At 42.7% G+C, this 144179-nt stretch overlaps 3 protein-coding genes and 1 pseudogene across 8 annotated transcripts; 3 read left to right on the forward strand and 1 right to left on the reverse strand.

The window, feature by feature from the left end:
- Positions 1–2466: 2466 nt before the first annotated feature.
- Positions 2467–34159, forward strand: ABCB10 (ATP binding cassette subfamily B member 10). 5 transcript variants are annotated; one of them, XM_081570305.1, is made up of 13 exons: positions 2467–3017; positions 12447–12647; positions 13294–13496; positions 17557–17691; positions 18444–18590; positions 19696–19831; positions 22126–22221; positions 23401–23610; positions 25360–25439; positions 26562–26742; positions 30986–31029; positions 33044–33078; positions 33539–34159. In XM_081570305.1, exons 1-13 carry the CDS (start codon positions 2534–2536, stop codon positions 33768–33770), a joined length of 2184 nt encoding a protein of 727 aa, XP_081426431.1. In that variant the 5' UTR covers positions 2467–2533; the 3' UTR covers positions 33771–34159. The 5 variants fall into 5 exon arrangements, with proteins under 5 accessions (XP_081426431.1, XP_081426432.1, XP_081426433.1 ...); XM_081570306.1 differs by having other exon boundaries at positions 23473–23610; XM_081570307.1 differs by lacking the exon at positions 17557–17691.
- A 6806-nt stretch (positions 34160–40965) lies between these two features.
- NUP133 (nucleoporin 133) lies at positions 40966–108624 on the forward strand. The gene is made up of 26 exons (XM_081570304.1): positions 40966–41223; positions 43260–43378; positions 48244–48347; positions 49832–49939; positions 55014–55148; positions 55766–55936; positions 57616–57771; positions 59976–60046; positions 63393–63540; positions 65635–65782; positions 66619–66776; positions 68339–68430; positions 78498–78661; positions 79727–79821; positions 82241–82465; positions 86954–87076; positions 87688–87787; positions 88654–88905; positions 89558–89691; positions 93997–94155; positions 94777–94912; positions 97604–97722; positions 99127–99207; positions 100083–100147; positions 101827–101915; positions 107885–108624. Exons 1-26 carry the CDS (start codon positions 41042–41044, stop codon positions 108019–108021), a joined length of 3471 nt encoding a protein of 1156 aa, XP_081426430.1. The 5' UTR covers positions 40966–41041; the 3' UTR covers positions 108022–108624.
- LOC145538332 (sodium/potassium-transporting ATPase subunit beta-3 pseudogene) lies at positions 44576–45418 on the reverse strand (annotated as a pseudogene).
- A 6420-nt stretch (positions 108625–115044) lies between the features above and the next one.
- Positions 115045–117783, forward strand: ACTA1 (actin alpha 1, skeletal muscle). 2 transcript variants are annotated; one of them, XM_081570311.1, is made up of 7 exons: positions 115045–115355; positions 115897–116037; positions 116143–116467; positions 116573–116734; positions 116836–117027; positions 117123–117304; positions 117391–117783. In XM_081570311.1, the coding sequence occupies exons 2-7, from the start codon at positions 115909–115911 to the stop codon at positions 117532–117534; spliced, it is 1134 nt and encodes a 377-aa protein (XP_081426437.1). In that variant the 5' UTR covers positions 115045–115355; positions 115897–115908; the 3' UTR covers positions 117535–117783. The 2 variants fall into 2 exon arrangements, with proteins under 2 accessions (XP_081426437.1, XP_081426436.1); XM_081570310.1 differs by having other exon boundaries at positions 115045–115135.
- The last annotated feature ends 26396 nt before the right edge of the window (positions 117784–144179 follow it).

Here is a 144179-nt window from a genome sequence, read left to right on the forward strand (position 1 = left end):
CCAGTCCATCCTAAATGAGATCAGTCCTGGGTGTTCATTGGAAGGACTGACACTGAAGCTGAAACTCCAATACTTTGGCCACCTGATGCAAAGAACTGACTCCTTGGAAAAGACCCTGATGCTGGGAAAGATTAAGGGCAGGAGGAGAAGGGGACGACAGAGGATGAGATGGTTGGATGGCATTATGGACTCAATGGACATGAGTTTGAGTAAACTCCGGGAGTTGGTGATGGACAGGGAGGTGTGTCGTGCTGCAGTCCATGGGACTGCAAAGAGTCGGATACGACTGAGCAACTGAACTGAACACTTTTTTTTCTTTTTCTTTTTTTGGTGTGATGACCATATAAGTCCAGATGATCCTTTAGCCAATATTTATTCCCTGCTCCATTCCCCCATTGTGTTTTTTTTTTAAAAGAACCATGAATGTTTTTTCTAGATTCTATGTTAGTAAATAAAAAAAAATCTTGCTTGAATATCATATGATAGCTGGGTGGGCTTTTTTTTTTTCAAAGCATGACAATTTTGTCAGGGATAATTTTCAGATTATCATCTGACTGATTGTTAGAAGTGCAGGCAACACAGAGAGTTATGGTTTCTTCATGAGCTACACTTTAGGTATTTTCTTTTTTGACTCCAGACCCCAGAGAGTGCTGGCTGAAAAAGTCTGGTGGACTTCATTCTGGAGAAGGCAGCAAGAAAAAGCTACTCTCACTTTTTCCAGACAGCAGGAGCAACAGTTTTCTGGAAAGCAGGAAAGAGAAAAGAAGAGGAAGATTAGACTTGAATTAAAATTGTCACTTTTTCTCCCACTGGGAGGTCATTATTTGACATGATGTGGGGTATGCAGCAGTATATCTCCCTTGCTTTCAGAAATCATCTAACAAAATCTCAGGAGGACTTGCTTATTCATAAATCAGGAGAAGGCAATGGCACCCCACTCCAGTACTCTTGCCTGGAAAATCCCATGGATGGAGGAGCCTGGTAGGCTGGTCCATGGGGTCGCTAAGAGTCGGACACGACTGAGTGACTTCACTTTCACTTTTCACTTTCACGCATTGGAGAAGGAAACGGCAACCTACTCCATTGTTCTTGCCTGGAGAATTCCAGGGATGGCGGAGCCTGCTGGGCTACCATCTATGAGGTCGCACAGAGTTGGACAAGACTGAGGTGACTTAGCAGTAGCAGTAGCAAACATCAGTCACATTATACCTTGCATTCTAGAATGTAGACACCAGTGAGAGGCGGTGGGGGTGGAGTGGTGAACTATGGACTCCATGCCACTCTGGGTCTCATGAGGTTGGAATTTAGAGGATGGCATGCTTCCTGTTGTCTTCACAGGGGTATTTAGGGTGGGATTTAATCCCACATTACCTCTCCATTATGGGTACTTCACCTCAAAAGTCCTACACTCCTTACCTACCAGGGACCCAGGTAAAGGTAAGTGAGGCACTCTCCTAGGGGCAAAATTTAGGGAAACCCTAAATAGCTCCAGTAATCAAGATAAACAGTATTCTAAAGAAAAAAAAATTGAAACCAAATTGCAAACAAAGCTGCTAATTGCTTGATTTTGTAAACAAAACTTTGAGGGCTGGGATCAATGTGAGAGAGAGAGGTGGGCTTGTCCAAGTGCAGGGACAGAACCTTCATTTGAAATTTTGATACATTGTTCATTATGGATTTTTGCATTAATTTTTATTCTTTAAAAATTTTAACTAAAATATATTTATCTTGATTATTAACTTTTTTTTTTCGAATTCCTAAATATTGCAACTGAGGCAACTAACTGCCTTTCACTGGCCTCATCCAAGTCCCAGCCTTTAAAATACTGACAGGTCAACAAAAAGCTATCCACTTTTCCTAAAACACTATTCTTAGATAAGGACCAGGCCCTAGAGTACGGATGCCAGGCCGTGAAGTCTCCGCGTCCCAGTGGGTTTTGACCCTAGCCTGGGCTTTCAGCACTCGGGTATTAAGACACAGCGCGTTCTGCCTGGCCTTACCGGGAGCAGTCAGCCAGCGCACTCGGGCCACCTCCGCTCAATGCACGTCTGTCCATCTTATGAGATGACCCCTCTCCTCGCAGAGCTACCCGAGTTTCACCCTCCGCCAAGTCCGCGAACACCAGTAGCCCGCGGCGGTCAGAACCCGAGCACGTGTGATCGCTCCTGCTCTCTCCGGTGAGTCGGCGCGACCAGAGTCCCGCGCCGCTCCCAGCTTCTTCCGAGAGGTCCAGCAGCGCGGAAAGCGCCCCACAGGGCAGTGCGCAGGCGCGGCGGCCCAAGGCGCTTTCTTCCGTCTCCTCTACCGCGGGGCCGGCGGCGCGATGGGCTCTTGCTCGCCCGGTGGGGGGCGCTGCCGACGGGCGCCGGAGACCGGCGGGGGCCCAGGGGGTGGTCTGGGCCGGACTCGGCGCCCCGGGGCGGGGCCGCGCGGGCGGGGATGGGGCGGGCGCGGGGGCGGCTAACCGGGCGGGCGAGCGGCGGCGGCGAGCGGAGGGGGCGGCGGACCGAGGCGCACGGTCGGACGCGGCGTCATGCGCGGCCCCCTGGTTTGGCCGCTGCGACTGCTCCTGAAGCGCGGCGCAGCCGCCCGCTCCCCCGAGACCCGGACGCTGTCGACTCACCCGGCGTTTGCGAGGCCTGGGGGCGTGGAGCCGGCGCTCCTCGCTGGTGGCTGGACCGCGCGAGGCCCGCGGCGGTGGGTGGGCGGGAGTCCCGGCGGCCCCGTGGGCGGTGCGGGCCTGGCGCGGCTCCTGGCGCTCCGGGCGCGGCCGCCCGGACTGTCTAGGTGCTGGGGGCTCGCCGGGCCCGTCGCCTCCAGGCTCCCGCGCTCCGCGCTTCCTGGCTGCTCGACCTTGGTCGCGCGGGCCGCGGGAGAGGCTTGGCGGCGCGGGCCGGCCTTGCCTGCGGCCGCGGCGACTGCCGGTCACGACCCGCTGCTGCAGCCCGCAGCGGCCAGGCGCTCAGAGGCGCAGAAGCTCTTGAGCCTGGCGCAGCCCGAGCGCCGGAGGCTGGCAGGTAGGGCCCCAGTCCCTCCTCTCGGTCACCGGCGACCTGACACGTGCGCGGTCCGGGGCGGGCGAGAGGGGCACTGAGGGGGCGGCAGGGGGACTGGGGCCACTGGAATCGGTGAAGAGGACAGGGTGGTTTTACCTGGGCGTCCTCACTGGGGGTACGGACGGAGCGCGCCTGCTGTAGCGGTGTGGAACCGCAGATGCGCGGACAATCTGTAGCATATTATGCAAGTGGACAGGCATCTCCTTATTACAGTCAAGTCTGTTTCGCTTTTACGTTGCTAGCGTTCTCAAGTGACCTGGGTTGTTTGTTTGTTTTCACCCTGTCTGTAAAAGTAATCTATTTTGTAATATGATTACACTAAAAAAAAAACAAACACATTATTTGCTTCAGGTTAATTTCTTAAGCAGCCAACATTATTTTTACTCCGTGAAGCAAAACGATGTTAACCTTTCAGGTTTGTCCCGTTTTTGCCTCAGTGGTAGGCAGGAAGTTACTAAGCTCTTCAGAAGAGTCAACACTGGCTATGGTCAGTGATGAGTAAACTCTAGAAGTGTTGAGAAACTGCAGATCATAACCCAACTAAATCATAACTGAGTAATTTTAAAAAGTAAAAATGAATATTTTTAGAAACAAAATTCAGATTTTGTATAGTCTCATTTTTAGCCATAAATGGAGAAATGTTTAAATGCAAAGTCCTTGTAAGGTCTAAACGGTTTTGAGGTTTCTCCAAATCTTCATTTCTTTTAATAAATATTGAGTCTTGTGTGCTAGGCCCTTGGGTTCCATTGATGAGCAGAAGGAAACATGGTTCCTGCTCCTGCTGGGGCTTGGAGTTTAGCCCGGGAGAGGCATTAATGAAAAGATCATGTGACTAGAGATAAAACTGCAGGTTTGATGAGGGTTGGGAAAGAGGGCTTGTAATGTTCTTAGACTTGAAGCAGGTGAGAATCCCGCATTTTTTGTTACAAATCTGTTGCCTTAGGAAGGATAGTCCTAGAGAGCGATTTGTGATATAGGGCAGGCTGGTGCAGTGGAGGAGGGCAACAGAGTGGGAACATTTTACCTCTCACTGACTTTTACAGCTTAGTGGGTTCTTCGTATTACGGAGGTATAAAGAGAATAATCTTGTCACTTGGTTGTGTGTGTGTTTTTGATGGAAATTTTTTTTCCTTTTATCTCTTTTAAAAGGAAAACTTGAGACTAGGAGTTCTTATTGGACTATGAGCTTCTTGGGAAGAGAGCTGTGTCTGCTTCATCTTTCCGTGTCTAGTCCTTAGCGTGTGTGGCACAGAATAGGGCACAGTGTGCCTTCAAAGAAGGAATAAGTGATGGCCTGACCAGGCCCGGATGGAAACCTGGGTATGTCCATCATCTTCATAGGTAATTAAAAATAAGTGTAGGAAATCCAGTTTTGTTTCTGAAATTTTAGATGTCAAGGAAGTTTTTAGGTATCAGGCTCTGCGGCGCCCATGCATTCTGGCCATGATAGGTGGCCCAACCCAGCCTCTCCACATGGTCACGCTCCCTGTACCTTTGTACCTGTTCCCACATGTCCTGTCTGTTAGCATGCTCAGAAGACAGCCTTTAAGGAGGCAAGAGCTGTACCCCCTTTTATTTTAAGAAGGGGAGCTAGTTAGATTTGCTGCCTTGAATAAGTGTGAATGTATAATTTGAGGGAGTAAGTCTGGGATTGGTACACTAGTTTTTTTCCCACCTTTCAAACAAATAATCTACCTGCAATGCAGGAGACCCTTGTTTGATCCCTGGGTTGGGAAGATCCCCTGGAGAAGGGAAAAGCTACCCACTCCAGTATTCTGGCTTGGAGAATTCCATGGACTGTATAATCCATGGGGTCACAAAGAGTTGGACATGACTGAGTGACTTTCACGTTCACTTTTCAAACAAACAATATATATATATTGTATTTAATATGATGAAAGCTCCTTATTAGGACATAGGGTTGCCTCAAAAGATATTCTATATATTATGTTGCAGCCACTCTGAATGTTGACATTTGAGGGGGGATCACCATTAATTTGTAACTTATCCTTGTAGGAGCAGCCTTAGATGTTGGCCCATCTCTTTGCAATGGTGGAAATAACGAGCACGTGTGTATGTGTTTGCGTGTGTGTGTGTGTACTTTAAATCAAGAGGCTGAAAAAAAGCTGAATTGAAGAGAAGGCATTCCAATGTTTGTTCATTTTTAGAAAAAGGAATACAAAAATTCTTCTTCAGAAATTTAACTATATGATTGAATAGCAGTGTTTTCATCTGTGTTCAGCAGTTTGCTGAACCGTGTGACCAGAAAGCTTTGATCTTAAGTGATTTGTATCAGAAACTTTAAAAACAGCATCTGCCGTCTGAGATGCCTGTCGGTATCTGCTGAAGACTGTCACGTCCATCTCTCTTCTGAAGGAACTGCAGTCCTTGATGCGCCCTTTGGCCCTTCCTCCCTGTGTCTCACTTTGTGTTGGAATTTGCAGATATCTTCCAACAGCTGTGGCCTACAAGGTTGCTCTGCAGTCATTTTTCACTGATAATTCGTCTTATCATCTTGGTCACAGGAGTCTTAAAAGATGAAGGAGCTCATTCAGGAGCCCCTGTGGCTGATGGGATAAGAGGTAACTGGTCCGAGCTGTGCTGGCCGGTCTGGCAGATAGAAGAGGCTGCTGGAGTGTCGAGTGAGTGAGAGGGTGGTAGCACTGTGCATGGAGTTGGGAGTTAGGAGCGAGCCTAGGGCCTGAGGGGACAGTGGGATGACAATGATGGAGGGTCTTGGTGCGGTAGTCACCAGGGAGATTGTCTTGCTTATAATTCCCAGATGAAAAGAAAGAAAGTGAAAGTCACTCAGGTTGAGTCTGACTCTTTGCGGCTCCATGGACTGTCCATGGAATTCTTTAGGCCAGAATACTGGAGCGGGTAGCCTTTCCCTTCTCCAGGGGATCTTCCCAACCCAGGGATAGAACCCAGGTCTCCTAGATTGCGAGCGGATTCTTTACCAGCTGAGCCACAAGGGAAGCCCAAGAATACTGGATTTGGTAGCCTATCCCTTTGCCAGCAGATCTTCCTGACCCAGGAATTGAACCAGGGTCTCCTGCGTTGCAGGCGGATTCTTTACCAATTAAGCTATCAGGGAATATCAATATTCCCAGGTGGGTCACTGGTCAAATGTGGAAGGTGCATGTCCAGCCCTCCACCCCCAAGCTATTCACTTAAACACTGATAAGGACTTGTGTGGTTTGAGATGAGGACAGTTCTTAGAACCTGATGCCCACCAGGAGCTTTTGCTACATTCATAGTTGAATATTATGGAGCTAGACCTTTAAATGACCAGACTGAAGAGAGTGATGAAACCAGTGGGTGTGGTAAGCAAGGAGAGGACGAGGCATGCTTAGAATGGCTACATCCTGCCGCCCAGGTCAGGACTGAAAAGTTCTGACAAAGATAGTGCTGGTGGGGCAGTGAGGCTGAACCTCGGAAACAAAATTGTTCCAGAAAGCCTGCAATGTGTATTTGCTTCGGAAATAACGACATTTCAGAGAAAACCTGAACATCCTATAACTGTTCTGTGAAACGTGCTAGTCGGAGTTGATTCAAGAGTGAAATACCAGATATTGAAGGGACTTAGTATGGGAAAAAAAGTGAATTTTCTTTACTTAATAATGTTCATTGATGACTAATACTTTGGATATATTTGATCAAATAAAATAAGTTATTAAAATTAATATTACCTGTTTCTTTTTAATGTGGCAACTAGAAGATTTTAAGTTCTGTGGGCAGCTCGCATGGCATGTGTGCTGGACAGAAGTGCCCGTCATGGGCAGGCCCATCGTGGTTACTTCAGCACAGGTGCCAGCTCTGTCACTTGCGCTCTAGCCTTGCCCAGACCTTTGTCTCCAGGTCCCTCCACAGGCTCAGAGGCTTCCTCAGCACTCCACTTCCTGCTGACTGTTGGCCCTTTCTACCTCTTGCCTTATCCAGCTTAGCTTCTTGCCAGGCTCCTTCACTTAAGCCTCTCACCTGCCCAGGCCCTCTACTCCTGTGTTCCCTGTGGACACTGAAAACTCCTTTCCTCCTCTGTCCCTCCTCTCAGAGAGTGGGACACAGCTGGCAGGGACACAGGTCACTCCTGACAACTTGCAGTGCCTGCTGTAATATAGATACTGTGTGTGTGTGCACTCAGTTGTGTCTGACTCTGCGACCCTATGGACTGTAGCCCACCAGGCTCCTCTGTCCATGGGATTTTCCAGGCAAGAATATTGCCGTGGGTTGCCATTTCCTTTGCCAGGGGATCTTCCAACCCAGGGATCTCCCAGTGACAGGTGGATTTTTACCATTAGCGCCAACTAGGAAGCCCAGTGTATTAATAGATAATAGTGGATACTTATTGTTGTCTGGATACTAACACTGGGCTGGAGACGTCACGTGTGTGTCATTTCTCACATTTCCTTGAGGGAGAGGTTATTTTTATTGCCACCTTCTAGATGAATAAACAGAAGTGCAGAGAGTTTGAATGACTCAGTCGAGGTCAGACAGCTATATGACAGAGCTAGGGCACTGATCCTGTCAATCCCAACTTCAGAACTCCCCGTCTCCCCAAATCTCAGGTCCTGTGGAGTCTAGTTCTTAAAAAAAATGCCTGCATTCCTTGTCACCATCCTATCCCCGCTGCCCCTCCTCCCCACTTCACCTTAGTTCCCCTCTTGCCTGGAGCAGGGCAGCCTCAGGTCCTTTCATTTCACTCTGCAGCCAGAGTGAATCATTTAAAATACAAACCTGACCAGCTCACTCCCCAGCCTGAGGCCGTGTTAGGCCTGCCTTGCTGCAGTGTCCCTGTTCTCTTTGAGAGCCTGGAGCCTCCTACCTTTTCTCTGTACCACAGTCCCTACTCCACCATTATCCTGCAGCCTTTCTGCTCCCTGGCTGGCCTCACCCTCCCCAGCAGAGGTCCCTGGTGTTTTCTCGGCTTGGCTGTGGGAAGATGAAGAAGACAGATATTTGTCTTGGAATGTGGTTCTGCAGTAGATGAACTGGGTGACCTTGTGCAAGCTCCCTCTTAAGTGCTCAAGTTTCCTCTCTGGAAAATGAGGATGATGAGAGCATTGTTGGAGGAGACAATGAGTAGTAAATGCTTCAGATAGTGCTGGGGAGTTAGTGCCTTAGTCCACGAGTGACATGGGGCTTGCTGCACCTGCCTAACTCAGTGGGTAGATGAGTCCTTAAAAGCTCTGTCCTGTGTCTAGTGGTGGTAGACAGGCTGTACAGCCTTTGCCACCCCCAGACCTGTCGGTCCAGGACCTGGGTACTGGCCACAGCCCTTCTCCCTTTCAGGTTTTCCTTCTTTCTTTTCAAGGAGATTGCTCTCATTCTTTGAATGCCATGACTGAGTAGAATTAGGGTAACAGAAAAATGCTTGAAAATACCTGTCAAGAGACAGTAACAGTCAGGCAAGGAAGATGAGTAAGCAAATGCTGAACCATGGAGAAAAGGTGGAGAATATCCAGAAAGATTGTGGTTTACTGGCTCATCAGGTTTGGGGAGGAATCAGAGATGATAGTTGTGGTGCAAATCTACATGATTCATGAATGTCAGAGACGGTGTTGTGTAGTAAAACCTTAACAGAAATCCAGCTAACCCAAAGCTGAAATATTTTTTTTTTACTTTGTATACATTTAACTTGTAGAAGATCCAACCAGTCCATCCTAAAGGAAATAAGTCGTGAATATTCATTGGAAGGACTGATGCTGAAGCTGAAACTCCAATACTTTGGCCACCTGATGCAAAGAACTGACTCATTGGAAAAGACCCTGATGCTGGGAAAGATTGACGGTGGGAGGAGAAGGGGATGACAGAGGATGAGATGGTTGGATGGCATCACCAACTCAGTGGACATGAGTTTGAGTAAACTCCGGGAGTTGGTGATGGACAGGGAGGCCTGGAGTGCTGCAGTCCGTGGGGTCACAAAGAGTCAGACACGACTGAGCGATTGAACTGAACTGAACTTGAAGAAAGAGGCAAATGGCAATAATCATTTTTGTTTTTGTTTTTAATTTAAAGGGGAGATCCTTAAGCGATTTTTTCTAAGATTGATTATTTTGGCTTTGCTGGGTCTTTGTTACTGCATGCGGGCTTTCTCTAGTTTCAGCAAATGGGGCTACTCTCTAGCGGCAGCTCCGGGACTCCTCACCACAGTGGCTTCCTGTTGCGGAACACAGGCTCTGGGTGTCAGCAGTTGTGGCACGTGGGTTTAGTTTCCCGACCAGGGATCAAACCTGTGTCACCTGCACTGGCAGGTGGAGTCTTAGCCACTGGACCACCAGGAAGTCCCTGGAACGAATTTTGATTCAGCTAAATTCCTTTCTCTTTGCAATCATTATCATTACTATGTAAGAACTAGTGTATGTTCATGCTGTACAGGTTCTTATTTTGGAATCATAACTGAATTTGAAAACTAGAGGCAGGCGGGAGAGGTGAACCTTGGTAGCACTTTGTATGCATTACACTTATGGAAGTATTTGCCAAAGGGAAGAAATAGACTAGAGAAACTACCTGCTGATGACAGATGAAACGGATCTTCCAGGTTAATTCCTGAGTCGCTGGGACACTGGTTTCTGTGGCCATGCCCTGCAGAACCTGAGCTACACATGCTCCCAGGACCCTTGGGCTTTCAGTCCTTCTGAGCACAGTCATCAGGAACACAGAGTTTGGAAACAAGATCCTGAGTCTTACAGCGAAATAAAATGGCACTTGGCCAGGTTTATATTATGCAGTCAGACTGTGAGGAAGGGGTTTTAAGCCAGGCACGTGGGTTTCCTAGCTCCTGTAAAGGAGTCATTTCCACACGGACTTTCTGAGATACCAGATCTTATATTTCTCTTTAGGCTGTTGTTGAACTTTGACATGCTTTTCTCCCTCCTTTGCCAAAGTTCAGTTTGTTCATTCATCCAGCCAGTATTTATTGAGCTTATACTATATGCCTGTCTCTGTAGGCAATCAGAACATAACAGTGAACAAAATAGATAGAAATCTTTTCTCCTAATGGAGAGATACAGTAGATAAGCGAAACTTCCCAAAGGCTGGGAAATGCCAGAAAGAGAATGAAAGGTGTGTTGGGGTCTGTATTATAGATGGGGTTGCAGAGCAGACCTCCTTTGAGGGGAGGTGTTAGAAGACCCCCAGGAGGGAGAGAGTATGGGCAGTATTCCTGACTTAACAAGCTCATATTTCTCCTAGAGCTCTTTGCCAGCTTACGTGTTGGCAGAGTTTGCTCTTAACTCTTTGTATTAAGGTTTTGTAAAAGGGAAGCCTTTCACTGAAGTGTTAGCTCTAGGCAAGACACAGAGAAGCTATTTGCAGGGTGTTGGGAGCACCCATCCCCCACACTGTGTCCACTTAGGGTCCTCGCCATTGACTGTTCAGTGATGGTGCTAGCAGGGGGGTGGGGGTGAGGAGGGACAGAGGGAGCCCCAGGAGGACTGAACTCGGAAGGTTCACAGTGGCATACATATGCACCCTGTCCCAGTCACCTGGTGCCACTCTGCAGAAGGAATCTGTTACTCATTTGTTACTTCCCTGGATATGTTTTGTGCAAATGTGCATGCTAAATCGCTTCAGTCATGTCCGACTCTTTGTGACCCTGTGGACCGTAGCCCACTAGGCTCTTGTGCCCATGGGATTCTCCAGGCAAGAATACTGGAGTGGGTTGCCATGCCCTCCACCAGGGGATTTTCCTGATCCAGGGATCAAACTTGCATCTCTTGTGTCTCCTGCACTGGCAGGCAGGTTCTTTACCACTAGCACCACCTGAGAAGTTCTTTGACCATGGCCCACCTGTAAAGGTAAACGTGTGGATGTATGTGTTTATTTCTGAAAGGTCATTGGGTGCGTCAGGCAGATGTCAGAGCAGAATTAGATGCACAGAGATCCACTGGGGTGAACACACACGAGAGAGAAGGCCAAAGGAAGTAGGAGTAGGTGGGCAGGGCCTTTGGTCACAATGCAGGTCTGAAACCATGATCCTCCTTCAAAGCTTCTATTTACTTTCTTAAACTGTGGATGCCATTGAAGAGGTACCAGGTTTACGTTCCAGACACTTAGACAACATATACAAACTGAGCCTTTTGCCTGTTGGGTACACAGCTTCGGGCTGAAGAATTTCTAGGGTTGTTTTGTGCCTGCTGCTGCTGCTAAGTCACTTCAGTTTTGTGCCTATATGAACTTAAAAACCAACTAGCAAAAAAGCCCCACAAACATTTGTGTCCTAGGCTTTTCTTGATAACAGTGTGTCTTAGTGGATTGCTTCATGTTGCTTTCTATAGAGTCACCTCATTGTTTTTAATGACTGCATAATATTTATAAAATACATGTTCCGTAATTGATTTAACTTTTCTTCACTAAGGAATGTTTAGAGTATTTTGAATCTTTTGCTGGTATAAGCAATACCTTAATGAACACCCTTGAGTGTACCTTTTTTTGCATACACATATGGCAGTGTATCTATACGTTAGAGATAGAACTGGTGGACGAAAGGGAATGTGCATTTACATTTTGACCGGTAGGATCTCATCACCTTCCACTGTGACTGTGCCAGTTTGCATAGCCACTAACAGTGTAAATGCTGCTTCCTTGCAGCTTCACTAACAGGCTGTTGTCACACTCCGAGCTTTGCCAATCTAGTAGATGAAAAATGATACATCTTTGTGGTTTAAATTTGCATTCCTTATTATGAATGTAGTTATCTGTGATACATGCTGTTCCTAATTGGATTTTCTCAATATTTCTTTTCTGAAAAGATTCTGTGCCTTCGTCTTTTTTTAAGGAGTGTAAACAGTTGTGTTCTTGCATATTTTTATAATCATGGTGATACTCTGGTACTTTATTTTCCAAAGCAGTCATATTAAGAAGGAAGGTATCACATGTGTAGTGGATGCTCTTAACTGCTTTCCATAGGTTACAGTCTTGTGAAATATTAGACATAATCAAGAGCTTTACCTGCATAGTTTGATCTTCAAGCTAAGATACAGTTAGATGCCAAGGAGTAATGACATATAGCATGAATGTAGGAAAAACATCATCTGAGTTGAACCCCTAGATCAAGAGGTAGGAGGGAGACCAGAGCGGATTTTTGTGGTTAGCTCTCAGTTACTCCTGGGGAAGAAGAGAGGAACAGACCAGGGTAAAGCCAGGTTGTCTGGTCTGGATACTTGGGTAGGATCAGTGCCCTCTACAGACACCCTGCCTGATGTGGCCCCAGAACCAGATCTGGCTTTCCTCTTTAGTCAGGGGTCCAGGAGCTACAGGGAGGCGACTCCCAGCCTCTGAGAGCATCACACGCTCTGAAAAGTGTATTCGGGAAAGAAGCTGATGAACTCAGCACCCTGTTCCTTGGGCAAAGCACCGATGAACCGGAGAGTTGCTTGTGTTTTCCAGCTGCAGTTGGGTTTCTGGCGGTGTCCAGTGTCATCACCATGTCCGCCCCCTTCTTCCTGGGGAAGATCATTGATGTCATTTACACAAACCCCTCTGCAGACTCCAGCTCCAGCCTGACCCGCCTCTGCCTGGTGCTCGGAGGCGTGTTCCTGTGTGGTGCCGCGGCCAATGCCGTCCGTGTCTACCTCATGCAGACGTCAGGTGCCGAGACCCTCCTCCTGGGTGGCCTGGGTGGGGTGGGTTTCGTGGGCTCCCTGTGCTCTGGCCCCCGAGGACAGGGCCAGCCCCAGGCGGGGGATTGTGGTAGACAAGGGACTCTGTGCTTAACCGTCCTCTCCCAGGAATTAGAGCTCAGTTGCCTGTGTGTCTTCCAGGAGGTTGGGTGTTGGTGCGCAGCCACTGAGCTGCCCGCGCTGGGCAGCCCCTGCGCTTGGTGTCGGGTGATGCTGGTCAGTGTCGCTGTGAGGACTGCTTGTTGATGGGCAGCAACACCACCATGGTGACTGAGGCTGGGACACCTGACTCCACATCGATTGCTGGCCATTTAGCTGATAAAATACTCTGTAGATAATTAACCAGTTCTTGCCATTTGAAAGTTCAGGAAAGGATTGTGAAAGAGAAGCAAAATTAGCTTTTGAGAAGTTAGTGTAATAAAACTTTTTGTAAATTACACTGTTGATCACTGTATTCTGTCATCAGCCCCACGGGCTGTGGTCACTAAGGGGAGCTCTGTGCTGCTCAGCAGCACGTGCCCGTTGGTGTGTCTGGTCTCCCACCAGGCCTTGACCTGGGCCGCTGCAGGTGTGCAGCTGAGCCCCCACTGATGCTGCTCCTTTTTGCCTTGCAGGTCAGCGCATCGTGAATAGGTTGAGAGCTTCGCTCTTCTCCTCAGTGCTGAGGCAGGAGGTGGCTTTCTTTGACAAGACACGCACAGGAGAGCTGATCAACCGTCTGTCGGCAGACGCAGCCCTCCTGGGGCGCTCAGTGACGGAGAACCTCTCAGACGGGCTCAGGGCTGGAGCGCAGGCCTCTGTTGGCATTGGCATGATGGTACGTCCCTCAGCTGCTGCGTCCCATCCATGCACCCTGGCAGGGTGAGACGCACTCCGTGAGCTGTGCTCAGTACCATACAGAGGCCTTGGGGACCCTGGGCAGTTGCCTTGTTGGCACCTGAACCTTCTCTTCTTATCTGGAGAACAGACTGTGGCTTTTACAAAAGATTACCTTTTGCCTGGGTTCTAAGAATGTGTGAGGGTGGGAATGAGCCACAGGTGGGAAGAGCCCTGGGTGCCGAGTGCTGGGCTGAGGAGGAGCACCAGTCTGTCAGTCTGTCCAGCCATCTGTCCTCAAAGGCAGGAAGCTGCTACTGTCAGTCATCTCTACAGGACCTGAGGGTTGTTTCCTGTCCTCCTCCTGTCAGGAGCAGGATGGGCTCCCTCTGCACAGACAGGCAGCTCTGCACTCATTTCCCCTCTCCATCCATCACGTCTGTTCCTCCTTAGCTGGGGACTGGAGCCCCTCACATCTGCTTCCCTCCCTTTATACCAGGTGTCTGAAGACACACCTTCTCCTGTGCTGCTGGCCGGGAGGAATGTAGTGCAAGCCACGTGTGCAATTTAAATTTTCTAGTTGTTGTTGTTCAGTCGCCAAGCAGTGTCTGACTCTTTGTGACCCCAATACATGGCTGCAGTACACCAGGCCTCCCTGTCCCTCACCGTCTCCCGGAGTTTGCCCAAGTTCATGTCCATTGAGTCAGTGATGCCATCCAACCATCTCATCCTCTGTCGCCCCCTTCTCCTCCTGCCCTCAATCTTTCCCAGCATCAGGGTCTTTTCCAATGAGTTGGCTCTTCACATCAGGTGGCCAAAGTATTGGAGCATCAGCTTCAGCATCAGTCCTTCCAATGAATATTCAGAGTTGATTTCCTTTAGGATTGACTGGTTTGATCTCCTTGCAGTCCAAGGGACTCTCAAGAGTCTTCTCCAGCACCGCAGTTCGAAAGCATCAGTTTTTCGGTGTTCTAACCTTCTTTATGGTCCAACTTTCACATCCATATATGACTACTGGGAAGACCATACATACCCTTGACTATATGGACCTTTATATATAAAGTGATATCTATGCTTTTTAATATACTGTCTAGGTTTGGCATAACTTTCCTGCCAAGAAGCAATTGTCTTCTAATTTTATGGCCGCAGTCACCATCCTCAGTGATTTTAGAGCCCAAGAAGAGGAAATATGTCACTGCTTCCACCTTTCTCCCTTCTATTGGCCTTGAAATGATGCCATGATCTTATGTTTTTTTTAATATTGAGTTTTAAGCCTGCTTTTTCACTCTCCTCTTTCACCCTCATCAAGAGGCTCTTGTAATTCCTCGCTTTCTGCCATTAAAGTGGTATCATCTGAATATCGGAAGTTGTTGATATTTCTCTAGTAGCCACATTTCAAAAAGCAAAGAGGAAATTCAGTGGCAGTCTGGTGGTTAGGTCTTCACCCTTGCAGTGCTGAGGGCCTAGATTCAATCCTGCAAACTGTGTGGAGTAGCCAAAAAAATTTTAATATAACAGAAAGAAAGGTGAAATGAGATTAATCTTGATAATAATTTTACTTAACTCAATATAAACAAAGTATTATCAATTCAACATGTATTTAATATAAAAATTATTAATCAAATATTTTTCATATTAGGATTCTAAAATATACTGTATATTTTATACTTACAAAATATCTAAGTCTGGAGGTGTTCATTGGAAATAATCAATATTTAGATTTTGTAAAATTTGTGGTTGAAAAAGCACACACCAAAATCTCCAGACATACTTAAAACTTTACTAGTAACTGAATAGAAATGTAATATCAGCTTTTAAAATTTAGTTTTAATTAAAACTAAAATTTAAAATATAGTTCCCTATCACACTGACCACCTCTCAGGTGACCAGTAGCCATCAATGCTCTCATCTTGGTGCAGTTCTAGACCCTAGAATGAGGACTGTGCCTGTTCCTCATAGGTGAAAAAGCTGAGGTTTCTGACCAGTGTTCCAGAGAGCATTCAGTCCGGAGTAGAAGGCTGTGTTGCCAGAGTGAGCCTGTAAGGTCTACCATACAGAATGGAAGACAGCTTTGAAATCTTGTGTACACTCAGCCAAGAGAGAAGCAAAGCTCTGGGAGAAGGCCCTCCTGTACTAAATAAAGCACCATTTCCAGATATTAATGGTCTGGGGCTCAGGAAGAGTAGCAGTTGAAGGGCAGGGCATCAAAGAGGGCCTGTCTCAGTTCCTTGAGTTGCATAACAGTACCACGAGTGGGGGCTCAAACAGCAGAAGTATATTTCCCACAGGTCTGGACTCTGGGAGTCCACGATCGCGGTGCTGACAAAGTAGGTTCATTCTGAGGCCTCTTCTCTTGGCTGTGTGCAGCCACCCTGTTGCTATGAGCTCTGTTCACATGGCCTTTCCCCTGTGCTTGTGTGGAGAGAGTCGGCTGCTCTCTTAAAAAGACAGGATAGGGGCCCTCACTCTTACAACCTCATTTTTTTTTTACCTTAATCCCTTCCTTAGAGGCTCCATCCAATCCAGCCCCGTGGGGGTTTAGGCTTATGAGTTTTGGGGGGATGCAGATGCTCAGCTTATAGCAGAGCCTCATGAGGAGGCATCCCCTGGGATCTGGCCTTTAGCTCTGGAGGAACTGACATATTCATTCTTTCTCATGGGTCCCTGGACCCGACTACGGTAAGCCTGCTTCCAAGAACCTAATGATGTCTGTACCATACTGTCAGTTTAGTAGTTTACATTTGGGGTCTTCCTCTCGCCATTGAGATGTGTGTTCCTGATTCTCCAGCACTGCTTTCCGTGACAGCACCTGCCTCATTCTTCAGAAGGTTATCTCTAAGCATGAACTGGAGCACAGGGAGGGAGGGTCCTGAGACCATCCCCAGGCTCGGGGACACCAGGGGGTGTTCCTGCCCTGCCGTGCCGACAGCTTGCCTAGGGTGTGTTGTGTTCAGACCTGCTCAGCTGCCTTGCTGCTCTGCCTCTGTCCTGCAGGCCACTGACACCCCAGCGCCTGCTTGTCTGTTCAGGGTGGACCGTCCCCACAGGTCAAGGTACTGAGCTCATTACTGCCTCAGGGCCTCTGTGCACTTTCTCTTCCAAGACCACAGGGCACTCCAGGTTCTCTCTCTCTCTCTCTGTCTCACCTGTTTTCTCTCTGACTCCCACCTCTCCTCTCTCCTTAGATGAAACTCCCTGGGGGTCAGTTACCTCCCAGGTGCCTAGGATAGTGTCTGCTGCTTGTAGGCCTTAGGTTCTCAGTTGTTGAATGAGTAAATAAGCGAATGATTGCTTGATCCATCCTTCACTTTACATTTCAGTCTGCAGCTTTCCCCCAGGATTTTAGGAGAGTCTTACACTGATGATACTATTTTATAATTAATAATGATGCTAATACCATTTAAAATATAATCGCCTAATTGCAGGGTTGGCTATAGGAAAACCTTATTGTGTTGCTTCCTCTTTGGTAACTCCAGTTGTTAGGAGACTCCTCCTTTTGTTGAGTCCAGATCCATTTGCCTGAGATTCCAGTCCTGTGAGCCATGGAAACAGCTCTAACTTGGTTGTCCCACCTCTGCAAGTCCTCTTTCAACTTTGTCACATGATGTGGGGATTTTTGGTCTTGCTGCCATCTGAGTCATCTCAGGGAGACACTGCTCTGGTTGTTCAGAACCCTTGATGCAGACTTGAATACAGAACTCCTGGTGTGGTCTGGCCAGTGTGGAGCAGAAGGGATCTCCTCCCTCTGTTCCCAGCCTTTCCCCACTCCTCTGTTGGACAGCGTGGTCTGATTTACATAGCACTGGTCCAGCATTGTGCTGGTAGTGGTGCAGCATTGGAGGGTAAAGGAGCTCCACAGCTTCAGAGGCTGTCTGTCACGTTACTCCCGTGTGACAGGCTGAATATTCATGGGGCTTCGTGAAGACTGAAAGTGTCTGAAAAGTTCTACCAAACAGCACTTTTAGGCCTACCTATTAATTTAAACATACACATGTTTACAGTGGGCAGTGAGAATATCTTGCTACTCTGTGTAACACGTACGTTTTGGGTTTTATTGACAGTTTTTTGTCTCCCCTAAACTGGCCACTTTTGTTTTGAGTGTGGTGCCTCCAGTATCCATCATTGCTGTGCTTTATGGCCGATACCTACGGAAACTGACCAAAGTCACTCAGGACTCCCTTGCACAAGCCACTCAGGTAAAGGCCCCTCCCTGGTATGGTCTCCACTTAGATGAACTCAGAGCCAGGTTATCAGTGGGCAGACCCTAAGGAATGTGTTTAACCTTTCAAAAAAGTACTTCCTTTTCCTTGTGTTAGCCCTGCAGATCCTAGAAACCCAAAGTACTCTGCCTTCTAGGCTAGATTTCTACCCACACCTCAGCATTGATCCCACTTGACTACATCATATGAACTTACGTCACTGTTTTTTATAGGATGAAAAGGCTAATCATATTCTGAAAATAGTTCTGGATGATACTCTGTCCTTTATTATAAACTAATAAAAGTAGCTTTGTAGTGCTGTCCTTGTAATGCTGTCCAGTTTTGTCTTTTTTAAACATTAATAATCATTATATTTTTGTTACAAAAACCATGCATATTTATGAAAATAAAATTTTGAGAAATATAAGGAGAAAAAAATACATAATCCTAGCTCTGGATGAATGTTATTAACATTTTGGAGTCTATCCTTTTTATCTTATCTTTCTCACTGCATAAAAATATATTTATCTACCAACCTTCTCACTTATTTTTCTGTCTACCTGCATATATGATGTGTGTATGTATAGCTACATATTTGTTTCCAAAAGCAGGATTCTTCATATACTCTGCTTTGTAATCTGTTTTTTACTTAGTTGCATATGACAAGCAGCTTTCTGTTGATAGTATCTTAAACGTGAGAAGCACATTTTAATTTTGCCTCCCCTGAAATGTTTGTATTATTCTTCCAGCTAGCTGAGGAACGGATTGGAAACATAAGAACTGTTCGAGCTTTTGGGAAAGAAATGACTGAAATAGAGAAATACTCCAGCAAAGTGGACCATGTGATGAAGTTAGCAAGGAAAGAGGCATTTGCTCGGGCTGGCTTCTTTGGAGCAGTAAGTTGATCATTTTGGAAAGAGTGACAAGTGTGGACATTGTGATCAGGAGAGATTTTTATTCTGTGACTCTTGCCATACATAGAAAATACTTCGCTTCTCCCTTAAGACTAAGAATTACCATTCTTAAAAATATTTTTGTGAAGGAGGGAGAAAACAAGTAAATGTAATTAAAGGAAAGGTGGTGAGACCAAAACTGTGGGATCAGGCCCTGATTCTCAGAGTATGGTCCAGACTGGACACATCAGCTTCACCTGGAAACTGGTTAGACACACAGATCCTCAGCTCCACAAAGCTCTTGGAATGGGGCTGGAGATCTATCCTTTAGCCCCAGGTCATCCTGGTGTAGGCAGTTTTAAACCCACTGAGGATTAGCCAAAATAACCTCAGTGTGTTCAAGAAGGGGGTATAAAAAAGTTGACCACATTGATCACAAGGAACTCAGGACACCGAGCTAGAAAATCACCATGATGGCAGAGTCACAATACTTTCAAAGTGGAAAGATGGTAGAGGTGATTCAGTAATGGCCGTAATTGAACAGACAGGAAGCCCTGAGGAGGCACACTTACAGAGACTATGCACCTAATGCACATCAGAGCAGATAAGCCCGATATCTTATCTAGCTTCTCTGTGCAGCCTGCCCAGCCCACCATGGTAGAATACATCAATTTCTTCCACTTAGGGGAGGCATCCTTAATATCATTTTTTTCCCCTTGCAAATTGATTAGATTGAGTAAAATAGGAATCTGATGGGTAGCTTAGTATCTAGGTTTCCATGTTTATGAGATTATTTCTTTCAATATTATGATATTTCAAAAATATTTTTGAAGGACTTAACCTGACTTTCCAGCAGTTAAGATTCCATGCTTCCATTGCAGGAGGTAGAGATTTGATCCCTGGTCGGAGAACTAAAATCCCATATGCTGTGCAGTACAGCCAAAAAAAAAAAAAAGAAAGAATTTTAAAATTCAGATTAAGAAGTAGTATTTTGGAAAAATCTTGCTTGATGGTTAAATGCATAAAGGAAATTCTGCACAGTGTGAATGCTTTTTGCATTTGGGGTCTTTGGTTCTCACCTGACTTCTGTGTTTTCTTCCCTTAACAGACTGGGCTCTCTGGGAACCTGATCGTGCTTTCTGTCCTGTACAAAGGAGGGCTGCTGATGGGCAGTGCCCACATGACAGTGGGCGAACTCTCCTCCTTCCTAATGTATGCTTTCTGGGTTGGAGTAAGCGTCGGAGGTATATAATTTCTAGTGAACAATCCAAAATAGAAGTGATAAAGTACATGAGACACAGTGGCTTGCTTTTGTAAAGAGTCTCTCAGAGCCCAGCTTTCCTTGTCTGCCCCTGAGTGAAGGGAAGCAAGCTTCTTGGAGGCAGAACTGTGTGGAGTCTGCAAAGCCCCAACCAACCTGGGGCAAATGATTTCCTGCCTTTTGTTTTCCTTCCTTTCTTTGAAAACCAAGATGGAAAGGTTAGATCAACAGCTTCAAGTCTGGTTAAAGGAGCTCAGATATCCCACAGGGTCACCTCAACTTTTTATTTTCAGTGTTCCAGAATTTTCTCCTGGTTAAAGGAGAGGCTTTTCCTTAGACATCCACAGGCAAGTAAGGATATTTTCTGGACTGAGAGTTCCAGAGACCCAAGGAAGCTGTAGTACATATACGCAATGGAATATTACTCAGCCATTAAAAAGAATACATTCGAATCAGTTCTAATGAGGTGGATGAAACTGGAGCCTATTATACAGAGTGAAGTAAGCCAGAAAGAAAAACACCAATACAGTATACTGACACATATATATGGTATGTAGTCAATCGGTAAAGATAACCTTGTATGCGAGACATCAAAAGAGACACAGATAAATAGAACAGTATTATGGACTCTATGGGAGAGGGCGAGGGTGGGATGATATGGGAGAATGGCATTGAAGCATGTAAATTATCATATGTGAAACGAATCGCCAGTCCAGGGTCAATGCATGATACAGGGTGCTCGGGGCTGGTGCACTGGGATGACCCAGAGGGATGGGATGGGGAGGGAGGTGGAAGGGGGGTTCTGGAAGGGGAAAACATGTACACCCATGGTGGGTTCATGTCAATGTATGGCAAAACAAATACAATATTGTAAAGTTAAAAAATAGAAAATAAACTAATTAAAAATAATAAAATAAAATAAAATAACATTTTAGTTCTGCTGGCTGGTCTTGAAGAAAAATCTGATCCAAGATGTTTCTGGGTGCTGAGTGACTTGCGAGACAAGACCAGTTCAGGATGCTGGCGCGATGATAATATTGCTCCTTTCTTTCCATCCCTGGGGTTGGGTCTGACGGGCTGTAGGGTCGCACACCATGTGGTCATGTTCCCCACTCCTGCTCCAAACAGATCTGCTGGCCACCACCTTCCCTCTCTGTGACCTTTCTGTGCACATTTCACACTTAGCCACTGTCAGCTTTCCTCCTGGCCCCCAGTCTTGTGCTTTCTGCCACATTTGACTTGATCTTCCTTAGAAGTTTTTAATTTTAATGAACTTTAACTTAACAATATATTCTTTCATGGAGTGTGTTTTTAATATACTTAAAAAGTCATCTCTGAACCCAAGGTCATGTAAGTTTTCCTTATTTTGTCTTCTAGGAGCTTTATAGTTTTGCATTTTACATTTAGATCATTTTGAGTTAATTTGTGAAAGATATAAGGCCTGTGTCCCGATTTGTTATTTGCACATGGAAGTCTAGTTGTTGCAGCACCATTTTTTGAAACGTCTACCCTTTCTCCATTGAATTGCCTTTGCTCAACTATTGAAGGTTTATTGACTATGTGGCTCTGTTTCTTCCCAATGCATTCTTAATGTAACCTGAAGGTTTTAGTCCACTGTTTTTATACAAATATCAATATACCCTAGGATATTTGAATTGCATTTTTTCAGCACCCTTACTGAGGGAAAGTGTTACAAAGTATATGTTCTGGCAGTTGACATGGACCAGTGGACTTGGGGTTTTAAATCATAGTTCAAAGGTGACTTTTAAGCAGAGGTTGTTAGTGTATCTAACATTGCCAAATTTCATTTCAGTTTTTAGCCTAGTAAATGTTGTATTTGTTGAGTGTGAAAGATGGGTTGATTTTGTGGATGTGTCTTTTAAATGAATGTTGGGGTACCTTGTATTCCTTTTTAATATGGAATAAGCATTATATTTTATTTATTTTACTGTGCTTTTGACTAAGCAGACTTTTCTGTAACATTGTGATTTTAATTCAGTGGTTGACTAGTATGACTATATGTATTTGTAAATCCCCTGATCAGACCAAAGCCTTATGAGAGATAATGAAATTGGAGGAGGAGAAGCTGAAGGAAAACAAGGATATGAGACAGAGGGAATTCTGACAAATTCCCAGGAAGCTGCTTCAAACCCTTGTTTGAAAGTAACAGATTTTATGTTCAAAGCAGGCTATTGTCACTGTCCCCAGAGGTCTAGGGGTAGCAGAGGGCCATTTATTGGCCAATGATGGATGTGTGTCTTTGCTTCTCATCCTCAGGTCTCAGCTCCTTCTACTCAGAGCTAATGAAGGGACTGGGTGCCGGAAGCCGCCTCTGGGAGCTCCTCGAGAGAGAACCTGAGCTTCCTTTCAATGGTGGGTCTGAACTGGGTTTGCTTTTCTTTGCTGGGATTAAACATGTGTGGTTTAGGACAGTGAGACAGCTTCCTGCCCTATCTGGGAAGGATGAGCATGAACTAGACACTGTCTTTACCACGACAGGGACAGATGGGGCCATCAGAGGATGGGCAGTGAGGAAAGATTGCTGTTGGGTGCTGCTGGGGGGCCCCAGGGTGTCCCTGGAGGTATGGAGCCTGACCACACAATGTGCACCCACCGTTTCCCTCCCTGCAGTTGATGTGTTACCACAAACAGCAGGAGGAAGTGAGTGCCGCTCAGGAGTGCAGACAGGAAGGGCCTGGTCAGGCCATTGGAATTGTCTTCCTTAGTGATTTTGACATTTTGGGGGCGGGCAGGAAAGGAAGAGGGTTCATGCATAGAAAAGCCTCTGAGTTGCTTGGCTTTGGGGATGGGGTGGAGGATGCTGATGCTAAGTGGCTTTGAACCATCTCCTTCATGAGCAGCTTCACTGGAAGCCAGTGCTTGGGGAAGCTGTGTGGCCTGGGCTGAGCAGCCAGACTCAGTGAAAGAAGCAGCGGTCACTGTCAGCTACTCACTGGCCCCAGGGCAATAGTGAATGCCAGTACTCTCCACTGTGATAGACTGGCAGAAATGAGCCCAGCTGGGAGAGATGGAGCCACTTCTCCCAGTCAAGAGCAAGGTCACACCAGGATAGAACCAACCTCGGACACCCTTTAGCTCTGGGGCTGTTGTGCAGCACCTGCCTGTTCATTATCCTCTTAAAACAGCTCTTTAGAGAAGGTGAGATAAACCCTGGATGGGAGACCTGCAGAAGCAGCCCATAGGGAGAAGGCCGTTGGACTCAGCCGGCAGCTCCTGGGCTGGAAGCTCCATCAGCTGCTGCTCGTTGGCGCCTCTGTGCCTCGGCCTCATAGCAGCAGGACTGGGATGCGGACATGGACCTCTGAGGGCTGTGAGGCTCCAGCATGGTGGCAGGTGTGCAGTGCCCTGTGCTGCTGTGCAGAGCAAGCTCGGGAGCACGGGATACTGCTTCCAGCTGACTTGCCTGAGAAGAGCCCAGACCCCAGACCTCGCTGTGCTTGGCCGAGTCCGTGGGCAGATTGATGGGGCACTGGGTTCAGCTGTGCACATGTGCTTGGCACTGAGTGATTCGTGTCTGGTCTTACCTTGCAGAGGGGGCTGTTTTGAATGAGAAAGGCTTCCAGGGCGCTTTGGAGTTCAAGAACGTGCATTTCGCCTATCCAGCTCGCCCAGAGGTGCCCATATTCCAGGATTTCAGCCTTTCTATCCCATCAGGATCCGTCACAGCGCTGGTTGGCCCAAGTGGTGCTGGCAAATCCACAGTGATTTCCCTCCTGCTGAGATTGTATGACCCTGGTTCTGGTGAGTGGTTCAGCGTGTTGTGGGACAGGGGCCTCTTTTGAGCCCTTCTACTCCTGAGCCCGGGGAGACAGTCTGAGTGTGCAGAGGCCATGCATTGTGTGAGTTCTGGATGCCAGAGGGTCTATTCCCAGGGAGGAAGTCCCTTAAACAGCGGTTTCACTTTTGAGGCTGTGAGCTCACCCAGAGGCCCGTCGGGCATGTATCCTTTGTGTCCATCTCCTCGTCTCCTGTGCAGTGTCTCCTGCACCTAGAGAGGGGATCAAGAAAGGTGCCTCTGTGGGGCTGCGGAGCATCACCGCCGATGGCAGCATTGGAGAACGTGCCGCCCTGTGCTGTCTGAGCTTGTGCAGGAGCCCAGGTCTCCTTGAAGCCCACCGGCCCTCCCACCTGGGGCTGGCATGCAGACAGGGCACGTGGCCATCAGTGATTCACTTCTGTGCTGCTGCTCCACTGATGTGCTCTTGAAGTAGTAGATATTTTCTTATTTTGTTTTTTATTTTTAACTGGATTATAGCATCTTTTAGAGCAAAGAACACATTCTGTTACTTACTTATATCTTTTTAAAACAGATATAATCGACATTTCAGGTGTACAACATGATGATTCACTATGTGTATATATTGTGAAATGATGTATGTATTGTGAAATGATCACGTTAGTGTGTCAAGTTAACATCCTTGATATCCTTCTTTATGTCAGAGTTTAGAGAAGATATTCTGTATGTGTTGGTGTATTTTTGGATTAAGGAAATGATGTTTCTCCACAGGAAAAAAATCATTGGTATAAAATAAAATAAAAAATGGGTTTATTTATTCTTGGTCATGTGATTTGTGCGATTTTACTTCCCTGACCAGGGATTGAACCTGGGCCCTCAGCAGTGAGAGATTGGAGTCCTAACTGCTGGACCACCAGGGAATTCCCTAAAATCATGAATTTAAAGAGTAGGTCTCACAGTCTTTTTGGTTAGAACACTGTGAGAGCTGGTTATATGCCAGGTAATGATCTGATGTGCAAAACCACCAAGTGTTTTAGTGGATATCACTACACTGTCTGCCTCTGGAATCACTGCCTGGACTTACCTTCTACTTGCTATAAAATTCTGAGCTTAGGAAAATCCTAGAAAGAAGGATGCAAAACATTGAATCTCTGGTTTCTTCATCACACTGAATAGATCAGGGAGAAAAGCAACTGCACTTACATTCCTGCCTTGTGGAGCCTGTATAGAGTGCTTATGTTTTCTAAGTCAAAACCTCGGGTTTTTTGTAGGTGTATGAAAATGTATTTTGGGCTTGTATAATTCCATATACCTAACTGAGAGAGAATAGGATTTCTTGTGTTGGTCACTGTCATCGTAATCAGGAGACACGATTTCGTTCCCTCAAGGTGTAAAGGTAATTCTGTCAGCTGAGATCAAAGAATTACATCTGACATTGAAACACTCTGCCATCGTATCAGTCAGATAACAGACTACTCTACATCTGCACTGACACAGGAAGGAGAGCTGGAGGGATGAGCTAGGTGGGCTAGTCATCCAACCATTGCAGGGAGATTAGTAGGTGCAGATGATCCAGAAAAGTCCCTTCTAGCTCTGAAATTCACTGAAACCCATTGGTTTTAGATTCTGTTTGGAGATTTTGAGTATCTAATCTTTAAAAAACTGAGTCTGGAGTTTTCCCGCCAGATTCTATCTGTTTCTATCAGTCACTGGTCCCATGGTACCCACTGACTCTTTCCCTTCTTCCCTGCAAGGAACAATCAGCCTTGATGGCCATGACATCCGTCAGCTAAACCCAGTCTGGTTGAGATCCAAGATTGGGACAGTGAGTCAGGTAAGAGGAGAAGGGTCCATTTTTATTACACTTTCTTTTAAAGTTGTTTTTCTCTTGGTCTTGAACCTTTCAAAAGAAAAGGAATGGGTGTTTTTCAGATGTAGTAAACTAACCTCATTGGGCAGGCTGTTCAGGTTTGTAGTGCTGTTTCCTGAAGACCTTAAACATTTTAACCACTTGAAGCATTGTCTTTTTCCAAAGGTGAAGACTGTCATTACTTGTAATGCAGATCATCTAGAAGATTGGGGAGAAAAAGATACAGCTTTTTAGCTTCTTTTTACTCTTTCTTGGTTCTCATTTTCATTAGTAGCCAGTCTACTGTTTTGCCTGAAGGGTTTCAGAGATAAGCAAGCAAAGACTATGCCAAGAGCCAGGCCCCCTTGCAAAGAGGTAGAGGATTTCAAGAACATTAATAGGGTCTATTTAATGAAGCTGTTTTCACAAGACCACTTAGTGCAGGGGAATTTTGACAAGCTGTTTATATTTTTATTACCGAGCTTTGTGCACAACAGACAAACCCAAGCCTTCCCCCACTCCCGGCCTCTCCCTCCAGTGAGCCTCCCCTCAGCCCCGCTCCACAGGAATGGGTGGGGACAGTGATGGGCTTGGCTCGGGAGTGCTAGGGTAACAGCAGTGCCATGTCCTCATTAAGAATAGGGGAAGAAGCTGGGAGTTTATTAGCTTTTTAGGACAATTCCACAGAATAGTTCTGTGCAAATGCCACTTTCCCATCTGCTTTGTGTTTCAAGAAGTGACAGAAAGAGATGGATTCTCCCTTCGTCCTTGGAAGGCAGGCAGCTGGAGAACACAGATGGGGTCGAGGTCTTCCTCGGGAAAGGGGACTTGCATTTACAGAGCATCTGCTACATGCAGGGTGAGGGCAGGATCCTGCAGTGGTGATCTTCAGATGGTAAAGTCAGTCCTGCTCATGCTAACATGTGAATTTTTTAGTCACTGTGGGGTAAATTGATGGAAAATGAGAAAATAGAACCCCCCCCCAAAAAAAAAAAACCAGTATATATTCTCTGGGAAAAGTTCTTAGATGTAAATATTGTACTAAGCTCCACTGTATTACTGGCCTTTTGAAATTTTCAATAAGCATGTTTTGTTTCCAATGTGTAGGAGCCAATTTTGTTTTCTTGCTCAATTGCGGAGAACATTGCGTATGGTGCAGACGACCCCGCCTCGGTGACTGCTGAGCAGATAGAGCAGGCAGCCGCTGTGGCCAATGCAGCTGCTTTCATCCAAAATTTCCCTCAAGGATTCAACACTGTGGTAGGAGAAAAGGGTGTTCTCCTCTCAGGTGCGTTTTTGTTATTCTTTGTCACAAAACGTCTCTGCTCCAAAAAACTCTCCAAACATTTTCTATCACAGTGTTATTTTTTAATTAGGCTTTTGTCCTTGGAGTTTATGAAATTAACATTTTTGTTTTCTCAGATCTCTTTTGTATGTGACAATTCTCCAGTTCCCTTCACTTTCCACCCCAGAGTGTTTCCAGTCTCCCACTGGATGTCCCACTGGGCAGTATTCAGCCACAGCTGCTTTTTCTCCTCTGAGAATAGATGTTTTACAATTCAAGAGCCTTGAAAGTAAGACAGATACCGGATGGCAGGATGACTTGTCCTGGCAGGCAGAGACTGAGTTAGAGTAGACATGCAGCTGAAGGAGACTGTGTGTAGACCCAGGGCTGACAAGCTTTTCTATAAAAGGCCAGAGAGTAGATGATTTAGGTTTGTAGGCTACATGTAGTCTCTGTCACATAATCATATATTTTTTTTTTTTTTTTAGCAACTCTTTTAAAATGTAATAACCACAGAGAGGCCCTGGTCCAGGCCTGACCCAGACAGAGTCCATCACATCCTGTTCTGGACAGTGGGGGCTCGCAGCCCTGTGGCACCACTGGGACTCCAGTGGTGGGACTCCCTATGATGTCAGCTCAGGCATTATGGGGGCCGAGTTATGGGAGGGAAAGAGAAACAGTTCTGTTGCTTTCAAGTGCAGAAGTGGGACCAGTGAATAGAGAAGTAAGTTCAGTTCAGTCACTCAGTCGTGTCCTACTCTTAGCAGCCCCATAGACTGCAGCCCTCCAGGCTTCCCTGTCCATCACCAACTCCCAGAGCTTGCCCAAACTCATGTCCGTAGAGTCAGTGATGCCATCCAACCATCTCATCCTCTGTCGTACCCTTCTCCTCAAGCCTTCAATCTTTCCCAGCATCAGAGTCTTTTCCAATGAGTCAGCTCTTTGCATCAGGTGGCCAAAGTATTGGAGTTTCAGCTTCAACATCAGTCCTTCCAATGAATATTCAGGACTGATATCCTTTAGGATGGACTGGGTGGATCTCCTTGCAGTCCAAGGGACTCTCAAGAGTCTTCTAAACACCACAGTTCAAAAACATCAATTCTTCAGCACTCAGCTTTCTTTACAGTCCAACTCTCACATCCATACATGACTACTGGAAAAACCACAGCCTTAACTAGACGGACCTTTATTGGCAAAGTAATGTCTCTGCTTTTTAATATGCTGTCTGGGTTGGTCATAGCTTTTCTTTCAAGGAGCAAGCATCTTTTAATTTCACGGCTGCAGTCACCATCTGCAGTGATTTTGGAGCCCCCCCAAAAAAATAGAGAAGTAAAATTTTGGTTAAACACAGTTCTGTTTTGTTTTTATTACAAATATTGAGAAGTGTTTCCTTTCATGATGATCTTTGTCACTGGATCTGCACGAGCAGGGAAGGGAGGCCTCCATGTCAGAGTGAAGGCTGGAGCAGGAATCCTTTCCAACACTAAACTTTTTGCTTGAACTTAGGCTACAGATAGTTTAACACAAAAATGTTTTAAGATTGTTGTGTATGATTTGTTAAAACTATAGGCAGTAGATGAAAACCTGCTTTTGATGGATGGGGTAAGTTACGGCCATAGAACTGTTCCTGCGTCTCTGGGACGGCGTGTCCTCGGGCAGGATGCTGGGAAATGACAGAGATGGAGGTCCAGAGCTGGGAGTGCCTGTGCTCTTCTCCACCGTTGAATCGCCTACTCCCTGGGGACAGAGTCTGTGTGTCCTTCCCTTTACCAGGATTCTCAGGCTCTGTCTCCCAGTGAAGTAACCGAAGGTTTCAGTCCACTGTGGAGGAAGGGGTGGGCTTCTAGCAGCAGACGCCCTGTGTGCTCATTGGCACCTGGGATTTTCAAAGCTGACTAAAGCCCTCGCTGGCCACTCTGCCCACCCACACTGAGCATTCAGACCCCCACCAACCAGAGAGGTTCAGATAGAAAGGGTTTTTCCTCCCTCCCTCATTGTGAGGATGGGATTGCCTGGTTGAGGACAGCTTTCAGCAGTACCGTTCATTTCAGTTTAAATGATTAACGTCTTTTAGATGAAATAAGAAGTATGTTCAGCCAATAAAATTAATTACCAAGAATGGAACTGAGTTTTCTCAAATGATGAACTAAGTTAGAAGGAGTGAGTTGTGTCCTGCTGTGAAACTCCATCAGCTTTAAGTTAGACTAGTGGCCCTGGAGGAGAGGAGAGGGCCAGTAGAACAGAATTGAGGAGGGAAGTTACCACTTTCTGTCCTGCATTTCCCCTACTCATCCCACCCCCTTTGTTTAGTAGAGTTAGAGCTGACAAACAAAGCAGGAGAGAGTTAGAGTGGCCGCTCTCTCTGCCACCCCCAGTTCCACTCATGCAAGTTGTTCCCTGGAGTGGAAAACAGAGCTACGTGAGAGTGGAAGCACAGACTCATGCTCTGGGCAAACAGAAGAGTTACCATTCCAGCTGCTTTTACTCTCGTCCAATTCACGCACCGCTCTGAACCGCAACTCTCCTGAGTTTCCTTTACCTTTCCTATTACAAGAGACACTCTGTTGGGGGGAGGGGAGAGCAAACATGTGTGGTGATAAGCACAGCCCATGCACAGTTCAGCAATACATGAACCGTGAAATTCCAGATGTTCAAGCTGGTTTTAGAAAAGGCAGAGGAACCAGAGATCAAATTGCCAACATCCACTGGATCATCAAAAAGGCAAGAGAGTTCCAGAAAAACATCTATTTCTGCTTTATTGACTATGCCAAAGCCTTTGACTGTGTGGATCACAATAAACTGTGGAAAATTCTGAAAGAGATGGGTGTACCAGATCACCTGACCTGCCTCTTGAGAAACCTGTATGCACGTAAGGAAGCAACAGTTAGAACTGGACATGGAACAACAGACTGGTTCCAAATAGGAAAAGGAGTACGTCAAGCCTGTATATTGTCATCCTGCTTGTTTAACTTATATGCAGAGTGCATCATGAGAAACGCTGAGCTGGAAGGAGCACAAGCTGGAATCAAGATTGCCGGGAGAAATATCAGTAACCTCAGATATGCAGATGACACCACCCTTATGGCAGAAGGTGAAGAGGAACTAAAAAGCCTCTTGATGAAAGTGAAAGAGGAGAGTGAAAAAGTTGGCTTAAAGCTCAACCTTCAGAAAACTAAGATCATGGCATCTGGTCCCATCACTTCATGGCAAATAGATGGGGAAACAGTGGAAACAGTGGCCAACTTTATTTTTCTGGGCTCCAAAATCACTGCAGGTGGTGACTGCAGCCATGAAATTAAAAGACACTTACTCCTTCGAAGGAAAGTTATGACCAACCTAGGCAGCATATTGAAAAGCAGAGACATTACTTTGTCAACAAAGGTCCATCTAGTCAAGGCTATGGTTTTTCCAGTCATCATGTATGGATGTGAGAGTTGGACTATAAAGAAAGCTGAGTGGGGAAGAATTGATGCTTTTGAACTGTGGTGTTGGAGAAGACTCTTGAGAGTCCCTTGGACTGCAAGGAGATCCAACCAGTCCATCCTAAAGGAGATCAGTCCTGGGTGTTCATTGGAAGGACTGATGTTGAAGCTGAAACTCCAATACTTTGGCCACCTGATGCGAAGAGCTGACTCATTGGAAAAGACCCTGATGCTGGGAAAGATTGAGGGCAGGAGGAGAAGGGTACGACAGAGGATGAGATGGTTGGATGGCATCACCGACTCAATGAACATGAGTTTGGGTAGACTCTGGGAGTTGGTGATGGACAGGGAGGCCTGGCGTGCTGCGGTTCATGGCATCGCAAAGAGTCAGACACAACTGAGCGACTGAACTGAACTGAACTGAATGCACAGTTCAGACCTTGGCAGTGCACTGACCAGCTGTGAGGCCTCCTGCAGGGTGTTCATGGCACAATCTTTCATCTGTGAATAGGGAATCATTATAGAATCTACTTCACAGGCTTGTTTTTGAGATGAAATGAAATAATCTGTGTAGTGCATTTAGGAGATGCCTGGTACATAGGAATTCCTCAGTGTTAGCCATGATAATAATTCTTATTATTAATCTCTAGCGTAACGAGGAAATAATATATTGCAAACATGGGTTTCTATTCTCTCATCTATCTCAACTTGACCAACTGGGAGAAGCTACCTTCAGATTGCCACATGGTGTATCAGTAAAGCCTATTACCAAGAATTTTTGTTAAGACCTTCAGTTTAAAATATGTATATATTGTCATTGTCAGGTGGGCAGAAACAGCGAATTGCAATTGCCCGTGCTCTGCTTAAGGTAAGCCTGAAGCCACTTGGCTGGGGGTTTTTGGCATTGTTCTTAACTAGGGACCTTGTAATTAGTAATGTACAATTTTTCTCATTCTTTCTTTTTGGAGGAGTTGGGTAGGTATACTGTTGACAGCTCTGGTGAAAGATGAGTTGGGAATTCCACTGACTGTGTTCAAATTTAACAAATATTTCTTGGGTATTAGGAGCTCAGTACAGTGCTGGAATTATCAGAGGGAGAAAAGTTTAATACACAGATCTTCCATCAAGTAGCATACTGAGTAGTAAAGAAAAAAGAATGTCTATATATGTATAACTGAGTCACTTTGCTGTACAGCAGAGGTTTGCACAACATTGTGAATCAACTATACTTCAATTAAAAAATTATAAAATTAAAGAAGCATACAATATCTAACTGGTGAAACAGTAATTATATCAAAATACCAAAACAGTACAAGTATACTTACTTGTATAGTATTTAATAACCTGCTCAACTGAATGGTGGGCTTCCCTGGTGGCTCAGTGGTAAAGAATCTGCCTGCCAGCGCAAAAGACGCAAGAGATGCAGGTTCAATCCCTGGGTCGGAAAGATCCCCTGGAGGAGGAAATGGTAACCCACTCCAGTATTCTTGTCTGGAGAATCACATGGACAGAGGAGCCTGGTGGGCTACAGTCCATAGGGTCACAAAGGACACGACTGAGAATGAGCACAGCAAACTGAATGGTACAGACTTGAAATATACAAGACTCCTAAGAGGAAACGGAAAAGCTGAAATTCATAGGCATTGTATATTTTAGGAAATGATGGCCTTCTCCTTTGTTAGATAAGTACTCTCCTCAGATTTAAAGGTGATTAAAAAAAAAAAAACAGCTTTGCTTACGCATGATTTGCATATCATAAAACTGAGCAGTTTTAAATGTGCTTTTCAGTGACTTTTAGTAAGTTTACAGAGTTGTGCAACCATCATAATCCAGTTTTAGAACATTTCCATCACCTTGATACACCTGAGCAACCTTTCTGCATTCCCAGCCCCACCTGCCACTAATCTACTTTCACTTGGTCTAATTTTTCTGGACATTTTTGGTAAATGAAATCAGACGGTGGTCTTCTGCTTCTAGCCTCCTTTCCTAGTATAGGTTCTCAGATTCCTCCATGTTGTAGCCATATCACTACTTTATTCCTTTCCAGTCCTTCGTATGGACAAACCACAATTTGTCTATCACTCATAGGTTAATGAACACTTGAGTTATTTTTGATTTAGGGCTGTTAGAAGTAGCACTGCTCTGAATGGTGTACAAGTTTTTGTGTGGTTATGTTTTCATTTCTTGTGGATATATTCCTAGGCAAGGCTAGAATTTATCTGTTATATACATTGGCTGACTCTTCTTTCTTTTCAGTTTTGTGTGTACTGCTCCCAACTGAACTCCAAGAGGACCCTGAGAGTTAGACTATCTGACTCACTTTAGAGCCCCATCTAATACTTTTAGTTGTTTTACCTGTAGAATAAAGCTACACTATAAACATCCGGTTCATTGATCACTGTGATAATGGTTTAAAGTCATCTCTAACTCTTCCATTTATGAGCTCATCTCAAGCACATATGAACTGTTTTTCATCCTTTGTAGATGCTTTATTGTGGTAGAATTCACAGGCTATATAGTTCACCCATGCGCAGCATATAGTTCAGTGTTCATGTATTCAGAGTTGTGCATCCATCACTGTAGTCAATTTTAGAATCTTTTCTTCATCGCCAAAATACCATTCACACATACCCACTCACCTTATTTCCCCATTTGCCCCAATCCCAGGTGACCACACATCTGCCCCTACAGATGTGCCTGTTCTGGACATTTCCTGTAAATGGAATCATAGACTTTTATGTCCAGCTCCTTTCATTAGGGTGTTTTCAGGGGTCATCCATGTTGTATCATGTATCAATACTTTATTTCTTTTTATTTCTGAGAGTTCTTTTTTCTAATAAAATTATATCTTTATTATCTTTTTAATGTTTTTCCTTCTTCAGAATCCCAAAATTCTTCTCCTAGATGAAGCAACCAGGTAAGGATATCTTAATGTGTAATTATATTAAACCAAATTCTTTCTTTATCACAAACTTACTCTTCTATATTTCAAGTGACGTGGCTGAGAACACCTTACACTTTAAAGGGATGGGATATGAATTAATCATGACACTTGGGAGGCAGGGAACAGGATGAATTGTGAGTTGAGGGTTCAAGGTCCCATTCAGACCTTTGTGATCAATCCCTCATCACTTATCAGCAGATATGAAAAATCCTTTTTAACGTACATGGCAGTTCTCTGGAGATCAAGGGTTCAGAGCTTCTTTTTTTGATAGTAACTTTATAAAATTTGGATAGTTGACCCAGGGAGCTGCAATTTTGATCATAGTAAAAATCAGCTGCTTATGAGGGGATCATGTATGTGTACCAGGAAACACATGCATGAACAGTGTCCATGGCACTGACGCCTTTGCATTCCTGTGGGTTCTTCTATTTAGTGCACTGGATGCTGAGAATGAGCACCTCGTACAGCAAGCTCTAGACCGACTGATGGAAGGAAGGACAGTGTTCATCATTGCCCACCGTCTGTCCACGATTAAGAACGCCAACATGGTAGCTGTCCTTGACCGGGGGAGAATCATCGAATGTGGGAAACATGAAGAGCTGCTTTTGAAACCAGATGGGATGTACAGGAAATTAATGAACAAACAGAGTTTTATTTCAGCATAAAGAAGCAATTACTGGTAAATTTAATATGAGAGGTTTTAAAGCAAAGCTGCACTGCAAGGGAAAAAAAAACTCAGACTGTCTGAAATCTGTAAATCAGACTTCAAGTTATTTGAAATCTGCCTATTTTTTCCAAAGTTTGTAAAATAGTTTTGAGATGGATCTATTCTGAAGACCTTTTTATTCAGAATTTTAATAATTATAACTTTCTAAATGGTCTAGAGGACTGAAGTTATTTTCAGGTTTTCTATTGTCTTAGAATATTTTGACTAATAGAGCATGGCGCCTCATTTTCTTTTATCTGCTGTTATAGATTGAAGCTATTGTCAAACAACAACTTTTAAAAGGGAATTATAAATAAAAAGCCTAATTATTTTAGGCCAGTTCACCAATCACTGTGTAATCTCTTGGTAGTACTCTACCTACTTTGGGTCTCATCTTTCCAGGTAGCATGATAGACGGTGAAAAATCTAACCCTTTATTTTATCCTGCTAATCTCATAAAGCAAACTATATACATATTGTTCAGTTGCTAAGTCGTTTCCGACTCTTTGCAGCCCCATGAACTTCAGCATGCCAGGCTTGCCTGTCTTTCACCATCTCCTGGACTTTGCTCAAACTCACGTCCATTGAGTCAGTGATGCCATGCAACCATCTCATCCTCTGTCACCCCCTTCTCCTCTTGCCCTCTATCTTTCCCAGCATCAGGGTGTTTTCCAATGAGTTGGCTCTTCGCATCAGGTGACCAAAGTATTGGAGCTTCAGCTTCAGCACTAGTCCTTCCAATGAATATTCAAGGTTGATTTCCTTTAGGAAATATATATATACAGAAATAGGTAATGTCACATGGCAAGGAGGGGTCATTTATATTCCCTGTCTCCTCTGTCTTCAAAGGGATGAAAGTATAGGAATATGTGTTCCTTTGGGCTGAGACTGTGTTTGCATGTGTGCAGTTTTCTGCATTTTTGGCACTTGAGAGCCTGATGAATTTTAAAAAGGGAAGAAGCCCCATCCTTTGAATATGAGAACTTCTGTTTTCATTATTTATGAATTTGGGAAGTGAGGCATGAACTGCTAGGTATTATCAAAAAAGGTGTAATTTTACACTTAGGTTGTCTGTAGGCATGTATCTTGAAAATTATCTTTTAAGAGTTTATAATTCCTAGTCAAATTTTACAGTGTTTTTTCAGTTAAATGGTTTTGAAATTTCATTCAATGAGGCTAAATTCCAAAATTATTAATATAGCTGTAATTTCAACCTTAGAACATTTTTAGGAAGCTTATAGATTCTACAGAATGTCAAGAAACCTTAAGAGCTTGTCACCCTCTGAAAGGAGGATATAATTAACCATCTTTCTTTTATTTGTTGTTATAGTTAAAGCTAAACTTCTCAAAAATTCCTCAAGCAATGTTCTGAGCATTGCTTTGGATTTGTTGTATTCATATCAACACTAGTAAGTTGCCGTTCCCTCAAGAAAAAGTACTTTTTCTATAATGATAATGTCAGAACCTAAGAAGTAACAATGTTGATATGACTAAAAAGGAAGTTTTCTCAGGTCCTAAGTATTGTGATTAGCTTCCTGATTATACTGGAAGAAACCACTATTTCATGATAAGCATGGAGTATTACATTTTATTCTACATAAGCTCATTAATGAATTCAGTGAATAAATGAACTCTGTTCTTTGAATTTAAACAGTACATCTGTGACAATCATTTTTAACAAGCTTTACTCATATTCTTCATGGTTTACTACTATGGTGTTGTTCTCAAAAAGCAGACCAAACACAATTACAGGGTTGGATCTGAAGGAAATCTCCTTGTGCCATAGAAGTATTTACAAAATTGAATGTGATCATTATATTTTATTTTCTAATACAAGATATTCCCTTTTATATCATGGATTAAAATTTATAATGAACTTTATCTGTGTTTGTCATTTCTTGTAAAACTTTTTACTACATTCAGTTTCTTACTAGAATTTATAGATTCAAGACTAAAAAAACATTATAAACATAGGAAAGTGAGAGTAATTATAAGTTCCATTCCTTTCCTCCTAATCTTTTTTAAAATTTTTACTTATTTTTGGCTGTGCTGGGTTTTCGTTGCTGTGCATGGGCTTTCTGTAGTTGCAGCTAGCTGGGGGCTACTCTCTACTTTGGGTTTGGGACTTCTCAAGGGCTGACCCTGTGGGCTCAGTAGTTGTGGTACCTGGGCTTTGTTGCCCCTTGGCATGTGGGATCTTCCCAGACCAGAGATCGAAAGTGTCCCATGCATTCGCAGGCAGATTCTTATCCACTGCACCGCCAGAGAAGTCCCTAATCTAAGATTCTTAATGTCCTCACTTGTTATTTATAAACATTGTTTAGTTGCCTCAGCACATTAAGGGAGCATCTCCTGCCACGTGTCAGACAAGGAACTGTGCTGTAGAACTGGTGGTAGATGAGTGTCTGCCCTCTAGAAGCTTCCAGTGTAGAAGGAGCCATCAGATATATAAAAAAATTAACTACAAGAAAACAGTTACAACACCTCTGTGACATTTAGCTAACATAGAGTTTGGTGCCACTCTTTGTTTCCAGATTGCACATGTTACCACATTGGTTACTTGGACAACCCTATAATTTAATACCTATCCCTATTCACAGATGAGGATGGCAGCACAGGCAGGTTGTGCATTGATGCAGCCAGCCTTGATGCTGCATACAGGAAGATGCCAGAAAAATGGGCAGGGCTGGCACAGGGGCCGTCACCACCACATGGGAAACAGTTTCATTGCGTGTTCATGGGGAGCCACTGAAGGACATGTAACTCATGTAGGCAATATAAAGATAAGCAGAAAGAAAGCTTAAATTATGTAAAACCTCCATGTGAAGATAAAATATCATATTAATGAACCAAATGCTTTGTTGTCCGCTCATCCAGGCTCCTCTCTGTGCAATGTCTCTAGCCTTGAGCCTTGCTGGTTCCCAAGAAATACTCACAAATTAAACTGTTATAGGCTATGCCCTGTATCTGGACCTTTATAAAGTAGGGCTCCACTTAGGAACTCCATTTAAGCTCAATTTTTCCATAAAAGTGCCAAAGCTGTAAGAAAATAAACAAATGTAAATGTCACAAAACATTAAGTATATTAGTGAAAGAAGTTTGTGGAAACTGCATTGTAAATGTTTGGGGGTGTTTTTCTATGTTTTTACATCTGAAGCATCGTCGAGCTTAGCTGGTGATCTCCATTCAACTCATTCAATAAACATTCATGGAGCATCTTCTGCTTTGTTGGGTTCTGCGCTAGTGGTGGTTGGGCCTTCCTCATCAAGTTGGTACTGGTGGTCTACAGCTGCGACCTGTTACCTGTTTTGTATGGCCCGCGAAGCTAACGAGTTTTAAATGGTTTTTAAAAGTTCATAACACTTGAAAGTTACATGAAATTCAAATTTCAGTGTTCATAAGTTGTTTTATTGGGACACAGCCATACCTACTTGGCAACAGGCTGCAAGCCAGGGACTCTTCCTCTCTGTCCCTTGACAGAAAGACTTTGCAGCCCCCAAAACTGGTGATAACACCACATGTTCTTCACTGCTTGAAGGATGTTTAAACTATGCTGAAATTTAGAGTTATTTCAAAAAATTCCCTTGCCACTAGATGAGACTAAAGGGAAGCTTTGGAAATGATTGCGTGCGTGCATGCTCAGTTGTGTCCGACTCTTTGTGACCCTATGGACTGTAGCCTGCCAGCCTTCTCTGTCCGTGGGATTCTCCAGGCAAGAATACTGGGATGGGTTGCCATGTCCTCCTCCAGGGGATTTTCCCCACCCAGTGATCAAACCCATGGCTCCTGTGTCTCCTGCATTGCTGGCGATTTTTTACCACTGAGCCATGGATAATATCCATGATAAGTTCGTCACTGTGCCCCTGCCTTCCCATTTGAAGAGGATCATAATTACTGTGTTGCTGAAAATAGAATTCTAACAATCCTACCACATCTACAGGAAATAATCCTGGCTGCTTTCCTATTGATGACTGCAATAATGAGTTCTACATCAATCAGTTTGGTCCTCACTGAAAGAGCTGCATTTTAGGAAGCTGGATAGAGGGAGGCACATGTAGGTTAAGCATCTCATACACACACACATACGGCACTTGTGAGGGATTTTTCTTTTTATTTTAATAAAACAAAAATGGACTTACATTGGACATATTAATTTTTAACCAACCTGTTTTTAAATTTGATGACAATATTTTCCTACATTTTTAAGTATTTATTACACACATCCACATGTGTTTTTAACCCTATAGCATTCTATAGTGTTAGTATATTATAAATCGTTAGATTTATCTTTCTATATTCTCTGCTGTCATAAACAAAGCTGCCTATATATCTTTGTTATGATTTTTTTTTTCAAATTTCTAGAAGTGCACACTATTTGATTTTGCGGGTCTTTTGACATCTTCAAATGTAGTGATATTTCTATCCTCTAGTTCTCAGAAGTGGGCACTATTAGCAACTTAACAGAGACTCAAAAAGGTGACACAGATAGTAGAGAGAAAAGGTGGAGATTTGAAACAAGTCTCATTTAATTCCAGAGTCTAGACATTCTCTCAATTACTGTTGTTTTCCTTGTTTAGTCGCTAAATCATATCCAACTCTTTTGTGACCCCTGGACTGTAGCCAGCCAGGCTCATCTGTCCATGGGATTTCCCAGGCTGGAGTGGGTTGCCATTTCCTTCTCCAGGCGATCTTCCCAACCCAGGGATCAAACCAGAGTCTCCGCTGCATTGACAGGTGGGTGGATTCTTTACCACTGGGCAACCAGGGAAGCCCTCTTAATTACCACACAGTAGTTACCAAAGTGTCCTAAGACAAAAAAAAAAAAAAAAAAAATCCCAAGGCAGACGTCTCCATAACACTGGGAATGCAAATATTAGAAATGCAGATTCTCAGCCCTCAGCCCAATGAGTCAGACACCGAGGTGGGGCTCAGCTGTCCAACTTAACCAGCCCTCCAGGTGGTGCTTAGGCTGGAGAGGGCTTTGCACTACACTATTCTTCCTTCTGGACTCCTAAAGTGGCTACACTAGATAAAATGAGGTGAAAAGATAAACAGGGAAATGGCAGCACTAGGGAGGGATAAACAAGTACCTGGCTGGCTGCCCCAAGGTATATGTGCTGCACATCTTCTGTTCTACTCTCCTTCTCCACTATTTCCTCCAGGAGGTGGGCCCTCCCACCAAGAGGACTGTCCTAGTGTTCTCCTCCTTCACATTCTGGCCTCCTCTCACTGAGGTCAGGGCACTTCCATTCCCAGCTGTTCCCTCCTTCTGGGTGGCCTTGAGTTGGTTGCGTCTCCTGATCCACAGCCATGGCCTGGTGACCCCTTCTTTTCTTGGCCCATTTGTTCTTAGGAGCCTCAAGGCTCTATACAATCTCCAACAATCCTTTATTAAACTCTCTATCCAACTTGAGAGTGATATCTGTTTCCTTTAGGATCTTGTTTGATAGTCTACAAGGCCCTTCCTGGGCCCTCATTTCTCCAGATTCCTCCACTTTTAGTCACCTGTCATTGGTTGGTTTGTCTAAAGACCCTGGAGTATACCAGGCTCTTTGCTGCTTCCGGTCCTTTGCCAAAGGATCCACTGCTTCAAATACTTCCTCTTTTTTTTTTGGCCTGGCTGAGGGCACGTCTCGGCAGAGATGTCCTTTTCTCTCAGAGGCCTTTGTAGATCTTCCTCCAAAGTCAGATACCCAATCACTCTCAGACACCCTCCTCTTTTCTTTCATTGTACACATATCAACTCATGGTTGTGTAAATAAATTTGTGTTCATTTGTACAGGACCTATCTTTCTCATTGGCCTGTGATCTCCACGAGGGCAGGGCCCATGTCTGCTTTGTTTACAGTTAGAAAACTTAGCACTTAGCATACAGGCTGGCACATGGAAGGTAGTCAATAAATCCAGAATGAATGAATGACTGTCTATTCACCATCCTCCAACAGTCATACATCTGGACTCCATGTCAAGTCACACAGTATGGGACGATGCAAAACGCTGGGCTTACTGAAATTATCGTTCAATATGCACCTCAGCTAGCTGGGGGTCAGTATCCTGTGTTTTCATAGCCTGAGTTTCCTCAGGGCTCACCAGCTCACGTGGTGGTGGCAATCACTGATGACTATGACATCCTTTGTTTACTTATATGGCAAGCAATATTCCACTTATCAGCTGTAGTGTGCAAGGACAGTGTTGAAGACCATCCAGAGGTGAGAAGACCCAAAAGAAGGCAAAAGGCTAAAAAAGAAGGAAGTGTGAGCACTTTAACCAGGGCAAAGGCAATGCAGATGTAGTTTCTACTAGAGATGCTCAGGAGTACAGTGTCCCAGGTGTTACTGTGAGGCAAGCGTGAAGGAGGAATCTAGGATAGAGCTCTTCTTTTTGCACTGGCCAACTAACCAATTTTATCCAACGGGCCAGAGATGGTAGTGAAACAGGAGTCCTAAAGAAAACCTGAATTCAGCTTTTAATGAGTAGATTGTGAGGCATGCGCAGGACATCCAGGTGAAAGCGGTCCACTAGGGCTGTCAGAAGCCTATGGTTTTTGATCAGGACCTGCTAGAGATACAGACTTGTTATGTCACTAGCATGAATGAGAAATGACAAACCTAGGGAATAACATCTATGACACTGAATGTGAAACCAGTGTCAGCTTTACAGTTTTCCTCTCTTATTTTGGACCAGGGAATGAAGTCTTTTCATTTCCCAAGAGGTTCACGAAGGACCAGCGTGCCGGGACTTTGCGTTTCAGCTGCTGGAGGGGCAGCCCCACCCGCCAGACCGGAGAAGAGCCCGAGCTTTTCCAGTTTCACTTCCCTGGAAACGCTGGACTCTATACCCTCCGCTGTCCCGCTCGACGGCCTCTCGCCTCAGGTTCCCTCTCAACTTTGAAGATCCGCAGCTTCCACCACGCCCCAAGGCTTGGCGTTCTCCTTTACATCATCAAAGCGAGCCCCACTCCGGTTTCTCCTGCCGGCCCGACCAAGCCTCGATACTCAGCGCTGCACCTCATGTCACCACAGCGCACCCTACCTCCCAACGTTTCCTGAGGTCTCGACCACGCCCTGAGGCGCGCTCAGAGTTTGGACGTCATCACAGCGCACCACACAGGCTGGCGCTGCTCTGACGTCTTAATCGCGCGCCCTCCCGCCCATCAGGCCTTCGAGCTCCGCGCGCTGGCTGCGCTTCAGCCGCACGGCTGGAACGTGTGCTGTTGCCTCTCTTTTCGGTCATGTTCCCGGCAGTCTCCTCTCCGCGGACCCCGGGTACGGGGACTCGAAGAGGCCCGCTGGGCGTAGTCGGGCCCGGCTCCACGCCCCGGGCGACCAGCAGGAAGGGTCTGACTCTGGGGTCTTCCGTCAGCTCCCCCGTGCTCTTCTCTCCGGCCAGCCGTCGTAGCTCCCTGAGCTCGCGGTGAGTGGTCATCCTGGGTTGGGTTCTGCGACTCACAGGCTCACGGGCCTCCAGAAGCCACGGAACCAGGGACGGCGAGGGACGCCAGAATGTTGGGAAAATAGACATCCGTCACCCTTGCACCCTTGCGTGTGATTATTTCAGCCTCTCTTTGATTAATTCATCAATTGAGTCTTTGCTTCACACACTTTGCATGGATTTACCTTTGTGTAGAGGTGAAATAAGCTCCGGGAGTTGGTGATGGACAGGGAAGCCTGGCGTGCTGCAGTCCATGGGGTCGCAAAGAGTCAGATACGACTGAGCGACCGAACCGAACTGAACTGAGAGGTGGAGAGGGGGCTTCCCATGTGGCTCAGTGGTAAAGAACCTGCCTGCCAAGCAGGAGACGCGAGTTCGATCCCTGAGTCAGGAAGATCCCCTGGCGAAGGAAATGGCAACCCACTCCAGTTTTCTTGCTTGGAAAATTCCATGGACCGAGGAGCCTGGGGGTGCTGCAGTCCATGGGGTTGCAGAGTCCAGCACGACTTAGCAACTAAAAACATCAACAGAGGTGTTGAATTAGAATCGGTGGTCACCTGCCTTGTTCTTATTACCCCTGTGAACTAGTGTAGGTCACACATGATCTCTTCATCTGCGAAATGGCAGTAATGAACCTAATCTGAGCCTGCCAAAGGAGTCAAAATGAAATGCCACGATGCAGATGTACAGTGATGGCGGCAATGAAGGCCTCAAACCCTGTAGAATCATTATATTTGCCTAACATACTAACTCCCCGTTAACATCTGCTGACTGATAATTAAAGGGATTTTAGCTACGGAAGTTAACTCTGCAGCTAAATTAATAGGGAAAAGCCTTTCCATAAGCAATGAAATAAGAATAGTTATGTTACCAAATAAAAGTGTGGCACACCAGTGCACATCACTGGTGAGACCATGCTCTGCATCTCCTCTTTCATAGTTAATCTAGAAAAGAAGCACATATGTTTCTTGAGTGGTTCCCTATGAATTCGTCTATCAAAAATGAATTTGCCTCTGTAAGAAAATGGTAATCTTGAGTCTTGAACTTATCATTTAAAATTTATGTATAGAAAATTGCAATATTTTAAAGGAGAAACGATTTTTAAAGAATACCTTGTATTCCTTGACTTTTGCAATTTGTAAAGTGCTCTTCAAATGGTGATCTTGTGATTGTTTTCTACTCCTTTTGACAAAAGTCAGTGAATAAAAGTCACACTTTGTTTTCATCTTTTTAATTTCTTCTTAACTTTTGGTGATCAACTCAAAGAAAAACCTTTGTTATATTCAGTCAGAAATAATGCTGTCAACCACTCTGTATGTGCACTCATTTAATGATAAGACAATCCTATGATAAGAGAATAACTTTTATATTGATATATTTATACTTTTTCTGAACGCTAAGAAGAAGGTGAGAAGGAAATATAATCTCTACCGCTGTATCTGTTATTGAAGAAGAGGTAACAGCAGATACTCATGACCCTACTTAATTTCTTGATTTTGATTGTATATCTGGTAAAATCTTATATTTCTAGATTTGATTAGAGCTTAAAGATAATGTAACCCAATGTTTGTAAAACTTTTTTGACCACAGAGTATGATAAACTACTCTATATTCTATTTTGTTTTTAAAAAATGTTGATTGAAATCCTCAAAATGACCTATAATTTGAAAAATACTGATCTAGTCCAACCTTCTTATTTCAGTTAAGGAAGCAGAATTATAAAGAGTTTAAGTGACTAGATCATGCATCTAATTACTGAAACATGAGAATCAAAGCCAGATTCTGTTAGATTTTTTTTTTTTAATGAAAAATACATTTACACAGTATACATGAGCCAGAGTTTTTCACTATTAAGCTTCATCTTGTTTATCAAAGATTTTCTCTTCATTGTGAAAATATATACATAGCATTATAATGAATAATGGGAAAATATTAAGTTATGAGTAAAATAATACATTTTTATTATAATATTATAATATATAATTTATTATAATAATACATTGGTCTCATTTCTTTAGAGGAACACCTACGCGAATATTCCCACACCACTCCATAACTGAGTCTGTGAACTATGATGTGAAAACATTTGGAACTTCTCTTCCTGTTAAAGTCATGGAAGCCTTAACATTGGCTGAAGGTGGGTGTCATTTTTCATTTGTCTCTATTAGCAATTCAAATGAAGCCTAGGTCTGGTGTGAAGATGGAAATTTGTGTTTTCTGTGGTCAGCTGGTAAAGAATCCATCTGCAATACAGGAGACCCTGTGTTGGGAATATCTGCTGGAAAATACTCCAGTATTCTTGGGCTTCTCTTGTGGCTTTGCTGGTAAAGAATCTGCCTGCAATGCAGGAGACGTGGGTTCAATCCCTGGGTTGGGAAGATTCCCTGGAGAAATGAACGGCTACCCACTCCGGTATTTTGGCCTGGAGAATTCCATGCACTGTATAGTCTATGGGGTCACAAAGATTCAGACATGACTGAGCAACTTTCACTTTACTTCACTGGTGTACCTTCACTTCCTTGGGGAGAAATAGGTGACTTATTTGGTTTTTCATTGTGTTTGAGAAATATAACAAATTTGGGAAGCAGAATGTGCTCATTTTAGCACAATCAAAATAAGTATTTATGGTTGTACATACCATATGTGCAAAACTCAGTCCAATTTCAAAAGTTGTTTGAGTATATGAAGTTTAGCTTTTTTAAAAAATCCGAAAACTACTGCCTCACATTATTGGGTTTAATAATGCAATAGAATGAAGTCTTACCTCCATTTTGGATCTGTGTAGTACCCCAGAGGCTGTATGCATAATTTTTTTTTACCTTTCAGGCTCACTTTTATTTTCCTTTTTCCTTGTCACATAAGAACTTTTCCACCCACCAATTTTCTTATAGCTATAAAGTCATTTGATGTTGGCCAGGTACCATTTTATCCCCTAAAACTTTGGTGGCATCAAAACCTGACAGTTAACCAGTGTTAAATCTATAAAATATTTATATAGCACAGCACTTTAAGAATTAGATGCTTGGCAATTAAACCACATAAAAATTGGACAAGACCCTTGTCCTACATGTTCAGAATCAGGTGTTCACAGCCCCTATCTGGTGCAGTCCCTATGTGGTGATTGTACATGATTCAAAAGGCAGCAGAGGCAATAGGCAAGTTACTTGAAGGACATGGAATGCTATGATCCGGAAGAACATTATGTTGTCACTCCAGTGTCATGTACCACTCCACCTTTCTCCAAGGTGGTAGCAATGATTCTGGAATGGCAGGTCTGGCTGATACAGAATAAAGACGACAACACAACATTTACCCTGTGGAGGTATCCTAACTCCTACTGTGCATGTATGGTGATCTTGCATGCAACTCTTCTTAAAAACTTGTCATGATCATTCTGGGTTTTTAGGTTGGGTGATCCATCAATCTTGCACTCAACTGTTAACTTCTTTTATGTCATCCTTATTACCAAAGATCAACTGGAGATAGCTCACCTAGTGGCTGTAGATAGCTCCCATGCAGTTTTTTCCTGTAACATGAAAAATATTTTAAATCTTATCTTTCCACTGGGAAGATAAGTTGATAGGACTGCTCAGCTTTCATTCTTTGCAATATATTCTATCCTTGGTTCTCATTGAGGCTTTAATCCAATCATTCTGGTCATTTTCACAAGAATACAAAGGCTTCCTGTGTTGTAGCCAAGCTTGGCATCATCCACAGCTCTGCATGCTTCAAGTAAGGCAAAAGGAAACTGACCTGCAGTATAATCTGGACCTTTCTGCTCAGAAAAGTTTCCTGTTACATTCTGTGAGATTCTGTTCTAAGCCATGTGGCTTTAGAAATTTCTTAAGGTCATCAGTATACCTTTTATAGGACTCTAGATTAGACATGCTTAATGAAAAATCCAATACCATCACTAGTTTTGGAAAAACCATTTAAGTCCTGAACTTGGAATCTGGTCATGATATTTTGGAACCTCATTGTTCAGAGTCTAAAGTATAGCCCACATTGTGAATGGAAAGAGTGCAGCCAGGAACCTATAAAAGAGTAGGTGGAAGAGCACAATCAAACCCCAGCTCTTGGCAATGCTGCCAAGGAACTCTCTGGTGGTCAGGTTGTAGATGAAGAGCTTCCACTTGACCAGGCCCTGTTTGAAGGACTTCTTGTCTTTCTTTGTCATGGTGTGTGCTGACCGCTGGGGAGTGGCAGCACGGAGGTAGAAGGGGCGAGAAGGGCGGAGGCTTGTCCTGGTTTGGCAGTATGTCCAAGGCAACTTCCTCGCTGTGGTGAGCACTCAAGCTGACTGCTCTCCACCGTGCCAGGCTGGGCTGCTGTTCCGGCCATAGGAGCGAGACCTCTCCTATGCCCAAATTTATGTTATCAGTTTTGTGCACCATTAGAAGATTCTCTTGTCAGCAAATTATTATTTTTATTTATATTTAAATATTTGTTTATTTTTGGCTGTGCTGGGTCTTCATTGCTGCTCCCAGGCTTTCTTTAGCAGCGAGCATAGGCTACTCTCTAGTTGAAGTGCATGGGCTTCTCATTGCAGTGGCCTCTCTTATTGCAGAACACAAGCTCTAGGGCATGCTAGCTTCAGTAGTTGTGGGGCATGGGCTCCAGAGTGCAGCCAAAGAGGTGACCCATGGGCTCAGTTGCCCTGCAGCATGTGGGATCTTCCAGAACCAGGGATGGAACCTGTGTCCTTTGCATTGCAAGGCAGATTCTTAACCAGTGGACCACCAGGGACGCCCCACTAGTAGAGAATTAGAGTGGAAATGTGGAAGGTGTGGTCAACACGAGCTTCAGAAAGATGCCATTAAGGATGAGACGTTGAGGTGACTCTAAGAGCAAAATTCAGAGCATCCTTTGATTTCCTGGAACAGTGTTTTTCAAACTGCAGGTAGTGACTGAAATCACTTTAGTGGTTCATGACCAGCATTTAAAAAAAAAATAAAGTAAAGTAGATTGCAAAATGTCAGAGTGTATCTGATTTTGTTTTATTTAAATTGTGTATGACTACATCATGCTGTAAAATGTATTTCATACTGTGAATGACACTCAGAACAGTTTAAAGTACCATTCCATAACAAGGAATATTTCTTATCAACTTGAACTAGCACATCTTACCAATAAGTCCATGGGAGCTTCAGATACAATTATTCTCAGACAACTAAACTTCTACTAACCTCTGTCATGCATTGTTCTTGGTTTAAATATATATTTTCTTTTCCCTTCTAAAAATTTCAGCCTAAATTTCATTTAAGCCTTTGACACACTCCTGGTTCATGCCATCAGATCATGTTAATAACGAATAGTACACAGGCTTAGAGGAGAGAGTTTCTAGAAATCAGGATGTGAAAACTGAAGACTGGGTAAACTTGAGAAGATCTCATCCTCACATGGAAATTTCCAAGCCCTAGTCAGTTGGTATACTGAGTCAGCGTCCTCAAGGGTTCACCAGTGGAGGATTTGGAGCTGCCACAGTGCTTTTGCTGCTGCTGCTAAGTCGCTTCAGTCTTGTCCGACTCTGTGCGACCCCATAGACGGCAGCCCACCAGGCTCCGCCGTCCCTGGGATTCTCCAGGCAAGAACACTGGAGTGGGTTGCCATTTCCTTCTCCAATGCATGAAAGTGAAAAGTGAAAGTGAAGCCGCTCAGTCGTGTCCGACTCTTAGCGACCCTATGGACTGCAGCCTACCAGGCTCCTCCGTCCGTGGGATTTTCCAGGCAAGAGTACTGGAGTGGGTTGCCATTGCCTTCTCCAGTGCTTTTAGGGAAAGAAAATACCAATCAGGTATTCCAGTTCAGCAAAAAGCCTACATTCAACCTAGGTATGATTTGATATTTATATTTTAGCTTGTACCTTATTGGTGCCTTTTATTTTGCCCCTCTATCCTGTCTTTAAAGGAAGAGCAAAGCTCATGTTGATTAAATTTCTAGGGCTGTTAATGCATTTACACAGGTTTACCACCAACACTTACAGCAGTGATAGAGTAGTCTTCCCTTAGCCACAGGCACGCGTTCCAAGACCAGGGGGTTGCCTGAATCAGAATAGCACTGAGCCCTGTATGTACTGTGTTTTTCCTGTACACACCTGCCTATGACAAAGGTTAATTGATAAATTAGGCACAGTAAGAGAATATCCAAATTGCTACATCACTTCTCTGTGCTTTGTGGCCCCATTTTAGTAAAATACAGTTATTTGAACACAAGGACTGCAATACCAAGACAGTGACTCTGATAACTTAGACTACTACTAAGTGGCTAATGGATGGGTCGTGGGTACAGCGTCCATACACTGGACAAAGGAATTATTTACATCCCCATCAGGACAGCGGAACACTGCAAGATTTCATCACAAACTTAGAAGTGTTATTTCTAGAATTTTCCATTTAATATCTCAGGCCCCAGTTGACTGCAAATAACTGAAACAACAGGTGAAACCAAGGATAAGGAGGGACTGCTGTACAGTATAGTAATTTAGCTTTGTCACTTAATGTGGAAGGTGACATGCTTATATGCTAACCCCTTTAGCTTAGCATATAATAAAGTAACTTATCATATATTCAAAGAGCTCCTATTTGAAAATCTTGTTCGTTTGCAGGAACATGATTTTTCCTTGAAATGTTTTATGTATTTAATGGGGGGGTTATTATTTGTGTTGCTTTATCAAAATAAAATTATCAATTTTACTAAATATTATAAAAAGTGAGATAAGTTGGTAACAAAAAATAAGAAATATTAAACCTAAGACCAGAACATAGTTTTTACCTTTCAATGTATTTATAAGAGTGGTTGTCAAAGTTAAATGGATCTCTTATTTTGGATATTGATAACTCATGAATTATTCAAGAGTATTTTTTGTTGTGAGTTAATCTTGTGTGTGTGGTGGTTACTTTTTTGTGTGAAGAGTATGACAGTAAGGAAGGCTTTGGTATGAGAAATTTTCACAGTTTTAATTCATACTGTAAGATTAATTACATACCTTGTTTTTTTCTTTAGTTGATGATCAGCTGACTGTTCACATAGATGAAGGTGGATGGGCTTGTCTGGTCTGCAAAGAGAAACTTATTATTTGGAAGATTGCTCTGTCACCTATCACTAAGGTAATGATTCTTTAAAGAGCTGGAGGGAGAGAGAGGAGAAGATTCCTAATTGGCTCTGAATTTTTACCCTAACTTGTTAGAGTGTTGGAAATCTGTAATTTGAATCGACTCAAGCTTTATAGATTTGCATTTTTATAGTGATGTGAAATACCAAGCATGCATACACATTTGTGTATTGAGAAAAAAGTTTCTCTCCTCATCATGATTTTAAACAAGATGTATTTTATTTACATTTAAAGAAGTTAGAGACATTGACATTTTAAATGAATGTCATGCAAGTCACTCTGCGCAGTGAAGTCTTAAGACTAAAAGCCATCCACATAAACTAATGAACTGAGTTTCTAAGAGGATAGGAATGTGTTGCACTGAATCTACTGAATCATGTGTAAGAAAATAGGAAAAAATTATACCAATTTTTATAACGCTAATTTAACTCTTAATTGTCAACTTCTCACAAGGGGGCTTTCATTTGTATGTTCACTATTGTACGCTCAGCAGCCTCTTTCTGTCCACTCCAGATCAGGCATACTCTTTTGCAATAGTCATGCTCACTGGGCCTTTGTTCCACTGGGACTCAGGCTCCAACTTACCTAAACTCTTCATGTCTTCTGGTCTCTGTATACCTGCTGTCTAGAAAACCATGTTTGTAGTTAGGAGCATAGGTGAGGGAGAGGTCCTGTGGTGGGTATCCTGAGTTAGCAGAGGAAGCCTGATACTGGCTGAGTCTCAGAAATGTTTTCTAGGCAACTTGGAATACTTATTCTAGTCATGCTGATTTCAAATGTCAATTCAACAAATCAAGATTAGAGTGGGAAAATTCCATAGGAAGTCTACACAGTTCTTTCAACCAATAGACTTTTTTTTTGGTCTAGGAAGGGGTTGGAGTAGTTTGTGTTAAGGGTCAGGTCTAGCTGTTAAGTTTTCCTGATTCTGTATTTCTTAAAATATTTTGTTTTAATGTATATTATCATATGTGAAATAGAACACCATTCCATGTTCGATGCATGTGACAAGGGCTCAGGGCCGGGGCAATGGGATGATCCAGAAGGATGGGATGGGGAGGGAGGTGGGTGGGGGGTCCAGGAAGGGGAACACATGTAAACCCATGGCTGATTCATGTCAATGTATGGCAAAAACAATTACAATATTGTAAAGTAATTAGCCCCCAACTAAAATAAATAAATTTATAAAAAAATATATATATATTTTGTTTTAAAATTAGTGAAAATGACGATGGAAGCCTGATCAAAAAGATGTGAGAAGAAAGTATTTCTAGAATAGTATTTCTAGCAGTGAATTAGAATCTAAAGTATGCAAAGGTTCTGGAAGGGGAAAACATGTACACCCATGGTGGATTCATATCAATGTATGGCAAAACAAATAAAAAGGGAGAAAAAAAAAAGTATGCAGAGAAAGTGAAGTCAGGTACATGTTGAAAAATTGGATTTGAAATGAAAAAGGGTTTGTTTGAATTTGTTTTATAGTTGTCTGTTTGCAAAGAACTTCAGCTGCCACCTAGTGATTTCCACTGGAGTGCCAACTTGGTGGCTCTCTCTTACTCCACTACCTCAGGCGAAGCACATTCTACTCAGGTGGGTGACTTAAATGCTTACTGAAGTATGTATTTTTTTAAGATAGTTCAGTTCAGTCGCTCAGTCGTGTCCTACTCTTTGCGACCCCATGAATTGCAGCACTCCAGGCCTCTCTGTCCATCACCAACTCCTGGAGTCTACCCAAACCCATGTCCATCGAGTCAGTGATGCCATCCAACCATCTCATCCCCTGTCTTCCCCTTCTCTTCCTGCCCCTAATCCTACCCAGCATTAGGGTCTTTTCCAATGAATAAACTCTTCGCATGAGGTGGCCAAAGTATTGGAGTTTCAGCTTCAACATCAGTCCTTCCAATGAACACCCAGGATTGATCTCCCTTAAGATGGATTGATTGGATCTCCTTGCAGTCCAAGGGACTCTCAGGAGTCTTCTCCAACACCACAGTTCAAAAGCATCAATTCTGCAGCGCTCAGCTTTCTTCACCATCCAACTCTCACATCCATACATGACCACTGGAAAAACCATAGCCTTGACTAGACGGACTTTTGTTGGCAAAATAATGTCTCTGCTTTTAAATATGCTATCTAGGTTGGCCATAACCTCTTTCCAAGGAGCAAGCGTCTTTTAATTTCATGGCTGCAGTCACCATCAGCAGTAATTTTGGAGCACAAAAAAACAAAGTCTGACACAGTTTCCACTGTTTCCCCATCTATTTCCCATGAAGTGATGGGACCAGATGCCATGATCTTAGTTTTCTGAACTTGAACTTTAAGCCAACTTTTTGGCTCTCCTCTTTGACTTTCATCAAGAGGCTCTTTAGTTCTTCTTCACTTTCTGCCATAAGGGTGGTGTCATCCGCATATCTGAGGTTATTGATATTTCTCCCGGCAATCTTGATTCCAGCTTGTGTTTCTTCCAGCCCAGGGTTTCTCATGATGTACTCTGCACAGAAGTTAAATAAGCAGGGTGACAATATCCAGCCTTGACGTACTCCTTTTCCTATTTGGAACCAGTCTGTTGTTCCATGTCCAGTTCTAACTGTTGCTTCCTGACCTGCATACAGGTTTCTCAAGAGACAGGTCAGATGGTCTGATATTCCCATCTCTTTCAGAATTTTCCACAGTTTATTGTGATCCACACAGTCAAAGGCTTTGGCATAGTCAGTAAAGCAGAAATAGATGTTTTTCTGGAACTCTCTTGCTTTTTCGATGATCCAGCGGATGTTGGCAATTTGATCTCTGGTTCCTCTGCCTTTTCTAAAACCAGCTTGAACATCTGGAAGTTCATGATTCACGTATTGCTGAAGCCTGGCTTGGAGAATTTTGAGCATTACTTTACTAGTATGTGAGATGAGTGCAATTGTATGGTAGTTTGAGCATTCTTTGGCATTGCCTTTCTTTGGGATTGGAACGAAAACTGACCTTTTCCAGTCCTGTGGCCACTGCTGAGTTTTCCAAATTTGCTGGCATATCGAGTGCAGCACTTTCACAGCATCACCTTTGAGGATGTGAAGTAGCTCAACTGGAATTCCATCACCTCCACTAGTTTTGTTCGTAGTGATGCTTTCCAAGGCCCACTTGACTTCACATTCCAGGATGTCTGGCTCTAGGTGAGTGATCACACCATCGTGATTATCTGGGTCGTGAAGATCTTTTTTGTACAGTTCTTCTGCGTATTCTTGCCACCTCTTCTTAATATCTTCTGCTTCTGTTAGGTCCATACCATTTCTGTCCTTTATCGAGCCCATCTTTGCATGAAATGTTCCTTTGGTATCTCTAATTTTCTTGAAGAGATCTCTAGTCTTTCCCAATCTGTTGTTTTCCTCTATTTCTTTGCATTGATCACTGAGGAAGACTTTCTTATCTCTCCTTGCTATTCTTTGGAACTCTGCATTCAGATGGGAATATCTTTCCTTTTCTCCTTTGCTTTTTGCTTCTCTTCTCTTCCCAGCTATCTCTGTAAGGCCTCCTCAGACAGCCATTTTGCTTTTTTGCATTTCTTTTCCATGGGGATTGTCTTGATCCCTGTCTCCTGTACAATGTCATGAACTTCTGTCCATAGTTCATCAGGCACTCTGTCTATCAGATCTAGTCCCTTAAATCTATTTGTCACTTCCACTGTATACTCATAAGGGATTTGATCTAGGTCATACCTGAATGGTCTAGTGGTTTTCCCTACTTTCTTCAATTTAAGTCTGAATTTGGCAATAAGCAGTTCATGATCTGAGCCATAGTCTGCTCCTGGTCTTGTTTTTGCTGACTCTATAGAGCTTCTCCATCTTTGGCTGCAAAGAATATAATCAATCTGATTTCGGTGTTGACCATCTGGTGATGTCCACGTGTAGAGTCTTCTCTTGTGTTGTTGGAATAGGGTGTTTGCTATTACCAGTGCGTTCTCGTGGCAAAACTCTATTAGCCTTTGCCCTGCTTCATTCTGTACTCCAAGGCCAAACTTGCCTGTTATGCCAGGTGTTTCTTGACTTCCTACTTTTGCATTCCAGTCCCCTATAATGAAAAGGACATCTTTTTGGGTGTTAGTTCTAGAAGGTCTTGTAGGTCTTCATAGAACCGTTCAACTTCAGCTTCTTCAGCATTACTGGTCAGGGCATAGACTTGGATTACCGTGATATTGAATGGTTTGCCTTGGAAACGAACAGAGATCATTCTGTCGTTTTTGAGATTGCATCCAAGTACTGCCTTTCGGACTCTTTTGTTGACCATGATGGCTACTCCATTTCTTCTAAGGGATTCTTGCCCACAGTAGTAGTTATAATGGTCATCTGAGTTAAATTCTCCTATTCCAGTCCATCTTAGTTCTCTGATTCCTAGAATGTTGACATTCACTCTTGCCATCTCCTGTTTGACCACTTCCAATTTGCCTTGATTCATGGACCTAACATTCCAGGTTCCTATGCAATATTGCTCTTTACAGCATCGGACTTTGCTTCTATCACCAGTCACATCCACAGCTGGGTATCGTTTTTGCTTTGGCTCCATCCCATCATTCTTTCTGGAGTTATTTCTCCACTGATCTCCAGTAGCATATTGGGCACTTACTGACCTGGGGAGTTCATCTTTCAGTGTCCTATCTTTTTGCCTTTTCATACTGTTCATGGGATTCTGAAGGCCAGAATACTGTAGTGGTTTGCCATGCCCTTCTCCAGTGGACCACATTTTGTCAGACCTCTCCACCATGACCCATCGTCTTGCGTGGCCCCACACGGCATGGCTTAGTTTCATTGAGATAGACAAGGCTGTGGTACGTGATAAGGGAGTTCTAAAGTTGGGGGGATCACCCAGTTGGGTTTTGAAACATAGCTGTAAAGCTGCAGGAATCAAGACAGAATGGTAATGGCAGAGAGGTAGACACACAGGGCAATGGAACAGAGCAGAGTACACATACAGACCCACACAGAGATGGTGCCCTGATCTTTGACAGGGGTGCAGAAGACATTCAGTGACCTGAAGATGGTCTTCTCAATAAATGATGTTGGAATCATCAACCATCTTTAGGAAGAAAAAAAATTCCTCCTAAACCTCACATAAAGATGAACCCCAAATGGATCATAGATCTAAATGTAAATTGTAAAACTGAAAACTTTTAGAAGAAAACAGGAGAAAAATCATCATGACATGGGGTTAGTTGAAGAGTTCTTAGAAATCAGCAAAAATGTGACTGATAAAAGAAGAAAAATAGATAAATTGGACTTAATCAAAATTTAAAACTTGGCTCTGCCAAAGACCCTGAGAAGAAAACGAAGAGAGAGCTATAGATTGGTAGGAAATACTACAAGTAAAACATTCAATAAAGGACTTGTATCCAGAACATAAAATGAACTCTCAAAACTTAGTAAGAAAACAAACAACCCAATTGAAAAAGTAAGGCACAGGACTTGAACACTTTACCAAAGAGAATATAAGGATGCCAGATAAGCCATGAAGAGACATTCACATCGTTAGCCATTAGGGGAATGCAAATAAAACAAGTGAGATACCAGTTCACTCTTACTACAATGGCTGAAATTAAAAGCACTGACACCGGCAACTGCTGGTAAGGATGTGAAGCAGCTGGAACCTCATACATTGCTGATAGGCATGCAGAATGGCACAGCCACTTGATTTTCACTTTCTTATAAAGTTAAAGTACCCTTGCCATATGACCCAACAATTCCATTCCTGGCTGTTGATTTTAGAGAAGCTAAAGCTTATGTTCACACACACACACACACACACACACACACACAAAACAATACACTAATGTCATAGCACCTTTATTTGTGATAGCCAAAGGTGGAAACAATCAATATCCTTTAGCAAGTGAATGGATAAATAAACTGACTCTTCCATAGGATGAAATACTGCTCAGAAGTAAAAAGACATAAGCTATTGATCCATGAAACAACATGGGTGAATCTCAAAGGCATTGTACTAAATGAGATAAACCATTGTCAAAAGGTTCTATTCTATATGATTTCATTTGTTTGGCGTTTTCAGAAAGACAGAACTATAATGATGGAAATGGGGATTGCCAGGGTTGAGAGGGTAGGGCAGGGTATGACCAAAGAGAAAGTGTTATGGAGTTTTGGGTGCTGATGGACTCTCCTATATCCTTATTGTGGTGGGACTTAGAGGAGTCTAAAAGTGAAAGTTTTAGTCACTTAGTCATATCTGACTCTTTGTGACTGCATGGACTGTAGCCCACCAGGTTCCTCTGTCCATGGAATTCTCCAAACAAGAATACTGGAGTGGGTTGCCATTCCCTTCTCCAGGGGATCTTCCCAACCCAGGGATTGAACTTGGGTCTCCCACATTGCAGGTAGATCCTTTACCATCTGATCCACCATGTGTTTTAAAATTCATAGGACTGTAAAAAGCGAAACATTTTGTGTGATCTGAAGAGAAACCAGAGTATAAAAAATCATAGAATTATAAAACAGGAGGAGAAAATGTCAATTTTACTGTATGATAATATTTTAAATATGGAAAAAAGGAATTTTTTCCCCTGATTTCTGTTAATCAGTAGCACATTGCCCTAGTTTCTTTATGTCAGTGTCATCAGACTACTGCTTTGGGCTCCTTTTATTGTGGTTGCTGAGTGTTATGATCTTGTTTCTAGGCTGTTACTGTCATGGTTGCCACCAGAGAAGGATCTATCCGCTATTGGCCAAGCCTTGCGAGTGAAGACACCTACACAGAGACGTTCATAGATCTGGGAAGTGAAAAGACCTACAGTTTCCTAACAGCAGTACAGGTATACGATGGATATTCTTTTATATTTATTGGAAAACTGTCATTTGGCTTGGAAATCAGGTTTGAATGACTAAACAATTGTGATTTTGAGCAGATCATACAGGTAGGAGTGGGAGGAGATCAAAAAGAGGCAAGAAAAGAATGTAAGGATCTAGAATTTGAACACTTAGACCGAGGGAAGCTCTTCTCGTAGGGCTCTGACATATCAGTGGAGCATAGTAGCCAGTGGTATTCGTTTGTGTCAGAAACGTCTTTAGAAAGTGATTCAGAAACTCTTAGAGGAGGAATGGTTTGCTAATACATAGTCTTTTGGTTTACCAAAGAAATAAAATCTGATTCTTGATTTATTGAACCTACATAATGTGAACCTATAACTTAAAAATCAGAATTTAAAAAAAAACCATGCAATCAAAAAAATTGCTACGAAGTTTTTCTGTGTAGTACTAAGTGAATGGATTCATAATAAATTTTTAAAAATAACAGTTCTTTTTTTATTCTTTTAGATTTATGTTGAGGTACAGATGCTTTCCCTCAAAGCGTATCAAAGTGATTTGTGTTCATTTTCTTTTCTTAGTCTTAAATGCTTAACTGAACTAATTTCACAACATTTGTTCACAGGGAGGAAGTTTTATTTTATCTTCATCGGGGGGCCAACTAATCCGCCTGATACCTGAAAGTATAGGAAAAATTCATCAGCATATCCTGCCTCAAGGACAAGGCGTGCTTTCAGGAATTGGTCGGAAGGTTTCTTCTCTTTTGGGAATTTTATCTCCTAGTAGTGATCTCATTGTAAGTTGATAAAATAACTTTGTTTTACTAGCTTGTTTCGTAGTGAAATCAGTAAGTTGGCAGTCTCCTATGAAGTTAGCATTGCCACTGTATGAACAGTGGTGTACATGAGATGAAAACGTTGATCTTTCAGTGAAACATTTTTATTATGATGATCAGATGAGTTCATACTAACCCTCTTGCATCCTCTGTAACATTAACTATTCTTAAGTTTTATAGATTATAAGTTTATTTTTTGAATTAAAACTATGATGTAAAATTATAAATGTGTTTAAGGATTAGTTTTGCTTTCTAGACATAACCAAAAGTCTGCTTTCCACCTCCGAGCCTCCAGCTGTCTGTGTGGATAACTCAGATCTGTGTCTGCTGGGCTCTGCCTCAGACTCTGGAATAGTGAGTGAAGATGCTGGGAACTAACTTGTGGGGGCATCTGCTCTGCCAGGTTCTCTGTGTGTGTTATCTCCTGTAATTATTGTGATCTGTAATGTACAGAGCTTCATATCCAATTTGTGTTAAATAAATGAGGAAATGGCCTCAGTGAGGCTACTAAAATTGACCAAAGTTCAAAACTGCTCAGCAGCAGATGCATGCCCACATCTGTGTGAATTGAGAGCATATTCCCCTGCCCTCGACTTTTTTTTAAACATTTTATTTTATAGGAGTGTAGCTGAGTAACAATGCTGTGATAGTTTCAGGTGGACAGGACTCAGCCATACGTATACATATATCCATTCTCCCCCAAACTCCCTTTGCATCCAGACTGCCACGAAACACTGAGCAGAGTTCCTTGTGCTATGCAGCAGGTCCCCTTGCATTAGCCATGTTAAATACTGCAGTATCACATCCTTTATTAAACTGTGCTTTTCCCTCTGATTTCAGGTTGCTATCATTATCTGCTTCCTTAAATGGTCTTTGAACCTAAACCTTAACATGTCTAGAAAAAAATTGCTCATGTTCTCTTCTCTCCTGTTGACTTACAAAACTCATTTTTCGTTTGACCTATTTCTAATGGCACTATCACCTTTTTCAGAGACCCAGGTATAAAATCCTGGTTGTGTGGGTGTGGATGTGTGTGTGTGTTCCTCTCTTTATGGAGCAGATTATTTACCAGGTTCTCTAGATTTGAGTCATGGTGACCGGAAAAGTGGAGATAATTAGGGTTTTAGTTCAGCAGTCATGTATACGCAATTTTTAAGTTGGGTTAGATGTGTTCTTCAGAAGCAAGGAGGATGAAATGATATAACCATGTGGAACTACACACACCCCTCCAGATTCCTTCTCCTATAACACAGCTCTTGTGCTCATAAGCTATTGATATTATCTCCTTTGCTTACCTGGTTTACAAACTCACATTCAAGACTGTGCTGTGTGTGAACCTTAGTTTTGCCTCTTTCCTAGCTATAATCCACATTCCAGTTTAGCAGGACTGTGATTTGTTCTCTAAAGAGCCTCTGACTTTCCTGCCTCCCTACTCTGCTCTTCCTGGGCCTTCTGCCTGTGAAAATCCTCCTTACTCTCAAGGTCTATTTCAGGATCACTTCTTCCCTTGAATCCTCAATGAAGAATTCTGCTAGGATTACTAATCAAATAGCTATAAAATATTCGATTTTTTAATTTCAAAAAAATCATTGACATTAGAATTTAATAATCTGTAAACTTTTTTTCTCCTCTCCATACAGCTTTCAAGTGTCCTTTGGGATAGAGAGACAGCAAGCTTTTATAGCCTGACAAGTTCAAACATCAGTAAATGGGAATTAGATGATTCTTCAGAAAAACAAGCACATAGTTGGGATATAAATAGAGTCCTGAAGGAAAACATTATTGATGCTATCTGGGTAAGGAACAGTAACATTCATCTCTGTCATTTTTATTATATAAGATTGCTAGTTCCTTTAGTTGTATTTATTAGAACACATTTCAGTGTAATACACCAAGTTTTAGCCATCAAATAAGCAGAGATGGAGTATTCAATCTTTAGAAGTATTGGGACTCACTGGCTTACTTAATTTTTTAAATGCACACATTATTTATTCAATAAGTTTAACTTCCTGTGGATGAGGCAGTTTAGTAGGTGCTGGCTGTCTGAGGAGGCCTTACAGATAGCTGGGAAGAGAAGAGAAGCAAAAAGCAAAGGAGAAAAGGAAAGATATTCCCATCTGAATGCAGAGTTCCAAAGAATAGCAAGGAGAGATAAGAAAGCCTTCCTCAGTGATCAATGCAAAGAAATAGAGGAAAACAACAGATTGGGGAAGACTAGAGATCTCTTCAAGAAAATTAGAGATACCAAAGGAACATTTCATGCAAAGATGGGCTCGATAAAGGACAGAAATGGTATGGACCTAACAGAAGCAGAAGATATTAAGAAGAGATGGCAAGAATACACAGAAGAACTGTACAAAAAAGATCTTCACGACCCAGATAATCACGATGGTGTGATCACTCACCTAGAGCCAGACATCCTGGAATGTGAAGTCAAGTGGGCCTTGGAAAGCATCACTACGAACAAAGCTAGTGGAGGTGATGGAATTCCAGTTGAGCTACTTCACATCCTCAAAGGTGATGCTGTGAAAGTGCTGCACTCGATATGCCAGCAAATTTGGAACACTCAGCAGTGGCCACAGGACTGGAAAAGGTCAGTTTTCGTTCCAATCCCAAAGAAAGGCAATGCCAAAGAATGCTCAAACTACCGCACAATTGCACTCATCTCACATGCTAGTAAAGTAATGCTCAAAATTCTCCAAGCCAGGCTTCAGCAATACGTGAAGCGTGAACTTCCAGATGTTCAAGCTGGTTTTAGAAAAGGCAGAGGAACCAGAGATCAAATTGCCAACATCCGCTGGATCATCGAAAAAGCAAGAGAGTTCCAGAAAAACATCTATTTCTGCTTTACTGACTATGCCAAAGCCTTTGACTGTGTGGATCACAATAAACTGTGGAAAATTCTGAAAGAGATGGGAATACCAGACCATCTGACCTGTCTCTTGAGAAACCTGTATGCAGGTATGGAAGCAACAGTTAGAACTGGACATGGAACAACAGACTGGTTCCAAATAGGAAAAGGAGTACGTCAAGGCTGGATATTGTCACCCTGCTTATTTAACTTCTGTGCAGAGTACATCATGAGAAACGCTGGGCTGGAAGAAACACAAGCTGGAATCAAAATTGCTGGGAGAAATATCAATAACCTCAGATATGCGGATGACACCACCCTTATGGCAGAGAGTGAAGAAGAACTAAAGAGCCTCTTGATGAAGGTGAAGGAGGAGAGTGAAAAAGTTGGCTTAAAGCTCAACGTTCAGAAAACTAAGATCATGGCATCTGGTCCCATCACTCCATGGGAAATAGATGGGGAAACAGTGGAAACAGTGTCAGACTTTATTTTTTTGGGCTCCAGAATCACTGCTGATGGTGACTGCAGCCATGAAATTAAAAGACGCTTACTCCTTGGAAGGAAGGTTATGGCCAACCTAGATAGCATATTTAAAAGCAGAGACATTACTTTGCCAACAAAAGTCCGTCTAGTCAAGGCTGTGGTTTTTCCAATGGTCATGTATGAATGTGAGAGTTGGACGGTGAAGAAAGCTGAGTGCCGCAGAATTGATGCTTTTGAACTGTGGTGTTGGAGAAGACTCTTGAGAATCCCTTGGACTGCAAGGAGATCCAATCAATCCATCCTAAAAGAGATCAATCCTGGGTGTTCATTGGAAGGTCTGATGTTGAAGCTGAAACTCCAATACTTTGGGCACCTCATGGGAAGGGTTGACTCATTGGAAAAGACCCTAATGCTGGGTAGGATTGGGGGCGGGAGGAGAAGCGGACGACAGAGGATGAGATGGTTGGATGGCATCACCGACTCGATGGACATGGGTTTGGGTAGACTCCAGGAGTTGGTGATGGACAGAGAGGCCTGGTGTGCTGCAATTCATGGGGTCGCAAAGAGTAGGACACGACTGAGTGACTGAACTGAACTGGGGATGTAAAGGTGAAAAGAAGTGATTCCTATACTCAAGGAGCTTACATTGTTGATATTTTCATGTAGGGATCTGAAAGTAACTATGAAGCTATTAAAGAAGGGGTCAACATTCGGTATTTGGATTTGAAGCAAAACTGGTAAGCAATTCATTTGTCATAAAGAACATAGGTAGTTGTTTGGAAAAACAGATTGATGTTTTTTATAGAATAATAAGCAATCTTGCTATCTGTTCTTCTGATGTGTCTAACCCTAATCTTTTATTATTGCACCTTACTGAATCGCTTTGTTTTGTCTGGCAGTGCTAATTCATTTCGGAAGTGTAGGCATTTTCCGGCCTTCCACTGTGTGTCCCATTAGCTGTCTGCCCTTGTTAGGGATCCATCTTTTCTGCTCGCATAGCGGGAGCTTCTGAGAGCTGCGTGCTCCACTGCTAGGTGTGCTCCATGCTGTTGTCTTTTCTCACTCAGTGGAGATTCTGGGGGCTTTTCGCCAGTCCTTTTTTTGTTGCTGAAGGAGCTTTAGCCTGAGTTTGTGGCTGTGTTGAATAAAGGAAGGATGGATGAGGTTTTGTCCTGGCGGTACAAGTTAGAACTCAGTCATGGTTTATGACTGAGTCACTCAGAGTGAATTTCCTCTTAGAACCAATGCTCTTAGTGGTGCTTAAGATCTTAAGTTAGTCTGATAAAGCTACTTAATCCCATGTTATTGTTTAGCTTTAATATTATGGTAATATAGAACTGAAAAGCCATTTATAATAGGGCTTCTGTAATAGAGTTTATAATGAGTGCAAACATATGATTTGTAATTCTTTAAAACACAGCTTACTGGAAGTTAGGATAATTTTTATGTGTTTTAGAGTAATTTGGTTTAGTAGAACAAATTCTACTTGTTTCTTGGCTTGTAGTGCTGCTGTTTAATTTTTCTCTTGTGGGCTATTGAGACTTGTCAGGATCCTTCTTTATAATTTCTGAAAAACTTGTATGTAAACTATCAAAGAAGTAAAAATAATATGCTTAATTTCCAAAAACATTTTAATTAAATACAGTTTATCTTGTTTTAATTTATCTTTACTGGACCTCCATCATAAGTTTAGAACTGGTGCCAGGATGCAGCCAACTGTGGGAAATAGGATGTGGACATTTTTTCACATGTAATTTTCAGAATGGAGACATAGGTTGAGAACAGAGAAACGTGCTTAGGACTTGCTGTGCTGAGGCAGACCCAGAATGCTGTCGTGCCAACATGACTTGATTCTTGTGTGGCCTGTGAGATGCAGCTCTCATCCTCCTCCTTGGCCCCTCCCACCATTGCTCCAAACGATCCAGTCATCACTCTCTGTATCCTCAAGTTCCACTGATCCTTGTAGACTGTTCCATGTCTGGATAGGTGTCTTCTGTTTAAGAAGCATGTGTCTCCCTGATGCTTGTTGCTCTTCCTTGATCAATTGTTCATTTTGGCCAGAGCTGCAACCTTGGCTCATATTTTCAGTGAACAGGTTTATGAGTTGTTGTATCAGGCTATTCCTGAGATAAAGCTCAGGCAGCTTCATTTTGCACTTTTTGAAATCATAAATGTGTTATCCTGTATTTACTAACATAAAAATTTGTCAAGTTTTTACTGATTTGCAAAAATAATTGTCTTTCTATCATCTTTACTACCCAAAATAGCTTCACGTTATTTTAATCATGAAGTTTTTTTTTTTGTAAAGATGTCAGATGAAGCTGATCTGAGCACCACTTCCTGAGGATTTCTTTATTAGCTGTGTCTCTGGGCCTCATTGGCACCTCTTACTGCACGACAGTCCAGTCTATAGAGTAACTTCAGTTGACTCACCACAGCATGGCCATCTCTACCTCCCTACCTGGTGCAGAGGAAGGCTCTCAGGACTGTGTTCTCTGTGGCTTCGCTCACTGCCCTCTTAGCTGTCACCTAGGAGCTGTTTAGGTCACTGCCAGTATGTTCCAATTTGGACCAGTGTCCTTGAAGTTTTCGAGGGAATTCAGGTAGAAGTGATAAGAGTTGGGGAGCTGGGGAAAGGAAACAGTGGAGAAGGAAAATGAGAGCTGTATCAGGACTGCTTGATTTGAAGTGCATGTCATCTAGTCAGTAGCTTGCTTTATTATTTTTAGTTGTCGGTAGAGAGTGCTTGCCATCCTGTTAATATTTCTGAAACTTGAATGAAAGTTGATAAAAATGTTACTAAATGTTTTAGGAGTTGAGATTAGAGACCATTTAATTTTTTTTTATGTTGGGGGCAACAACTTTGATAGACTTAAGAGAACCACATACATTTTTAAGATGGAAAAAATTTGTTTTCACATATACAGCAGCTTGAATATACAATAGCAGTGCTATGATTGGTTATTAAAGATAAAACCAAAATGTTTTTCTTCTGTATGAAAGTAAACTTTAAAAGCAGATTAGATCAGGGGTTAGCAACCTTTTCTATAAAGAGTCCAAAACTGTATTTTTAGGCTTTAGGGACCATGTGGTCTTCGTTGCAGCTATTTTACTCTACCAGTGGTAGTATTAAAGCATCCATAGATGGCACACAGACAAGTGGGCATGGCCGTCTTGCAGGACAGATTCATTTACAGAAACTCACCTGTGGTCAATTTGACTTGATAGCTTCACTTTGCTAATCCCTGTGTTTGATGATTTGTTGGTCTTTTTAAGTCAGATTTATTGAGTTATATTTACATACAGTATATATTTTATACCCTTTTTAGTGTATAATTTGGTGAGTTTTGACGAGTACATAGTCATTTAACTACAACCACAATCAAGATACAGAACAATTCTATCACTCCAAAAATTCCTTTGTACTCCTTTGTCAGGGGCTTTCTGGGTGGCTCAGTGGTTAAAAAAAAAAAATCTGCCTGCCAATGCAGGAGATGCAGGAGGCACAAGTTTGGTTCCTGAGTTGGGAAGACCCCTGGAGGAGGAAATGGCAACCCACTGCAGTATTCTTGCCTGGAAAATCCCATGAACAGAGGAACCTGATGGGCTGTAGTTTGTAGGGACACAAAGAGTCAAACAGGACTGAGTATGCATGCACACACTCCTTTCTCAAACCCTTCCTTCACTTCCAGCTCCTGGCAACCATTGATGTCTTTTCTGTCCCTATAGTGTAGATGGCATCATACAGTATAAAGCCTTTGGAGTCTGGTTTCTTTGACTTAGCATAATGAATCTGATATTCATTCAGTGGTTGCTTCCTTTTTACTGCTGAGTAGCTTTACCAGGATTTGTTTATTCAACAGTTGAAGGATATTGAGTTGTTTCCAGTTTTAGGCAATTATGAGTAAAGTCACTATAAACATTTGTACACAGGTTTTGGTGTGAAGATAAGTTTTTATTTCTCTTAGGTAAATATCTAGGACTGGGCTTACTAGGTCGTATGGTAAATGCATGTTTATCTCTTTAAGAAATTGCCAAACTGTTTTCCAAAGAGACAGTATATCTTTCTTTTTCATTGATTAGCGATGGGCTCCTAATTTTGGCAGCAGCATGGCACCTGGCAGACAGCCCCTGCCTTGTCTATTACTCTCTGATAACAGTAGAAGATAATGGCTACCAAATGTCAGATTCAGTGACTGTGGAAGTCACTCAGTATAACCCACCTTTTCAGGTAAGATTTCTGTTTATAAGCTAAATGACCAAGTGACAGTAACTTGCTGAGTTTTTTTTCCCTAACTGTTGCAAGGTCAGATTCTTTGAGATGTTCATCTGTAAGGCTTAGAAATGCATTTAATTTAATTTTTTAAAAATCTCTTTATTGGGGTACTTCCCTGGTGGTCCAGTGGCTAAGACTGTGCTCCCAATGCAGGGGACCCGGGTTCAATCCCTGGTCAGGGAACTAGATCCCTCATCCCGCAGCTAAGAGTTGGCATGCTGTAATAAAAGATCCCACATGCTCCAACTAAAACCTGGTGCAGTCAAATGTAAATACATTTTTTAAAATAAAATTCCTTTATTTATTGTTACTAGCCACGCCGTGCAGCTTGCAGGGTTTTAGTTCCCTGACCATAGATTGAACTCTGGCCCTCAGCAGTTACAGCACAGAGTCCTAGTCCACACTGGACCACCAGGGAATTCTCAGAAATACATTTTAAATAGCTAGTTTTTAGGCATTGCATTCTGTTTGCCATCTCATACTCATTCCTCTGTTCAGCCTTAGCTAAAGAGGAGTGAGAGTGGGAGCCCTTCACAGTGAGCAGCTTGTTTCTTCTGCTGTAGCTCTGTGAAGGTATTTTCATTTCTGTATTACTGAGTAGAAAGAAAATATTGACGATGAACTGCAGAGTGAAAAATAGGAAGAAACTTGATGAGAATTGGACTTTGGTTTTGAGTGCTGTATATTACAGAAAAATCCTCTTTTTGCTCAAATAGGATTATATTTGTAGGTAACCAGATTATATATTTATCAAAATTCATGTGAATAGTTAAAAGGCAAAAGTTGCGGACATGAGGGGATGGGGCAGGGGTGGGTAACAAATTGAAAGAATAGCATTAAAGCCTATACATTACCATATGTAAAATCAGGTAGTGGGAATTTGCTGTATGACACAGGGAACTCAAATGCTCTGAGACAGCCTAGAGGGGTGGGATTGGGTGAGAGGTCGGAGGGAGGTTTAAAAGGGTGGGGGCATATGTATACCTGTGGCTAATTCTTGTTGATATATGGCAGAATCCAATACAATATTGTAAAGCATTTATCCTCCAATTAAAAATAAGTAAACTTTTTGAAAAGACAAGCTATCTAATTTTAAGCTTCTTGATAGCAATTTAACATTATTTAATAACTGCTGTTATTTAGGAGAGGCCTATACAAGGTTAACTTCATTTAACCTTGCTACTACTAAATCACTTCAGTCGTGTCCGACTCTGTGCGACCCCATAGACGGCAGCCCACCAGGCTCCCCCGTCCCTGGGATTCTCCAGGCAAGAACACTGGAGTGGGTTGCCATTTCCTTCTCCAATGCATGAAAGTGAAGTCGCTCAGTCGTATCTAATTCTGTTGAACTTATTCTTAATACAATTTGCATAACTGACTACTGTAAGGAAATCTTAATTTGATCTTTTATTTCAAACAGAAATAAACCTTATGTGTTCTGATTATACAAGAAAAGTACACTCAGTGTTAAAAATTTTTTCAGACAATGCGAAAGGGATAAAGAAGACAATTTGAGAATTAAAAAATCATGAGATTCCACTTTTATGTTTGTAAAATTCTTTTAATAAACAAAATATCCTTTTGAGCTTTTGCTAATTTTCTGACTTACTAAGTCTTATTTCTATTTCTGTTTCTAATTTCATATATGAACAAATGAACTCAGTTTTCTTGTGCTTGATATATGGACAGTGAAGAAAGAAGCAATATTTATCAGGGGTTGTTTTAAAAGTATCTCTAAATTCTAAAATAATGAACTAATTTTATTTTCTTTCTCACGTTTGTTAATAGGCTTTTTAGTTGAAATCTTAACACCATGGAAACATTTTCAAACTTTGCTAGTTATTTGCAACTCAGCAAATGATTTCCCTAATTGATGTTTATAAACTTATTTCTGTCATGTTTTGTAAATCATCTCAGGTAATTTTCAGAAGGATAATCAATGAATTATTTTGTCATTTTTATGAGATAGTGTACAAAAGTGTGAATTATGAAGTCATACAAAAGTGTTTTTTGTTTCAATTCTTATTAAGTATAATCTTTAATTTTCAGTCTGAAGACTTGATTATATGTCGGTTGATGGTCCCAAACTTTTCAAACCAGGCTGCCTGTCTGTATACTGAAAGTGCTGTCTACATGTGCTCCACAGGAACTGGGAAGTTTTCTCTTCCTCAGGAGAAAATTGTTTTTAATACACAAGGTGGGTAATCGGTTTTAGAAACTAGGATTAGGAACTCATTAGTCATTTTTGCTCTCTTTCCGTAAGCTTTGCTTCAAGCATGATGCCTGTGATAATTCAGTACCATACCTACAGTAGCTGAGAAACTGGGAGGGTGGTAGAGCCCAGTTTTACTATAGACAGAAAATAGTAACATTTTCCCCAGAAGAGGCCAAGAAGGAAAGAACTGATGCTCAGAGAAGTAATTGCTTGTTGCTGGTCAGTAAGAGTGACTTATTCTGAGTTGATGTTCTTTAAATAAGTTTGTTCAGACCCCTGAGTAAGAAGAGTCCCAGGCACTGTACTCATGCAAGGGGGCTGTGGCGGGGGTAGGGGGTGGGGGGAAGCCAACCAGGAGTAGGAAAAACAAGCAGATAGTATTTATCTGAAGGGGCAAAGGACAAAATCCAGGTGAGCAGCAGCATGGCACCTTAATTGTCTGGTCCCAGGCCCAGAGCCTTGACTGGTTGGGTGGGATGCTGTTAAGGCTGCAGGCAAGCTTAGACCTTTTCCTTGCCCTCCCGCTGGCTTACTCAGTAAGTCATAGTAGGATTGAAGAGCTGTTGCTCTGTGTCTTGCAGAAGGGACGATTTTCTTGTTTGGTTCACTGTACTCACTGCTTTTGCACAGCACCAGGAAGGACACAGCCTGCCTCTGCAGATAGCAAGGAGCCTTGACTTGATGCAGGGTTATAACTGAGTTCAGAGTAGGAATAACACGGTAAAGGGCTATCATCAGGATCTTCTGCTTAGGGAAGTAGATTTAGGAGAGTATTGTTTGGTAATATGTATTTGATTGCATATTTTCCTTTCTCTTAGGAGACAGTATTTTAGGAGCTGGTTCGTGCGGGGGTATACCTATCCTTTTTTCTAGAAACAGCGGATTGGTGTCTATTACTTCAAGGGAAAATGTGTCCATATTAGCAGAAGATCTTGAAGATTCCCTAGCATCTTCAGTTGCTGGACCAGGCAATGAGGTAACGTGGTTTCATAATTTTTTTTTTTTAAATATAGTTGATTTTGTTGTAGTTGTGTAGTTGCTAAGTCATGTCAGACTCTTTTATGACCCCATGAACTGTAACCCTCCACGCTCCTCTGTCCATGGGATTTCCCAGACAAGAATACTGGAATGGGTTGATATTTCCTTCTCCAGAGGATCTTCTCCATCCAGGGATCAAACCCACGTCTCCTACATTGCAGGCAGATTCTTTACCACTGAGCTGCCAAAGAAACCAGTTACAAAGGATTTAAACATTTTTATTGGTCAATTTCCCACAAATGTTTGGAGGTCATACAGTTTTAAAAGTTATGATGAAGATGTTAGTTCTTTTATCTCTCTCGTTTCCTTTGTCCTCTTACTCAGAAGCAGCTACTTTTAAGTCTTTTAGGCTTTGGGGTTTTTTTTTTGATGTTTTCCTCCATATTTCTAAGTAATATGTGTACATTGCTGTCTCTCATTCATTATTTTTCATCATCTGTAGACCTCCTGTTATTGAAGATGAGAACTTGGGATAACTTACACTCCTCTGCCTTCCTTTATCATTCCAATATACATTTTTTCTATTCTAATGGCAATGTGAATGTTGTTTTATAGTCCAGAGTGAAGCAGTATGTTGATTATATTTCTTTAATGTAGTGTACAACTTCATGTGATGCTTGGAGTGGACTAATTGTATACTTGCTTACTTTTGTTTGATATCAGGTTTAATCTCCCAACACGTTCCAGCAGCTCTGTAGATGTCTTCCTATCTAGCTTTGCCCAGTCACATGTAGAAACCCTGTGTCTGCTGTCTGCCTAGAACCACGCTGTTCCCTGTCCTCAGGATCTGTCTCCACACTGCTGGAGTTTGCCTGGTCTCCTCCCCACTCCTCACTTGCTACTCTTTCCTCTGCTTTCCACCTTTGTGTAGCTGGAACCACAGATGTGGGGGGGAGGGGTATGAGTCTCTTTTTCTTCTTGGTATTCTGGGATGATTTTTGAGGGGAGAGTGGGGTAAAAACTGTCATTTTTTTTGCTGTCATCTTGAAGCTCATGATCTGTAAGATTTTGTGTAATTCAAAATGAAAATGATTAGTAACAGTTTCAACAGAAAGTAACTTTTTAAAAAACTTTCATTCTTTTGTAATCATGTAGTTTTCACAATCCTGCTATATGTTCTGACGCTATCTTACAGTATTCCATTTCTTTTAAATTTCTGTAAGTTTTTCTTAAAGAAAATGCTTGAAATCAACCATTATGATTAGAAATATACTCTGTGATGTAAGGGTAAACCTATCCAAAGGTTGTGTTGTGATAAAATACCCAAATAATTTTACTCACAATATAATTCCTGAATTATATGTACATTTTCTGTAGGACTTTAATTAATCATTTGATGTTTCCATAAATTTCTTAAGTATATAAGTCATTGATATAGAGAGTATGGCAAACAGCTTGTGTGTCTGTGTTGTTTTTCTCATAGCTTGGTCTAATTTTTTGTGCAGTAACTAAGAATATTCTTATACCTTCAACTCTAAACTATAGTTTATTATTTTACAGAGTGTGGTTTTTGATACTTCTACCAAGAATGAAACTATTGCCCAGGAAGATAAAACCAAATTGCTCAAAGCTGCTTTTCTGCAATTCTGCAGGTATAACAAGTTTTTAAAATTATGGCTCTTTTGATGTCCAAGGACACCTTACTGACATTTGCTACTTATTTGTTGACTAGTGGGAGTGAGTTGAAGAAATGATGCCATCACTGAGATGTTTTTCTGATCTTAGTACTTTCCTCTTGTTCTGATTTTGGTAGCCAGGGGAGGGTTCCAGCCAGGCTGGGAAAAACATGATGTAACACAGCCCTTGCACTTGTTGCAACAGTGTAGCACTAGAAATGGTAGTTGTAAAGGTAGCTTGTGAGCATCTTCTATGTATGATGTGAAGGCAGTGAAATCTCATACAAAAGGTCATCCTAGCTGTTGTAAAGTGTTGGCCTGGCGGTCGAGTTTTGTCCAGTTGCAATCACCACCCAACTCACGCACTTACTTAATATAGCTCCTGGTCCTGTAGTTCGGCTGTTTGGGGTTATGCTGGGGGTGGCAGTTTTCCTGGCCCTGCCTGAGCTTGTACATGGTCTGTGGTCAGTAGCCAGCTGTCTGGCTATACTTGCCCACATTTTGGGGGCCCTGACTGGTCGGCTCCACCTGCCTCACATGGTGTCTCTTAATCTAACAGGCTGCCCTGTCCAGAGGACAAGATCAGTTTTTGGTTTCTGTTTTTATATAATATTCTTTTAATCTTGTTTTATTGCATAGTGTTCAATCTGACTGCCAAGATTTGGATTAATACTATGATTTTATCTTGTATAATTTTATCCTTTAATTAACAATTCTGACAGTATTGTCACATCTCAACATTTATTTGGTAATAGAGTCATTGTACTAGTTTCCTGTGCCTGCTGTAATAAATTGCCACAAACTGGGTGCCTTAAAGCAATAGAAATTTATTCTGTCACAGGTCTGGAGGCCTGGTGTCCAAAATCAAGGTACCAGCAGGGCCAGCTCCCTCTGAGACTCTGGGCCAGGAACATTGCTTGCCTCTTCCTGGCTCCTGGTGATTGCTGATCATTGGCTTTTTTGGCCACATCTGCATCCCTCCAGTTGTCTCCATTGTCACATGTGGCTGTCTTCCCTGTGCACCTGTCCTCACATGTCCTGGTAATGACACCAGTCATTGGATTTAGGGCCCACCCTAATCCAGTATGACCTCATCATAACTCAGCTGATCATATCTTCAGAAACCTCATATCCCAATAAGGTTACATGCTGAGTTTCTGAGTGTACTTGGATTTGGGGGAAACACCATTCAACCCAGCATAGTCATTTCTAAATGTTTCACTGTAGAAGATGATTAAGTACAAAAGGGGTCCCTGACTTTAAGTGCGGAGAGTATAGTAACCTTAGGACTGATATTATTGGGCTTCTGACACAACTGTGCCTTCTACTTATACTGTGTAGCATGAAGTACCATGAGGTTAACAAGTAATCATTTCTGAGATGGTATCAGCCAATAGTCTTTTAAAAATTAAGACTTTTCACAAATGAAATTATGATACCTTTAAAGCAGCATTTCTCAGTCTTCTCACTATTGACCTTTGAGGCCAGATAACTTTTGTTGTGGGGCTGTCCTGTGAATTGTGGAGTGTTTAGCAGCATCTCTGGCCTCTTCCCTTTTGATGCTGGTAGCATCCTTTTCCCCCAGCCTGTGACAACCAGGATTATTTCCATGGGGCCCAAATTGGTGGGTAGAACTTTAAACTATTACTTGTTTAGTTTTTTGCGAAGGTAATATTACTAGTTTTTAGTATGGTTTCTTTGAAATTAATTTTATTTTGGTTTTCATTTTGCTGAACTCAGTATTCAGCAGCCAGGGGCGGCGGCCGAGAGGGGCTAGGCCGGGCCGGGGGCGAGGGGCTAGGTCGGGCCGGGGGCCAGGAGCCAGGGGTGGCGGCCGAGAGGGCCTAGGCTGGGCCGGGGGCCGGGGGTGGTGGCCGAGAGGGGCTAGGCCGGGCCGGGGGCCGGGGGCGGCAGCCGACAGGGGCTAGGCCGGGTCGGGGGCCGGGGGCAGCGGCTGACAGGGCCTAGGCCGGGCCAGGGGCCGAGGGCTGGGGGCCGGGGGTGGCAGCCGAGAGAGGCTAGGCCAGGCCGGGGGCTGGGGCCGGTGGCGGCGGCGGCGGCGGCAAGAGGAATTACCCAAGGCCCAAGGTAAGAGAACCCCAAGTAAGACGGTAAGTGTTGCGAGAGGGCATCAGAGGGCAGACACACTAAAATTAAAACTACAGAAAACTACCTAATCTGATCACACGGACCACAGCCTTGTCTATCTCAATGAAACTAAGCCATGCCGTGTGGGGCCACCCAAGATGGATGGGTCATGGTGGAGAGGTCTGACAGATTGTGGTCCACTCGAGAAGGGCATGGCAAACCACTTCAGTATTCTTGCCTTGAGAACCCCATGAACAGTATGAAAAGGCAAAAGGATAGGACACTGAAAGATGAACTCCCCAGGTCAGTAGGTGCCCAATATGCTACTGGAGATCAGTGGAGAAATAACTCCAGAAAGAATGATGGGATGGAGCCAAAGCAAAAACGATACCCAGCTGTGGATGTGACTGGTGATAGACGCAAAGTCCGATGCTGTAAAGAGCAATATTGCATAGGAACCTGGAATGTTAGGTCCATGAATCAAGGCAAATTGGAAGTGGTCAAACAGGAGATGGCAAGAGTGAACGTTGACATTCTAGGAATCAGCGAACTAAGATGGACTGGAATGGGTGAATTTAACTCAGATGACCATTATATCTACTACTGTGGGCAAGAATCCCTTAGAAGAAATGGAGTAGCCATCATGGTCAACAAAAGAGTCCGAAAGGCAGTACTTGGATGCAATCTCAAAAACGACAGAATGATCTCTGTTCGTTTCCAAGGCAAACCATTCAATATCACGGTAATCCAAGTCTATGCCCCGACCAGTAACGCCGAAGAAGCTGAAGTTGAACGGTTCTATGAAGACCTACAAGACCGTCTAGAACTAACACCCAAAAAAGATGTCCTTTTCATTATAGGGGACTGGAATGCAAAAGTAGGAAGTCAACAAACACCTGGCATAACAGGCAAGTTTGGCCTTGGAGTACAGAATGAAGCAGGGCAAAGGCTAATAGAGTTTTGCCACGAGAATGCACTGGTAATAGCAAACACCCTATTCCAACAACACAAGACAAGACTCTACACGTGGACATCACCAGATGGTCAACACCAAAATCAGATTGATTATATTCTTTGCAGCCAAAGATGGAGAAGCTCTATAGAGTCAGCAAAAACAAGACCAGGAGCAGACTGTGGCTCAGATCATGAATTGCTTATTGCCAAATTCAGACTTAAATTGACGAAAGTAGGGAAAACCACTAGACCATTCAGGTATGACCTAGATCAAATCCCTTATGAGTATACAGTGGAAGTGACAAATAGATTTAAGGGACTAGACCTGATAGACAGAGTGCCTGATGAACTATGGACAGAGGTTCGTAACATTGTACAGGAGACAGGGATCAAGACAATCCCCATGGAAAAGAAATGCAAAAAAGCAAAATGGCTGTCTGAGGAGGCCTTACAGAGATAGCTGGGAAGAGAAGAGAAGCGAAAAGCAAAGGAGAAAAGGAAAGATATTCTCATCTGAATACAGAGTTCCAAAGAATAGCAAGGAGAGATAAGAAAGCCTTCCTCAGAAATGGACAAATTCTTAGAAAAGTATAACTTTCCAAAACTGAACCAGGAAGAAATAGAAGATCTTAACAGACCCATCACAAGCATGGAAATCGAAACTGTAATCAGAAATCTTCCAGCAAACAAAAGCCCAGGACCAGACAGCTTCACAGCGGAGTTCTACCAAAAATTTAGAGAAGAGCTAACACCTGTCCTACTCAAACTCTTCCAGAAAATTGCAGAAGATGGTAAACTTCCAAACTCATTCTATGAGGCCACCACCACCCTAATTCCAAAACCAGACAAAGATGTCACAAAAAAGGAAAACTACAGGCCAATATCACTGATGAACATAGATGCAAAAATCCTTAATAAAATTCTAGCAAACAGAATCCAACATCATATTAAAAAGATCATACATCATGACCAAGTGGGCTTTATCCCAGGAATGCAAGGTTTTTTTAACATCCGCAAATCAATCAATGTAATACACCACATTAACAAATTGAAAGAAAAAAACCATATGGTTATCTCAATAGATGCAGAAAAAGCCTTTGACAAAATTCAGCATCCATTTATGATAAAAACCCTCCAGAAAGCAGGAATAGAAGGAACATACCTCAACATAATAAAAGCTATATATGACAAACCCACAGCAAACGTTATCCTCAATGGTGAAAAATTGAAAGCATTTCCCCTAAAGTCAGGAACAAGACAAGGATGCCCACTTTCACCACTACTATTCAACATAGTTTTAGAAGTTTTGGCCACAGCAATCAGAGCTGAAAAAGAAATAAAAGGAATACAGATAGGAAAAGAAGAAGTAAAACTCTCACTGTTTGCAGATGACATGATCCTCTACATAGAAAACCCTAAAGACTCTAGTAGAAAATTACTAGAGTTAATCAATGAATATAGTAAAGTTGCAGGATATAAAATTAACACACAGAAATCCCTTGCATTCTTATACACCAAGAATGAGAAAACAGAAAGAGAAATTAAGGAAACAATACCATTCACCATTGCAACAAAAAGAATAAAATACTTAGGAATATATCTACCTAAAGAAACAAAAGACCTATATATAGAAAACTATAAAACACTGATGAAAGAAATCAAAGAGGACACAAACAGATGGAGAAATATACCGTGTTCATGGATTGGAAGAATCAATATAGTGAAAATGAGTATACTACCCAAAGCAATCTATAGATTCAGTGCAATCCCTATCAAGCTACCCATGGTATTTTTCACAGAACTAGAACAAATCATCTCACAATTTGTATGGAAATATAAGAAACCTCGAATAGCCAAAGCAATCTTGAGGAAGAAGAATGGAACTGGAGGAATCAACCTGCCTGACTTCAGGCTCTACTACACAGCCACCGTCATCAAGACAGTATGGTACTGGCACAAAGATAGAAATATAGATCAATGGAACAAAATAGAAAGCCCAGAGATAAACCCACGCACATATGGACACCTTATCTTCGACAAAGGAGGCAAGAATATACAATGGAGAAAAGACAATCTCTTTAACAAGTGGTGCTGGGAAAACTGGTCAACCACTTGTAAAAGAATGAAACTAGAACACTTCCTAACACCATACACAAAAATAAACTCAAAATGGATTAAAGATCTAAACGTAAGACCAGAAACTATAAAACTCCTAGAGGAAAACATAGGCAAAACACTCTCCGACATAAATCACAGCAGGATCCTCCATGACCCACCTCCCAGAATATTGGAAATAAAAGCAAAAATAAACAAATGGGACCTAATTAAAATTAAAAGCTTTTGCACAACAAAGGAAACTCTAAGCAAGGTGAAAAGACAGCCTTCAGAATGGGAGAAAATAATAGCAAACGAAGCAACAGACAAACAATTAATCTCAAAAATATACAAGCAACTTCTGCAGCTGAATTCCAGAAAAATAAACGACCCAATCAAAAAATGGACCAAAGAACTAAACAGACATTTCTCCAAAGAAGACATACAGATGGCTAACAAACACAGGACAAGATGCTCAACATCACTCATTATTAGAGAAATGCAAATCAAAACCACAATGAGGTATCATTTCACACCAGTCAGAATGGCTGCTATCCAAAAGTCTACAAGCAATAAATGCTGGAGAGGGTGTGGAGAAAAGGGAACCCTCTTACACTGTTGGTGGGAATGCAAACTAGTACAGCCACTATGGAGAACAGTGTGGAGATTCCTTAAAAAACTGGGAATAGAACTGCCATATGACCCAGCAATCCCACTGCTGGGCATACACACCGAGGAAACCAGAATTGAAAGAGACGCGTGTACCCCAATGTTCATCGCAGCACTGTTTACAATAGCCAGGACATGGAAGCAACCTAGATGTCCATCAGCTGACGAATGGATAAGGAAGCTGTGGTACATATACACAATGGAATATTACTCAGCCATTAAAAAAAATACATTTGAATCGGTTCTACTGAGATGGATGAAACTGGAGCCCATTATACAGAGTGAAGTAAGCCAGAAAGAAAAACAACAATACAGTATACTAATGCATATATATGGAATTTGAGAGATGGTAACAATAACCCTATATGCGAGACAGAATAAGAGACACAGATGCATAGAACAATTTTATGGACTCTGAGGGAGAAGGTGAGGGTGGGACGTTCTGGGAGAATAGCATTGAAACATGTATATCATCATATGTGAAACAGAACACCATTCCATGTTCGATGCATGAGACAAGGGCTCAGGGCCGCGGCAATGGGATGACCCAGAGGGATGGGATGGGGAGGGAGGTGGGTGGGATTTCCAGGAAGGGGAACACATGTAAACCCATGGCTGATTCATGTCAATGTATGGCAAAAACTATTACAATATTGTAAAGTAATTAGCCCCCAACTAAAGTAAATAAATTTATTAAAAAAAAAAGAAGAAGAAGAAGAAAGCCTTCCTCAGCGATCAGTGCAAAGAAATAGAGGAACACAACAGAATGGGAAAGACTAGAGACCTCTTCAAGAAAATTAGAGATACCAAAGGAACATTTCATGCAAAGATAGGCTCGATAAAGGACAGAAATGGTATGGACCTAACAGAAGCAGAAGATATTAAGACGAGGTGGCAAGAATACACAGAAGAACTGTGCAAAAAAGATCTTCACGACCCAGATAATCACGATGTTGTGATCACTCACCTAGAGCTAGACATCCTGGAATGTGAAGTCAAGTGGGCCTTAGAAAGCATCACTACGAACAAAGCTAGTGGAGGTGATGGAATTCCAGTTGAGCTACTTCAAATCCTCAAAGGTGATGCTGTTAAAGTGCTGCACTCGATATGCCAGCAAATTTGGACAACTCAGCAGTGGCCACAGGACTGGAAAAGGTCAGTTTTCGTTCCAATCCCAAAGAAAGGCAATGCCAAAGAATGCTCAAACTACTGCACAATTGCACTCATCTCACATGCTAGTAAAGTAATGCTCAAAATTCTCCAAGCCAGGCTTCAGCAATACGTGAAGCGTGAACTTCCAGATCTTCAAGCTGGTTTTAGAAAAGGCAGAGGAACCAGAGATCAAATTGCCAATATCCGCTGGATCATCGAAAAAGCAAGAGAGTTCCAGAAAAACATCTATTTCTGCTTTATTGACTATGCCAAAGCCTTTGACTGTGTGGATCACAATAAACTGTGGAAAATTCTGAAAGAGATGGGAATACCAGACCATCTGACCTGTCTCTTGAGAAACCTGTATGCAGGTCAGGAAGCAACAGTTAGAACTGGACATGGAACAACAGACTGGTTCCAAATAGGAAATGGAGTACGTCAAGGCTGGATATTGTCACCCTGCTTATTTAACTTCTGTGCAGAGTACATCATGAGAAACGCTGGGCTGGAAGAGACACAAGCTGGAATCAAGATTGCCGGGAGAAATATCAATAACCTCAGATATGCGGATGACACCACCCTTATGGCAGAGAGTGAAGAAGAACTAAAGAGCCTCTTGATGAAGGTGAAGGAGGAGAGTGAAAAAGTTGGCTTAAAGCTCAACGTTCAGAAAACTAAGATCATGGCATCTGGTCCCATCACTCCATGGGAAATAGATGGGGAAACAGTGGAAACAGTGTCAGACTTTATTTTTTTGGGCTCCAGAATCACTGCTGATGGTGACTGCAGCCATGAAATTAAAAGACGCTTACTCCTTGGAAGGAAGGTTATGGCCAACCTAGATAGCATATTTAAAAGCAGAGACATTACTTTGCCAACAAAAGTCCGTCTAGTCAAGGCTATGGTTTTTCCAGTGGTCATATATGGATGTGCGAGTTGGACGGTGAAGAAAGCTGAGTGCCGCAGAATTGATGCTTTTGAACTGTGGTGTTGGAGAAGACTCTTGAGAGTCCCTTGGACTGCAAGGAGATCCAATCAATCCATCCTAAAAGAGATCAATCCTGGGTGTTCATTGGAAGGTCTGATGTTGAAGCTGAAGCTCGAATACTTTGGCCACCTCATGCGAAGGGTTGACTCATTGGAAAAGACCCTAATGCTGGGTAGGATTGGGGGCGGGAGGAGAAGGGGACGACAGAGGATGAGATGGTTGGATGGCATCACCGACTGGATGAACATGGGTTTGGGTAGACTCCAGGAGTTGGTGATGGACAGAGAGGCCTGGCGTGCTGCAATTCATGGGGTCGCAGAGAGTCGGACACGACTGAGCGACTGAACTGAGCTGAACTGAACTGAATTGAACTCAGTATAAATATAAAATCTTGTTCATGAGAATTTTAAGAATCTTCGTCTTTTGCGTAAAATAGTTCATTATTGAGTGATCTTGCCGTAGTATTCTTTGTATTCCCGTAACCTCTAGCACGACTAGGTTTGCAGCTTCAACCTTGCCTTTAACGCTTTTTGGCAGTTCGTCTGTGTTTCTCTGATCAGCTCTGTTTCCTGTTCTGCCTAGAGACCATTTCAACCCTTTCTTCACCTCCTCTGTCCCCATTTCTCCTCTACCCTTCCACCCCCCCACCCCACCCCAACCCGCCCCCCCCCCGTCCCCCAGCAGTTGATTCAGCCTCCTGTTCCACAGAGATAATAAAAGCCGTTATGATAACTCCCTGTACTTACCACCCACAGGCTTACCTGCATCCCAGCCCCTCTTCCTCCTTACCTCCCTGGAGAGCAGGGAGACGTGTTCTTCCTGAGACCAGTCTTGGTCTTTGTTTTGAGTGCTGCTGAGCCCTGCTTCCCTTGAGACTATACTCTCTCAGTCACTCCTGTCCTATATCTCTGACGTGCCATTTTTAAAAAGACCTGTCTTTGTGTCCCCCTTTGAGCTAGCATTTCTTTTGTTGGTTCCTGTTTATAGCTAAACTACCTGAAAAGTTGTCTCTAGTTGTTATTGTCTTCCATATTTTCCTCTCTCTACTCCTTGCACAATCTTTTCTCCTTCCCAGGCTTCATTTGCTAAAGAAACACAAATCTACCTTGCTCTAGGCCGTACATACAATGACGAATGTTCAAAAGCAGTTGAGTGTTCCACAGGCAACTGGTTGTAACATATCTGAAACTGTGATTGTCTTCTCCAAAGATTATTCTTTCTTTCCTAGCCTATGTTCCAGCCACATTCGGTTGTTTAGACTCATCTTTACATATCAGATCTAACCAATGGCCAGAATTTCCCTCTTGTATCTCTCTCTCAAAGCTGTTTACTTGTCTCCTTCTCTGCTGTAGCTACTGCTAGTGGAAACTACTATCCTCTCTTGCCTGGATAAATTTCTGCAGTAACTTCCTCACTGGATTTTTATCCCTCATGTCTGGTCTCCCATCTCCATAGCATAGTTAGAATGATCTTTTAAAACTAGAACAAATCACATTTCCTTGTAAGCTTAAACTGTCACATGTTTTCTGAGACCTTATGTACACTGTCCTTCAGTTGCTGGTGTTTCTAAGAGGCCTGCCCTGGACCCTTCTACCCTCTCTCCTCTCTGGGTGATTGCCATTCCCCAGGCCTTCACTTCTCTTGACACAGGTGTGCCGTGTACTGTCTCTGCCGCTGTGTTTCCCTCCTGCAATCCCCCGCAACCTTCCTGCACCTTCTCCTCCAAGAAGGCTCCCTGCCCCTCTGGTGATTTGTGTTTCCCCTCTGTGTGCTCTGTGGCCCTCTGTTGGTTTCCGTGTGTATCTGTGTGTGTGTCACTGCCTGTTTGTCTTACTCCTCCTGCCACTGTAGACTTTGTGAAGTCTTGGGACGGTGTTCTGATGTTTTGTTTATTGTTCTGTCTCCAGAGCCTGCATATTGTAAATGTCCAGCATATATGTGTTGAATTAAGGAATGGATAATCGTCTCCCTTTTAAATAAATGTTATTAAAAGTGATAAACTTTGGGCTAACATATAGGATTTTAACTTCACAATTAACTTTCATGGTGAATTTAATACTTTGAATTGTAATACTTTTGCTTTCTAATTTTATTTCAGAAAAGATTTAGGTCATGCTCAAATGATAGTTGATGAGCTGTTTTGCTCTCACTCTGATTTGGACTCCGATTGTGAGCTAGACAGAGCTGTCACGCAGATCAGCATGGGTCTGGTGGACGACTACCCAGCTGCTGACCCGCGCTGGGCTGAGTCTGTGCCTGAGGGTAAGAGCATCTGAAGTGTAATGTTGCAGGGGGGTCTGTTTTGAGAAGAATATTCTGGTTCTTTTGTTCAGGCATTTCTCGGTGCATATTTTTTTATTTTCTGAAACAATTTAGTATTAATTCAGTATTTTGTAAAAGGTTGTAACTTTCCTTATAGCAGATTTTTAAAAGGGCTCAGAGCAGATAGTTCCCTGCTGGTCTAGTGGTTAGGATTCAAGAGCATTCACTGCCGCGGCCTCATTCAGTCCCTGGTCTGGGAACTGAGATCCTGCCAGCCATGCAGCACACCCAAAATAAGGAACAGCAACAACAAAAACCCTACCTCATCTATTTTACTTGCATACACACATACACACACACATACAGAAAGGACTCAGAACAGATCTGCATAGTAGAACAGAAACTGAGGAAACATTGGAGCAAATCGTACATGTTGTCTGAAGTAGATTAATTAGCTCTACTTAGCTTTGTCAGAATTTTATTTCTAAAAGGAAATTGGTGACATAGGTAAACATTTGGCACTTACTAACCCCAAATTAAATGATAATTTTAGTGTAACTAGTAAATTTGGCCAATAGAAATTATGTGTTTTTCTAATAGCAGCAGTGATCAAACCTCTGCCTGTAAAAGTGGGCACATGTTCTCCTATCTGCCCTGGGTCTTCTCCTGATTGTTCCTCTTATCCTCCAGGCAGCGTTGGGCTTCCCGGTGGTTCCCAGGGACCAAGGAATGGTCTCAAGCATCCTTTCTTTCCCTAATTTCCTACCTAGCAAGTAGCAATAGGCTCCTTGGAGACTTGGGAAGGAAACAGCAGTGCTCACCTTCTTTCTTTGACTGTTTTGAACTGTCAGGCTTAGAATGATACGAAATAATGAAGCTAATAGTAATATATTTGTGTTTTGAATAACTGTGGTATGAATTTTATCAAAGCCCCAAAGGTTTCCTATAAATTTTAAACCTCTTGGGTCAGTTCTTTCCTTTTGTATAGATTTTTCTCAACTTTTAGTAGCAGTAGTTGTTGTCAAGCCAGCGTGTCATGTGTTTGTCTTGTTATTGTTTCACCAGAAGCACCTGGGTTCAGCAACACGTCCTTGATTATTCTCCACCAGCTAGAAGACAAGATGAAAGCCCACTCTTTCCTTATGGACTTCATCCACCAAGTAAGCATCCCAGTCGCTGTGAACCCAAATGGCTGGACTCCTGACTTTGCTGTTCTTTCTGTGGCTCTCTCATGACAGCAGGAGACCCTTTCTTGCTAATTCTGAGGTGTTTCATTGGGCAGGACATCACTACTCTTGTCCGTTTTCTTTGCTGACTTAAGTAAATAATTCCAGGGCTGGTAGGGACCTGTTACTACAAGAATCAAAGCTGCATTGAAAATAAGATGAAAAGGAGAAAAATAGTATACTTTAGCAAAAATGTTATTTTAACTTTTCTTATTACATTTTATGACACCCTGCTTTTCATTCAGATGTACTGTGTGCTTTTATGTAAAACTTAGGTTTTCCTGAGTTGATTTTGTATCATTAGACAGTGAAGAATCTGAAGGTGATGACAGATTTTTCTAATATGTAGATGTTTAATTTCGAGGTGCCATTAGCATCAAGTACTCATTTAAAGTATTTCTCTTTTTTTAAGGGATAAGGAAATTCCCATTTATATCGTGCCTAAAATTAGACAATGTTTTTGTTGCTAGACAGAGTTGTTACATAAAATCACCCATCCTTGCCTTGTTGATCAATTGTGTCTCCCAGGCATAATCCAGAAGAGCAAGATTATTCCATTTTTCTGTTTTTCTCCCAAATTAGAAATGGCTCTGTGTTAAAAAGACTAAAGTCAGTGCCATGTAACAGAACATTCTGTAGCAATGGACTGTCCTGTGTCTGTGCTGCCCAGCATGGCAACCTCAGTCCCCAGCAACTGCTGAGTAATTGGAATTGCTGCTGCAGCTGAGGAACTGAAGTTTTTATTTTTTTAATTGACCAACATTTCAGTTACCACTTTGTTGGATAGTGGCTACCTTATTGGACAGTGTGATTCTAGAGGATTCCAGAAATGTCTTGGTTTTTTCTAATCCTGTATGCTGCTTCAATTTTAATGCACGATTTGGCTCCTGTCGACTCTTATTGTCATGACAAGACAACTTTATTTATTCATTGAGTTCTTCCTTTTAGTATTTTAGGTGGGCTACAGATCAATGGGGAAAAAACACATTTTCTCCTGATGTAATTGTCAAGTGTATCAGTTAACAATTAATACATAACAAACATTCCAGGATGTACTAAGTTGAAACAACTCAGTGGGTGTGACAGGTAGTCCTGCTGACTTCCCCTGGGCCCCCTCCTTGAACCACATTTGGGGTTGGCTGAGCTGGCAAGTCCCCAGGTGTCTTGCCTGACTGGCAGGCTGTACTATCCAATCTGCTGGGGCCTCTTGGTTCCCCTCTACCTAGTCTCATCCTCCTCTAGGCTGGACTGGCCTATGCCAGTTCTCTCCTCCGGGGAGCACTCGGAGGAGGTGAACTTAAGGCTGTAGGCTTCAGACATCACATATTGTCATTTCCATCAAAGTGTTATTAGTCAAAATAAGTCACAAGGCTAGGCCAGATGAAAGGGATTGGGAAATTGATTCTGCTTCTAGATGGGAGCAGTGGCATGGTCATGTTGCCAAAGGGTAGGCTTGTTGGGATGGGAGGAGTCCATGGCCCTAACACGCCACACTAAGGGAACGCTTAATTCTTGGAGGGTGGGAGCCGTGGAGCTGGAGCTGTTGCGGCGTCTCTTGTCACAGCCTCCCTGGGCTCAGACCCTCGTGGAGTCGCACAGCTGCTGGCAGAAGTGTCTGTTGCAAAGGAATGTCTATCCAGATCTAAAAATCCCACTCTGTGTATGCCTTTACATTTCCTTTAATATTTAGAGTTTATTTCATTGAAAGATTTACATTAATAATCAGGGGAAATGTACAACTACATACTTGTATCTACGGAAATAGTTCTAAATATAAACTCTCCTTCTCGAGGCAGAAATGGGCATCAAGTAAAGAGACAGCTGATGCAGAGGGTTAGAGACCCCATCCTCCCCCTGACTTTAGGGTTCTGGAACATGAAGACTGCTGAGTTTCTAGTTCCAAAGGACTGGAGTTGAGGGGAGTTGATTAATGTAGGTAGAAAAGAACAATTTTACAATTCTTTGATAACCATAAGCAATAATTTGAGGAGTAAGGTAGGCAGAGACAACAGTAGTTGACAGAATCTCTGGGATCACTGTAATCTTAGAAAAGAAACTCCTGTAAATTGCCCTGGCTGGTTGTGCGTGTGTGTGTGTGTGTGTGTGTGTGTGTGTGTAACAGCTCCAAAGACAGCCGGAGATCCTTCTGGGGGAAACAGGCCAGTGCACGTGCACGCGTGTGTGTGTGTGTGTGTGTGTGTCTAACAGCCCCAGAGAGACAGCCAGAGATCTTTCTGGGGGAGACTGGGGCCAGCATGTCTGTACCCAGTATGCTTCTGGTGGAAATACAACTTCATCCTCCTGTGTTTTACTTTAAATGCTTTCTAAGAACACGTGTTCGTCTTTTCACAAGGTCGGCCTCTTTAGACGTCTCGGCACTTTTCCAGTGAGAGGGATGCCGATGGCCACGCGGCTGCTGCTCTGTGAGCATGCTGAGAAGCTGGCTGCTGCCATCATCCTCAAAAACCACCACTCAAGGCTTCCTGACCTCATGAACACAGCGATCCTGATGGCTTTGAACAAAAGGGACTGTGATGTCCCGTCCAACCTGACCCCCGCAGACGTCTTCTTCAGAGAGGTGAGATGAGCCCCCTCCTCCCCTTAGCATGACTCTGGAGCACTGCCATTTACTGAATGGACCCCCAGCAAGGAGAGGGTTGAGGACAAAAGATCTCGTTGAGTTTTGAATTGAACTCCATGTTTTCTGGGTAAATTATCACTCAGAAGCATCACTCATTTATCACTTACCCTGTAAATGAGAGCTTGGGAAGTTAACGACAAAATCCTCCCTATCATGTCTGATGTTTTCTTTGTGCTTCTCCACACCCCTCTTGACTCTGCCCTGGAGGACATCTCCACAGTGGGCTCCCCTGCCCCTCCATTTCTGTTGGCTTTGATGAAGCGGCAGCACCATTGGGTCAGAGCTTGGAGCATTGTCCCCACTTTCCTTCCTTGCTGCCTCTACCGGTTTGCTGTGTCCGCTGTTGGACCAACCTCCTCTTTGGCTGCTCTCTTTGTGTGTCCAGCAATTGCTCCGTTCCAGTGCCCCTTCAGGCCTGGAGCCAATCGTGGCTCCCCCGCTCTTGTAGCCCGAGGCTACACCATCCTGTCTTGGTCCCCTTACTACTGCCCATAGCTTTGTAGATAGTCCCTTCTCTAAACTCTTCTCAGTTGCCTGCTAGGATCCTGTTCTGCGTCTTTCTTTTTTTATTATTATTTATTTATTTTTGACTCTGCTGAGTCTTCATTACTGTGTGTGAGCTTTTTCTTATTGTGGAGCACAGGCTCTAGGTGCGAGGGCTTCAGTAGTTGCCCCATGGCATGTGGAATCCTCCTGGACCAGGGATCAACCTTGTCCCTTCCATTGCAGGTGAATTCTTAACCACTGGGCCACCTGGGAAGTCCTTCCACTTCACTTTTAAAGTCAGGTTTATTTTCAGAAAAAAAGAAAACCTACTGTAAACTTTGGAGGGAGAGAAGATGAAGGTGCTGGAAATCAGCCCACAGCTCTGGTACCTGAGTGACCCCTCACAGCCTTGTGAGAGACAGGGCTGCCTTTCCCATCTCTATTAGTAAGCACTGATACTTACCCAGGGGCCAGTTGTCTCAGTTGAGGCCACAGACCCTGGCTCTGAGCTACCATGCAGCAGTGTTTTGGGCATGCTAGTAGGTTGCTTCTGGAGTTTATAGTCCTTCCCTGGAACTGTCCTTCCTACCTTTGTGGCATTATCTGAGTTTAGAAACAGTGCTAGCCTTCCCCCAACTCTGTGGAATGTGGAATTGTTTTTTGCATTTGGGAAACTTCTCTGTTTGGTGCCTCTAATTTGGTTTCCTTCCTCCTACAATTTAGCTATAATCTAGCAACCAGTAGCCTCTGCCAAGAGTCTCTTTTATTCTGAATATTTGACGTACTGTAACCTGAAAATAATTTGACGCTGAACTATGTTTAGATCTGTTGACTCCATAAATGTATCTAGTTTGAAGAAGACATCATTTTTATACGTTTGGGTTTGTTTTCTAGGGAATGTAAGGCAAAACACTTTTCTGTTTTATTTGTTTTTTAATCAAGGAAATATGCCTGAAATCTGAATTAAAACAAAGAAAGACAATTCACCTCAGATTTCATTATCTAACCAAACTATTGTCATTTTTTGTGTCCCTTTTTGTCTTTTTTTTCCATGTTCACCATTTTATTTGAATATTGGATATAATAAGGAAAAAGATGCACTGAAAATATGTTATAGAAAAAAATACACAAAACAATGTCATTTTTAAAAGTATAATCACCATAAAGAGAAGGGTAGTTCCAGGTCCTGTGGCATCACAGGACATCACATGTCCCATAACTGTTCCTCATACCCCAGTGAGGATGGGACAGGAGAAGTTGATTTGTCCTCCAGATACAATGTCTTAATTGTCCTTTCCTGCCTTAGCCACGTGGCAGGGTTGGTGCATTTGCACAGATCTTCAGTTGTGAGTGGAGGGAGAGTGGCTCATGAGCACAGTTCAGCTCAGGTCAGGCAGAAACAGTGATCAGCTGTCAGTACTGAATTTATGCTCCTGACCATTTTCTTTTTTATTGGGAAGGTGCATTCAGTAATTCAACAAATTATCAAATCACTTATGTTCGCAGTATTCTGAAAGGACAGCACTATTTAGGTGGACTTGGATAAGATAAGCATTAACAGTGATGAATTAGCCAGAATTGGACATTTTCCTATTTAAGGCATGACAGAATTGTCACCAGAGAAAGTAAACAGAAGTAAAATAATTTAATTACTCATCCCCTGGATTTTAAGATTTTGAGCTATGGAAAATGGAAATTAAGTTTTGGTAATCAATGCTAGCATCTAGGATGTGCTATGTGTTATGTTGCTTCAGTCATGTCCAGCCCACCAGGATCCCCTGTCCATGGGATTCTCCAGGCAAGAATACTGGAGTGGGTTGCCATTTCCTTCTCCACCTTTTTGTCTTTATTCATACATAATTTTACTTGATAAAACAAAGGTTTTTTAAAAATTATTAATGACAGATTGAATTGAGCAAGAGCCTGATTCCTTTTTCGACTTCTAGATCAAAGTACAAAGCATACTGGTTAATTGAGTATGTGTACATTTTCCAGTTAACTGGGGGAAAAAAAGGAAGAGTCTGAAACTTATCAGATAGATGGATACATAATTGATGAGTAGTACCTTAGGATATGACAGAAAAAAATTTAAAATATGGTTGGTTCCTCAAAAGAATGCTCCGTGTAGAAAATGATAATGTGTAAGATTGTTTACATCATCATTTATCTTCACTTCTCCTTACATTTACTGGTCTTTGGGTAAAGTTCTAAAGGTCTTCCCACATGGCATAATCATAATAAAAAAAGAGAATTCAAGAAAAAAGAGAATTCAAGAGAACTGAAGAAGGAACACATAAGTTTAATGAAAAAATATGTATCAATTTTTTTTCTTTCTACCTGTCCATCCACTTGGAAGTGGTAAATTACATTACAAACAGGTATTAGCATTTTAAGAGATGAACTGGTTAACCCAAGTCAGGCTCTGATTGGTGGGCAATGTGATCTCGCAGTCCAGGTAAGAGAGAAAATAATACAGATTCTGCTTGAAGGTGCACCCTCCACCTCGCCTCCAGTCTGGGAAGGGGCCGCACACCTCCTGGGGCTTTAAAAAGCGAGTTCACAGCTTCAGAACAGGCCTTTCAACTGTGTTGGTACAGCTTATGAGCAATGTTTGAAACCGCTGAACATGTAACATATGTGATAAGGGTATTTACCAAATGTTTTGGCATTTTAGTTGCTTTTATGTTATTTTCTGCCTTTATGTCACATTTGCTTTCTTTATGTTTTTCACATTAACAGTGTAAAAAACTCTTACAAATTCAATGTGCCAGAGGTTTCTTGCTTAGGCTGTTAGGATGACTTTGAGTGACATCAGAAATACTAAAGGAAGAACAAAATTCGCAAGACAGTGATTTTATTTGGGCTGCATTGTGCATGTGTTTATGTCTTGTTCCTTCAACTGGTTTGTAAGCTCCTTGAGGGCAGCAAATCTGATTTCCATTTCTTCTTATCTTTGCATGCCCAATGCTATGCCAACTCTGACTACCAAGTAAATATCCACTTGATAAATAAAGGGGGGTGAAAGCTTAACTGTGAGCTGAAACTGCAAGCAAATGTTTCAGTGCTTAACATTCTTCCTAAATTACCTTAATGTGTTAATAATTAACGATAAAAAAAGAAAAGAACAGTTACAGGTTATGTATTTAGCTAGTTATGTATGTAGCTGCTACTATTCTACAAACATTTCTATTATGTCTAAAGAAAATAAATTCCTCAAAGAAAGAAATTAGCCAGTTCATTAGCCAGTTGAATCACTATTTTAATCCATTGGTTCATTTGTTTAATTCATTAGTTTAGGGTCTTACATTGTAATGTGACATTATTATTATAGTACTATTTAAAGGTGGCATTGAGCCTTCATAACTCTAATAAATATTTCAGTTATTTGATATTTAAATAGAAAGTCTACCTGCTAACAATTCAGAATTTGCTTATTTATCAGACTGTTATTTGGGCTCGCTACCTTTTAAAAGTTAGGAGATTCTAGCTTTCCTTGGTTTTTAAATTTGTTGTTGTCACTGACTATCCCCCTGACTCGGAGAAGGCAATGGCACCCCACTCCAGTACTCTTGCCTGGAAAATCCCGTGGACGGAGGAGCCTGGTAGGCTACAGTCCATGGGGTCGCTAAGAGTCGGACAAGACTGAGCGACTTCACTTTCACTTTTCCCTTTCATGCACTGGAGAAGGAAACGGCAACCCACTCCAGTATTCTTGCCTGGAGAATCCCAGGGACGGCGGACCCTGATGGGCTGCCGTCTATGGGGTCGCACAGAGTTGGACACGACTGAAGCAACTTAGCAGCAGCAGCATCCCCCTGACTACTAAGCAGAGGATGTAACTTAGTGAGAAAAGCCTGCTTAGTCAATTCCAGGCAGTTGTGATTATCACCTGTCAGCATGATTCCTCTTACTAGTAGGTGCTGTCTCTCTCCTCCCCAGGTGTCCCAGGTAGATACCATCTGTGAATGTTTACTGGAGCACGAGGAGCAAGTCTTGAAGGACACGTCCATGGAATCAGTTGAATGGGCGGAGGTGGTGATCAATGTGAACAGTATTCTCAAGGTACGAATATATGAAGATTCTAGCAAATCAAAGCCCAGACCATGGACAGAGGAGAAAGTGGTTTCCACATTTCTACTCTGCATCACCAGCAATCCATAATGGGTTAGCCATTTGTTAATTCCAAAATGTTAGGAAAACATCAGTAATTTTATCAGTCAGTTAGCAGACATTTTGAGTGTGTGCTTTATGCATATTAAAAGTTTCTGTTTGGTAGAATAAACCTTTTATTTTGGAGAAGGTCATATATATCATTGTAAATATATTAATTTCATTGTAATTATCTAAATAATTGTCAGACACCACTTAGCAACTGAGCAACAACAAATAAGTTTCTATTTTTTAGTTACTCAAAAGCTCACTTAAAACGTTCCATTTAATTTTACCTCATGGACATTATAGTGATGATTTTCCTACTTTGGTTACCATAATTTTCTAAAATTGAAGTTAGATTATGGAGTAAAACAAATTTCAAATGCAGAAGCAATAAAAAAGTAATCCTACAGGCCTGTGCTGAGTAATTTTTTGTAATAATAGAACTTGATGTTTCAGATAATCTCAGAGATCCTGGGATCCCTCATTTCCTGCATGTGATAATACATTTCATTTTCCAGGACATGCTGCAAGCTGCTAGTCACTATCGACAAAATAGAAACTCCTTGTATAGAAGAGAAGAGCCAGTAGAAAAAGAACCTGAGTATATTCCATGGACAGGTGAGATTGCAAGCACTGATCCCAGTTTTCAGATTCATTAGCAGTTGATCAAATTATGTATTTTTTTTCTTTTTTTTCGCTTGCACTGGTTCTTTGTTGCACACAAGGACGCAAGGGCTTTTCTCTAGTTGTGGCTAGCAGGAGCTACTCTCCATTGGCATTTACTGGCTTCTGATTGTAGCGACTTGTCTTGTGAAGCACAGGCTCTAGGCGCACAAGCTTCAGTAGTTGCAGCATGTGGGCTTAGTAGTTGTGGCACATGGGCTGTTGCTCTGTGGCATGTGGAATCTTCCTAGACCAGAGATTGAACCTGTGTCCCTTGCATTAGTGAATTCTTAACCACTAGGATGTCCCAGAATATATTTCTAATGGTCTATTATTTTTGGAAGTCATATTATTCTCCTAGTACAAGTTTGTAAGTGAAATAAAAAATAACGTAAGTGCTATCTCCAAAATGAGCAGTTCTTATGAAAAATCACTTTATTCCCTTGAAATAATTTGCAGCTGTCTCTATAGCTTAATTTTTTAACTGATACTTGTGCATCTACTAGGTTTTAGTATGTATAGTTATTCATAGAAGCAGGCCCTGAAAGTAGTGACTATATTTTATGTTGATTTAACACACAGAAGTAAGTGGAGTAGCATTAAAGGAATTTAGAAGGAAGAAGAGTTAGGTTTACTTAACTTTGCTGAGGCCGTCTCCATAGAGAAGATGGTTTTGAGCAGTACATAGACAAGTGTCTACTGACCCCCTGTTTGATTTTTTTTTCCATCAAAGGTGACAGGATGTAATTTTTAGGCAATTGATCTTCCTTGTAGCCAGTGTGGAACCCTTACTTGTCCTATTATTTTGTGTGATTTCATAGCAACTAGCGGTCCTGCTGGCATCCGAACAGCAATAGTGCGCCAGCATAGGACTGTCCTGAAGATGGTTTATCCTCAAGCAGACAGCAACCTCCGAAACGTTCTAACAGAGCAGTTGGTAGCACTGATTGATGGCTTCCTGGATGGTTATGTTTCTCAGCTCAAGTCTGTGGACAAATGCAGCGATCAAGAAAGATATAGCAATCTGGAAATGGAATACCAACAGAAGAGATCAGATCTCTTATCTCCGCTTCGTAAGTGCATATTTAATAGTGAGGGCTGTGGGTCTTTGAGTCTACAGAACGAATGTAGGAGTCAGATCATTCAGGCATTGGTATTCAGTACAACATTGTTTCCCAGTTGTAGCTCAGAACTTAAGCAACACTTCATATTTATGGCTTTCTGTGTTCATCTGTTCGGCCTTATTGTCATTACTTACCTGGTAAAAGTATCCTAGACAATGCTGAAGATGATTTACAAAGGAATAAATTATCAGCGTGTGGAGACTGCTCTCAAAGAACTTGTTACCATCTGAGATCTTCATAGGAATAGCTAGACCACAGGGCAGAGCAGATAAGGGCCATTCGAGGGTGTGAATGGGTGCTAAGACTGCAGCAGAGGACACAGCCAGACTGTCATAGCCAAGATTCAGAGGAGGAGCTTGTCTTGCTACGTGAAGGAGGGGAATAGCATCTTAGGTGGGCAGTGATGAAGGAAGGGCTGAATATACATCTTTTAATGAGTTTATATGGATTATGAAACTAAATGCCAATAACTAGAAAGGTTTCCATTAATTACTTTTAGTATGTAATAGGAATAAAGGCAAAATTTCAAGGAATATTTTTTTTATTATGTATTAAGTTTTTGCTAACAGGATTTTTTTTCCATCTGTTCTCATTCCCACAGTCACACTAGGCCAGTATCCATGGGCTGCTTCATTGGCAGAAAAATACTGTGACTTTGATATCTTGGTACAAATGTGTGAGCAGACTGACAACCAGACCAGACTACAGCGCTACATGACCCAGTTTGCTGATCAGGTAATGAACACAGGGGTGTAGGCAGTGGATCCTGTAAGAAGGCTTTACCATTTCATGTCTTACTTAGGTTGTTGTTTTTTTTAATATGTGTAATTTTATTTATTTATTTATTTATTTATTTTCGACTGCCCTGGGTCTTCATTGCTGCCTGCAGGCTTTCTCCAGCTGCAGTCGGGGGAACTACTCTTGGCTGCAGCCTGTGGTGTTTCCTTGCAGTGGCTTCTCTTGTTGCAGAGCACAGACCCTAGGCGTGCGGGCTTCAGTAGTTGCAGGTTTTGGGCCCTAGAGCACAGGCTCAGTTGTGACGCTTGGGCTTAGTTGATTCATGGCAACTGGAATCTTCACAAATCAGGGATTGAATCCATATCCCTTGCATTGGCAGGCAGATTCTCATCCATAGTACCACCAGGGAACTTCTTACTTGGAGTTTTTGGACAACGATGCAGTCTTTTTGCAGTTTCAGTTCAGTTCAGTTCAGTCGCTCAGTCGTGTCCGACACTTTGCGACACCATGAATCGCAGCACGCCAGGCCTCCCTGTCCATCACCAACTCCCAGTGTTTACCCAAACTCATGTGCATCGAGTTGGTGATGCCATCCAACCATTTCATCCTCTGTTGTCCCCTTCTCCTCCTGCCCCCAGTCCTTCCCAGCTTTAGGGTCTTTTCCAATGAGTCAACTCTTTGCATGAGGTGGCCAAAGTATTGGAGTTTCAGCTTCAACATCAGTCCTTCCAATGAACACCCAAGACTGATCTCCTTTAGGATGGACTGGTTGGATCTCCTTGCAGTCCAACGGACTCTCAAGAGCCTTCTCCAACACCACAGTTCAAAAGCATCAATACTTCGGCACTCAGCTTTCTTCACCGTCCAACTCTCACATTCATACATGACCACTGGAAAAACCATAGCCTTAACTAGATGGACCTTTGTTGGCAAAGTAATGTCTCTGCTTTTAAATATGCTATCTAGATTGGTCATAACCTTCCTTCCAAGGAGTAAGCGTCTTTTAATTTCATGGCTGCAATCACCATCAGCAGTGATTTTGGAGCCCCAAAAAATAAAGTCTGCCACTGTTTCCACTGTTTCCCCATCTATTTGCCATGAAGTGATGGGACCATATGCCATGATCTTAGTTTTCTGAACGTTGAGCTTTAAGCCAACTTTTTCACTCCTCTTCCACTTTCATCAAGAGGCTCTTTAGTTCTTCTTCACTCTCTGCCATAAGGGTGGTGTCATCTGCATATCTGAGGTTATTGATATTTCTCCCGGCAATCTTGATTCCAGCTTGTGTTTCTTCCAGCCCAGTGTTTCTCATGATGTACTCTGCATATAAGTTAAATAAGCAGGGTGACAATATACAGCCTTGACGTACTCCTTTTCCTATTTGGAACCAGTCTGTTGTTCCATGTCCAGTTCTAACTGTTGCTTCCTGACCTGCATACAGGTTTCTCAAGAGACAGGTCAGATGGTCTGGTATTCCCATCTCTTTCAGAATTTTCCACAGTTTATTGTGATCCACACAGTCAAAGGCTTTGGCATAGTCAGTAAAGCAGAAATAGATGTTTTTCTGGAACTCTCTTGCTTTTTCAGTGATCCAGCGGATGTTGGCAATTTGATCTCTGGTTCCTCTGCCTTTTCTAAAACCAGCTTGAACATCTGGAAGTTCACGGTTCACGTATTGCTGAAGCCTGGCTTGGAGAATTTTGAGCATTACTTCACTAGCATGTGAGATGAGTGCAATTGTGCAGTAGTTTGAGCATTCTTTGGCATTGCCTTTCTTTGGGATTGGAATGAAAACTGACCTTTTCCAGTCCTGTGGCCACTGCTGAGTTTTCCAAATTGGCTGGCATATCGAGTGCAGCACTTTCACAGCATCATCTTTCAGGATTTGAAATAGCTCAACTGGAATTCCATCGCCTCCACTAGCTTTGTTCGTAGTGATGCTTTCTAAGGCCCACTTGACTTCACATTCCAGGATGTCTGGCTCTAGGTGAGTGATCACACCATCATGATTATCTGGGTCGTGAAGATCTTTTTTGTACAGTTCTTCTGTGTATTCTTGCTACCTCTTCTTAATATCTTCTGCTTCTGTTAGGTCCATACCATTTCTGTCCTTTATCGAGCCCATCTTTGCAAGAAATGTTCCCTTGGTATCTCTAATTTTCTTGAAGAGATCTCTAGTCTTTCCCATTCTGTTGTTTTCCTCTATTTCTTTGCATTGATCGTTGAGGAAGGCTTTCTTATCTCTCCTTGCTATTCTTTGGAACTCTGCATTCAGATGGGAATATCTTTCCTTTTCTCCTTTGCTTTTTGCTTCTCTTCTTTTCCCAACTATCTGTAAGCCCTCCTCAGACAGGCATTTTGCTTTTTTGCATTTCTTTTCCATGGGGATTTTCTTGATCCCTGTCTCCTGTACAATGTTACAAACCTCTGTCCATAGTTCATCAGGCACTCTGTCTATCAGATCTAGTCCCTTAATTCTACTTGTCACTTCCACTGTTTCCTGGATACTAATTTGTACATTATGTTTCTTTGTAAATTGTCAGACAATTTTTTATATATACATATTACAGAAGGATTCTTTGACCTTTGAAAAATATGTCAAGACTTTTATTTCTTTTTTTATATTTTCAAAGTACTTAGGTGTAGTAATATTGGTAGAGTTCCACAGTTTGAATGGAAGATCTTGGGAGCATAGGATGCTACTCTTAAGAGAACTCAGACTCCCATTTACCTAAGACTCTTGTTTTCCTTCTTTGACATCATGCTTCCTTTTTTTTTTTAATGCCTACTATTTTTTTTTTTAAGTTCCCATTATGACACTGTCTATGTAAATTTAAGTTGTTCCTTAAAGCTAGTTTATTTAGCCAGTTGATCTTTATGTAAAATCTGATTTTTTTTCTTACTATAAACATAGCATTGTATAAAATTCAGGAAACCACCATAAAGAAAAAAGATAAAAAATCATTCATAATTCTACCACCAGAGAGAACTCTTTTTTAAACATTTGGTTTATAGTCTTTTTAATCTATGAAGCATGTTTTATTAACTGCTTATATCACTTAATACATAACAGGCATTTGTCCATGTCATTGAATATCACACAACCACATTTTTAATGGTGTTATGGTATTTCATGGTATTTCATGGACTAGATATAACTTATTTGATCAGTACCTGATTTCTGGACCTGACTTATCTTGTATTTCATAATAGTGCTAAAGTAAGTACTTTGTGCTTATTGTAATTTTTATTCTTTTTAAGGATTCTTATTCTCTGTTGACATTTTCCATCCATTCTACTTTGTTTCTTTTACTTTTTTAAAAAAAATTTGTTTACTAGTTAAAGTCCTTTTGTGCTAATTCCAAAATGATCGTTCTTAAGTCTGCTTCTGTTATCTACATATTCATATTTTTCTGCTTCCTATATCTTACAATTTTTAAGTTATATTTTGGACTTTGTGTGTGTTAACCATAAAGATGGAAATCAACACTGGTTTTTTCCCCTGGAATGCAGATAAAATGAAAGGCAGATCACTCAATTCATCAAGAACAGAGGTAGGCCAGGGTTTGATTGCTGCTTCTGTTACATTCATTCATTCCAATGAATTAATTGGTTTCAAATGTCTAATGGGACTGGTTATTCCTTGCAGCATTCCCCCTTTTGTGGAAACATCTTGTAAGTAATGTGTGAGCCTGCAGGATACTTGTCTTCCTTTCCAGCCCAACCTCTTACTCTACTGCAGGACCCAGGAAATGTCCTGGAAGGGAAATTGCCTGGGCCTTTGGAGCCTTGCTAAATTCTGATTTATCATGCCAGCCACATGAATGCCTGGCACATAGTTCTACCCTGAAATCTTTCATCCTGGAAGGATAGAGTCTCAACAGTGTCCAGTAGACCTTCCTGGTAATGAGATCTTGTTCATATGTGCTGTCCAAAATGGGAGTCTACGGCCACATATGGCCTTTTGAGTACTTGAAATGTGACTGATGTCTCTGAGGAATTGATTTTTACATTTTAGATTAAGATTAAACAGCTACATGTGAGCAGTGACTACCATATTGGACAGAGCACATCTAGATTCTGGGTGACGTTGAGCAAGATCCCCATTCTGAATCTAAATATCCTCCTTTGTCAAATGAGGTCATTTGAGGACCCTACAATTAGGAACTTGATGTTTAAAAACAGGATTTCCATGCTGGAGTCTAAGACCTTTGGAAAAAACTTAATACTTTTTCATCAGAAATGTATTTTTTGAAACTGTATTACTAAATATTATTGGATTCTTGGCTTTGTTCTTTATAGAATTTTTCAGACTTTCTCTTCCGTTGGTATCTGGAGAAAGGAAAGCGAGGCAAATTATTATCTCAGCCCATTTCTCAGCATGGACAGTTGGCAAATTTTTTACAAGCTCATGAACATCTCAGCTGGTTACATGAAATTAACAGCCAAGAATTAGAAAAGGTAAGGATTCAGCTGTATGGATCAAATTTAGGCAATTTTTTATTTAGTTTTTGGCTAGGGTTTTTTTTTTTGTAGTTAAATATTACAGATTTTTTTTAAATGTGTATTTTTCTCTCACATAAAATTTGATAAAAGTATTTTTCACTTATGATGGTATTGCCATTACTTGTTATATCTCAGTTAAAAGAAATGGAGCCCATTGTAATTTGACTGTTTTTACAATAAAATAAAGCACAAAAACTTCAACACATAAATAGCAGTCATTGCTGTTTTTTTGTAATGAGTATTTTCTTATAATAGAAATGTTAAAATTATCAGTAAAAACATTACATAAATTCAAGTTTCTCCTTGACAAGATGTTGTAGTGAATATATAATTATTATAGAGCAAATGTTTTATACATGTCTCTTTTCCCAGTGATTAGTGTGAATGGCTGATATATTATTGTGTAATTATTCTCAGAGTATGCTGCTGATCTGTTTTAAGTTTTGCTAATAGTGACTTGATCTTTCATTGATACAGCTCGAGGGGGGAAACCAAGTTTGGGTTTTACTTAATCATTATTTTAACTTGAATTAATACCCAGAATTTTACCACAGTTTTCATATTTTGTTATTGTAGGCTCACGCAACACTTCTGGGTTTGGCAAATATGGAAACTCGTTACTTTGCGAAGAAAAAAACCCTTCTTGGCTTGAGTAAATTGGCTGCATTAGCTTCAGACTTTTCAGAAGATACACTGCAAGAAAAAATTGAAGGTAAAAGGCAGTATTTGAACAAGAAGATGTACAAGTCAGTCATGCTGTCAGTGTAATCTTAGAATGCATCCCTGTTATCAGTTAATGGGATCCTTTAGAAACAGGAGCCAACCGCTTTCTATTCAGTGTTCTTAGACAATTACTCATTTATATAATTAGGGTTCTCTTTTTATAGAAAAGTAATTTGTGCTTTAAATAAGAATTCCTAAAGAATAAATTCAAATGATTTGGACAGAGTACTCTGATTACACCCTTAGGGAATCATATGCTAAGAACAAACTGCTGTGCCAAGAAACATGATGTTTATTTAGTGGGTTTGCTGTAGGTGGTGGTAATTCTGAAGCTCTTGATTTCAGAATTCAAAAATTTCTGATGTCATAGTAGTGAAACTATTCTGTTTCACATTCTGTATATTGTAGACTGAGAAAATGATTGAGAATATTATTTTTGAGAACCAAAGGAAATGGAGGTATAAATATAGAAGGAAGGTGAGGAAGAACCCTATATAATTGCATTTGAATTGCATGTATCGCATGGAGTCATGGTTGTTTTCTAAATGTATTTCTTGGCTGTCCCCTGAAAAGTCCTAAGAGCAGTATCACCCCTGATAGCATGAATATACCTAATCCCATACTTTGAGGAGGTGTCTCAGCCATGTGGTTCAGGGTGAAGTATATGTAAATAGGGGTATTGGCTACAGGAGTAGTCTATCTGGGGTCTAGATTCACATTCCACTGCTGTCACTTTCTTCCTCCAAGGAGTAGATGCAGTGGAAGGAATCTGGACAGAAATTGGACCAATCTTATTTCACATGTTTTTTCCAACTGACTAGCTTTGCGACCCGGAAAGAAAGTGAAAGTGAAAGTTGCTCAGTTGTGTCGACTCTTTGCGACCCCATGACTATACAGTCCATGGAATTCTCCAGGCCAGAATACTGGAGTGGATAGCCGTTCCCTTCTCCAGGGGATCTTCCCAACCCAGGGATCGAACCCAGGTCTCCCGCATCGCGGGCAGATTCTTTACCAACTGAGCTATGAGGGAACCCCATAGTAGTGACCCAGGGTACACTACAAAATGGGTAGTTCTAACAATCAGAGACACTGGGTATTCCTTGAGAAAAATGTTTTACTTTTTGTAAAATTGAGTACTCAAATCATAGGATTAGCATTTAACTTTTATTATTGGAATTATTTTTCACTGTGGGAAGAAATTATTTTTCACTGTCTTTTATTTTTAAATGCTAATGGTGCCTGTTGTTCTAGAGAAGTGTGTATATGTTTTGCAAAGCTGGTTGGTAGCAGGGGGAGCCATATTTTAACCTGACCGTCAGAGAGAAAGCATGTTAATCAAAATATTAAAAAATTTTTTTTTAATTTATTTTTATTATTTTTGGCTGTGCTGGGTCTTTGTTGCTGATGCAAACTTCCTCTAGCTGCAGTGAGTGGGAGCTACTCTCTAACTGCGGTGCCCAGGCTCCTCATTATGGAAGCTTCTCTTGTTGTGGAGCACGGGCTCTAGGGTATGCAGGTTCTAGCAGTCGTGGTACACGGGCCCAGCTGCCCTGCAGCATGTGGACTCCTGGACCAAGGATCAAACCCATGTTCCCTGCATTAACAGGTGGACTCCCAACCATTGGACCACCAGGGAAGTCCCTAATAAAAATATTTTAACACGTGATTTTGCTTCTGGTTTTTCTGCTTATATCTGACTATTGTTTTGCATTTGATCGCTTCTTCTTAGCTTTTGCTTTCTTAGTACAATGAGAATATTTTTAGGCCTCACTAATTTCCTGCAGACTGTTATCACATTATGTCTAATTGAACGGAATAGATTTTTAAACGGTAACTTTATATTGGTTATATAAAAATTTCCTTATGGAAATTTGTATAGAAAAATAACAACAAGAAAATAATATAATAATATAATCCCACTACCCTAGAGATAACTACTGTTACTTTTTTCTGTATCCTTCCAGTCTGTTTTCTTAGGTATGGAAATTGCACAAAACATTCCGTTTAGTTTTTACAAATTGGGATCATGTGTAATGATGCCAGTATTTAAATGAGCATATCTGTGCTTTAGTCATTCCATTTTGCTGTAACTGCTGTTAGCAAACAATTCTCAGCCCTTTTTCCCTGCAACCCAGCTTGTTCTCATGGGTGAAGCCAGGTCGTGATGGTTTATGCAGACCCAAAGCCTGTCACCTCATCATATGGAGATAAATATCCACTGCTGGCTAATAGGATTGGTGCAGAGTCCTCTGGGTATTGTTCTCCTGGAAAGTTCTCATCACGTCCCTTAGTGAACAAGATTATATGAGACACTCTCTTAAAGTAAAAAGAAGTACTTTACAGAGTAACCTTAAAACAGACTGATACACTTCAGATTTGGGGGACTTATATTTCTGAAATTGCCATCTGCTCTACTGTCGCTTCGATCAGGTTTGTTTTCTTAGCTCTTCTCTCCCTTCCTGATATTTCTGGTTGCTGGGACAATCCATATGACTTGGATAAGACCATGAGTATTTGTAACATAGTTAGGAATCAAGAATAAGCAGAATTAATATCATTCTCAGATCGTTGAATAGTGATGGGATTACCTTCAGAGCTGTTCCTTTTTCTTTTTAAATTTATATTTGTTGATGACAGAGCAAAAGTGAATGTTCATACCTCTCCCTGTGTTGTCTTCTAGAAATGGCTGAGCAAGAGCGCTTTCTGCTGCACCAGGAGACGCTGCCTGAACAGCTGCTAGCTGAGAAACAGCTGAGTCTCAGTGCCATGCCTGTACTGACCGCGTCGCAACTCATTGGCGTATGTGCTTTTCACATCCGTACAACCGTCTTAGTCTCAGAACAACCTGTGTTTCCTTGGCCCCTTGATAACAGTTTCTCAGAGTAGTCATCTTTCCATTTCCTATTTTCCTGGTCACTATCCTCTGGAGTCAGGTGTCAAAGCTGCTTAGGAGCAGGATGCCAGTTAGCAGAAAGTGGAGGATCAGCCTCTGCCCCCAGTAGCTCTCTGTCTGTTCCTTAATATGCTTATCCAGGTGATCAGAAGAAATTACTTCCATTGTGCTTTTCTAGTACAAAACGATATGTACGAAGAGATATAGTTCAGATTCTTTAAAAAGAAAGATGATTTTAGGAACTGTATTTGCACAGCCTGTAAGTGCCATCCTCATCATTCCTTTGCAACATAGCAGGTTCCTGAGGACATAGCTAGATTAGGGGCTGCAGCCCAGAATAAGGCAGTATAATTGCGTACAGTTACAGCCTTAATTCTGCTTTCCTTTCAAGAAAGTATTTCAAATGTAAGAACAATGTCTTACAGTCACCTTGAGTTTACCCTAATTTTGTTACTAAGAAAGCAAGCAATTCAAAAACTTTGCTATTTTAGTCATTGTTAGCATTAATAACAGATTTCCTATTGAGCTCACATTGAGCTCACAGCAGCTTCTCCTGATAGAGCATATCTAATTTAAAAACCTGAGGAACTGTTGTCTATAAGACCATTGTTTTATATACTAGTAAGATGGAAAAAGTTTTACCAACTTTACTCTGATACATTATCAATTTTAATACTGCATTCCAATTTCAAAGATGTTGACATTGGGGAAGAAAGGTTCAGAAACAAATAAAATATTGTTTTCAAGTGTTGTAACACAATGACAACAAGTGGGTAGCTTTTTTTCTGAAATGGTTTGAATATTGTCTTTGCTGTTAAAGGATTTTATGCAGTATTTTAAAAAGAAGTGTTATTAATAGGACATTTATAACATGTTACAGGACATTTATGATTATATAGTTAGCTGTGATCTAACCAACCAGGGATAACCGTTGGTAACATATTGGTGTGTTTTCTTGTCTTTTAAGTAAACTATAGACCAACTGCATGCTTTCTCATCAGTCTCAATGTTTAAAAAACTATTGAATGAGAACATTTCAAAAGCATTATAGCCAACTTTAAAAATGCAAGAGCAATTTACTGATATTTTAAAGCTATATATGCACCAACTTATACAAGTTAATTACTGAATGAACATAGGTGTATTTTAAAAGACAGTTTGTTATGAGGTAGATGGAGTTTAATTTCCAAATGTGCCGCTGTTCTTTGCTATAAAGATACCTGTAAATGTGGTTAACTTCTCTGTAAATCTCTCTAGTCTTGTTTATAGGATGACTTAAATAACTCTCCCTTTGTTTTAACTTGCTACAGCTGTATATCTGTGAAGAAAACAGAAGAGCTAATGAGTATGATTTCAAAAAGGCTTTGGACTTGCTGGAATATATTGATGAGGTATGTAAAGTCACTTGATAATCTCAGGTAAGGATCACAATTTGTGTATAGTTTTCTGAAGAACTCAGTACATCTTGAAAATGTCTTAATTTTAAAAGACTACCTGGTTCAGCTACCTGTAACTCTTGGAGTACATAAAAGTCTTTAGAAAAGCTGTCAAAAGAGCTCACCTCCTGATAATTCTCACACATTTCCAGGTATCTTTTTTGCTGCAAAAATAAAAACTGCTTTTCAAGGTCCTGACATATTTTTTCTCTTTTATTTAATAAGTATTGTTAGTTTCCCAAACTGATAGGCTGCTTTGTCAATTTATTCTTCATAGTACTCACCTGAAGAGAAGCTATTTCTCAGCCTGCATTGAAAAAAAAGATTGTAATGATAATTTTGTAGGGTAAATACTCAGCCCTGCAACTGAGAGTAGTTTGGTAGATTATAAAGACATAATATGTTGATTTTTATGTTACTCTGTTTAAAATCTTGACTCTCTCGTGCTTCCTGATAAAATCAGGTTATCTCAGAATAATCGGAAACAATTTCACATAAAATTATTGATAGTCTTACTCTCCTGAGTCAACTTTAATGTCTTACAAAAAGGGAAATTTGCCAGGTTCCTCTGTCCATGGAATTCTTTAGGCAAGAATAGTGGAGTGAGTAGCCATTCTCTTCTCCCAGGGATCTTCCTGACCCAGGAATCAAACTGGGGTCTCCTGAATTGCAGGCAGTTCTTCACCAGCTGAGCTACCAGGAAAACTCTTAAAATTATAAAGTAAATCTTAATAATATTTATATAGTATTAGGAGCTGACATAACTAAAATTGAAGCATGTATTTTTTAAAATCAGGACTTAATAAGGATTTTTTTGTTTTGCTGTGAAGGAGGAAGATGTAAATATAAATGATCTAAAACTGGAAATCCTTTGCAAAGCTCTTCAGAGAGATAAGTAAGTTCCCATAGTATGAATCTAAGACATGATTTTAGGAAAGGACTCTTTAGGAAGATTATGATACCATGCATCAAATCATTTTGTAACCTAATTATATTATAACATATATTATGAAAATGTTAAGTTTCATTAACAATCCTAATTTTTTTGGTTCAGTAACTAAGGAATTGCTTAAGGATTTAGGACCACTGGAGTAATGATTCTCTACTTTTGATTTTAAATTTTGCACTGTCAATTTGCACAGAAATATATATGTTCCTTATTTTCTCAGAAGTTGGGCTAGTTCTTCATAGGAAGACTTAAGGCTACTTTTTTTTTTTTTAGTAAGAGATTAGTACAGTTAAATCAATATTGTCTTCTAAGTTACTGAGACCTCTTTTTCATTGTAATCTCCCTGCAGAGAAGGACTTCTGTCCACTGGAATGGTGGTGTTAAGATTCATTGGCAAAAAAAAAAAAAAGATTCATTGGCAAAGAGAGACTGAGAATAGTTGTAGAGATGGATTTTTCCCAGGGAAAGAATTTTTTTAAAAATTTTGGCCACACTGCACAGGATATAGCATCTTAGTTCCCCAAGCAGGACTCGAACCCATACTCTCTGCAGTGAAAGTGTGGAATTTTAACTACTGGACTGCCAGAGGAAGTCCATACTTTTTTAAAAAAAATTTGGGGCCCAGAAAAGAATTTTAAAGAAAGCATGACTTGAGTGCTAAAGGCCTTCTCTACTCAATTTTCCTTTTTCCTGTGGCTTTGAGAAATTGTAGTGGAACTATTTTTACTAAAGCATTTCTTCCTGTGATCACTCATAGATAGTTTAAATTGTTGTCAGATATGGTCTTGGAGGTCATCCTCTGAAGCATCTAGCTCTGCCTGTTGGATTCTCTTTCCCAGTTGTAAAAAGCATACTGTGTCATTTGACTGGAATTCCTTGTCTTGGGTTCAAAGTATGAGGGATGTAGCCTTTGATTACTACAGAGCATGGTTCTGTGGGTTTGTATTTCAGTAGCAGATAATCTCAACCAGGTAAAGAAAATTTAGGTTACATCAGACACTGGTTGCCATTTTATAAAAAACAGAATATATTATAATATATTTAAATTATGTTTAAACTATTGCCTGTGCTCTGAAAGGTCATACTTTGGGGTCCTTACTAGGTTTGTTAGTTACTTACAAAATTTTCTTGGGAAAAATACCTTACTACTTGATTTGGACATTAAATACGTGCTACCTGGCTGTAGCATCTTATATCTAATATAGAGACTCTGGGTATATCTAGAGACTTGGAGTATATCTAATTTGAAGCTCCTTTATTTAAGTAATTTTCAATAGTGTCACAAAATTCAAGATTCTTTACCCCCTGTTGTTGCTGTTGTTGTTTAGTCGCTAAATTGTGTCAGACTCTTTTGCAACCCCATGGACTGTAGCTCACCAAGCTCCTCTGTCCATGGGATTTCCCAGGCAAGAATACTGGAGTGGGTTGCCATTTCCTTCTCCAGGGCATCTTACCAACCCAGGGACTGAACTAAAGTATCCTTCACTGGAGGCAGATTCTTTACCTCTAAGCCACCAGGGAAGCCCACTGCAAATATCAAAACAAATCCGCAACAGCAAACAAGTCATTTATTTCAGATTATGGCCATGGTTTCATTTTCTTCTCACAGTGGTTTTGTTTTCTAGCTGGTCCAGTTCGGATGGTAAAGACGATCCAATTGAAGTATCTAAAGACAGTATATTTGTGAAAATCTTACAGAAGCTTTTAAAAGATGGTAAGTGGTTGGTTAATATTGGAAATTACAGTGTCACTCCTTGGTTTGAAGTCTTAGAATAATGGAGATTTGCCCAGGTATCAAATATGGTTTGAAGTCTTAGAATAATGGAGATTTGCCCAGGTATCAAATACCAGAAAGTTAAAATTAAATGGTATTGTACTTGGATTTGTTTAAAATAAAGGAAGGGAGCTGTGTCATGGTGGAATTGCCATCTGCTTGGCCAGTTAACTCTTGTGAAGGTTGAAATCTGAAATGCAATTTTTTTTGGTGTGTCCCACACTAAACTGGCCATACCATGCTTGAGAACAAACCACAAAATGTTCTACAAATTCATTTTGGATATTAAAATTAGTTTTAACAGCAAAATAAAAGGAAACAAGAGAGTATGTTTTGTATATGTTTTGTACCTGAGACAGAGAACAAACTTCTATTTCCTGATCAAGATACAAATAAGTAAAGAGGCTTTTATGGTTAAATGTTTGTTATGAAGGGAGATGAAGTAGAGGACACTTAACTTTTACTTCCTTTCATATAACTAATATATGGAGAATGTTAGACTAGAGGTGAGAGATTTTGTGCATTTTATACATGAAGACAAGTATAGCTCATTTATTATAGAATTATTAAAACAGATGATGTTAAATCCGGGCAATGTGCAAAATAGGCTAACCTAGTATTTAACCAATCTTTTAAGATATAAGGACACTCTCTTTAAAACCACCTGGAAAAAAGTACACAATGATAGAAACTATTGTAAACTCAGCAGCTCTTCTAGATGGATGTGAATTTTATTCACGATGCTGACATTTACATACAGTTGGAAATGTTCCATACCTACGTCTGCAGGACACATTATTTGATCTGTATAAGACATGCCCAGCCCAGTGCCCGGTACACAGTAGTCACTCATTAAACTTTTGTTCTTTGAAAGGCTAGAATTATTTTACAGATTCACATTCGCAGTTCATCTGTAGTAGATTCCACTCTGTGGTCCTCTGCTTGAGAATCCCAGGTTTAACTGAAATGTCAAGGGCCTCAGAGGAGAACCATGGAGCTCACCACACCAGCCAACATGTGAGTGAGGTGAAGGAGCAGCGAACTTGGTGCTTACATGCCACAGATTTCACTCTGGATAGAACTATTGACCTCAGTACTGACCTGGAGGTTTATTTATGAAAAATAGACTCTTGACTACCCCACATTGACAGTAGGTTTAATGAACATTTTTATTTTCAAAGATGAATAAATAACACAAAGGCAGGTAAGCCATTTCATTGTCAAAAAATAAAAATTTTAAAATGAATAATGGAGATAACAAAAGAAAATATCTTTTGCTTAAAAATACTTGAAATTCAGACAGTTAAAATATATCTCTTGGCTTTCTCTTTTCTATATTTGGAATTGAAGAAATAACTATATATGGTTGATTTCTTTGTGCTGTTGAAGAGATTCATTTGGTCCAAATCTGATGCTTTCCATGAAGTTAGTTCTTGTAAAGGTGCCACTGAACCGAATTGTGGCTAATTAAGTATATAGTACTATTTAAAGTTCACCTTGCAGTTTTTGCTATCTTTAGATTATATATCGTAGATGGAAAATGAATATAAACCCGTAATTTTACAAAAACGATTATTAAGTTTTGACCAAAGGACAAAAACAAGTGTAAACTATTATATGTATTATATAATGATATAATATATATTAATAATATATATATTTATAATGTTATATATATATATAAAACAATACCAAGCCGAAGACATTTATCTTTGGAATCTTTTTAATAATACGACTTCCATATTGTTTACACTTATAAGAGTAAATGTTTTTAAAGGGCAGATTCTGAAGGTAGATATAGATAGCTTCCATTATATTTCATAGACTTGGGCAGCCTAACAATTACTTCAGCTTGTGGGATGAATTTAGCCTGTGGATATATTTAAGTTACCCACCTGGAGCTTTTCAGTTTTTATTTAATTTTTTTTAATATTTATATGCTTCCTTAATATGCTTTTCAGTTTTAAAGTATATTATAATGAGTGAAGTCGCTCAGTCGTGTCCAACTCTTTGCAAACCCACGGACCCTGCCAGGCTGCTCCGTCCATGGGATTTTCCAGGCAAGAGTACTGGAGTAGGTTGCCATAGAGAAAAAAAAAATATATGTCATTGTATGGAATTTAACATTTTTCCTAATTAGTCTCTGGCATTTAATAATTGAGAAGAGCTCTTACAAAAGTCTTGTGTTCTGTGAGAGAACAGAAAGAGAAATTAAGGAAACAGTTCCATTCACCATTGCAATGAAAAGAATAAAATACTTAGGAATAAATCTACCTAAAGAAACAAAAGACCTATATATAGAAAACTATAAAACACTGAGGAAAGAAATCAAAGATGACACAAATAGATGGAAAAATATACCATGTTAATCAATTGGAAGAATCAATATAGTGAAAATTAGTATACTACCCAAAGCAATCTATAGATTCAATGCAATCCCTATCAAGCTACCAACGGTTATTTTTCACAGAACTAGAACAAATAATTTCACAATTTTTTATAGAAATACAAAAAACCTCAAATAGCCAAAGCAGTCTTGAGAAAAGAATGGAACTGGAGGAATCAACCTGCCTGACTTCAGGCTATACAAAGCCGCAGTCATCAAGACAGTATGGTACTGGCGCAAGGACAGAAATATAGATCAATGGAACAAAATAGAAAGCCCAGCGATAAAACCACTCACCTATTGACACCTTATCTTCGACAAAGGAGGCAAGAGTATACAATGGAGAAAAGACAATCTCTTTAACAAGTGGTGCTGGGAAAACTGGTCAACCACTTGTAAAAGAATGAAACTAGAACACTTTCTAACACCATACACAAAAATAAACTCAAAATGGATTAAAGATCTAACCATAAGACCAGAAACTATAAAACTCCTAGAGGAAAACATAGGCAAAACACTTTCTGACATAAATCACAGCAGGATCCTCTATGACCCACCTCCCAGAATATTGGAATTAAAAGCAAAAATAAACAAATGGGACCTCATTAAGCTTGAAAGCTTTTGCACAACGAAGGAAACTATAAGCAAGGTGAAAAGACAGCCTTCAAGAATGGGAGAAAATAATAGCAAATGAAGCAACGGACAGAAAATTAATCTCAAAAATATATAAGCAATTCCTGCAGCTCAATTCCAGAAAAATAAACAACCCAATCAAAAAACGGGCCAAAGAACTAAACAGACATTTCTCCAAAGAAGACATACAGGTGGCTAACAAACACATGAAAAGATGCTCAACATCACTCATTATCAGAGAAATACAAATCAAAACCACAATGAGGTACCATCTCACACCAGTCAGAATGGCTGCTATCCAGAAGTCTACAAACAATAAATGCTGGAGAGGGTGTGGAGAAAAGGGAACCCTCTTACACTTTTGGTGAGAATGCAAACTAGTACAGCCACTATGGAGAGCAGTGTGGAGATTCCTTAAAAAAACTGAAAATATAACTGCCATATGACCCAGCAATCCCACTGCTGGGCATACACACCGAGGAAACCAGAATTGAAAGAGACACGCGTACCCCAGTGTTCATCGCAGCACTGTTTATAATAGCCAGGACATGGAAGCAACCTAGATGCCCATCAGCAGACGAGTGGATAAGGAAGCTGTGGTACATATACACCATGGAATATTACTCAGCCATTAAAAAGAATGCATTTGAATCAGTTCTGATGAGGTGGATGAAACTGGAGCCTATTACACAGAGTGAAGTAAGTCAGAAACAAAAACACCAATACAGTATATTAATGCATATATATGAAATTTAGAAAGATCGTTACAATGACCCTATTGCGAGGCAGCAAAAGAGACACAGATGTAAAGAGCAGACTTTTGGACTCTGTGGGAGAAGGCAAGGGTGGGATGATTTGAGAGAATAGCATTGAAACATGTATATTATCATATGTGAAATCGTCAGTCCAGGTTCGATGCATGAGACAGGGTGCTCAGGGCTGGTGCACTAGGATGACCCTGAGGGATGGGATGGGGAGGGGGGTTCAGGATGGGGAACACATGCAAACCCATGGCTGATTTATGTCAGTGTATGGCAAAAACCACTACAATATTGTCAAGTAATTAGCCTCCAATTAAAATAAATAAATTTTTTAAAATGTCTTGTTTTCTGACTTCTCTTAAAAATCGAAAGATTTGCTACACTGCTGCTGCTGCTGCTGCTAAGTCACTTCATTGCTACACTAGACTGAAATATTAATCTGGTGGCCATCACCTAGAGCCAGTGAACACGTCCCACTTAGAATTGGGTCCTAAGTTTTTAAGAGAATTGATCTTTAGGAAATTGATAATTTCACAAGTGTAATACTGTTTCACAGAGAAAAAGTCTTTGTTGAAAGTGTGTTGATTGTAATGAATGATATTTAAATATTGCAGATTAAGTCTCATAACATTTATTATAAGATTTTTATTGTATAATAATTAAGTACCAAAAATGGTGCTAGGCACTTAGATGATGTTAAAAATAAACAGTATTTGATTTTGAGAAGCTTGTGATAATGTGACAGGTTATAAAATGTTACCTTATTAATTTAAAATGTTTCTTCCAGTTTTCTTTATTTATCAAATGAGAAAATTGTACATGCTGTTCTGTAACTACACAGATGCTTATTGGCTTTCCAGCTCCATAGAGGACTGACAAAGGCCTGTTTCCCCCCTTCTAGTCTCAGAGACGGAGAAGGCAATGGCACCCCACTCCAGTACTCTTGCCTGGAAAATCCCATGGACGGAGCAGCCTGGTAGGCTACAGTCCATGGGGTCGCTGAGAGTCGGACACGACTGAGCGACTTCACTTTCACTTTTCCCTTTCATGCACTGGAGAAGGAAATGGCAACCCACTCCAGTATTCTTGCCTGGAGAATCCCAGGGATGGTGGAGCCTGGTGGGCTGCCGTCTATGGGGTCGCACAGAGTCGGACACGACTGAAGCGACTTAGCAGCAGCAGCAGTCTCAGAGAGAAGCTGCCAGTATGTTAGGAGATACTGCAGATAGCTTTCATGGCAGTGTTCTACTAAATTATTTCCTGAATAGGAGAATATAGAATTGTTGGAAATACTTGTTTTCTTTTTTTTTTAATTTTTAAAGAATTTTATATGTCTTTTCAAAAATAAACTTGAAATACAAAAGAAAGTTGATCAAAGTCAAGGAAAATATATATTACCAAAGTTGACTCTGGAAATTAATTAAAAAAAAAATTAAGCAAACCAATCACCCTAGGAAAAAAACATTAAAAACCGATTCTCAAATAAGCACCTCTGCAGTCAGGCATTTCTGGAGTGTGGGGAGACCACCCATCCAGGTGAAACAGTGGGTCTTTGATCTGGGGGACAGATAAATGTCTGAAAGTCTTTTAAGAAGATATAGTATAACTTTGTCTTCCTTTATAACTCAGGATTCCTGTCTTGCAAATTTTACAACTGGTTTATAAGCAATCTTTCACTGATACCTTCTACTTCTTTTACTGTATAGCTGCTTAGAATGCTGTTTGCTTGGTCTTGAAATACTTGTTTTCAAGTGATTATTAACTTAAAACTTCCACACTGAAGGAATGGCTTAAGCTATGGAGAAAAATGAAAATATTGCAGATTGTTTTAAAGACTTTAAATGGAGTGGCTGTTTTGATGGCTCTTTTGACCATTAGAGTCAAACATGTAGCCCAAATATGTAGAACAGTCATGTAGCCCCTACTAAGTAAAGAATGTCATATTGTCAGGCCTGTGAGTATGCTTGGCAGATGGAAGGAATTTAGAACAGAGTATTTTCCAATAGCAGAGTGATGTTATATTTTAAATAGAAGCACAGGTGTTTCTATCATCCGTCATCTTAATTCATTTGAGAATTATGTAAAAATTAAAAAAAACAAAAAACAACTTTCTGTGTTTGTATTTTTAGGCATTCAGCTCAGTGAGTACCTACCTGAGGTGAAGGAGCTGCTGCAGGCTGACCAGCTGGGAAGTTTGAAGTCCAACCCTTACTTTGAGTTTGTTTTGAAAGCCAATTATGAATACTATGTCCAGGGACAAATGTGACTTTTTCTAAACATGATTGTTTTTTCTGCAAATTTATATAAGTGTGTCCTTATAAAAACTTTAGACCTTAAACATCTGGAAGTTTGTACAGTTTTATAACATATATTTCTAAGTTTTTATACTTTATTTGTAAGCTACTACAAAATAGTTGTATGACTGTAGTTTTGGTTTTCAGTTACATGATATTGTTTTTTCTTCCTCCTTTCCATCGAAGTTTATCAGTTGTTTTCATACCTACTACCGTTCTTTTTTATCTCTATCCAGGGTCCTGGTTCCAGCTACTTGTATGCAAAGACCACTTCTAGGCTTTAGCTTCTATAACTCTAAAAACAGCAAGATTGCACTAAGTCGTCTCTGAAATTGCTGTGACTCTTAGATGTTATGTACTAGAAAGTGTCTGAAATATTTGTTTTGATTTTGATTAGGGCTGGGAGCAGAATATCTAGTGGGATAAGTGTCACAATTTGCTAACTTATGAAACAGACAAAACAAAGTGGGGCAATTCAGTGTGAGCTTGATAACTGTTTACTTCATTGGGGAAAATGTCAAATTTTTCTACATAAATAATAGAGTATTAATAAAAGTATTTTGGTGAATAAAGCATATTTACGTGGCCTTCTAGTATTCTTGCCTGGGAAAATCCCATGGACAGAGGAGCCTGGCGGGCTACAGTCCATAAGGTCGCAAAGCGTCCAACACGGCTTAGCAGTGAAACCACCACCACCACAACCTATTCAGTCAGCTTTATGCATTTCAGAATGATTTACACTGAATTCCAGCTTCACCTCAGTCTGTCTAGCTAATGTAAGGTGTGAAACCTTGATAGGTTTTCTTAATATGGCAACTGATTTAACTGAAAAGTAGTTGTTCTCGAAGCTTCTTTGTCCTGGCCAATGTCATCGTGCAGTTTTTATCTGTCTTTAAATAAAGACGGAGTTGCTGGCATATTCAGACTTTGGCCCAGTTGAATACTCACTAAACAACTTGCTCCAGCTGCCGAAAAGGTCAGGAGTTAAATGTGGTGAAGAGAGTCTGGTTCCTGGCTTTGCAGAGCTCAGCCCTCATGCAGCTCCACCGCAGGCTGCAGATGCTGCCTCTGAGCTGCTCACAGTGGTAACCAAAGGGGAGGAAGGGACCTCCTAGCCTCTGCCTGCATTGCCGTGGCAGGGCAGCCTGAGGTCAGGGTGAGGAGTGTCCTAAGGCCTCTAGGGGAGTTAGGGAGAAAGAGTTGTCAGATGGCATAGGAAATCACTGGATTCTTATGTTAAAGGATGATGGTTTTAGAGGGACTTAGTTCTTACCCATAAGACCCTGTCATGTGACACTGTGCTCTGGGGATACAGGACCGTGGCATCTTCTTGAGTGCCACAAACCCAGTTATCCCCATGTGAGGAGAGTCAGTGACGGTGACCCTGGCCCGCTGACCACAAGGTTGTAAAGTGCTGGTCTCACAGCATGATGGCTAATTGTCTCATTTTGAGAGAAAAAGGCTCTGCTACCCTCTGTCTGTTAGGGGTGGCCATAGCTCTAAGATGGTTGGGGCTTTTAAAAAAGAAGCATTTTAACAGTAATAGCGTAATTAAAGCCTAAAGATATTGAGTAATTTTTTTCTTCTAAATTTTAAAAATTTCCACACCGTAGTCTTCATCAAAAAATAACTGATTCTTTTACAAACTGAGTAGTTGATAAATAATAAAGGTACTATAAAGGTGAGCATGTTTATTAAGGAGACAGAAATGGTTCTGACTTGGAAAAGGTTTTCTTTGCTCCTGTCTTTGAACGCTACTCAGAAAGTCACAGCTTTTGGCCCTAGTCAGACAATAAGGTTGTGGGTTTGATTGTGAGGAGTAGGCCTTGTATATTCTCCTGTTTTAGGAATTTGTGAATGTGTCAAGGATTAAGACAGAATTTGAGAATCACAACAAGAGACATGCTGGAATTCTTGGCGAGGTAGAAGGCAACTGATACTGATGCCCTTTGTTTTGGGATTTTGTTTTTGAAGAACATTTTTTAGAAATTGGATTGTGGTTCTTTTTATCTTTGGGGTCTGAATCATACTTTTCTTGAAGCATCTATCACCCTCCAAGTACTGGGGGACTGTCTGGGGGAATCAGGGTGTGTGGCACAGTCCTCCATGTAACTAGACCTGGAGGAGAGCCACACTGTGATGACCTTAGCCTCTCCCCCCATGCATGGGTATATTTGATAACTACAGAAGTATCAGTGTAGTCCACCTACCTTTTCCTGGACATTTTATTCAAGGAATGCTTCTAGAGAAAACAACTGTCTATATTCTTATGTAAACTTAACTCATTGAATACCAAAGTATATTTTTTACATAGAACCTTATATAATTCTAAAAGTTAAAAAATACTGTAGGAAATGTGAAACCTCTTAAAAATGTATGGAGGAAAATAAACCCCTGTAATCCCACTAGCCAGAAATAACTTCAGTTACCATTTTGAAATATATCCTAGATTGTGCATGTATCACATTGTATAACCTGTGTATTTTGATGTGAGGTATTATGAGCAACCTAGACAGCCTATTAAAAAGCAGAGGCATTACTTTGCCAACAAAGGTCCGTCTAGTCAAGGCTGTGGTTTTTCCAGTAGTCCTGTATGGATGTGAGAGTTGGACTATAAAGAAAGCTGAGCGCGGAAGAATTGATGCTTTTGAACTGTGGTGTTGGAGATGACTCTTGAGAGTCCCTTGGACATCAAGGAGATCCAACCAGTCCATCCTAAAGGAAATCAGTCCTAAATATTCATTGGAAAGACTGATGCTGAAGCTGAAACTCCAATACTTTGGCCACCTGATGCAAAGAGCTGACTCATTTGGAAAGACCCTGATGCTGGGAAAGATTGAAGGCGAGAGAAGAAGGGAATGACAGAGGATGAGATGGTTGGATGGCATCACCAACTCCATGGAGTTGGAGTAACCTCCAGGAGTTGGTGATGGACAGGGAGGCCTGGCCTGCTCTGGTCCATGGGATTGCAAAGAGTCAGACACGACTGAGCGACTAAACTGACTGACTGATTATGAGCATTTCTATGTATCTTTAGTCCAGTATTTCTCAACCTTCTTTTTCATTATCATTCCTCCTAAGGAGATTTTTTAAGACAATTTTCTTTAGTCACTCTGTCCCCTTCATCCCCACCTCCATGAAAATTTATACCACAGGTATACTGTATATCTTTTTTATGTACCACAGCCTTTGGAGCCACAAATCATTGTAATATCTAAGATTCTTTTAACCTCCTAAGAACTAACTTCCCCCCTTCAAGAATGCATGTCTTCAATATTCCTCAAGATACATTTTTTTTAATGACTGCCTGACACTTTACCATATGGCTGTATTATAATTTATTTAACAGATCTCTGTCTCTCTTCTCAACAGTCTTAAAACACTTGGGTTATTGGTCTTGGGTTGGGTTGGTTTATTTATTTTTTACCATTTTAAATAAATACTGGAATAAATCTCTGTACACAAATCTTTGTGTACTCCAGATATATTTAAAATACATTGACTTTTCCTGTCTAAGTGCTCAGTGAACAGTTGTAATGGTTTTTAGTGTCCTTTGCTCACCCTTACCACCTTATCCCTCTCACTGCCTCCAAACCCTTTTAGAAGAAAGATAGTGTACCATTGTTTTTTTGTGTATTCCATGTACTTACCTAGTTTCAACCTTCAAATCAGTCTTAAAGAGTAGGTGGCATCCTTAGTTGAGAAGGCTGATTGTCTCTGGAAGCCACCTGCCCCAGGTCACATAGCCCATCGGAGGGACAGGTACACTCAAATGAGCTTTACTGAAGGGCAACCTTTTAACTGATTCACTACAGCTGACATGTGCAAAGCGGTAAGGGGAGATGCAATAGAGGGAAGGGGGAGAGATAGCTCCAGTGGAATCATTAGTCCCTTAGAGATGACAAAGCAGAGCAAGTCTCCGGCTGAGAAAACCATCAGTAGAAGATCGAAGTCCTCTCTTCCTGATTGCCACAGTTGACTGCACATTTTTAGATGTGTGGCTTAGGAGGACAGTGAATTTGGGTTTTTTCCTTTACCCACTTGGTTGCTGGACTGTTTCTGACTTTGTGTTGCCAGGCAGCACCCCCTCACTATTTTTTTTTTTTTTTTGAGATGACAGAGGATGGCCGCATGTGAAGCCGTGACTTCAAGATGTCTTTGGCCCTTCATTGGAGAAGATCCCTTGAGGATCTGTTAAGTTCCAGAATATACCCAATGTTGGACAAGTTTAGAGGGAGACAGAAGTAGCCCGGCCACCCCTAGGGAAGGGAGAGTCTTCCAAGCCCCTTTGTGTCCCCAGCAGTATAGTACCCAGGACATGTCTGGCTCATTGGACCTTGGTTTTCTTATGTTTAAAGCTAGTGTAACTAGTACCTGTCTCATGTACCTCCAGATAGTTACAGGATTAACGGAACAATGTGAAAACATACAAAGCATTTTAAAAGTTCATGTCTAAATAGGTCAGAAACCAATAGCACAAGACTGGGATCCACAAATATGTGAGGAGGTGAGGGGCATGGCTGAGAGGATGTGAGCACATGGGCTGGGCTGTAGCAGAAGGGCCTGTCAGATGATTGAGCTGAGGCTGCCCCTGCAAACTTAGAAGCAGGAGTTCTCCTTTGAGCATAGCTTGCATGGCTGACCTTTCCAGGGTCACTCTCAAAAGGCTGTGCAGGCAGTGACCCGCTTACTCAGATGCAAGGCACTGGGGTGATCCCCAGAGCATACGTGTATGGAGACTGCCTTCCACCTGCTCCTCGGGCCATTCCTGAGCCAATGAGAGTTCAACCACCCCGCAGTGGCCCTCCAGGACTATTTCAACCAGCCTGATCCAAGGGCAAAGAGCAGACATCCCAACTGGTGTTCTTAGGGCCCACCTCCTCAGGGTTTGCTGTACCATCAGGTCTCTGCTAGCTTGTGAGTGCTTGTTTCATGGCTTTTCATGTGTGTTCAAATCTAACAGACCCTGAAACTACAAAAGCTTGATTCATAGCTTTTCATGTGTGTTTGAATCTAATAGATCCTGAGCTTACAAAAACTTGCACTGAGACGAGTTGCACTGAGCGAGAGTTTTGAAAAATACAACCTCCTTCCCCTTTAAGATGTCAGCAAGTTCTTAAGTATTCAGTAAATGACAGCATACTTCTACCTTTAAGCCCAAAACTGAAGCTATTCCCCTTACACTATATACAGGGTGCATTTGCCAGGTTATTTTTTTCTGGTGTCTCCATGTCACACTGTCACAGCAGAACACAAGGTATTGAAATGTAGTTCTGTCCATTATTCATTCATCCTCTAATTTAAAAAGCTGAATATGAAGGCATGGTGGCTTTATACACACTACAGAGGCCCCATACTAACTCCCTAGTTTGTAATTGACTTTGGTCATTTTCAGGAAGGCCTGCAGTAGTGTGCGGCTGGTGGGGGAGGGTTTTGTATGTGCTTTTATATTCCTCCTCAAGGACTCACACCTGTCCCAGTTGCTGAGTTCCACCACCAAGTTCCTATTCTGGGAACACTTGAGCACATCAGAAAAATGAGTGGTTCCATTCTGACTCACACCACATCACTGATGTACCCCTTAAAGCATGTCCCTGAGTTCATTGCAGAAAATTGTTCCTCCTTGTACCTTCCACAGAAAGGTTAGACCTGTTCCCCCTGGGGAAAAAACAGTGAGAAGCACCAACTTAATAACCTCCTCTGACCCCTACTCCACCTTTACCATAAGTAGATCCAAATTCTTCTAGAAAATTAGAAAGACAGATCCCTGTGTATCAGTGGTATAAATAGAACCGCTCAGCAGGCTCTGGTGGACGGTGACTCTCCAAGGTGGATTGGGAATCAGCTGGCCTTGGCTGGGCATCACCCTCTAAATATAACGATGAGTTTGTTCAGCCTTTGCAGAAGGGAAAGGTTTTGCCCATCCTAGAGCGCGATGCCCTTGTCCTCTTTACAGGGAGGAGAGACAGGTGAAGCTTCATCTAGTACAAGCACCTCTCAGTTCCCACTCTAGGGCTGTGACACTTGCCTTTCCGCCCCAGGACTGGTATCTCGGTGAGCCCTGCAAAGGATGCGGGAGTAGGGTGCTCAGCTTGGCCTGCCACACTCCGGAGCCGGCCAGTTACTCACTCAACTTCACTCCCTTCATGAGCTCCCGAGCCCACAGAGCCCACAGCGCGTCCCTGAGGCGGGCAGCTCTAGGGGTCCTGGCTCATGCCAAATGCTGCGGGAGCCGCTGCCGGGGCCTGTCCTGGGAGCCCAGCGCCTCCTCCCCAACTCTCCACCCTCTCCTCACGCCGCCAGTTGTCCTCGCGACAGCTGCGCGCCCGCCGGCTGCCGGTGACCCTCTCCGGTGGGGGGTGGGGGCCGACGGGGTCAGCCCTCTGGATTCGGGGAGCTCGGGGTTGGGGGAGAGACCGAGTTCGCTAGGAGTCTGGGGGGAGGGATCTCCCGCCTCCCCTGCCCGGGACTCCGGGTGTGACAGCATCTCCGGTCCTCTCAGCCCCACTACTAGGATATAGAGTCCTCCTCAGTGGAGTCACACGTGAGGAGTTGGGGGGTAAAGAACCCGAAGAAGAGGTGAAATGCGGGTGCACCTTCCCGAGGCTCCGAGAGCGCCGAATGGCCGGGGGCGGGGCGGCTGCGGACAGGTGCAGCCCGGGGCGCAGGCTCACTGGCGCACCCCGCACACTCGGTGACCCTCGCCGCACCACAGCCCCTCCGCCGGGCCACTGGGCCGGGTCGGGAGGGGCCGACCGGCGGGCAGACGCTCCATATACGGCCCGGCCCGTGTTACCTGGGCTCAGGCCAGACCTCTCCTTCTTTGGTCAGCGCAGGGGACCCGGGCGGGGACCCAGGCCTTGAACCGGTCAGGGGAGGGGGCTCTAGTGCCCGACACCCAAATATGGCTCGAGAAGGGGAGCGACATTCCTGCCGGGCGGCGCGAGGGGAGCGCCCGAGGGCTATATAAAACCTGAGCAGGGGGACGAGCGGCCACCGCAGCGGACAGCGCCGAGAGAAGTCTCGCTTCCTTCCCACGGTGCCGGGACCGGAGCCGGAGAGCAGCAGGTGTAGCCACCCGCCCAGGTAGGCAGGGGCGGAGTGGGGACCGGAGGACGGGGCCCCACCGAGGGGAGCCTGGAGAACTCCGGGTAGAGCGCGGCCCACTCACTGCATCAGCCCCGGCCCTGCGCCCTGAGTGCCGCGCCTCTAGCCCCAGAGTCACGTGTGCTTTAAAGAAGAGACAGGAAGCGGAGTCCTTTGGAAAGATTGGGGCAGCTCTCCTTGACACTCCGTGCGTGCCGAGGTAGAGGAAAGGTTTGACTTTAGTCCTTCCCAGGGCAGTTCCTTCCCAACAGAACCAAAGGACAGTAGAAGGGACAGTATCCCCTGGCTCGCCATCAGTCCCAAGGGCGCTTCGGGTGGAGTCTGAAGTGTCATGGAGGTCCAAAATAGGCCATTCGTGCCCTGGTGGAGTGCCCAAGCCCTTTCCAAGGCGTCTCCTTCCACCCTCACGGTGGCCCAGCAATAAGGCTTCGCGGACCTTGACCCCCTGTGCGAGGCCAGGGAGGGGCGGAGAGGGCGGTGCCTGCAGCGAAGGCAGAGAACTCTCGGGACCGTGTGTCCTGAGTTCCCAGGTGGAAAAACGCTCTCTGTGGTCTTCTCGCAGCAGAGCTCCCAGCAGCGAAGCTCCGCCCGGGCGGGTTTGATTGCTTCCCCTGCAAGGCGCCGGGCTGGGGGCTGGAGACTGGAGATGTCCATAGGTCCCCGGGGAGGTGGGGCGCTCCGGCCAGAGGGGCCTCTTGCCTGAAACACTGAGCGTCTTCATGGCCTTCCTGTCCTTGCAGAAACCAGATACCATGTGTGACGAAGACGAGACCACCGCCCTCGTGTGCGACAATGGCTCCGGCCTGGTGAAAGCCGGCTTCGCCGGCGACGATGCCCCTAGGGCCGTGTTCCCGTCCATCGTGGGCCGCCCTCGCCACCAGGTCAGGCTGCCAGTTCCCGGAGGGAGCCGGGCCGGGTCCCCACGCAGCCTAGCCCCGCTCCACTGGGAACCTCGGTAATGAGAGCTTGGTATATCTGCTCCGCAGGGCGTCATGGTGGGCATGGGGCAGAAAGATTCCTACGTGGGTGACGAGGCGCAGAGCAAGAGGGGTATCCTGACTCTCAAGTACCCTATTGAGCACGGCATCATCACCAACTGGGACGACATGGAGAAGATCTGGCACCACACCTTCTACAACGAGCTCCGCGTGGCCCCCGAGGAGCACCCCACCCTGCTCACTGAGGCCCCGCTCAACCCCAAGGCTAACCGCGAGAAGATGACCCAGATCATGTTTGAGACCTTCAACGTTCCGGCCATGTACGTGGCCATCCAGGCCGTGCTGTCCCTCTACGCCTCCGGCCGTACCACCGGTGAGAGCCCAGGAGCCCCCGCCTCCTCTTCCCGAGAGCCTCGCTCCCCCTCCCCGAGCGCCTAGCGGGACCCAGTCGCTCATCCCCGACCCTCCCCTCGCGCAGGTATTGTGCTCGACTCCGGCGACGGCGTCACCCACAATGTGCCCATCTATGAGGGCTACGCGCTGCCGCACGCCATCATGCGTCTGGACCTGGCTGGCCGCGATCTCACCGACTACCTGATGAAGATCCTCACCGAGCGTGGCTACTCCTTCGTGACCACAGGTGCGGGGCGCCCGGGGCTCCCCAGGCGGGCGGGCCGGCAGACTGTGCGCTGTCCCCGGGACCTCGCGCTGAGGGCTCCTCTCCCGCCCCGCTCCCCGCAGCCGAGCGCGAGATCGTGCGCGACATCAAGGAGAAGCTGTGCTACGTGGCCCTGGACTTTGAGAACGAGATGGCCACCGCCGCCTCCTCCTCCTCCCTGGAGAAGAGCTACGAGTTGCCCGACGGTCAGGTCATCACCATCGGCAACGAGCGCTTCCGCTGCCCGGAGACGCTCTTCCAGCCCTCGTTCATCGGTGAGCCCCGCGCACCCGCCATCCGGCCGGTGTCAGCCCTGCGGGCCCCCCGAGCCTCCCACCCTCTGTCTCACGCTCCCCTCCGTGGCCCCCAGGCATGGAATCAGCGGGCATCCATGAGACCACCTACAACAGCATCATGAAGTGCGACATTGACATCAGGAAGGACCTGTACGCCAACAACGTCATGTCTGGGGGCACCACCATGTACCCGGGCATCGCCGACCGCATGCAGAAGGAGATCACTGCCCTGGCCCCCAGCACCATGAAGATCAAGGTGGGTGGCGCCCTCCCCAAAACCCCGGCCTGTGAGGGGCTCCCCGGCCGCGACTGCGCACTTGACAGGTCCTCACTGTCTTACAGATCATCGCCCCACCTGAGCGCAAGTATTCCGTGTGGATCGGTGGCTCTATCCTGGCTTCGCTGTCCACCTTCCAGCAGATGTGGATCACCAAGCAGGAGTACGACGAGGCCGGCCCCTCCATCGTCCACCGCAAATGCTTCTAGACGCCTCTCCGACAGCCGCGACTTCTCCCCAGGACGACGAATCTGCTCGCGGCGCAGGCGGCTGACCTCGAGCCACTGCGCGGCAGCTGCTCTCCAACCATCTGCGTTGCCGCTGCCGCAAACTGACACACTGTTTATAATGTGTACATACATTGTTTACCTCATTTTGTTATTTTTAAAGCGAAGCCCTGTGGAAGGAAATGGAAAACTTGAAGCATTAAACTCAGCCGTTCTGTTTTGCTGCGTAAAGTTGTCTGTTGTGTTTATTTGCGGGGGCAGGGAGCTGTGAGGGTAGGGGAGTAAAAGGGACTCCGTCTTCCTCCGTCACTTTTCACAATACTCTAAATGAGTGCAGGCCTTACAAGGCCGTGAGTTAAGTCTTCCGCAGCTCACGGCCCTCCCCTCTGGCTCAGATCTATTCCTCAGACTGGCACCCGCGCCGTGGCCCGACTTGACCTTAGGGAGTGTCCCCTGTGCGGGGCTGTCTGCCGGCGGCGGCGCTCGGGCGGCCATCGCGCGCCTCAGGCAGGGCGCTGACCGTGGTGCTGGCCCGGGATCCAGAGCGTAGAGCGCACTCTCGCTCCACCCGCGGCGGGCGTGGCCTTACTGAAGCCGGGTTCCCTCCTGAATCTGAGATCTAAACCGAAAGGGGTGCGTTCTGCATTTGAGGAACCAGTTCTTCGTTAAGTGAAGATAAGCGCTTCTCGGGAAGGCCTTTGCTTCGTCTGGGTGACGAAGCGCCCTTTCCAGAGTGGGGAGGGGAAGGAGCCGCGCCCAGAGGTGGGAGGAGGCGAGAAAGAACGAAGTGAACGCTCCAAAAGGACAGCGCAGCCTAAGCGCGGACAGGCGCTGGGGGCGGGCCAGCGAGGAAATGCCTTCAGGGAAGGAAGCAGAGACCCTGCTGAGAAGAGGTCAGCAACGGAGAGGAAGCGACCCTACTCCACTCCTGGAAAGTCTGAAAGGCACAGCACAAAGAAACAGTTTGTATTTCTGTGAGAGAACAGGGCATCTATACATTTTAAAGTAGTCTAATGTTTCCTAGTCAAAATTCCTGGGAAAAGTGTTCCCTAAATGAAGTAGATTCTGACTCAAAGAAGGTAATACATTCATTCAGAAATATGTTTATAAGAATTAACAATACAGCTATATCATATGCCACCTTGCCACGTTTATTCTCTCCTTTTATGGCCTATTGAGAAGCTTCAGGAATCACTGAAGCTTCCAAGGTAGGAATACTGCCAAACCCAGATATCAAGAGAACTAGTCATTCAGTAGAACTTAGGATTTTAATAAAACAAGTATATAACACCAAATCCATAGAAAACCATCTATCTACCCAGGGCGGACAAAGGTTAAAAAATGGGCTAAATTCTAGTCTTTCAGAGGAACCCAACTTTTACTGAAAAATATCAGAATTACATGAGTCAGCTAACTAGTAGGTTAAATCTTTTTTTTTTAAAGCCAAAACCTGGGTCTCTTAATTAGAATTTTAGTAAGATATTTAAGGCAGTAATGACCCATTTCTCCTGTGATCATAATCATCAAGTGACTGACAGTTTTCCTCCTGCCTCATCTTTGACAGTTTTCTTCTCCTGAAAGCATGTACAAAATCTAGAAATTGTGTGGTTTCACTGAGAGTGTGCCAAATGACCTTTCCTTTTCTGGTACTTCTTTAAAAAGAAATAAGCATCACATATTTCATTAGTGTTCTGTATCTTTCCTTCTCTCAAATAGTTTGTGATTATAGTTATTTGGTAAATTGTGTTACCTATATTAGACCTAAGAGAAGATTTTTGGTGTGGTGTAGTAAAATACTTTATATATATTTCCTGGGTGGAATAGGCTTCCCTTGTGTCTCAGGAGTAAAGAATCTGCCTGCAATTCAGGAGACAAGGGTTAGATCCCTGGGTCAAGAAGACCCCTTGGAGAAGGAAATGATAACCTACTCCAGTATTCTTGCCTGGAAAATCCTATGGACAGAGTCGCCTGGTGGGCTACAGTCTGTGAGGTCCCAGAAAGAGTCAGACACAACTTATCCACTAAACAGCTACATATATGTGTGTGTGTGTGTGTGTGTGTGTGTGTGTATATAACTATACAAATAAAATGCACATACCCACTGTGTATAAAACATATACACATCTTTGTGCTGGGAGAGGAGAGAAATAACTGTTTCCAGCAGCACTAAGTGTGTGTTTGCAGTAGGAAGAAGTGAGAAGCCCCTTTGTGGCAACAGTGTACTCACACTAAAGGGAATAGTATTATGGCTGATTTCCCACTGAAAAGCCATCTCAGAGCTCCAATTTTTGGACCTGTGAGAGAATTGAAAACATCAAAAAAACTTTCTGATGATCACTTATGGTGTGTTTCCTTAGACTTGGTAAGTCTTATCAGGGGTCTAACTGCAGTTATTTTCCTCTATCAAAAGCTCATTAAATTGCCACAATTTTTATTCACACCAAATCTATTTTACTGGTGCTCAGTTGAAGAAACAAGAGACAAAGAAGAAAATGAGAAGAAAGGATATGTCAGGATTGAAAAGAAGGATTAGACTGAGTGGGAAAAATAGAAGAATCTGGGATTGGAGTACACCTAGGCTTTACAACTTAAACCATTGAAAGTTATTAATATAATTAGACCATGGAATGTCAGGGTACCTCTTAGATGCATTGATTCCTGAATTGTCCCCTATATATGGCAGAATCCATAAGGGGGTTCATGAAATATTTTATTGCCAATCTACTATGTGCAAGGGGTACAGAGACAGCTAAGATGTGGTTCCATCCTGGGAGTTTGCTGTCACTATCCCTGCCATCACTAGGCACTGATGCCTTGACTTGGATCACCATAAAACTTGTTGGAGGAGCTGGCTGGGAACAGGGAGGGCTACCCTGGACCATAACCACTGGATGCTGCAGACTTCTGACTGCTTTGCTCTCACCACCACCAGGCTGGCTTCCCTCCCACACAGATTGTCCTCTGACAGGCTGGATGGTTCTAGATATAGATTCTTATGCGGAAATACCCCTCATTGTACTGGAGAAGGACATAGAGTATGGCCGCCTCTCATCCAGCAGTACCTCTGCCCTGAGGACAGAAGGCAGAGAGGGCTCAGGCCATAGACCAGCCCTACCTCTGAGGGCACTTGTGTGGCCAGCCCATCTGCATGCTTTTCTCCTTTTCTGTCTTGCCTCATTTGTCATTTCTATTTTCTCTCTGCCTGGTACTGTCCTTGGAAGTTATCCCCTTTAGCACCATTGATATGTCACAGTTCATTTGGAGAGTTTCCACAAGCCGATGCTCTGTGTCTGGGCTGCAGCTCAGAGAGAAGCTGAAAAGATTTGCTTTGATGGCCCTCTGGTAAGGTGGGCAGCATGGTGATTCCCAAGGCTCGGGTCCACTTGCATCCTTGTCACCTACAGTCAGAGCCACTCCTCCAAGCAGGCCCAGGGCTGCAACTTCTGGAATTGGCATAGGATGGCAAAAGCAGCTGGAGGTTAGCCAACATGATTGAGCAGCAGGGGCCCCTCACTAAAGGTGGCTCTGTTGCCAGGTGCAGAGCCCTGAGCCCCTTGCTTGACTCTGTCACTGCTTGTCAGTTTCTTAATGGCTTATCCTGATGAAACAGAGCAGGACCCTATGGAGTCTTCCTAGAACAGACACCACCCTCTCCACCACATGTCATCTGCCTGTCTCTTGTCTGTAGAAAAACTTCAGCCAAATAATAAATTTAATCAGAGAAGTGAGAAAGAAAGTAGTCAAACAGGATGGTATAATAATAATCATTAAACAAAGTCAAAGACTTTGTCACTAAAATATTATAGGTAATATTCTGAGCCATGTTCTGTGAACTGTCTTATAGATACTGAAACTCCCAGCAGGTGGAAGAAGTTAACTACATGATGACCAGACTGTAGCCATGACATAAGCTGCCACAATTCCAAGAAATGGGTACAAATTGACCCTGGAGCCAAAGATGAACTATACTGAAAACAATCAAGATGACACTGATCAGACCACTGCATGACAGATTTCAAGATGACTATCAGACCCCATCGTGCTGTTTCTGCATATATTAGATTGGTGCAAAAGTAATTGCGGTTTGGCATTGTTGAAATTTGCTAATATTAGAATACATCCTTAAATAAATGTGGTTATGTTATATACCATTTTAATGTGCATTTCTTGCTCTATGTTTTTTGCTAACAACTTACTATTTTCTTTTATTTTATATGTATTTTAGACTATGGAAATGATGATAGACAAAAAAGCAAATTTGAGTGATTTTCTTATTTGGGTTCAAAATGGGTCATAAAGCAGGAGAGACAACTTGCAACATCAACAATGCATTTGGCCCAGAAACTGCTAACAAACGTACAATGCAGTGCTGGTTCAAGAAATTTTGCAAAGGAGATGAGAGCCTTGAAGATGAGCACAATGGCCAGCCATTGGAAGTTGACAAACAACAATTGAGAGCCATCATTGAAGTTGATCCTCTTACAACTACATGAGAAGGTGCCTAAGAACTCAATGTTGACCATTTGACCATTTGGTTGTTTGGCATTTGAAGCAAATTGGAAAGGTGAAAAAGCTCAATAAGTGGATGCCTCATGAGCTGACTATAAATCAAAAAAATCATCATTTTGAAGTGTCATCTTCTCTTATCTTGCACAACACCAATGAACCATTTCTCGATTGGATTGTGACATGCAATGAAAAGTGCATTTTATATGACAACCAGCAATGACCAGCTCAGTGGTTGGACCGAGAAGCAGCTTTAAAGCACTTCCCAAAGCCAAACCCTTTTTGCACCATAAAAGGGATCGTAGTCACTATTTGGTTATCTGCTGATCCATTAGAGCTGACCCACTGTGATACTGGATCAGCTGATCCACTACTGCTGATCTGATCCACTACAGCTTTCTGAATCCCAGTGAAACCATTACACCTGGGAAGTATGCTCAGCAAATCAATGAGATGCACTGAAAACTGCAATGCCTGCAGCCAGCGCTGTTCAACAGAAAGGGCCCAATTCTTTTCCACAACACCCAACCGTACATTCCACAACCAATGCTTCAAAAGTTGAATAAACTGGGCTACGAAGTTTTGCCTCATCTGCCATATTCACTTGACTTCTCGCCAGCCAACTACTATGTCTTCAAGCATCTCAGTAACTTTTTGCAGGGAAAACCCTTCCACAACCTGAAGGAGGCAGAAAATGCTTTCCAAGAGTTCATCGAATCCCAAGGCTCAGATTTTTATGCTACAGGAATAAATAAACATTTCTTGTTGTCCACCCCATCATCTTTCCTAGTTTCCTTTACAAGACCTGTACTAAGTTTCTGTAACAAGTTACCACAAACTAGGTGGCCTAAAACAATAGGAATTATGTTTTCCCCAGAGTTCTGAGTGCTGGAACCCCATATCTAAGTTGAGTTTTCTCCTTTTGAGGTCTCTTTTCTTGGCTCCTAGAAGCCTCTTCCCTCTCACCACATGGGTGTCCACACTTCCTCATAACATAATATTCTGAAACAAATAAAATTCTCTGTTTCCAAATACAGTCACATTCTGAGATCCTGGGGGTTAGGACTTCAATATATGAATTTGGGGTGGTGATGACACAATTCAGCCCACAATAGGGGCAAGAATTTAACCCACTATAGAAGAGGTTACCATTAACATTTCATTTTAATAGTCTATGCATCTCTTATGTTAATATTGTATTAACAATGCTACATGAAGAACTTTCAAACACATTACCTCATTTTATCTTTTAAGGTAGTTAGGATAGAGATTATTATTCTGCTTTTACAAATGATAACAGTGAGTTCTCAAGACTGAGTGACTTGCCCAAGTTTATAAACAGTTTATAAATTAAGTTTATAGATTAGTAAAAGTAGCAGAGCGAAGACTTTTGTGACTCCTGACTCTATTATTTTCTTTTTTAAACTATTCATTTTCAATTTTGATGTACCCTTATATTCTATTTTATTACCCTTATATTTTACATATATTTCTTGTGAATAGCATAATGTTGAATAGTTTTTCTATCCTGACAATTTTGTCTTTTAATTGAGACACTTTGTTCATTTATATTCAGTGTGATTACTGGCATATTTGGGATTAAACCTATCATTTTACATTAGCACACCCTGTTAAAAATCTAAAATTAATCAATATCTTTACCCTCTTTGTGAGGGTGGGAAAGTTGCTCAGTCATGTCTGACTCTTTGCAACCCCATGGAATAGTCCATGGAATTTTCTAGGACAGAATTCTGGGGTGAGTAGCCATTCCCTTCTCCAGCAGATCTTCCCAGCCCAGGAATTGAACCAAGGTGTCCCATATTGCAGGCAGATTCTTTATCAGCTGAGCCACCAGGGAAGCCCAACAATACTCGAGTGGGTAGCCTATCCCTTCTCCAGGGGATCTTCCTGACCCAGGAATCAAAGCAGGGTCTCCTTGATTGAAGGTGGATTCTTTACCAGCTGAGCTACCAGGGAAGCCACACAGGGACCCTTTGAGGGCTGCTAATTCATCTATTTTCTTTCCTTCTGACTTGTCACATGTTTTATCCTATCTTTATAAACCCCATGCATTATTATTTATCATACATCAGTCATGGTTTTAACCTCCTCAAAGACTGTAATTGTTTTATAGAGTTGAGGTTCCCTTGTAGCAATAATTTTTTCTGCTCATTTCTTCTTCCTATGGGTCCCTCCCAAGGGAGATTATTTCCCTTATGACTGAAACACAGTCTTTGGAAATTTGTTTCATGATGAAGTGTTGGTTGCAAAATCTTTCAGTTTTTGTTTGCTTGTTCACTTCTGTTCTTATTTTTCCCTCATTTTTAAAAGACACTTTTTTCCTAATATAGAACTTCAGGATAATGGTTATTTCCTTGTTGTAATGAAGATGACATTTATCTGCCCTCCAAGTCCCATCATTGTTGGTGAAAAGTCAGCAATCAATCTAGACCTTCTTTGAGGGAATCTGCATTTTCCTTGACCCACATTCTAGCTTAACTTTTTTTTCTCTTTGTCTTCGATATTCTGCAGTTTCTCTATGTTGTACCTAAAGGTACAACAGGTACCTAACGGTTAGTTTCTTTTTACTCATTTTGAGCTTTTGAATATGTGGATTCCTGTCTTTCAACAGGTTTGGGGAATTATCAGCCTGTGTTTCTTCAAATATTGCCTCAATTCCATTTTTTCTCTCCTCTCATTCTGAAGAATTGACAGATTGGGCTTCACCAAAATTAAAATAGTTATTCATCAAATAACACCACTAAGAAAGTGCACATTCAAACCACACACTGGCAAAACATGTATCTGACAAAGGGTTGGTATCCAGGCTATATAAAATTCTAAAATTCAGTAACAAAGACAAAAATGCAACAAAATGGGCAAAATATTTTTAACAGACACTTCACGAAAGAACATATAAATGGACAATAAAATAAGCACACAATCATGCTCATTACAATGGCTATTGTAACAAATAGAACAAAATAACAAGTATTGGCAAGAATATAGAGAAATTAGAGTTCTCGTGCATTGCTAATGATAATGTAAAACGGTATGGCCACTATGGAAAATGTTATGGCAATTTCTAAAAAAATTAATGTTAGAATTACCATTAGACATGGCAATTCTACTTCTGAATATATACTCCAAAGAAATAAAAGCCAGGGATTCAGAGTTATTTACACACCCATATTCGTTGCAGCATTATTCCCAATAGGCAAAAGGTAGAAGTAGCCCATGTCTGTTAACGAAGGAATAGGTAAACAAAGTGTGGTGTATATGTACAATGGAATATTGTTTACTCTTAAAAGGGAAGGAGATTCTGACCCTATACCATGGATGAGCCTGAAGACATTACATTAAGAGAAGTAAGCCAGTCACAAAAGAACAAATACTGTACTAATCTGCTTATAGGATGTCCCTAGAGGAGTCAAACTCATAGAAGTAGAATGGTGACTGTCAGGGACTGGAGAGAGGGGAATGGAGAATTATCATTTAATAGGAACAGAATTTCAGCTTGGGGAGATGAAAAGTTTCTGTGGATGCATGGTGGTGATGGTTACACAACAATGTGAATGTACATAATGTGCAGAACTGTACACTTACAGATATTTAAAATGCTAAATTTAATGTTATATGTTTTTACCACAATTGAAAAAATGATAAGCATATGAAAAAGTGCTCAATGTTTTTAGTCATTGGATAGATGCAAAATAAAAGAACAATCAGATACTACTATATACTCACAATAGTGGCTAAAATGAAAAAGATTGGCACTAAAATTTTGTCAAGTATGTGGAGCAACTGGAATTCGTACTCTGGGAATTGTAAACTGGTACAGCCATTTTGGGGGACATTTGGTAGTTTCCTATAAAACTAAACATGCACCTGCTCTAATACCTGGTAGTGCTATTCCTAAGAATTTACCCAGTGAGATTAAAAATATAGTCACAAAAAGACTTATACAAGAATGCTAATAGCAACTTTATTCATAGTAATAAAATCTGGAAATAGAACAGTTGTCCATCAATAGACATATGGATAAACAATCATGTACAGCTGTATAATGGAATATTATTCATCAATAAAGAGGAACAAACTATAGATGCTTGTAATAGCATGAATGGATTTAAAAAACATCCTAAGTGAAAAAGAAATTTACACAGAAACATATATACTGTTGAACATGACTTAGCGACTACAGAACAAATATATACTGTAATATTCCATTTATATAATATTCTACAATAGGTAAAGCTAGTCTATGGTATAGAAAAATATCAGAGCAATGGTTTCCTCTGGGAGTGGCATGGAAATTGAAAGTGGCATGAGGGGATTTTTTGGAATAATGGAAACGTTCTATATCTTGATACAGGTTAGGATTACAAAGGTCAAATACAGTGACTATATGATTAAGATCTGTCCATTTCATTTTATGTACATTTTAATCAAAAGAAACATTTGCAAGCAAAAATAGAATTTCAGAAATTCTGATACTTTCTACATTAATTTTTTTTTGTATTTTTCATTTTAGGATGTATATCTGAATTATATCTGAGTTACATAGGATAATTTGCTCTAACCGATCTTTCAATCTTCTTCTCACTTACTTAATCTATTGCTAAATCTTTCGTTCAGTTTTAAATTTCTGGTATTGAATTTTTAATTTTTATTAAAAAAATTTTAATTTATATATTTTTAATTAAATGACACTTGCTTTACAATATTGTGTTGGCTTCTGCCATACATCATCATGAATCAGCCGTAGAACTTTTAGAAAATTTTAAAAATTATTTTACTAGTTTTCAGATTAACTAGGTCATGTTTTTATAGTTTTCTGCTTCCTGTGGATATTTGTTAACTTGCCTCTTACTTAAAGAAGTATTTTAAGTATTTTTATCTCTATTAAAGAATAGAGCAAGTGTGTGAATCTAACAATCCTCATGGCTGGAGTCTTGGAGTTTGTTTCTGTTACCTACCATTTCGGTTCTTACTCATACCACCCTTTTCTGTGTGTATTTGGCAGTGCTGTGCTCAAAGTCTTTGAAGAAACCCAGAACAAACATGACTGTCTTCGGAAAGGACTTGTATTTGCTTCTGCCAGGGGTCTCCTAGGATACTACTGATATGAGATGATGTGAACTAAATCCATAGGTCTCTTGGTCCCCCTAGATGTCATGGGCTGCAAATATATCAGCGAGCTCAGCCTGATTTTACAGTTTCCCAGGAATCTGCACCCCATGCCACTAGCATGCACTCAGTACTAAAGCCACTGGCTTTTCAGATCCTTGAGTTCCATATGGGGAGGACTTACTCCTGGCTTACTTCATCACGCTTACCCTGGTGTAGGCTTCAGGGTCCCAGCTTCATGAGGGAGGTACCAAGTTTTGCAAAACTTTTAGCCCTCAAGTGCAAAGTAAATGAGATAAGCAAACATTCTTGGGGCAAGAGCTTTTTCTAGAATCACTGGCCTTGCTGGCTCCCGTTAGATTCTGGACTAATTCTTTACTTCCTTGTCAACTCTTCAGTGCCTGTAAGATGTTCAAAATACTTGATCTGACTTTTTAGTTGTTTTCCACAGGACTGTTGTTCCAAGAACTCAGCCTGTCATACTCCCTAAAAATAGAACTCAACATCTCTCACTGTGCAAGCCTGGCTTTGGCCACCCCTGAAATGCAGCTCAAATCTCACACACAGGCTTAAGAAATTCTGCCCCAAATTCTGTTGCCTTATTTTAAAGCTGGTATTTTTTTTCCCCCGGACCTAAAAATGCACTGGGTCTGAAAATTGCCAAGGATGACAGGGCACCAACGGGGAGGCAGAGCTGCCTGGAGCCCGGAAGCCCAGCACTAATGTGCTGTGTGTCAGCAGAGACCCGCTGGACCAGGGGAAAATGAAGGGCAAAGGAAGAAAGCAACTCGCTCAAAATGATAAATCACCACAATGGCTTCTGTAGAGGGGATGACAGATGATATTTTTCTGCATGTATGTGCTATGTTAATATTAAAAATACTTAAGTGAAAAATGAAAAAAAGTAATAGAAAAAAGCCCCTTCTATACTCACAGCCTTGAATGGTATTTCCAGCAGCAGATATGGGTTTGGGCAGATCCATTTGCAGCCAAAGAAGTGATCGGAAGCAGGGAACCTGAACCGGACAGAGGAGCTTAGGACTTTGGGCTGGGCCAGGAGTCAGAGGATGGCTGTGTCCAGCATGATCCCAAGGCAGCCTCTGCTAAAAGGACTAAACCTGTTTCTTCCATTTCTTCAGCCTGAGCTCCTGAGTGAGCTGGGCAGACAGCACTGGGAAGAGCATCTCTGGGGTCCAGCCCTGGCTCAGTGGATGACTTTGGATTCCATGGTTAACAGGAGTGGGGAGCCCTGCTCAAGGTGGTCCCCGTTCCTCTGATAGCCTGCAATACTGCTCCCCTCCAACTCCTCCTGCTTGGGACCCCTGGGACAGGAAGGGAAGGCTGTTCTGAAGCCCTCAGGATGAAGGAGAAGGGGATGAACCAAGAAGATGAGGCTCCAGTGCTCTAAAGAGTTTCTCCACCTCCAAGTTCTCTGTGAAGTTCTGAAAAGTCTCCATTTGCACTTTGCCCTTCTTAAGCCAGAGCATTCACAATTCTACTCCCTCATCTCCATTCATCAACACATATTAATTGAGTGTCTCTTCTGTTGAGGCACTGAGAGGTACTATGTGGGATAAATACATTGCACTTGAACTTCTCCAGTAAATGCTTTAAAAGGATGCCTTAGATGCTTCCCATCTCTGAAAGATTCTCTGGAGTCTAGGTTTTCCTCCGAGCTTTGTTTCTGGCCTCTAGTGTGGGTGCAGGGCAGACAGGTGGAAAGCCAGACCCCAGGCAGCCCACGTGCTGGGATCACCAGGTATGCCCAGAACTTGCCTCCTTCCAGAGTAACTATTTATTTCTTCCTATACTGCCCTGGCTGTGGAGGCCAGGAATTTGAAAGCTGGGGATCTAGAACCTCTGAAATTATAGGGCATCTCTCACTGATATGGGAGGATACACAGTGGTCCAGCAGGACCTGGTGGTGCCCTCACAGCCGGGCCTCCTCAAGTCTCTGTGCCCCCCTCCCCAACACCTCCCTGGCTGCTCCCTAGTCCCAGCCCTGCCCTGGGTGGTCATATTTTTTCCAAAGGGCAATCCAGGCACTGTGAGGCAAACAGATTTGTTCCCGGCCACAGGAGAGCACAGGGTCATGGTTCGTTCACAGCCAGGGAAGTGTCCTTTTTCTCCACTTGTCTTCCTAGTTATCCAAGGACAAAGGCGTGGGGCCATCCTTCCCTCAGCTGGAGGAGCCAAGACATCTAACATCCAGTCTTGATTATTCTTTAGCTCATTTTCCAAAAGCACCCAGAACTCTGTCACTCCACTCTGGCACACCCTGCACCTATCAATCAATTTGCTGATTTACTCAGTAAACATTTACTGAGCACCTACTATGTGCAAGCACTGTGCTTGGAGACAAAGAGGCCAACTGGACAGTCTTGGTCTTAGCTTCAGGGAGCCCGTGTAGGAGACCAAATTTATCAGTTGTTGTTCAGTCGCTCAGTCATGTCTGACTCCTTTCGACCCCATGGACTGCAGCATGCCAGGCTTCCCTGTCCTTTAACATCTCCTGGAGCTTGCTCAAACTCATATCCATTGAGTCAGTGAGACCATCCAACCATCTTGTCCTCTGTTGACCCCTTCTCCTCCTGCCTTCTATGTTTCGCAGCATCAGGGTCTTTTCCAGTGAGTTGGCTCTTCGCATCAGGGGGCCAAAGTATTAGATTTCAGCTTCATTATCAGTCCTTCCAAAGAATATTCAGGGTTGATTTCCCAGGTCAGAATTCATCAGACTATGATACAAATGAATGTAAGTCTGTCCATTTAGCACAGGCTACAAGAGGCATGGCATGTGACAATATAGAAGCCAAGGGGGAGTGGGTTCCTGAGCAAGCATCTTTGAGGTACTTCGAAGATGAAAGGAGACAGCAGGTGAACTGGGGAGGCTGGAGGTTCTCCACCAGCAGAGAGGTGGGTGTGGCTGGGGGTGGGGGTGGGGAAGAGTGGTGGGCAGCAAGGACACAGAGGGAGGTAGACACAGCCTGAAGATCCACCACCTCTGAGTGTATATTTTCTCTTTATTCTAAGAGTGGTGGAAAGCCATGAAACTGTTTCAAACAGAGAGAGAGAGGGAAGCTGCATTGCTGGGGCAGAAAGGGGTTCCAGGATGCCTCTCGGGCCTCTGATTTACCCGTGGATGTCCACTGAAGCAATGGCTCCTGGAGTTTGTGAGCTGTGGCTCATGTGGGAGCCAGGTAGATTGGTGGTCCCAGGCAGGAGGGGTCCTGGCCTTGAGGGGATGCAGCCTAGACCCTGAAGGGAGGTGCAGCCCCGGCCTTGAGACAGGGGTGCACACTGGGTCCCAGTATGGGGCTGCAGCTTGGACCCTGAGAAAGGGGTATACAGCCTGAGTCCTGAGGCAGGGGTATGCTATGGGCTGCAGCCTCTCACTTTCTCTAATTCCATTCTGGAACGTTCTCGATAGAAAATTCAGAAAAAGCACAAGAGAATGAGGGTTTGTGCTGTTTTCCTCCCATCTCCAGGCACTGAAGCAAGGAAATTGTAAATGATTGCCTCGGAGAAACTTGCCTCAAATAACATTGCTTTATCCAGGGTTTGTTCAAAGGGGCCTGGGGCGGGGAGAAGAACGGGGAGGGGAGGGACGGCAGCTGTCGGTCCTGCCCGCCGGGCCGCAAGGAGTCAGCCCCCACCACCTGCCTCTATTTTTATATCAGTGCCTGTTCTATCTAGCTGGTTGAATCAGCCTGCCAGTGGTGGAGGGGCATTATGAAGCCATTCCTCTCTCTTGTGAGATCTTCATCTTTTCCCTGGTCTGCGGTGCCCTGGCCAGGCCGTCAGAGCTGTGGGGACAGGAGAGTCACCCCGGACACCAGCCTGGATTTGGCAGCGAACGAACCCAGCACGGTGGCAGCTGCAGGGCAGCTGGGTGGAAATTGTGCCACCAGCAGCGTGACGGCCTCAGTGAACAATGGGACCCGGTGGATAATAGACTCTAAGAAACCCTCAGGAACTCGGGCAGGAGCCTGGGTTTGACAGTCAGATGCCCTAGGAGCCTCCCTCCTCTGGGCAGTGCCACCTCCTGCAAACCCTTGGCGTCTGTGAGCCCCTTCTGGTCTGTGCGAGGGAGCAGTGAGCCCAGCCCTGCAGGGTGGGAGGATCTCAGCAAATCACTAGTTCTTCCTTTCCACTGCATCTTGAGAAGAGTTCTGAGCACTAGCCTAGGTCTGTGACAGCTACAGGAGCCTTTCTGAGGTCGCTGGCAGGGGTCAAGGGCTAGAGGTGCTCTGCCATGTCCCTTTGGGCCCCTCTGGGGCTCAGCTTGCACTCAGGTAGAACAAGATCGTCTCTTAGAGGTCATAGCTTCTCTGAGGTTCTGTACTTTCAATCCCTTGTTTACTTTGTGCATCTAATCAGAGGCTGCTGCTGGTTCCCCGCTCCTGAAGTTAGGTGTTTGCATCAAATCGCAGGATGAATATTGCTATCCTGGGGTCTAGAGGCCCTTGGAAGATGGAGTCAGGGTTGACTCTCATTGGGAGGGAAGTGGTGGGCTGCGAACAATGCTCCCCTCTCGCTTGCTCTGCGGGGTGGGCACTGGCCCCACCAGCCCCCCAGCTACCAGGCCTGGTGAACAACCATGAGTCTCGGGTCTCCCCTCTGATGTTCCAAGCGAGAACCTGGCGGCCCAGGCCTCCAGGCTGCCTGTGCCCTGAGGCTAGGGCTAGCCAGGCTGACCCTGACCCAGAGCAGCTCAGAGCCCCGAGGGTCATGCCCGCAGAGCAGGCGCCTGGTCACTGGCACAGCCTCTCCTTTTGGGGACTCTGGAACAGGCAGCTGTCCTCCCCTTCACACACTCCACCTGACCCTAGAAGGAAGCAGAGGGACAGTGACAAGTGGCAAGTTTTTCCCCTCTCTCCTTGGGCACTGTGTGCCCTCCCCTTCTGTTGGGTATCTGGAAACCTTGTTCTGTCCATGGCCCCCAGGGAGAGGCAGTTGGGCCTTGAGCTTCTTGGAGGCTCTCCTTGGCTTCAGGTGCCTGGCTGCGGTCTCGTTAATCTCAGGTGCTCCTCAGGAGTGGTGACCAAGCCCCCAGAGTCCTGTCACTTCTCCTGTGGGGGCTGGCTCTGGGGGTCGCTGGTCCAGTGGTGGGTCTCTTCCCATGGTGCCCTGGGGTTGGGAGGTCTTCCCTGCCCCCTGCCCCTGTGTCAAGGAGCTGCCAGCCCCAGAGGAAAGCTAGAAGTTTTCCCATTTTGCAGATTGGAAAGTCAAGGCCGAGAGGTGATGATACAGTCCCAGGCTGCTGTTGTGTAGAGAAGCTGGTTATTTCTCCCGGGATGCATGGGGGGATGTGGTGGTGAGGATGGTGGGCAAGCCTGGGGCAGCCCTGGAAACAGTCAGGGTCCTTATGCGGAAAGACTAAAGGGGCACGACCCTCCCGCGTCCCCTCAGTCAGAGTCAGCTTTGAGGACAAAGCTACTACCTCCTTTAATGGGCTTGCTATTTTTCTGTCTTCTAAGTGGCCTTCCTGCGCTCTGTGTTCCCGGTTTGCCATTTTACAGGTTCATTACCGTTCAGTCTGGGCCACAGCCTGGGGACAGGAAGGAGGGTGTGGGAGGAGCTGGCTTTCTGGGCTGCCTCAGCAACAGCTGGGCCGCATGCCTGCCATTCCCCCCAGCGGGCTCATTCTCTCGATATAGGGGCTGCTGGCACAGCCGGGGGCCTGGTTCCAAGGCCAGGTGCCCTGCTGCTTTAGGGCAAGGCCAGCAGGCCAGGCTGGGCGTCAGCTTTCCCTCTGTCCTTGCATGGCCAGGGCCTGCAGCCCGTGTTCTGATTTGTTTGTATTATTAGGTCTCAGGACTCCTGCTGCCCTGGGCGATCCTCAGAGGGTGGGGCTCAGCCTGTCTGTGAAGGGAACGTGTCCCGGAACTTGGACCTTGTCGGGGGTCCTCAAGCCCCCTTGAGAGGACAGGCCGACCGACTCCTTCCGGCAGATTGAGAAGGGGCCTCGGGAGCTATCAGCGCCTTTTCTTGCTGCTCCGCTACTTGTCTCTGAGCTCCTGATGCTCAGCCGTCCCCGCCTGCACCCACTGCCTCCCAGGGACTGGTTTCTGTTTTATAAACTAGTTCATGGCTGATGGAGGCTTCACTGCTTTCTTTCCCTGGCAACACTGGGGCATGTTTATGTTTACTGGGGCAATTAATGCCATGACTCTACAAGGAGAGTTAATTTTGGAAATTGGGACCACACTGCCCTGGTGGGCACAGAGGCACCCCCTTGCCCAGGCCTGGCCTGGCTGCTGAGTCCTGGGAAGGGACGGATGCCCGGACACTATTCCACAATGACTATGAGAGGGGAGGAGCTGAGCAGCTTTGCCACCAAGGGGATGGAGTGGCAGGCCCCTCACTCTCTGCCTTCAACAAGGAAAGCTTACTGCCTGCTGAGAGCCAAGGCCAAGCCTAGTGGGCAAGTTTAGTTTGATTTGATTATCATTATTATTATTAATCTTTTTTTACAGGCAAAGAACTTCATTAGCATTTGTTTCAAGGTTTATTCCCAGGCTTCTTCAGCTTAGTGAGCTGTGGAGAATGAATTGTTTAAGCAAAGGGTGAAAAGAATCGCAGTGTCCAGGGGCCTTGGACTTAAAACTACTGGAGATCTAGATTTTATCAGATTCATGAACAAAAGTTTTAAAAGTAGCCATAACACAATGGCAGCTCCCAGTTACATTCTCAGGTTTTATCACCTTCTGATGCTGACTCAGTTCAGTTTGTTTGGCTCTTGGAATTCTCCAGGAGAGCTGATCCTCATCTTCACTCCTCACCTGGGTTTGAGCACACAGGTGAGCACCTGGTCTGGGCAGGCTGGGCTTGGGGCCGGAGCTGCAGGAGAAGCCATCCCTTGGGGCAGGTGCCTCACCCTCATCCCTTACCTGAGCCCTTGCTGAGACCCCCTTCCCAGGGGGTGGCTCTGGGTGAGAGCTGCAGCCTTTCTTCAGAAGGCGCCTCCCCCAAAGCAGGCTGCCCAAGGGGCCAGCCTCCCCTGGGCTCTCATGGCCCCGGACCCCCCACCTCCTCCAGGGACCCTCCACCGCAGATGTGGGCACTGGCCCCAGGGGGCACTGGGCACGCATGTGGGCTCTGCCCCTTGCTCCTGGGGACAGCCCCTTCTGACTCAGTGCCCCTGAGCCTTATCTTCAGCGTCTGTAAACAGGGGGCAGCATGGTCACTCCCGGGGCCTCTCAGCCCCAGCCCTGAAATCCTGCCTGCCCTTCCACTCCAAGCTCAGGACTCGGTGGTCTCCTGAAGGCCCTCTTGGCTATGGCAGTGCTGGTGGACACTCCACACTTAGGGAGGAGACCTGCCCCCCTCCCAGCTAGCAGCACCTGGGCCAGGGGACTTTTCATGTCCTCTGTCCTCTGCCTGCCAGCGTGGGCCAGCACGGTCACCACTGTGTCAGAGGGAGAGGTGATGTTTGGGCCGCCCTGAGAAAAGTGTCCTGAAGGGAGTAAGTGCAACATACATGGTTGTTGAATGCATTAGGGATTTATTATTAAAAACCTCAATTAGAGATTTTTCAAAGAGGAACTCCTATTTTGGAAGAAGTTTAGCTTTGCAGGGAGGTCTCCTGGGGAGACATAGACTCCCGTGCATTATGCCTCCCTCCTCCCTCTGGTTGTGCTTCTGTTTCCCAGAACATTTGTCACTCTCGGCAACCAGCCTTAGTGCGATGCCATCACCCCACTCCAGGATTCTTTGGGTTTCTCCTGTTCTCCCTTTGCTGCCCTCTTTTTGCTCCAGGATGGACAGTACGTTGCACAGGGTTATCCCATTCATTTCCTCTGGTCTGTGACAGTTTCTCAGTCTTTTCTTGTTTCTTGTGACCTCAACAATTTTGAGGAGTTGTGGTCACGTATTTGGTAGAAGGTCCTTCAATTTGGGTTATGCTGGTGTTTTCCTCATGATCAGGCTTGGGTTATGGGTTTTGGAAAGAGCATGGCACGTGGCTGAGGGCTGGCTGACAGTGTTCTCCATCCCAGGGGACTGTTCCCACTGTCCCCACAATAGTCTTTGGCTCCAAGGCGTAAAGGAGGGGGATGAAGCGCCAGCCCCCTGGAGTGGGGAGTGTATCCATATACTGTCAGAAATCCTTTGTAAAGAGAAGCGGCCCCTTCTCACACATTTATATACTTATTCAACCATGATTTTCATTAATATGGATTTTATATATATATAACTATGTATATATAGTTATTTTGTACTTTGGGTTATAATCCAATACTATAGTATTTATTCTGTTGTTCAAATCCTTCTAGATTTGGCAATAGAAGCTCTTTCAGGTTGGATAAGATAGTAGGAAATACATGTATTTTTGGTCCCTACTGATTTCCTAAGTGATAGGAATGTCTTCAGTTCCAATGAAGTGACTTTAGGGGATGCTCCTGGGTAAGAGCGGGCCACCAGCAAGATCCAGGCAGGATGAGAAGACTGGAATTGTCAGCCCCATCCCCCACTGAGAAGAGCTGAAAGTGGAGTTAACGATCCATCAGAAATGGCAGCCTGCTCCAGTGTTCTTGCCTGGAGAATCCCATGGACTGAGGAGCCTGGTGGGCTATAGTCCACAGGGTCACAAAGAGTCGGCCATGACTGAAGTGACTTTGCACACACACACATGACTTATGATGAAGTTTACATAAAGCCCAAGAGGCTGGGTCATTAGAGCCCACAGGGAGGGGCCCACAAGGTGCTGTCTTAACCCCAGGATCCTAAAAAACGTGGTCTACACTTCTGTAGGAAAAGTCTAGCCCAGGCTCTTGCCCGGCACAATCCTATCCATCTCTGCCATCATGGCGGAGCTCTGCCTTCACCATTGGGGACATTGGCAGTGACCAGCCACCAGCTGCATGGCCAGTCTGCTGCCAGCCCCCTCCTCTGCATGGGCACAGGAGGGCTGCACCGCCCGGGCCTGAGGTCTCCCTCTTTAAGTTGGGACAGAGGGCACATCTGAAGGATACGTGGGACTCAGAGATCTTGGAAGCATCAAGACTAAAGGGAGAGGAAGAGACATGACTATTGTAAAAACGAATTATAACTCCCTTCTGCTTCAGACCGGGTGCGGGTAGGGCTAGGTGGAGGGCACTCCAGGCTGGGGTTGCTTCAGTGCTGACCCACAGGGAACAGTGCTCCCAGGGAGAGAAACAGAATGTGAACCTGATGCAGGCAAGGCAAGGAAGGTAGCAGATACTTATTGGGCACCCACTGTGTACCTAGCTCTGTGACCAGTTGGGGAGACGGCAAAGGAAGAGGAGACATTTTCCTGGCCGAAGAGCCCACTGTTTCCGAAAGAATGAGGCACAGAAAACCACCCTGTTAGTAGGGGTGCTGGCCAGTGACACCTCCATGAGCCCCCCAGTTATGACCTGGCTTCCTGGAGACCGAGTCCAAGGCCACCTGCCTGCCACTCTCATTGCAAGCTCCCAGGGAATCTTCAAAGAGGCATGAAGGGAGGAGCACATGCCCCATGTTGGGCCCTTCTGCTTTTGCCTCAAATAGGAGCAGGCCAGGTAAACGGGACTCCTTACCTGTTCCCTTGGAAGCAGAAAAGCCTACAGTGGGGCGATACTGAGGACAAATTGCCCCCAAAGATGTCCATGTGCTAATCCCCAGAAACTGTGATCCTGGCACCTTATATGTCCAAGGAGACCACGGGCGTGACTAAGGTAAGGGCCTTGAGAGGGGAAGTTTTCCTGGATTATCCGCCTGGGCCCAGGGTAATCATAGGAGTCCTTATGGGAGGGAGGCAGGGATTCAGAGTCAGAGAAGTGATCATGGGAGTGATGGAATTCCAGAAGGGGACCAGGAACCAAGGAAGACAGGCAGTCTCCAAGGAAATGGGCGCTTCCTCCAGGAGGAACGCAGCGCTGCTCACAGCCTTTTCAGACCGCTGGCCTCCAGAAATGTCAAACGGTATTTGTTAGAGCAGTGATGGGAAACTAATACAAGTGCTTTATGAAAATGACCCTTTCTAGGGCTGACTTCCCTCTTGGCCTGGACCACAGGTTGTACAGAAGTGATGGAGACCGTATTGTGAAGCAGACTGAATTCTTTGTGGGTCTGTGTTAGGGATTGACATTGGGCTCCCACCACCTCCACATCAAAAGCGCATTGATAATGTGCATCTACTTTACTCAGATGGAAGCAGACTTGCTTTCTGTTCTCTTTTTGAAGACAGTTATTGTCTGTCTTTGCTATTTAGAGCCTCTTCATTTCCTGAATATCAGGATGACAACAATACCCCGCAGGCAGACCCTCTGCTGCCTGAGGATTTATTTTCACACATTGCTTTCCCCTTCTAAATAACAAAGTGTCTCGAGGGAAAAGCGGCTCAGCGGAGCTGGGCATGCAGAATGGTGACATTTCTGTGTGCACGTGTATGTGAGGGTGTGGGTGTCATGTGCTCTTACCTCTCCAGAAATAGATGGCCTAAATTTTCCATGAGATTGAGGAAGCCTTGAAGCAACAAACCCACTACTCTCTGTGCACTCTAGCTGATTTCAGACTTAACGAGGAGTACGTCCCTTTGGGGAGGGCTCCCTGCAGGCAGAACCTTCCACAGATGGAGATCCCTCGGCATGTCACAGACATGCCATGAGGAAACCAGCAGAGCCCATGCTGCATGCCCTGCCATTCATGATGGCGCTCAGACAGCAGCCCTGCGCATCATAGAGCATCTGAAACCTATTCTGATTTTACAACTGAGAGTTGCTTCTTTGTCTCTGAGAGATATGGCAGGGACTGCACCGGGTACCTTGTCTAATGTGGTGGTGAGACAGGTTTTTGGTCGAAAGGCAGGTGGTTGTCAGATGCCTCGCTTGCCTTACCCTGGAGCCTATAACTCAATCTGGATTACCTTGTGTCCTGTATCCTTTTTGACTGAGGAATGCTCCATTGGTTTTCAACAAAATTGTAAGACTACTGCATGCAAGAGAATGAAGTTGGACCCCTACCTTACACCAACACAAAATTAACACAAAATCAGCCATAAATTTAAATGCAAAAGCTAAAATTATAAAAATCTTAAAAGAAACATGGCAATAGATCTTTGTGTCCATGGAATAGGTGATTCCATGGATAGATTCTTAGATATGACACCAAAAGCACAAGCCACAAAAGAAATAGGTAAATTGGACTTCATCAAAGTGAAAAACTTTTTTCCAAGTTCTGTGTCTTCTTTTTTCTTTAACTGAGATATAATGGACATAGAACTACATATATTTACAATTTTTTTCTTGTAACAAGACCTTTTAAGATCTACTTTCTTAGCCAACATACAATAGAGCATTATCAACTATAGTGACCATCTGTACATTACATCACCAGGACTTACTTATTTTACAACTAGAAGTTTGTACTGTTTGCTTTCATCCATTTCACCTTTCACCCCTCATCCCCCTGCCTCTGGCAACCACTAATCTGCCGTCAGTATCTATGAGTTCGATTTTGTTTTGTATTTTTTTTTAGATTCTGCATTTAAGTGAGGTCACACAGTATTTGTGTTTCTCTGTCTGACTTATTTCATTTAGCACAATGCCCTCAAAAGATCATCTATGTTGTCATAAATGGCAAGATTGACTTCTTTCTTATGGCTGAATAATATTCCATAATTTCATAATATTCACATTTTCTTTATCCATTGATGGACTCTTAGGTGGATTTCATGCTACCTACTGTAAATAATGTTGCAGTGCACATGGGGGTCCATATATCTTTTTTGAGTTACTGTTTTTGTTTCCTTTTGGATAAATACCCAGAATAGGAATCGTTGGATCATATGGCAATTCTATGTTTAATTTTTTGAAGAACCTCCATATTATTTGCTATGGTAGCTGCAAAAATTTATATTCCCATCAACAGTGCATGAGTGTTCTCTTTCTTGTCTTTTGGATAATAACCATTCCAACATGTGTGAGGTGATATCTCATTGTGGTTTTAATTGAATTTTCCCAGTGATCAGTGATGTTGAGCATCTTTTCAAGTACCTGTTGGCTTTTAATTTACTTACTTTTCTTCTTTGGAAAAATGTCTATTCAGACCCTCTGCTCATCTTTCAACTGGATTGTCCGTTTTGTTTACTATTGAGCTTTGTGAGTCCTTTTAAAAATATTTATTTATTTGGCTGCTTCAGGTCTTAGTCCTGACATGGGGGATCTTTAGTTGCAGCATGCAGACTCTGGGTTGCAGCATGTGGGACCTAGTTCCCTCACCAAGGTCTCAACCCAGGCCCTATGCACTGGAAGTGCAGAGTCTTAGCCACTGGACAACCAGGTAAGTCCCTGACTTCTTTTTTTCTTTTTTATGTATTTCATTGATGTATAGTTGATTTACAATGTTTCAGGTACACAGCAAGGTGATTCAGTCATACATAGACACATATATTATTTTTGAAATTATTTTCCATTGTAGGTTATTACAAGATATTGACTATCCTGACTTCTTTATATATTTTGGATATTAACTGCTCAAAGTCCTAAGTGCAGAAGCTTCTGACCTCATGAAGTAGGGGTGCATAACTCTCCCGCTGGGGATGTGTTGCCAATCTGAAAGCTTTCCAAACCTTGTAATATTGGGATTTTATGGAAGCTTCCTTACATAGACATGATCAATTGTTAACTCTGTTTCTAGACCCTCTCCATTCTCTGGAAAATAGAGTAGGGAAGAAAGTTGCAAACTCTGATCATTGTTTGATCTTTCTGTGGTTACCAGCCCCCATACAGGACCCATGCCCACCCAGAGTCATCTCAGTAGAACAAAACATGCTCCTGGGGTTCTTACCACTTAGGAATTTACAGTTTTGGAGCCCTGTGTCAGAGATGAAGTCTAAGAGAAATATCGGAATAAGAGATGATCCTAGATGATTCCTTATCACTTAGGAATTTATAAGGGTTTTAGGAGCCCTGTGCTGGAAACTGGGGACAAAGACCAGTATATATTATATTCCTTATTATTTCATATGTATAGAAATAATATATCCTGGAATTTCACTGAATTTGTTTATAGACCAACGTTTTTTGGGTTTTTTTGGTGGAGTCTCTTGGGTTTTCTATAAATAATGTCATGTCATCTGCCAATAGTGACAGTTTTACTTCTTTCTTTCTGATTTGAATGCTTCCTGTTTCTTTTTCTTGTCTAATTATTGTGGCTAGGATTTCCAAAACTATTGGGTTGCTCAAAAAAAAATACAAACAAATATTTTTTGGCCAACCCGATATGTTGAATAAAAGTAGTGAGAGTGGCATCTTAGCATGTGTTTACTCTCTACATATTTATTCCTGATCTTAAAGAAAATGTTTTCAGCTTCTCATTGTTAAGTATGATGTTAGTGGTGGGTATGTCATATATATGGTCTTTACTATGTTGAGGTACACTCCTTCTAAATCATATTGTTGAAAATTTGTTTTCTAAATCATAAATAGATGCTGAATTCTGTCAAGTGATTTTTTTCTGCATCTATTCATATGATCATATGGTTTTTAGTCCTTACATTGGTTGACTTGTGGATATTGAACCATCCTTGCCTTTCTGGAATAAGTTCTACTTTATTAACAGTTTTTGGTCTTTTAAATGTATTGTTGGATTTGGTTTGCTAATATTTGGTTGAGGATTTTTGCATCAGGAATATTTGCCTATAGTTTTCTTTTCTTGTAGTAGTCTTGTCTGGTTTTGGTAGCAGAGTAATGCTGGCCTAACAAAATAAGTTTGGAAGAATTCTTTCCCTTCTGTTTTTTGGAAGAGTTTGAGAAGGATTGGTATTAATTCCTCTTTGAATATTTGGAAGAATTCATCAGTGAAGCCATATGGTACTAGACTTTTGTTTTTCAGGAGGCTTTGTTTACTGATTCAATCTTCTTACTAATAATCAGTCTGTTTAGATTTTCTACTACTTCATGATTCAGTCTTGGTAGTTTGTTTCTAGGAATTTATCAATTTATTCTAAGTTATCTAATTTGTTGGTGTGTAATTGTTCATAAGTAGTGTTTTATGATCTGTTGTAGTGTCTTTCCTTTCTAATTTTATTTTAGTTTTTTTTCTTTGTGATCTAAAGATTCGTCATATTTGATCATAAAAAGAAAAAAAACCATAGCTATTAGTTTCCTTGATCTTTTCTATTTCCTTTTTAGTCTTTATTTTACTTATTTCTACTCTGATCTTTTTTTTACCTTCCTTCTGCTAACTTTGGAATTCATTTTTTCCTTGTTTTTCTACTTCCTTGAATTTTAATATTAGATTGTTTGTTTGAGATGTTTCATGCTTTTTGATGTAAACATTTTTCACTATGAGCTTCCCTCTTAGAACTGCTTTTGCCGCATCTTGTAAATTTTCATTTGTCTCATGGAACATTTAAATTTCTTCCTTGACCTATTGATTGTTCAGTAGCATGTGTTCACTCTCTACATATTTTGAATTTTTCAGCTTTTTCTTAATGTAATTGTAGTTACACACAGCTTTATACCATTATTGTAGTTTTATATCATTGTGGTCTAAAAAGATGCTTTATATGATTTCAGTCTCCTTAAACTATCAAGACTTGTTTCATGGCCTAACATATGACCTATTATGGAGAATGTTCCATGTGCAGTTGAGAATAATCTGTAATCTGTTTCTTTTAGATGGAATATTTTATAAATGTCTGCTAAGTTGGTTTTCGGCATTAGTGGTTGGGGCATAGACTTGGATTACTGTGATAGTGAATGGTTTGCCTTGGAGACAAACATAGATCATTCTGTTGGTTTTGAGATTGCACCCAAGTACTGCATTTCAGACACTTTTGTTGACTATGAGGGCTACTCCATTTCTTCTAAGGGATTCTTGCCCACAGTAGTAGATATAACGGTCACCTGAATTAAATTCAACCATTCCAGTCCATTTTAGTTCTCTGATTCCTAAAATGTTGATGTTCACTCTTGCCATCTCCTGTTTGACCACTTCCAATTTACCTTGATTCATGGACCTAACATTCCATGTTTCTTTGCAATATTGTTCTTTACAATATCGGACTTTACTTCCATCACCAGTCACATCAACTGGTCATTGTTTTCACTTTGGCTCAGCCTCTTCATTCCTTCAGGAGCTGTTTCTCCACTCTTTTCCAGTTGCATATTGGGCACCTACCGACCTGGGGAGTTCATCTTTCAGTGTCATATCTTTTTGCCTTTTCATGCTATTCAAGGGTATGGAAACAGACATGGAAAATTTGACTGGTTCAAAACTGGGAAAGAGTACATCATGGCTGTATATTTCACTTTGATTATTTAACTTATATGAAGAGTACATCATTTGAAATGCCAGGCTGGATGAAGCACAGGCTGGAATCAAGATTGCAGAGAGAAATATCAATAATCTCAGGAGTTGTAACATATAATACAACTCCTATGGCAGAAAGCAAAGAGGAACTAGAGAGCCTCTTGATGAAGGTGAAAGAAGAGAATGAAAAAGCTGGCTTAAAACTCAACATTCAAAAAACTAAGATCATGGCATCTGGTCCCATCTGGCAAATAGATGGGGAAACAATGGAAAGAGTGACAGACTTTACTTTCTTGGGGCCCAAAATCACTGCAGTTGGTGACTGTAGCCATGAAATTAAAATATGCTTGCTCCTTGGAAGAAAAGCTATGACAAACGTAGACATTATTAAAAAGTTAGAGACATTACTTTGCTGACAAAGTCTGTCTAGTCAAAGCTATTGTTTTCCCAGTTGTCATGTACGGATGTGAGAGTTGGACCATAAAGAAGACTGAGCATCGAAGGACTGATGCTTTTGAACTGTGATGTTGGAGAAGACTCTTGAGAGTCTCTTGGGCTGCAAGGAGATCAAACCAGTCAATCCTAAAGGAAATCAGTCCTGAATATTCATTGGGAGGACTGATGCTGAAGCTGAAGCTCCAATAATCTGGCCACCTGATGTGAAGAACTGACTCATTAAAAAAGACCCTGATGCTAGGAAAGATTGAGGGCAGGAGGAGAAGGGGATGACAGAGAACAAGATAGTTGGATGACACCACTGACTCAATGGGCATGAGTTTGAATAAGCTCCGGGAGATGGTGAAGGACAGGGAAGCCTGGCATGCTGCAGTCCATGGGGTCGCCAAGAGTCGGACACAACTGAGCAACTGAACGACAAAATCTGTCTGGTCTAACATGTTGTTTAAGGCCAATATTTCTTTATTGATTTTATGTCAGGATGATCTAGCCATTGATGAAACTGGAATATTAAAGTCTCCTCATTATTGTATTTCTATCTGTCTCTCCCTTAGGTCTGTTAGCATTTGCTTTATGTATTTAGGCACTCCTATGTTGGGTGCATAAATATTCGCAAATGTTATATCCTCTTATTGGATTGAACCCTTTATCATTATATAAACCCTTCTTTGTTGCTTATGGCAGTCTTTGTCTTAAACTCTATTTTGTCTGATAAAAGTGTAGCTAACCCAGGTTTCTTTTGACTTCCTTTCCCATAGTATATCTTTTCCTATCTTTTCATGTTCATTCTGTGTGTGTTTACATCTGAAGTGAGTCTCTTGCAGGCAGCATATAGATTTTTTTTCCATTCAGTCACTCGGATTTGAGAACTTAGTCCATTAACATTTAAAATAATTATTGATGGGCATTTACTTGCTGCCATTTTGTTACTTGTTTTCCGGATATTTTGTAATTCCTTTGTTCCTTCTCTTGGTCTCTTCATTTGTGATTTGATGATTTTCAGTAGCAGTATGCTTAGATTCCTTCCTCTTTATCTTTTTTTATCTACTATAGGTTTTTTGCTTTATGATTACCATGAGACTTACATAAAATAATTAATAGTTATAATAGTTTAAGTTGATAATAATTAAGCTTAAATTCATTCTATAGATATACATTTTTACTTTCCCATCATGTTTTATATTTTTGATGTTACAATTTACGTATTTTTATCTTATGTATCCTTTAACAAATCATTTTAATTCTAGTTATTTTTCTACTTTTATCTTTTAACCTTC

Source organism: Giraffa tippelskirchi, chromosome 2, assembly GCF_054371585.1.
Source record: "Giraffa tippelskirchi isolate mGirTip1 chromosome 2, T2T-mGirTip1v1.2.pri, whole genome shotgun sequence".
Lineage (NCBI taxonomy): Eukaryota > Metazoa > Chordata > Mammalia > Artiodactyla > Giraffidae > Giraffa > Giraffa tippelskirchi.

Excerpts from the sequence above, each read along its gene's own strand:
- NUP133 (XM_081570304.1), top strand. The coding sequence starts at position 41,042 with ATGTTCCCGGCAGTCTCCTCTCCGCGGACCCCGGGTACGGGGACTCGA. Across the intron at positions 55,937-57,615 it reads CTCCTAGTAGTGATCTCATT|CTTTCAAGTGTCCTTTGGGA; the intron begins GTAAGTTGATAA and ends CTCTCCATACAG. Across the intron at positions 87,077-87,687 it reads ATGTGAACAGTATTCTCAAG|GACATGCTGCAAGCTGCTAG; the intron begins GTACGAATATAT and ends TTCATTTTCCAG.
- ACTA1 (XM_081570311.1), top strand. The coding sequence starts at position 115,909 with ATGTGTGACGAAGACGAGACCACCGCCCTCGTGTGCGACAATGGCTCC. Across the intron at positions 117,028-117,122 it reads CTTCCAGCCCTCGTTCATCG|GCATGGAATCAGCGGGCATC; the intron begins GTGAGCCCCGCG and ends CGTGGCCCCCAG. Across the intron at positions 117,305-117,390 it reads CCAGCACCATGAAGATCAAG|ATCATCGCCCCACCTGAGCG; the intron begins GTGGGTGGCGCC and ends ACTGTCTTACAG.
- ABCB10 (XM_081570305.1), top strand. The coding sequence starts at position 2,534 with ATGCGCGGCCCCCTGGTTTGGCCGCTGCGACTGCTCCTGAAGCGCGGC. Across the intron at positions 18,591-19,695 it reads GGGCTGGCTTCTTTGGAGCA|ACTGGGCTCTCTGGGAACCT; the intron begins GTAAGTTGATCA and ends TTCCCTTAACAG. Across the intron at positions 33,079-33,538 it reads CTCCTAGATGAAGCAACCAG|TGCACTGGATGCTGAGAATG; the intron begins GTAAGGATATCT and ends TCTTCTATTTAG.